Source organism: Saccopteryx leptura, chromosome 3, assembly GCF_036850995.1.
Source record: "Saccopteryx leptura isolate mSacLep1 chromosome 3, mSacLep1_pri_phased_curated, whole genome shotgun sequence".
NCBI classification, from domain to species: domain Eukaryota; kingdom Metazoa; phylum Chordata; class Mammalia; order Chiroptera; family Emballonuridae; genus Saccopteryx; species Saccopteryx leptura.
Window position 1 is genome coordinate 306,418,460 of NC_089505.1, and position 144,179 is coordinate 306,562,638.

The window sequence follows — 144,179 nt, forward strand, 5'->3', positions numbered from 1 at the left end:
AATGTCCCAGCCTTTACAGGCTCCAGACTCTCCTTATCTGTGTTCTAGACAAGGTTAATATCCTGGGGAAAAAAGTGAGCAATACTTTCTGCTTATCTAGAAAGGGCTAATCCCACTCCGGAATTTAGTTTATTTTGGCTTACTTGAATCAAAGTTTTTCATATTATTTTTTAGTTCATCCTGTGATTTTTTAGGTTGGGATCTTTTGCAAACATCTCCTAGAGAAGGCACTGGAGAAATGTTTAGGTGTCCTGAAGGACTGGCGAGGTTTTTATCTTCCAGAGATCTCAGGCTTCCACTTTTTTTTTTGTATTTTTCTGAAGTTGGAAACAGGGAGGCAGTCAGACAGACTCTCGCATGCACCTGACCGGGATCCACCCAGAAAGCCCACCAGGGGGCAATGCTCTGCCCATCTGGGGCATTGCTCTGTTGCGACCAGAGCCATTCTAGCACCTGAGGCAGAGGCCATGGAGTCATCCTCAGTGCCCCGGCCAACTTTGCTCCAATGGAGCCTCGGCTGCAGGAGGGGAATAGAGAGGCAGAGAGGAAGGAGAGGGGGAGGGGTAGAGAAGCAGATAGGCGCTTCTCCTGTGTGCCCTGGCTGGGAATCGAACCTGGGACTCCTGCATGCCAGGCCAACGCTCTACCACTGAGCCAACCGGCCAGGGCAATCATGCCCAATTTTAATTAAGGGAATATCATTTGATTTGGAAAAATCAAAAATACTTGTCATATTTGTGGGTATAATATTATTTCCTAGTGCTAATAACTTTTCTACAAAAAAACTTATTTTATAAAACAGTAGTAAAATTGGATTTGATAAATTAAAACATTGTTTATCATTAATATTCCAGTCATATTCTTTTTTACAAACCCAGAGATACTCTATATGCCCAACAGATTGTAAACAATGAAATGTTCTAAGCATGTCTACTCATGGTCTAAGATGCAAATGGCCTTTGAGTTTTGCAAGGCAGTGCCTTTCAATAACCCATAAAACAGTAATAAAAACAGAGACATATTTTATGTTAAATTTCTGCTTTAAGTAGAGAATAAATAAATGCTTCTTGCTTTTCTTTTAATTAATATAATATTTTGATGATAGTCATACTGTTTCGATAATGTTTTCATTTTAAAATTTATTTCAAATGACTGAATTGCTTGTATATTCACTACTAAATGTTTTTGGTATTTTAAAATATTGGTTTGACTGCCTGACCTGAGTTGGCATAGTGGATAAAGCATTGACCTAGAATGCTGAGGTCATTGGTTCAAAACCCCAAGCCTGGTCAAGGCACATACAGGGAGCAACTAATATAAGTTGTTGCTTACTGTTTCTCCTACTACCCTCCCTCTTTCTTTCTTCTCTCTAAAGTTAGCAAATAAAATCTTAAGAAATATATTGTTTTGACTAATTTAATGTTGCATTTTTTAAAGTAGCGAAGGGCATAGTGTTTGAGGGATAGTGTGTGCAGAGAGGTTAGGAGATGTGTATCCTCCAAAGAGCATGGACAATAACTGCTTCCTGGATATTGCCACATACTGATTTGAAAATATGTCCAGAACATAAGTGAATTTGGAATTTTAGGTCTTTTAAAAATATCATTAGAAAGACTTTGAAAAATGAACCTCAGGAGGAATTTCTCACCTGTCCTAAATGTTTTGTCTCACCAAGAACAGCAATGATATAAAAACAAACAGGAGCACCAGTACTTAGAGAGCTTCTACTGCCAACCAGCCACAGTGTGCACACCATTTGAGCCTCACAAACCTGATGAGACTGAGACTCACTAACAGGCTTTCTCCATGTTATAGTTTAGAAGAAACTACAAGCTTTTAGAAGGATCAATATTTGTCCTGAGACCACCAAGCAAGTTATCAGCAGAAATAGAATTTGAAACTCAATTTCAAAGCCAAACACCTCAACCTTAGTTTATGTAAACAAAAAGAAATCTAAAGTGCTGGATTTTCAGTGCAATCATTATTCTCTGAATTATAAAGTTTCTGGCTCCAAATATATAAATTAGAGGATGATAACGTTTTCTCAATGAATTAATTTCTGGTCAAATTAGAACTGATCGTGTTTCATGACATGCCATGTAAGCACCTAAAAAATTCTACTTTGAGCAAATACATAGATTATTATTGTTTACACAGTTAGGTATTTTCATATGAAACAGTTTCTATATTTTTGGATAACAGATTACATTTTTAAGATTTTTCAAAGCCCAATCCAGAACTGGAGCATCATTTTCAACGCTTTTTTTGCTTTTGAGGAAAGAATTTGTGAATTTAAGAATAACCTGTGAAGAAAAGTTCCTGGGGGGACAGAGCCCATGTGCGTATCGCAGCAGATACTTAATGACAGTTGTTGACTGACCCAGTCTGACCAAACACACCCCACTGATAGACAACCTGACTTTAGGGAATGGGTTTCTGCCAATCTTATCTTTAGAACCCAGAACTATTCTAAAGAATTTTAATAGGATTATATTTGTCAAAAAGTGTTCACTGGCTTCTTCAATTTAATGAAAGAAAGATCATGATATTGCAAAATTAAAGAATAAATATTAAAATAGGAAGACTGTGAATAGCTGAAATTTGTTGAATACATATTTTGTGACAAGCTTTGAGCTTAGTTCTCTGCATAACTATTTTGCAAAACTGGCCATCTTACAAAGTAGAGATCCACCCATTTGGTGGACAAAGAAAACCAGGCTCGCTCAGGACCAGCAGAGTTGTGACGGGCATATCTAAGACTTGAACCAGGGCCAATCTGATTACAAAATCCCATGCTTTTAACTTATAATGCTTATAAGGCTTAATTGTCTGCTTCTCAATCCTGCTTTGTCTCTCACTGACTATTCGTCTTGGAGAAAATCATTTCAACTCTGTGGCTATCAGTTGTATCTGTCATGGTTGTAGTGAGGGTCAAAATTAAAAAGTCCCTCTCTAGCAGGGGATTTTTAGCTGGGTCATTTAGATGGGTTTGTGGAGGTGGGGAACACTCTCCAGTAATAGGTCTCCATATTCTATGTGGTTATTTCCCTTTTATTTTGTTTAGGCAACTTAATTTGTTCATGGAAGTCCAGTATCTTCAAAAAAAAAAGATGGTCAAGGAGCCTGGAAGCTCTGTTATAAAGACTTTGAGCTTTGGCTACAACTAGGATTCAAGTACATGCAGATGTGTTAAATAGGCTGGAAAGGTGCCCTGGAGGGAAATACAGGCTCCTAAGAGAAAACACCCAGAATAAAGGAGTGATGTAGTTGGGTGGCTGGTCTGTAGGTGTGAGGAGTGAGGTTTAGGAAGATGTCTGTACTCAGCCATGATGCCGATCTCCCTCTCTCTCACACCCTGCCCTGTCCCTGGAAGGTATGTGTGGTCAGGAAGAAACATATCTGTGCTATACAGAAAAAGACAATTGTCACTCATGGTCCCACTAGTCCTATTGTGGAGACTCTCTCTGACACAGCTCACAAAGTGGAACTCTTTTCTCGGGTCAGCGAAATGAACACCAGGGCTCAGCGTCCAGAGTCCATTGCAACAATAAGGGTGCTGCCCCACTTGTGGTGCCAAGCAATGAAATCCACTGAGAAGGAGGATCTGGAAACCACAGGCAGGGACTCTGCTGACCTAGGAGATGCTGTGCCTTTTCTCTGCATTCTGTTGAGGAGCTCTGAAAGAGAGAGAGAGTCTGCTCCTAGAACCACTAACCGCCTATGGCCCAGGGACATTCACAACTTCGGAAGATTCTCAGGCTGACTACAAAAGGAAAACTTCGAAAAAAATGTAACTTGTGAGTAATTTTGAAATGTTAAAATTTATTATGATAACTTATGATTTGTTTTCATTAAGTAGCAGAGAGACTTTGGGGACAGTTTTATAAATGAAAACATTTTGCAAACAATAATGTGCTATGAAAAGGTAAACTCACAACATATCTTTTCCCCCTATTTGTCAGGCACTAGGCCTTATTTGTCAGACACAGAGCATAATCTATTGTAGTATCGAGGGATACACAGGTGTTCTCAAGTATTGAGAAAGACAGGTGCTGAAATAGCAATATGGACTTGGTACAGTGGGGCAGGAGTGATGGGGAGAAGTCAGGGAAATTTCTAGAATAGGAGGGAAAGCTTCTTGAAAGAGACAGGTTCCAGATAAGCAGGAGTAAGGCAGGTGACCTATGCTGAGAAGAGTATTTCAAAAAGAAGGAGCAACTGCACTAAGATAAAGAGAAGTCAATGGCATCATCAGGGATCCTCAAGGAACTTGCCTGACACCTAAGGACACAGCTGAACATAAAGACAGAGAGAAAAGCAGAAGCCAGAATGCAGAAGGTTTGGTGTGTATGCCCTACAAACACTTCTGACATAATTTTGTAGGTGATGAGATAGATACCCATGGAGGATTCCAAGCAAGGGAATTGCATAATTGGACTGCATTTGTCAGATTTATCAGAGGGGAGTGTGGAGAGCCCTGTGCCCGGCAATATAGCAGTAGGCCAGAACACTGGTGTGTTCTCCACACCCAGTGGGAATAAGTACCATAGAGAGCAATGGTGCCCAGGGAAAAGCTTCGACACTGTGGGATCATGATATTCCTCTTAGGGATGCCAAGAAATATAGTCTTATAAACCAGTGGTAACAAAGTCATTCACAAACCAGCACAACTATAAAATATCTTGAAAAAAAAAAAAGATGCACAAGAAAAGTATGAAACCAAGGAATCAAAAGAAAGCCTGAATGGAGAAGAATACTTATTTTCTAGATGGGACTACATAATATTTAAATATTTCAACATTCACCTCAATTAGCCCAGATAAAAATCTTATAAAATTTCTTATAGAAGCATGTTAAGGAAACATAAAAATTTAACATTACAATGAACAAAATTATCTAGGAAAATTTTGAAAAGCGAGATTATAAAAACTGCAATAAAGATAGGTAATTGAAACTTTATGGCAGTTGGGTCAAAATATAACAATAAATAATTGAATAGCATACAGCATATAAATAGAACTTAGAATATGACATACTCACTGTGAAATGGATGGAGTCTTCAATAAAAAGTGACAACTTGAGAAAAATAACAATGTCAAATATATACTATGTGCCATTAACAAACCAAATTCAATTGCAGTAAAGACATAACTAATATGTTTATGCAAGTATGTGTATAGGTATGTGTTTATATATAAAGATTTAGAAAAAATATATAATTTTATACTTCTTACCTTAGGGTACAAAGTTTCCTTTCAACAGGGAACAGAATCCTAGCGGAAAAAAATTGGGATAGTTGTCTATATCAAAATTAAAACACTTAAATTCTATACATCATAACAGCATAAACAATGAAGTTGTTACTAACATAACAAATGAAATTACAGATTTGTTACTAAACAGAGTGGAAGAAAAATGACAAACTGGAAGAAAGATTTTATAATATTTAAAATAATTAAAGGATATGCATCCATTATATATTTACAACAAATGAGTAAGAAAAAGAATGTTCCAGAAGAAAAATGGACAAAGGATATTATAAACTGGCTTTTCATAAGACAGGAAATATAAATGTCTAATTAACACTTGAAGTTAGTGCATTAATAATCAGGAAAATACAAATCAAAATAATGAAATACCATTTTTCACCTATCAGGCTAGCAAAAAGTACATCATATCAATTGTTTTGTGAAGTGTAGCTAACTTACTCTCATTTATTGATGATAGGAGTGAAAATTATCCTGAATTTTAGAGGGCAAATGGTAATAGCAAATAAATGATTTAAAACGCACATATCTCATACCCATAATTTCACTTCTAGATATTCACCAGCAAGAAATAATTTCATATGTGCACAGGGAGGTATATAAAAGGATATTATAGGGTTATTTGAAAACTACATGTCCACATCGAATAGGGGCAGAATTAGTTATGATCTAGTTATGCAGTGAAATATAAGGCAGAAGTTACAAATACTGTAATGGAAAATCTTTATACCATATTGGTGGGAAAAAATGGAAGTATCAGAGTGACAGTTACAGAACACTGCTATGGTGTAAATGTTCATGTCCTCTCAAAATTCATGTGTTGAAACCTGTACCCTAAGGTAATGGTATTGGGAAGCAGGCCTTTGGGAAGTGATTAGGTCATGAGAGCTAGAGAGGGGGTCCCTCACCCCTCCAGCCATGTGAAAATACAACAAGGAGTCTGCAACCTGGAGGAGGGTCCTCTCTACAACCTGACCACACTGCTACTTGCTTTTGGACTTCCAGCCTCCACACTGTGAGAAATAAATTTCTGTTGTTGATTAGCCACCAGTCTGTGCTATTTTGTTAGGAAGAGTGAGCAGCCGGAATTATCTAAGACAAATATTAAGTATGTAAGAACACAAACACATAAAGCATAATTCAAATATGTATATTTGAAAATGCACAGAAAAGGGTCTCAAGATACAATAAAAAAGTGTGTATGTGTGTGTGTTTTTCCTGAAGGAGAGGATATGAATGTGTAGAGTTCTTTAAGAAAAACTTTGCTTTGTTTCTATTGTTGAATGGATATAAAATACTGATTTATGATAAGGAAATGGAGGGCATTCCCATCTGATAGTTGGATTTTATTTCCTATGAAACAATGTAAAATATAGTCTGTTGACTGCAAATAAATATTATTAGTATGGTGATAAAAGTTTAGAATGGTTTCTTTGGGACCCAAGGCCCCATCTGAGATTAAAAGCCTTAAGTCTGTGGGACACCAGACCCCAGGATTTATAATAGTACCAGCAGCCAGCAGCAAGAAGTGGCAAACTGGGAAAAATGATAGATGACTTGATAGAAAAAGTGGTGACTGGTAGAGAAGATGAAGGTGAGGGTGTTCAGGATGCAAATAAGAGAATGGGAAGGATTTAAATTACAGGGTGAGAAGGTGAAGGGATTGAGAAGTGAAGATTAGTAGTTTCAAAATAGTCATGAGGATGTAATGTACTTCATAGGAAAGACATATAGTCAATAATATTGTAATAACTATGTATGGGGCCAGGTGGGTACTGGAAATATGAGGGGGAACACTTTATAAAGTATATGATTGTCTAATCACTATGCTGTACACCTGAAACTAATACAAACGAATATTGAATGTAAACTGTAATTGAAAAAAAAATAAAAATACACATTACAAAAATGAATTACAGGGTGAGGACGATGGATTGGAAAGAAAAGAATCAAGTAACTGGGAGGTCTTTTGAGGTCATCATTTCTAAATTGCCTGCTCCTATAATTGGCCCATTTGCTCTTGGTGGTTTGACCTTTTCTTATTGACTTCTGGAGTATTAATCCTTTGTTATATGTCTTGTGACTATGCCTATACTGTGAATTAGAGGGAGAAGGTGGAAGAGATGGGAGTTATATGAGAAAATCTGCAATTCTGGCTGAATTACCAGCTCAGGGGAATGGGATGCTAAAGTAGAATGAAGATGATACTCATTGACTTCTAGACGACCAAGAAGTTTGTGACCAAAGAGTGAGTGGCTTGTAAATATATATGAACTATACAGGTCATTCATGATGACCCTTAGACCTTTCTGGGCCAGAAGTTTGTAAGATGAGTGCTAATGTCTTCAACTCATTAGAAGTAAAGGAAGGGAGAAATGAGGAGAGAATTTGGCAAGTACATTGTGCCCAGATGAAATGCATCTCAAAGGAGGAGGGGTTTGCATCAAGGTGGAAGCATCTTGGGCTGGAAAAGAAAATGGAAGTCCATGAGGAGGAATAGGCAGCTGGTTTTGCAGCCCCCTGAGGTTGAGATCTAAGGGACAAAGAGACCACTTCCAGCTGAAATGTCTGTTGTGGAAGTAGTGCCTGTAAGGCTCTAGAATTTTCTAGTCTCTACATAGTCATACTTGTATAGGTGAGGTCAAGGCCTGAGAAGAGTAAGTAGGTCAAGGGTCCTTCAAATATCACCAGTAAATAATGAATTGTGTGAGAGCCTGTTGAAACTCCATCTCAGGTTCTTTATCCCTTATATCTTATCAACATGCAATTTTGCTTTATCGAACCAGAGTAATCTATTTTATGTTTATGCAAATGCTGCCTTCTCTTTCTGGTTGTAGGTTGGATGAAATTTTAATCAGGAGAAGGAGAAATATCAGAACTTCTCAGCTCACTGCATAATGATAAATTTTAAACCTGGAACAGATTGAAAGGCTGTTATTTAAATTTTCACTTTACAAAATTTTAAGTCTATCCAGCTAAGTGTTTCATTAAGCATGCTTCCTGTTGAGACTCTTCCATGGCTCCATATTGAACCCTTGCCCTTCCTGCAGCTTCTAAAAGCCTGTAGGTTGCACAGCAGTATGGGTACAAACATTTGGGCTGTTGGCAAGAGCAGCATGTTATCCTGCTTTATGAGACGATTAAACAGAAGGTGACTGGTTTTATTCTAGTGTTTTGCTCAGTCTGGTTGACACTGACAAGCTTTCCTAGGACATTAAATTAGGTCAAGTGTGAAAATAAACCAGATTTCTTTACATGTATATTTTAACTTATTCATAATATCACTGAACATTTCAGAAAAATAAACCTTTCCCCATATTGATATGATTTCAGCATACACTAATAATAAATATGATTGTTGAAGATTGGAGGCCAAAACATTTTCTAAGAGTAAATAACACTAATATTATAAAAACAATCTACAGGAAAATAGGATTTGTAAAAAAAAGATTCACATATTTATAGGCAATATTTTATTTCATCTTTGATTCAATCTTGGGCACTAACCCTGGGATTTTCTTCAGATAAACTGCTTTTTTTTTATTTCTTTTAATGGTGTCATCATCCTCTCATTGTCTAGGCTTAAAATATTATAGCTATATTTGTCTTCTTCCTTCCACTTGCTATTCTCATTAAAGCTAACAAATCCTTTGTACTCTATAAGCATTATATCTTTCATATTTTCTTTTTCTCAGTATTTCCAATTGCATGACCTGAATTTATGCCCTCATTTGCTCTGATTAAAACCATAGTAACAGCCTCTTAATGATATCATTGTTTTTATCTTTACCTTTTAAGGTTTATTTTAAACACCATTTCCTATAGATTCAAGTGCAAACTCTCTAATATTTACTTATTCTAAAAATATTCATCGAGGTCCACTATGTGACAAGCACTCTTCCATTCTCTTGGGTTATAGTTATAAATTTTAAGATAGGTCCTTGCTCCCATAAAGTTTATATTCTAATAGGGAAAGGGAGAACAGATCTTTAAAAAGCAGTCAAACTAATGGAAAGCTAAATTTTGGAAAGTAACAAGTGCTACTATAAAGAGAATGAAAGAGTGATGTGAAGATTGACAAGATGGGACTGGAGGAAGGTTTACTGTAAAGCTGAGAAAGCTAAAGCTAGAGGATCCTCAATGACAAAGACCCTCTCTCAAGCCCTGGGGAACCTTATAATGGGTTCACATGGTCATATTTACCAAAGTAATATATTTTACCCTGGTTGATTAACACTGCTGTCTCATCCCACTCTGATTCTAAAGAGGACCCCCCAAATTATTTATGTTTTGGATTCACTCTTAGGTAGGGGACTAATTAAACATGTTGATCAGAAAAAGCCATACTGAGTGAGACTACCAGGACAGGATAGAATAACCATTTGAAGAAATTTTCCAGAAAAAAAAAAAAGGAAGGCAAAGGCCCTGGACAGAACTGAACTTGAACCAGCCTTGTATCTAAAGCTGTCAGTGAGGTGGCAATGGTGAGAAATAAGATAGGGAGGTGGCCAATAGCCAGACCATGTAGGGCTTTGCAGACATTAAAAGGAAGTTAGATTTTATTCCAACAGCAATGTGAAGCTGATGAAAAGTTTTAATGGGTGTTACACAATATAATTTAACATTAAAGAAGCTTATTCTGGCTTTTATGTGGGAGGAGATTGGAGAGGGGAGGAATAGGAGGAAGGAGATCAGATAACTGGACAAGGCATGAGATTAGAGTTGTTTGGACTAGGTCAATAGAATTAGAGACAGATATCAGGGTTTATTTTCAAGGAAAAGTAAGAAGGAATTTTTAATATATTTGAAATGGAGATGAGGGAAAGAAAGGATGCAAAGAGAATTCTAGGTTTTTTGACCTAACAAGTAAGTAAACAATGGTACCATTACTAAGATGGAGAAGATTTTGGGAGTAGGTGGAATCAGAATCTCTTTTTCATCATGTCGAGGTTGTAATTACTATTAGCCATTCAAGTAAGCACAAAGGAGGCAGTTAGATATCAAATTTGGAGGTCAATGGAGAGGTCAAACAAAAATATACATACTTTAGAATCATTGGCACAAATGTGTTATTTAATGCTACGAGATTGGATAAAATCACCAAGAAAGTCTACTCAGTGTTGAATTCTTAAATCCCTTCAAATCTGCATTATCTCCCAAAATGTATATTGTGATTCTTAAAATAAAATTTTCTTAATCTCAATATTCTTGTATTTAAACACAAACACCCTCTTAATTGGTTTCCTTCCTTCTGTAAACACCTAAATTTCATATATTCTTCAAGCTCTACACCAAGATCCAATATCCTATTCTACATTAGTTTGTCTTGAGCTCCCATTCCAAAGCAAGCACTACTTCCTGTAAAAGTACCTAGGACTTTATCTGTACCCAAATGGTCTATTTGGCCTTTTAGTGACTTATCAGTAGAGTCCTTTATATCCTAACACTCTTTGTTTCTGGGGTACAGGGTCTATATATTTTCACGGTTCAAAAAATCTGGTGTGCCTTGCAATTAATAAGCAATTAGGGAAAAATCATCTTAACACTATTATTCAATGAAATTAGTGAAAGTCCTTATTTAGCCTGTGATTTGTATGTTTGTTATTGTGTAGCTACAGCCAATACAGAATTTATCTACGCTCCTAATATTCCTTTATGGTGATTATATATTAAATATTCAGTATCCATCAGGAGCAAGATTTCCAGTCTTAAACATGTTATATGCAGCCAGATATACCCTATCATACAGTCACATAAACTGTTTCTCCTTTTATTAGTTTAAATATTTAGAAATAGATGTGTATGTACTGAGTTCTTGATGTTTTTAAAAATCATGCTTATTGAGTTATCATTTATGGGTACTGTTTGATGAGCTGTGATCTGCTTTCAGGTACTACAGATAAGATTAGTTTTCTCTGAATAATGCACAGAAATAGAATCAGGTAGTGTGCACTCTTTAGTGTCTTGCTGCTTTTGCTTAGTATAATATTTATTTTAGATTTTATTTATTTATTTTTAGAGAGAGAGAGAGAAGGGGGCAGGAGCAGGAAGCATCAACTCCCATATGTGCCTTGACCAGGCAAGCCCAGGGTTTCAAACTGGTGATCTCAGTGTTCCAGGACTATGCTTTTTTTTTTTTTAATGCTGCCTGACCTGTGATGGTCAGGCAGCATAATATTTTTGAAATTTATATTTGTTCTATATATTAGTCAGTTTTTCATTTAGATAGTATGGCCATATCACATATCCATGTACCTATTGCATATTTAGGTTGTTTCTAAGTTTTGGCATGTATTAGTTTTTTATTGCTGTGTGGCAAACTGCCCAAACTTAGCAGCTTAAAACAATACACACTTAAAGATGGAGTAGGTAAATGCAGTAGTTGAATCCTCCTACCACCACATTAAAATTGCAACTAAACTACAGAATGACTATCATTCACAGAACCTCCTGAAACTCGGCTGAATGAAAGTCGTACGACTAAGAATAAAAGAAAAAAAAACAATACTCCATGCTGAGTTTGGTAGGAGGGGCAGAGACATACAACAGGCTGGTCCCACACCCACATGAATGGCAGATAAGCATTGTGAGGAATATCTTGGCTGCAGAGGTCCCAGCACCACACAAGTCTCCTCAGCCCAGGGTTACAGTCTCAGGATGAGAAGTCCTTATAAATCCTAGCTGTAAAAACCAGTGTGGGGTGTGGCTGAGTGTAATGGAAGACTGCTGGAGTCCCAGGAAGTTCCTCTTAAAGGGTTCAATACATGGGAAGATGTTTCAAGGTGACTAAAAGGATGCCCAGTGGTTTCAGGAAGAAGCTCAGGCAGAAGCCAGATACCAGGGGGATGCAGAGGGGCTCCTCAAAGGCCTCTGGACTCCAAAGACTCATAGTCATACTTAAGGGTGAGTCTTTTAAAGAGATACTTGCACAGCCTAGTGTGAGGCCCAGCCAGCCTGAGGTTAGTCCAGTGGTCACCCATCTTCTTGATGAGTTTCACTTAAACATCCAGAAAGTGGTTTTCCAGGAAGTCATAGAGATGAGAGTCTGTGCCGGTAGAACCCAGGGCATGCAAATTCAAAAGGATGTATGTAGTTCAGGTTCTTCTCCAAGGCCATGGAAGCTTTCATGGCATTTTGAATTTTACTCCCACTCACCTTGAGAAGGCTCCAGCACATCCCAAAAGAGAGTGCAGTCACTGCATTGGCTTTGCTTCTTCAAGAGCCACTGGAAGCCTTCACGCTTCTCTTTGGCCAACTTGTTCATGAAGTGGCCTGGACCCTCCAGGACCACATTGTTGCTAGGTAAATAGAAAAACAGAAGGAGGTAGGTGTAGGAGGCCCAGGTGGTGACCAGGTGGTTGATGGGCCCTCTATCTCAGTGGAATAATTCTGACAAATGTGAAGCTCAGGCTTGTTTGGCTATAAGGAATTAAGGTTAAAAGATGGTGTTGACTGGTCTTGGAGGCTGAGAATGGCTGAGATGGTTCTAAAGGTGGTGATTGGAGAAGACTTTGAAAGGTGGTTGAAGGCTGGAAGAAGGGGAGTTCTTGAGTTTATTCTGTCCAAACACTGTTGAAGCAAGAGACAGATCTGGGGAATACCAAAAGCAATGCTTAAAAGAAGAGTCTTATATAACAAAATGAAATCACAGGAGTGATACAACTTCATTTTGCCATGTTCCTTTGGTTAGAAGCAATTTCTAGGTCCCACCTACACTGAAGAGAAAGGAATTACTCCAGGGCAGTAATTTTTAAACAGTATGCCATGGCACAAAAATTTAAAATATGCAATACCTAACTATTTACTTAGGGGCACTGACCTTTTTTTCTTTAGATTGTAAAAAAATATATATATAAAATAAAATAAAGATAGCCAACACAATGATAGTTGTTTAGTGTGAATGAATCAAAATTATACCTATTTTTTGTCATATTGGCAAGAAATATAATGTATATTATGATGTGCTGTAGAATTTTAGTTATTAGTTTATGTTTGCCATGAAATGAAAAAAGTTGAGGAAGGCGGCAAGATGGTGATGGAGTAGGTGGACATACCAACTTCCACCTCCCAGAACCAAAGTAGATTACAAACTAATTTTAAGAACCATCATCTGGAAAAACCAACTTTGGACTAAACCAAGAGGACTCTTCAACCAAAGAACACCGAAGAAGACACACTGAGACTGGTAGGAAAAGCAGAAACACGGGGAGGGCTGCCCAGCTCCCGGAGCGAACAGCAGCCCAGAGAGACTCACATGGTGAGAAGTGAATTTAGCAGAAAGGGGAGGGTCCTGGGCTCCAGGAACAAAGCCCCAGCCTGCAGCCCCAGAGCCTAGAAGAAGTGTATGGACAGTATTTAGCTGTGAAACAAGTCAGGATACTGTTTGTGAGAAAGAGACAGATTTCTCAGACCCAGGATTCTTCTTAAGGGGACGATGCAGAAAACCTCTTTCACAAACACTCACCCGGGGCTCTGGGGGATGAGGAGAGAGGAGAGGACCAGAGTAGCAGGAAGAGAGTGTAATATAGGAGGCACAGGCAGAAAGACTATGACAGGAAGCCACCCTAACCCCTGGGCTGAGTCACTCACCAAACCTAAAGTGAATATTTCCCCTGGAACCAGCAATACCAGCAAAGGGAAGCAGGACACCAGCCAAACAAACTCTTCTAAGGAACTCAGAGCAGAGTCACTTAGAAGGAGGGAGCCTTAAAGAATACAGTATTGAGTGCTAGGGCCTCAGCTGCGGTGCCCCCACCCACACTGCTGAGGGCTTGCTGGAGGGAAACAGTGGCAAGACGTGAAAGCACAGGCCTGTCAGCGGGGGTGGAAGCCCAGCTGGCCATAACTGAGGTCCTGCATGGGCTCAGTCTCACCCAGCGGGGACAGAAGGGGCGCACGAAAGCGGTCCGGCTGGCTGCCGGCCCGCCAGCAATCCCGCCCGCAGAAGAAAGGCGAAAGCCTGGGAACTACAAAGACCCGAGGCTGAGCACAAGTGCATAGCCTTACCTGGCCTGTGGAGCCTAGGATTGTGCCCGATGCATGAGCACAACTCCACTTATAGGGGCGGGGCAAAAGCCCAGGAATAGGAGAAGACCCGTGGCTGAGCAAAGGTGCTCACCCCTGCTGGGGGTGCCGAGGTACCCGGTTCCACCCCCAGGGCAGGGCAAAGGCTGAGGCTTGTAGACCCCAGCAGGTGAACACAGCCCATCCCGTGGAGGAGAGACAGAAACCACAGCAACAGCAACAGCTGGCCGGCACTGGCAATGCCCGACTCAAATGCCTGAGGCAGTGGCAGATGGGGTGGCAGGCCTGCAGACAGACCACACCTAGGGAACACAGAGGCCACATCCTTCTTATACACAGTCAAAATGGGAAGGCAGAGAAATGCAACCCAATTGAATTAAGAGAAATTCCCAGAAAAGGACTTGAAAGAATCAGATATAACCAAATTACTGGATGCAGAGTTTAAAATAATGATTGTTAGGATACTCAAAGATGTTAGAACAACAGTAGATGATCATGACAAACAACTAAATAAAGAGATAGCAAGTATAAAGTTGTACATTGAAATAATAAAAAGAATTAGTCAGAAGTGACAAATACAATGACAGAAATGAAGACCACATTGGAAGGAAAAAAGCAGGATAGATTAATTGAGGGGGTTATGGAGAGGAGGGGAGGAGAGGGAGAGGGTTGGGAGAGGGGAGGGGCACAAAGAAAACCAGTTAGAAGGTGATGGAAGACAATGGACTTTGGGTGATGGGAATGCAGCATAATCAAATGTCAAAATAACCTACAGATGTTTTCTCTGAATATATGTATCCTGATTTATCAATGTCACCCCATTAAAATTAATTAGAAAAAAAACTTAAAAAAAAAGAATCAGTCAGAAGTGACAAATACAATGACAGAAATGAAGACCACAATGGAAGGAATTAAAAGCAGAACGGATTAAGCTGAGGATCGAATCAGCAAGGTAGAGGACAAGATGAATGAAGGCACAAAAGCAGAGCAGCAAAAAGAAAAGAGACTCAAAAAGTCGGAGGAAACTCTAAGAGATCGCGGTGACAACATGAAGAGAAATAAAATCAGCATCGTAGGGGTTCCTGAAGAAGAAGAAGAGAAAAGACAAGGAATAGAGACTTTGTTCAATCAAACCATAGCTGAAAACTTTCCAATATTGATGCAGGAAAAAGTCACACAAGTTCAAGAAGCACAAAGAATTCCATTAAAGAGAAATCCAAAGAAATCTACACCAAGACACATCATAATTAAAATACCAAAGCTAAATGATAAAGAGAAAATATTAAAAGCTGCTCGAGAAAAAAAGGCTATCACCTACAAAGGAGCCCCCTTAAGGATGACATCCAACTTCTCAACGGAAACATTTGAGGCCAGAAGGGAATGGCAAGAAATATTCAAAGTAATGCAGAACAAAAGCCTACCACCAAGACTACTTTATCCAGCAAGGAGGCTATCATTTAAAATTGAAGGAGAAATAAAAAGCTTCCCAGACAAAAACAAAATAAACTCAAGGAATTCATTACAACCAAACCAATGCTGCAAGAAATGTTAAGGGGCCTGTTGTAAACAAATAAAAGGGGGAAAAGAATATAGCAAAAGAGAAATACAGCTTTAAAGAATAAAATGTCAAGAAACAGAGATGACGTCAGAGTAATGGCGGGGTAGGAAGCGATACCGATAAATCTCCCCCAAAACTCAACAAGATCTTCAACCAGAAACAGAAAAACCTATACTTGGAGCTTCCAGATGCTTCGCAATACACCCAAAGGTATGATTGAGTGAAAAATTGGCTAAATATATAACCAAACCCCGAAGGAAATAGGGAGTAAGAAATGCTCCACCTTCCTCACTAACCTAAACAGGGCGGCTTTCTCTGGTAACTGTGAATATAGAAACTGAGGCGGGCAAAGGGGGTGCATACATCCAGGCCGCGACACAAACGGCCGAACCAGGCTGTGGCACGGAGATCCAAGCCGAGGAAAAACTGATCCTGTGGCAACCCGGGCAATACAAGCTAACACTCGCGCCAAACCCAAACAAAGAAAGACAAGCGGCGCGGACATTTTACCCGGTCTCCTGATTGGTGTGCAGTTAGTGGGCGAGAGATTTCTTCCTAAGCCCCGGAAGTGGGTGCCTGTGTTGCCCCACGGAGAGGCAGGGTCAGAGGCCTTTCTGTGGGCCGAGGGCAGAGTCTCTGGGCAGCCCCAGCGCCCTGGGAAAGCCACGCACGGGAGGGAGTGAGAACTAATTCCAACGGTGGAGATTTTCCGTACTGGAGGGTGTTTCACTCAGAGGGAAACGCGGCCGGCCTCATATCCTGGTTTGCGCGCGCAGATAAGGAGTGAGCGATTCCTCCGAGTGCCTCGGCAGTGCGCGCCCATGTTATCGCACAGAGGGGCAGAGTCAGGGGCCTTTGTGTGGGCCAAAGCGGAATCTCGGGCCGCCCCAGCGCCTTGCAAAAGCCGCGCACGGGGACGGAGCGAGACTCAATTCCAACGCTGCAACTTTTCCATGCGGTTGGGGGTTTCACTCAGAGCGTGAGACTGCTGGCCGGATATCCTGGTCTGCGCACGCAGATAGTGAGCAAGAGTTTCCTCCAAGCGCCCCGGAAGTGGGCACCCGCTTGTGTTACCGGACAGAGTGGCAGAGCCAGAGGTCTTTGAATGGCCGGAAAGCCCGCCTGATTATGCTAGCAGCTCTGACTGACTGAGCCTTACCCAGAGCCCTGTGCTGAGTGGAAATAGAGTGGGGAGTTGCCAGCTCTTTGAGCCTCTTACTATCCAGGCAGAGGCAGCAGCAACCCCATAGCTGGATTATCAGGCTACTAATTGAGGAAGGAAAGACTAGGAGAAAGGCTCTAGGAACACGGACTCTCTCACTGTCGGAGCCTATAAATGCTAATAGCCTAGACTGCCAACGAGACTAAAGCACAATACATGACATTGCCATAGAGACTTATCAACTGCAAACCTCCACCTGAGCATGGCAAAGGGGCAAAACCCGGGGTACAGAGTCACCGACCAGGAAGAGGGAGAGAAAAGAAAAAGCAAGAAGATAACCTCTCAAAATCAAGAATAATCTGCAGACTTTATAACCTATCCCATTTTATTATATTTGTTCGTTTGTTTCTCTTATCTTCATTCTTGATACTTTTTTTTTCCTCCTCCAATTTGGCCGATTAACTCTCTACCGGTCTTACTCTCTCCTCTCCTTGAACTACACTACCCATAAGTGTTACATCTCCCATTATCTTTTCTCTTCTCTTCCTTTCTCTCTATGAGGGTTGCACTCCAAAACCCTTAACTCTCTCTCTCTCTCTCCTTTCTTTTTTCTTCTTTTAGTGGTTCCCTCTTTTTTTCTCTCTTTCTCTCTTTCTTTTCTCCCTCTATATTAGTTTCTTCCTTTCTCCTTTACATCTCCTCTCACTCAAACCTCAATAACAAACAAATTATCTTATCTGGGACTCAAACTTATGTTTGTGGCATTCTGGGGGGTTTTTACTTCACCTTTTTAACTCACTAGCAGTGCTCCCATCCCTGGCTCTCCATATTATCTAGTTCTTGTTCCAATAAATACAATAGTAATTTTTTAATTTGTCCCCCCATTTTTCCGTTTTCCTATTAATCCTCTCATCATAACTCTTAGACAACCAACACCTAAAAGCAAATCATTTTATTCTTGACCCAAATTTTTTCCTTATTTGCTTTTTGTGGGTCCATACGCTCTTTTTTTTTTTTCTTCTTTTTTCTTTTTTTTTTTTTGTTTGCCCCTTTATTACTTTTCCCCAATTCAGGCCCTCCATCACAGGCATTGTTTGTTATAATTCACAGTCCACCACAAGATTTTATCAAGAAAGAGGGGAGAGGAGAGGAGAGGAAAAAAGGAGGGGGGGAATAATTTCCTTTTTTTTTTTTTTTTTTTTTTTAATTTTTATTTTATTTTATTTTTCTTTATTTCATTATTAATTTTTTTTAAAAAAAAAACAACTTTTTTCGATTTTTTATTATTATTTTTTTAAACTTTTTATTCTTTATTAAATCTCATTAATACTATCAACAAAACCACCCTCAGATGCCATTAAGGAAGAGAAAATTGAACATCATGGATACAAAAGAAAGAGAGGTAACACAGCTAGATGAGGAAAAATCTATGGAGAAAAAATTTAATATATTGGAAACCTTGGAGCTAAATGACAGAGAATTCAAGATAGAAATCCTAAAAATCCTCCGAGATATACAAGAAAACACAGAAAGACAATTTAGGGAGCTCAGAAAACAACTCAATGAACACAAAGAATATATGTCCAAGGAAATTGAAACTATAAAAACAAATCAAACAGAGATGAAAAACTCAATTCACGAGCTGAAAAACGAAGTAACAAGCTTAGCTAATAGAACAGGTCAGATAGAAGAGAGGATTAGTGAAATAGAAGACAAGCAACTTGAGGCACAACAGAGAGAAGAAGAAAGAGACTCAAAAATTAAAAAAAATGAGATAGCCCTACAAGAATTATCTGACTCCATCAAAAAGAATAACATAAGAATAATAGGTATATCAGAGGGAGAAGAGAGAGAAAATGGAATGGAGAACATACTCAAACAAATAATAGATGAGAACTTCCCAAGCCTGTGGAAAGAACTAAAGCCTCAAGTTCAAGAAGCAAACAGAACTCCAAGTTTTCTTAACCCCAACAAACCTACTCCAAGGCATATCATAATGAAATTGACACAAACCAACAGCAAAGAAAAAATTCTCAAGGCAGCCAGGGAAAAGAAGAATACAACATATAAAGGAAGGCCCATTAGATTATCATCAGATTTCTCAGCAGAAACTCTACAAGCTAGAAGAGAATGGACCCCAATATTTAAAGTCCTGAAAGAGAGGAACTTTCAGCCATGAATACTATACCCATCAAAGCTATCCTTCAAATATGAAGGAGAAATAAAAACATTCACAGATACAGAAAAGATGAGGGAATTTATCATAAGAAAACCCCCACTCCAGGAATTACTAAAGGGGGTTCTCCAATCAGATACAAAGAACAAAAAAAAAACAGAGCCACAAGTAAAAGCTCCAAGAAGAACACAATAAAAACAAATTTAAACTGTGACAACAACAAAAAGAAAGAGGGGAAGAAGATGGAGATTAACAGTAGCAAAGGAAGATGGAGTGCAAAAGTACTCACAAAATAGTTCGCTACAATGAACAGGGTAGGGACCCTTTTCATTATTCAAAGGTAACCACCATTGAAAAAACCACCACAGAAGCACATGAGATAAAAAAGATAGCAACAGTGGAAAGATGTATGGAATACAACCAAATAAAAACAAAAGATAGAAAAACAAAACAGAAGGATCAAACAAGACACAAAACTAACAGAAAGCAAGATATAAAATGGCAATAGGGAACCCACAAGTATCAATAATTACACTAAATGTAAACGGATTAAACTCACCAATAAAAAGGCACAGAGTAGCAGAATGGATTAAAAAAGAAAATCCAACTGTATGCTGCCTACAGGAAACTCATCTAAGTAACAAGGATAAAAACAAATTCAAAGTGAAAGGCTGGAAAACAATACTCCAAGCAAATAACATCCAAAAAAAAGCAGGTGTAGCAATACTCATATCGGATAATGCTGACTACAAGACAGGAAAAGTACTCAGAGACAAAAATGGCCATTTCATAATGGCTAAGGGGACACTGAATCAAGAAGACATAACAATTCTTAATATATATGCACCAAACCAAGGAGCACCAAAATATATAAGACAGCTACTTATTGATCTTAAAACAAAAACACAATCATACTTGGAGACCTCAATACACCGCTGACGGCTCTAGATCGGTCATCCAAACAGAGAATCAACAAAGACATAGTGGCCTTAAACAAAACACTAGAGCACCTGGATATGATAGACATCTACAGGACATTTCATCCCAAAGTGACTGAGTATACATTTTTCTCCAGTGTACATGGATCATTCTCAAGAATTGACCATATGTTGGGCCACAAAAACAACATCAGCAAATTCAGAAAAATTGAAGTTGTACCAAGCATATTTTCTGATCATAAAGCCTTGAAACTAGAATTCAACTGCAAAAAAGAGGAAAAAAATCCCACAAAAATGTGGAAACTAAACAACATATTTTTAAAAAGTGAATGGGTCAAAGAAGAAATAAGTGCAGAGATCAAAAGATATATACAGACTAATGAAAATGACAATACGACATATCAGAATCTATGGGATGCAGCAAAAGCAGTGATAAGAGGGAAGTTCATATCACTTCAGGCATATATGAACAAACAAGAGAGAGCCCAAGTGAACCACTTAACTTCCCACCTTAAGGAACTAGAAAAAGAAGAACAAAGACAACCCAAAACCAGCCGAAGAAAGGAGATAATAAAAATCAGAGCAGAAATAAATGAATTAGAGAACAGAAAAACTATAGAAAAAATTAATAGAACAAGGAGCTGGTTCTTTGAAAAGATCAACAAAATTGACAAACCCTTGGCAAGACTTACCAAGGAAAAAAGAGAAAGAACTCATATAAACAAAATCCAAAATGAAAGAGGAGAAATCACCACGGACACCATAGATATACAAAGAATTATTGTAGAATACTATGAAAAACTTTATGCCACTAAATTCAACAACCTAGAAGAAATGGATAAATTCCTAGAAAAATACAACCTTCCTAGACTGAGTCAAGAAGAAGCAGAAAGCCTAAACAGACCTATCAGTAGAGAAGAAATAGAAAAAACCATTAAAAACCTCCCCAAAAATAAAAGTCCAGGCCCTGACGGCTATACCAGCGAATTTTATCAAACATTCAAAGAAGACTTGGTTCCTATTCTACTCAAAGTCTTCCAAAAAATTGAAGAAGAAGCAATACTTCCAAACACATTTTACTAAGCCAACATAACCCTCATACCAAAACCAGGCAAGGATGGCACAAAAAAAGAAAACTACAGACCAATATCTCTAATGAATACAGATGCTAAAATACTAAACAAAATACTAGCAAATCGAATACAACAACATATTAAAAAAATAATACATCATGATCAAGTGGGATTCATCCCAGAATCTCAAGGATGGTTCAACATACGTAAAACGGTTAATGTAATACACCATATCAACAAAACAAAGAACAAAAACCACATGATCTTATCAATAGACGCAGAAAAGGCTTTCGATAAAATACAACACAATTTTATGTTTAAGACTCTCAACAAAATGGGTATAGAAGGAAAATATCTCAACATGATAAAGGCCATATATGATAAACCATCAGCTAACATCATATTAAATGGCACTAAACTGAAGGCTTTCCCCCTTAAATCAGGAACAAGACAGGGTTGTCCACTCTCTCCACTCTTATTTAATGTGGTACTAGAGGTTCTAGCCAGAGCAATCAGACAAGACAAAGAAATAAAAGGCATCCATATCGGAAAAGAAGAAGTAAAGGTATCACTTTTTGCAGATGATATGATACTATACATCGAAAACCCCAAAGAATCCACAAAAACACTACTAGAAACAATAAGCCAGTACAGTAAGGTCGCAGGATACAAAATTAACATACAGAAGTCAATAGCCTTTCTATATGCCAACAATGAAACAACTGAGAAGGAACTCAAAAGAACAATCCCCTTCACGATTGCAACAAAAAAAATAAAATACTTAGGAATAAACATAACAAAGAATGTAAAGGACTTATATAATGAAAACTATAAACCATTGTTAAGGGAAATCGAAAAAGATATAATGAGATGAAAGAATATACCTTGTTCTTGGCTAGGAAGAATAAATATAATCAAGATGGCTATATTACCCAAAGCAATATACAAATTTAATGCAATTCCCATCAAACTTCCAATGACATTTTTTAAAGAAATAGAGCAAAAAATCATCAGATTTATATGGAACTATAAAAAACCCCGAATAGCCAAAGCAATCCTAAAGAAAAAGAATGAAGCTGGGGGCATTTCAATACCTGACTTCAAACTCTATTATAGGGCCACGACAATCAAAACAGCATGGTATTGGCAGAAAAATAGACACTCAGACCAATGGAACAGAATAGAAAGTCCAGAAATAAAACCACATATATAGTCAAATAATTTTTGATAAAGGGGCCAACAACACACAATGGAGAAAAGAAAGCCTCTTCAATAAATGGTGCTGGGAAAACTGGAAAGTCACATGCAAAAGAATGAAACTGGACTACAGTCTCTCCCCCTGTACAAAAATTAACTCAAAATGGATCAAAGATCTAAACATAAGACCTGAAATAATTAAGTACATAGAAGAAGACATAGGTACTCAACTCAGGGACCTGGGTTTTAAAGAGCATTTTATGAATTTGACTCCAATGGCAAGAGAAGTGAAGGCAAAAATTAATGAATGGGACTACATCAGACTAAGAAGTTTTTGCTCAGCAAGAGAAACTGATAACAAAATAAACAGAAAGCCAACTAAATGGGAAATGATTTTTTCAAACGACAGCTCAGATAAGGGCCTAATATCCAAAATATACAAAGAACTCATAAAACTCAACAACAAACAAACAAACAATCCAATAAAAAAATGGGAAGAGGATATGAATAGACACTTCTCCCAGGAAGAAATACAAATGGCCAACAGATATATGAAAAGATGCTCATCTTCTTTAGCTATTAGAGAAATGCAAATCAAAACGGCAATGAGATACCACCTCACACCTGTTTGATTAGCTGTTATTAGCAAGTCAGGTAACAGCAAATGTTGGAGAGGCTGTGGAGAAAAAGGAACCCTCATACACTGTTGGTGGGAATGTAAAGTAGTACAACCATTATGGAAGAAAGTATGGTGGTTCCTCAAAAAACTGAAAATAGAACTACCTTATGACCCAGCAATCCCTCTACTGGGTATATATCCCAAAAACTCAGAAACATTGATACGTAAAGACACATGCAGCCCCATGTTTATTGCAGCATTGTTCACAGTGGCCAGGACATGGAAACAACCAAAAAGCCCATCAATAGATGACTGGATAAAGAAGATGTGGCACATATACACTATGGAATACTACTCAGCCATAAGAAATGATGACATCGGAACATTTACAGCAAAATGGTGGGATCTTGATAACATGATACGAAGCGAAATAAGTAAATCAGAAAAAAACAGGAACTGTATTATTCAATACGTAGGTGGGACATAATAGTGAAACTAAGAGACATTTATAAGAGTGTGGTGGTTACAGGGGGGGAGGGGGGAATGGGAGAGGGATAGGGGGTGGGGAGGGGCACAAAGAAAACAAGATAGAAGGTGACAGAGGACAATCTGACTTTGGGTGGTGGGTATGCAACATAATTGAACGACAAGATAACCTGGACTTGTTATCTTTGAATATATGTATCCTGATTTATTGATGTCACCCCATTAAAAAAATAAAATTATATAAAAAATAAAAAAAAAAACTTTTGAAAAAAAAAAAAAAAAGAAACAACTACATATCAATAATAATGTAAATGTAAATGGATTAAATGATCCAATCAAAAGACATAGGGTAGCTGTGTGGATAAGAAAACAGGACCCATACATATGCTGTCTACAACAGACACACCCTAAATCAAAAGATACACATAGACTGAAGGTAAAAGGATGGAAAAAAAATATTTCACGCAAATGGAAATAAAAAAAAGCTGGGGTAGCAATACTTATATCAGAAAAAATAAACTTTAAAACAAAGGTTATAGTAAGAGATAAAGAAGTTCACTACATAATGATAAAGGGAACAATCCAACAGGAAGATATAACCATTATAAATATCTATGCACCTAATATAGGAGCACCTAAATATATAAAGCAGACTTTGATAGACTTAAAGGGCGAGATCAACAGCAATAATATAATAGTAGGGGATTTCAATACCCCACTAACATCACTAGATAGGTCCTCAAGAAAGAAAATTAACAAAGAAACCGCAGACTTACAGAACACACTAAATCAACTGGATTTAATAGATATCTTCAAAACCTTTCACCCTAATGCATCAGAATATATATATTTTTCAAGTGCTCATGGTACATTCTCTAGGATAGACCACATGTTAGGGAACAGAAGAGGTCTCCACAAATTTAAGAAGATTGACATCATATCAAGCATTTTCTCTGATCATAATGGCATGAAAATAAAAATCAACCACAACAGGAAAACTGAAAAATGCTCAAACACTTGGAAACTAAATAGCATGTTATTAAATAACAAATAAGTTAACAATGAGATCAAAAAAGAAATAAAAAAATTTCTAGAAATGAATGATAATGAGCATACAACATCTCAAAATTTATGGGACACAGCAAAAGCAGTTCTGAGAGGGAAGTTCATAGCATTACAGGCATACCTTAAGAAGCTAGAAAAATCTCAAATAAACAACTTAACCCTGCATCTAAATCAGCAGTTCTCAACCTATGGGTCGCAACCCTGGTGGGGGTAGAACGACCAAAACACAGGGGTCACCTAAAGCCATCGGAAAATACATATTTATTATACAATACATTTTTAAATAAAATATGTATTTCCGATGGCTTTAGGCGACCCCTGTGTTTTGGTCGTTTGACCCCCATCGGGGTCGCGACCCACAGGTTGAGAACTGCTGATCTAAATAAACTAGAGAAAGAACAGCAAGTAAAGCCCAGAGGTAGTAGAAGGAAGGAAATAATAAAGATCAGAGTAGAAATAAATGAAATAGAGGCTAAAGAAATAATAGAGAGGATCAATGAAACCAGGAACTGGTTCTTTGAAAAAGTAAACAAGATCGATAAACCTTTAACCAGACTCACCAAGAAAAAAAAAAAAAGAGAGAGGACTCAAATAAATAAAATTAGAAATGAGAGTGGAGAAATAACAACTGACACAACAGAAATACAAAGGATTGTAAGAAAATACGATGAAGAACTATATGCCAAAAAATTAGACAACCTAGATAAAATGGACAAATTTCTTGAAACATATAATCTTTTAAAAATCAATCTGGAAGAATCAGAAAACCTAAACAGACTGATTACTATAAATGAGATTGAAACAGTTATCAAAAAACTACCAACAAACAAAAGCCCTTGGCCAAATGGGTTCACAAGTGAATTCTACCAAATATTCAAAGAAGAATTAACTCCTATCCTTCTCAAGTTATTTCAAAAAAATTCAAGAGGAAGGAAGACTTCCAAGCTCCTTTTATGAAGCAAGCTTAATTCTGATTACAAAACCAGGCAAAGACAACACAAACAAAGAAAATCATATGCCAATATCCCTGATGAATCTAGATTCTAAAATCCTCAACAAAATATTAGCCAACTAGATCCAGCAATATATGAAAAAAGTCATACACCATGATCAAGTGGGATTTAATCTGGGGTGGCAAGTCTGGTACAATATTTGCAAGGCAATCAATGTGATTCATCACATAAACAAAAGGAAGGAGAAAAACCACATGATAATTTCAATAGATGCAGAAAAAGCATTTGATAAAATTCAGCACCCATTCACGAACAAAACTCTCAGCAAAGTGAGAATACAGGAAACATATCTCAACATGATAAAGACCATCTATGACAAACCCACAGCCAACATCATACTTAATGGGCAAAAATTAAAAGTAATCTCCTTTAGATCAGGAACAAGACAGGGGTGCCCCCCTTCACCACTCTTATTCAACATAGTTCTGGAAGTCCTAGCCACAGCAATTCGACAAGAAGAAATAAAAGGCATCCAAATTGAAAAAGAAGAAGGAAAACTATCAGTATTTGCAGATGATATGATATTATATATAGAAAACCCTAAAGTCTCAGTCAAAAAACTACTGGACCTGCCCTGGCCGGTTGGCTCAGTGGTAGAGCGTCGGCCTGGCATGCAAGGGGTCCCGGGTTTGATTCCCAGCCAGGGCACACAGGAGAAGCGCCCATTTGCTTCTCCACCCCTCCCCTTCTCCTTCCTCTCTGTCTCTCTCTTCCCCTCCCGCAGCCGAGGGTCTATTGGAGCAAAGATGGCCCGGGCGCTGGGATGGTGGGATGGCTCCTTGGCTTCTGCCCCAGGTGCTAGAGTGGCTCTGGTCGCGACAGAGTGACGCCCCGGAGGGGCAGAGCATTGCCCCCTGGTGGGCAGAGCGTTGCCCCCTGGTGGGCGTGCTGGGTGGATCCCGGTCGGGCACATGTGGGAGTCTGTCTGACTGTCTCTCCCCATTTCCAGCTTCGGAAAAATACAAAACAACAACAACAACAACAAAAATCTACTGGACCTGATAAATGAATTTGGCAAGGTGGCAGTATATAAAATTAATATTCAGAAATCCAGATGCATTTTTATACACCATCAATAAACTGTCAGAAAGAGAAGTTAAGGAAACAATCCCCTTCACTATTGCAATCAAAAAAATAAAGTACCTAGGAGTAAATTTAAACAAGAGATTAAAGACTTGTACTCGGAAAATTATAAAACATTGATAAAAGAAATCAAGGAAGATACAAACAAGTGAAAGCATATACCGTGCTCATGGTTAGGAAGAATAAACATCATTAAAATGTCTATATTACCGAAAGCAATTTATAATTTCAATGCAATACCAATTAAAATACCAATGAAATAATACTTTAAAGATATAGAACACATATTCCAAAAATTTATATGGAACCAAAAAAGAATACAAAGAGCCTCAGCAATCTTTAAAAGGAAGAATAAAGTGGAAGGTATCACACTTCCTGATATCAAATTATACTACAAGACCATTGTACTCAAAACAGCTTGGTACTGGCATATGAACAGGCATATAGATCAATGGAACAGAACAAAGAACCCAGAACTAAACTCACACCTTTATGGACAACTGATATTTGACAAAGGAGGTAAGAGCATACAATGGAGTAAAGACAGCCTCTTCAACAAAGGATGTTGGAAAAATTGGACAGCTACCTGCAAAAAAATGAAACTAGACCACCAACTTACACCATTCAAAAAAATAAACTCAAAATGGATAAAAGACCTAAATGTAAGCCTTGAAACCATAAGCATCTTAGAAGGAAACATAGGCATTAAGTTCTGCGACATCTCTTGCAGCAATATATTTGCTGATTTATCTCCATGGGCAAGGGAAATAAAAGGCAGGAGAAACAAATGAGACTATATCAAACTAAAAAGCTTTTGCACCGCTAAAGACAATAAGAACGGAATAAAAAGATAAACTACACAATGGGAGAACATATTTGACAATACATCTGATAAGGGGTTAATAACCAAAATTTATAAAGAACTTGTAAAACTCAACATCAGGAAGATAAACAATCCAATCAAAAATGAGCAAAAGAAATAAATAGATACTTCTCCAAAGAGGACATACAGATGGCCAATAGGCATATGAAAAAATGCTCAACATCACTAATCATTAGAGAAATGCAAATTAAAACCACAATGAGATGTCATCTCACACCAGTCAGAATGGCACTAATCAACAAAACAACACAGAATAAGTGCTGGCGAGGATGTGGAGAAAAGGGTACCCTCCTGCACTGCTGGTGGAAATGCGGACTGGTTCAGCCACTGTGGAAAACAGTATGGAGATTCCTCAAAAAATTAAAAATCAAACTGCCTTTTGACCCCGCTATCCCACTTTTAGGAATATACCCCAAGAACACCATAGAACTACTTCAAAAGGAGAAATGCATCCTCATGTTTATGGCAGCATTGTTCACAATAGTGAAGATCTGGATACAGTCCAAGTGTCCGTCAGAGGACGAGTGGATTAAAAAGCAGTGGTACATATATACAATGGAATACTATGGGGCCATGAAAAAGAAAATCTCACTGACAACGTGGAAGGACATGGAAACTATTATGTTAAGTGAAATAAGCCAGGCATTAAAAGAAAAATGTCATATGACCTCACTCATTTGAGGAATCCAATGAACAATGTGAACTGAGGAGCGGAATTGAGACAGAGGAGAGATCAAAGGGACCAGAGGAAAAGAGAACAGAGGGAAAGGAGATGATAGGATGGGATAAACCTGAAGGGAAGGGGGGAGGGCGCTATGAGGAGTGGGGCAAGGGAGATGTTGAGGGGAATACGGGGTAGGGGGGATGCATTCGGGGCAACACTAGAATCTATGTAAACAGAATAAATTAAAATCAATAATAAAAAAAAGAGAAATGAAAAAAGTTGAAAATTGCTGCTTCAGAGCATGAACACCAGGAAATGGGGATTATGAGGACCACCTTAAAGTCCATGCTCCTCATGACTGTTGTGAATAAATTTGCTATGAATACATGTGTACAAGATTTTGGGTGGATATATGTTTTTGTTTGTTTTGGATAAACACCCAAGAGTGGACATGCTGGGATATGTGGTTTAGAGTATATTTAACTTTCTAATAAACTGCCAACCTATTTTTGAGAGTCATTATGCCTTTTAAAATTGCTACCCAAATATATAAGATTTCCAGTTGTTATACACTTTTACCAACATCTGGTAATGTCAGTCCCTTCATTGTTAACCATTATGTGGGTATTTACTGGCATCTTATATAAGTTTTCTCTGCATTTTCTCAATAATTAAGACTGTTGACTGCTTTCACATGTGATTATTGCCATTCAGATAGTCCTTTTCTGAATGTCCAAATTTTTTCAGTCTTCCTTTTATTGGGTTGTTTGCATTTACACATACTTAATATAAGCCATATGTCACAAAAATATACTGTGAATATTTTTTCTCAGTCTGTTATTTTCAAAGTCCAGAGGTTTAATTTAACTTTTTTCTTTTATATTTTTAGCTTTTGTCATTCTATTCACATAATTTTTGCCTATGCCATGCTCACAAAATTTCTCCTAAGTTTTCTTCTATGGGATTTATAGTTTTGTATATAATCAATTTTAAATTAATTTATATTTAATGTGTAAAGTTTATATTTAACGTGTAAAGTAAGAGTGAGTTTTATTTTTTTTCTATACAAATATCTAGTTGTTTCAACATATTGTTGAATAAGACTATTCTTTTCTCATTTAATTATCTTGGATCCCTTGGAAAAATCAATTAATCATATATGCACAGATTTCTTTATTTGTTCCATTATCTACATATTTTTATATCAGCTTACTGCTTTCTTGGTTACTATAACTCCATACTAAGTCTTAAAATAAAGTGTTCTAAGTTCTCTTTGTTTTTTTTTTTCAAACTATACTGTCTATTATTAAAGGTCCTTTTCTTATTGAAATAAAAATTTTAGGTAATATTGTCAATTTTACAAAAAAAAAGCTGGCTTCTCTTTTGATTGAGATTGCAGTGAATACAGATTAGTGTGGGAAAAATTGACATGTTACCAATATTCAGTGTTCAGATCCATAAAGATAGTATATCTCTTCATTTATTTAGGTTTTCTTTAATTTTTCTCAGCACATATTTTTTGTTAAACTTGTTTTTTATGGTTTTGGGTGTTATTGTAAATAGTATTTTTATTGAAATATTTGGGTTTTCATTACTTTTATACAGAAATGCAATTGATTTTTCCAAATTGATTTTGTATCCTATTAACTTGATAACTCAGATATTAATTCTTGTAGCATTTTTATATTTTCCTTAAAATCTTGTTATAGTTCACTAGTGAAATCATCTAGGTGTTGAATTTTATTTTGGGGAGAGTATTTTTAATACAAATTAATATTCTTAAATAGATATAAAAATTATTTAGATTTTATATTTCTTATGAAATACATTTTGGTATTTATATCTTTTAAGATAGTTGTTTATTTGGTTTAAAATATTCTTGTGTTATACTTTAATGCAGGGGTTTCGAATTCACGGCCCGCTGAACAATTTTGTGTGGTCCGCAGACTAATCCACGAAGTTCAAAATATTTTGGATAAAATTAAGTAAGCCTAGGGGCCTACTTGTATTTTTCATTTCTCTAGCATCCTAGCTAGATATTAGCTTAGTTAACAGCAGTTGTGATGCGAACTACAGTTTCTGGTCGTTTTGTGACACTGAGTAAACTGCATGTATGATTGTGCTTGTTGTACTGATTTTTTTTTTTTGTTTTCAACTGTAGTGAGAAAAGTGTTGCGTAACAGTTGCCTTTTGTAGACCTAGTGCGGCCCGCCGAATGGCTGTGATCTTGCTCTGCGGCCCACATGCTGAGTTGAGTTTGAGACCCCTGCTTTAATGTCTCTAAGCTCTCTAGTGATTTTATTTATTTGTTTGTTTGTTTATTTATTTATTTTAAGTTAGAGAAGGGGAGATAGTGAGACAGACTCCCACATGCGCCCCAACCAGGATCTGCCTGGCAACCCTTGTCTAGTGCCTCAAATCAACCAAGCTATTTTTAGCACCTGGAGCCAATGTTTGAACCAATTGAGTTACTGGCTGCAGGAGAGGAAGAGGGAGAGAGAGGGGAAGAGAAGCAGATGGTCAATTCTGTGTGCCCTGACCAGGACTTGAACCTAAGACGTCCATAAGCTGAGCTGATGCTCTATCCACTGAGTCAGCCAGCCAGGGCCTCTTTATTTCTAATATTAAAAATTTTACATCCTTCTTATTTCAAATAATTAGATTTAAAGTTATTTATTTTCTATATTGTCTGTCCATTTCCTTTTTGTGTGTGTTTCTCCCTCTTTATTATTTCCTTCATTCTACTTAAGTTTATAGATTCCCAAAGTTGAAGTCTATATTATTGCTAGTGAACTTTTTTGAAATATAATATTTATGGCCCAGCATAAGTTTAATTATAGTGAATATTTTGTATAGATTCTGAATAATTTAGTTTTGGGTTAGAGTGTTCTGTTAAATGTCATTTAGATCAAATTGGTTAAGTCTTCTAGAGACGTTTTAATTTTCTATTTTTGTTTCTTCTATTAATGAGAAAAGAATGTCTAAATAACCAACTGTATTTATGTCAGTTCTGTCAGTTTTTGCTATAACAATTTTGAGGCTCCATTACCAAGTCCATAAAATTCAGAATTGCTTTGCCTTCTTGATGAATTGTCCCTTTATCTTTATGCAATATTCATTTTTATTCTTGGTAACTTTTCTTGTTCTGACAAAGTATTAATATTTGCCACTATAGCTTTCTAATCATTAATGTTTGTTATGTAACATGTACAGTACTTTTCCATCTTTTCATTTTTAACCCAATTTTGTGTTTATATTTAAAATGAGTTTCTTTTTTTTTTTTTGTATTTCTCTGAAGCTGGAAATGGGGAGAGACAGTCAGACAGACTCCCGCATTCGCCAGATCGGGATCCACCCGGCACGCCCACCAGGGGGCGATGCTCTGCCCCTCTGGGGCGTCGCTCTGTCGCGACCAGAGCCACTCTAGCGCCTGGGGCAGAGGCCAAGGAGCCATCCCTAGCGCCCGGGCCATCTTTGCTCCAATGGAGCCTCAGCTGCGGGAGGGGAAGAGAGAGACAGAGAGGAAGGAGAGGGGAAGGGGTGGAGAAGCAGATGGGCGCCTCTCCTGTGTGCCCTGGCCGGAATCGAACCCAGGACTTCTGCACGCCAGGCTGACGCTCTACCGCTGAGCCAACTGGCCAGGGCCTAAAATGAGTTTCTTACAGGTAGTTTATGTTGGATTTTGCTCTGTTGTCCCATTTGATAAATATTTTTTTAATTTGGATTAAACCACTTACAGTTGTTTTTTTTTACTTCTTTTCTAAGTTGAGAAGAGAGGAGATAGGCTGCTGCATGCGCCTCGACCAGGGCTGATGCTCTGCCCATCTGGGGCCATGCTAGCAACCGAGCAATTTTTAGCATCTGAGGCAGAGGCTCCACAGAGCCATCCTTAAAGCCCAGGGCCAATGTGCTGGAATCAATCAAGCCATGGCTGCAGTAGGAGAATAGAGAGAGAGAGAAGGCGGAAGGTGAGGGGTGGAGAAGCAGATGGTCACTTCTCCTATATGCCCTGACTGGTAATCAAACCTGGGACATCCACACGCTGGGCATACACTCTACCATTGAGCCAACCTACCAGATCCAAACCATTTATAGTTAAAATTATTATCCATATGGTTTGATTCTAAATACTATTTGTTTTTTCTATATATACTATTTGTTTTCTTTCTCATTTTCTCTTACTTCTTCCTTTTTCAGTTGAGTGTATTCGAAACATCTTTTATGTTCTTACTATTAGTTTATTAGCTATCACTCTATTTTATTTCTTTAATCCCTGGTTTTTTTTTTACCAGGATTTAGAATATGCAACTTTATCTTATTGTAATACTTTTTATATATCATTGTACTACTTCACATATAACAAAAATCTTATAGCAATATACTTCCATTGTGCCTGTACCATCTTTTTTTGCTTTAGTTATTACATATTTTGCCTCTATATATTATGTTAATAAACTATACACTGATTGAATTTTTAAGCAATGATCTTTTCAATAGAAAAAATTAGAAAAATTATTTTATATTTCCTTACGTATTTACCATTTCTTTCACTCTACATTCCTTTTTATAGATCCAAGTATCCCCTGGTATCATTTTCTTTCTGTCTGAAGAACTTCCTTTCAGATTTCTTATAATGTGGATCTGCTAGTGATAAATCCACACTTCTGTTTTGCTTCATATTTAAAGGATTTCTAGATTCATGAGTTGTTTCTTTCAACACTGTAAAGCTGTTGTTTCATTTTCTTCTGAATTTTATGGTTTCTAATGGGAAACCTACTGTATTGCTTCCATCTTTATGACATATGCTCCCCCTCACCAAAGGTTGCCTTTGAGTTTCAGTTTGTTTTTTTCCTTTGGTTTATTCAGCTTGGGTTTTATTGAGCTTATTTTAACTATAAAATTATAATTAATCAAATTATGAATGTCTTCAAACATAATTTCATCAGTATTTTCTGTCTGCCACTTTCTTCTTCTGCTAGGATTCCACTGCAGAAATGTTAGATTGCTTGATATTGCCCCGAGAGGTCAGAACAATGCTGTTTGTTGCTATTGTCGTTCAGTCTTTATCTCTCACTGTGCTTCATTTTAGATGGTTTTATTGCTATAGTTACAAGTTCAGTGATCTTTTCTTTTGAAATGTCTGATTTGTTATGAACTCCATCCAATAAAATTTTTATTAAAGATACTTTATTTTTCATTTTTAATGTTTTATTTGTTCCACTAGGTTCTCTCCTCCTTAAGCTCATCTTTTTGTTTAAATCTTTGATGATATTTATAATAACATTTATAGCACTGGTATCCTGCTAATTCCATAATCTCTAACATTTCTGCATCTATTTCTATTTTTGTATTTTATTCCTAGTTATAAGTCACATATTCTTGCTTCTTCAGGTGCCTACTAATTTTTGATTGGATGCTGGACATTATAATTGTACATTTTTTTTACTACTAGATTTTGTTAAATGTCTTAAAAAATATTTTCATTTGTTTGGGCAGGCAGTTGTTAATTGTCAATTAGTTTGATCATTTTGAGGCTAGGCCAGATTTAGGGTTGATGTTACTCTAGGTCCAGTTCTGTCCCAATACTATGGTTTGACTTTGCGGGGGGTCTCTACATAATGTCCTATACATTTTATGTGGTCTGTCCACTCTGGATGATGAAAACTTGAATGATTCTTGGGCTTGTATGAGCTTTGGGAATTGTTCACTTTACAGATTTTCGGTAATATTCTTTCACCAGATGTTTTTTGTCCAGCATGATAGAATTTTCCTCTAAGCATGCACAGATTGGCAATCAGCCCAAGAGTCAAGTGAACACCATGTAGCATTCTGGAGCTCTTTCTTTAAATAACTCCTTCCTCTCACTAATATGACTCATGAATTCCAGCCAGGTTGACACTTGACTCCAAGCTCTGTCTCCTCAACTCAGCAGTCTTTGCTTAGCTTCCCTACCTGTGCTACAGTTTTGGAAAATATCTCTGGGTGAAAAGCTTGGACAATCAGAGATGTCACCTCACCTCATTTGTCTCCTCTCTCTCAGAGATCACAATCCCATCCTGCCTATTGTCCAATGTGTAAAAATAGGTGTTTCATATAGTTTGTCCAGTTTTTAAGTTGGTGATGGTAGAAGGGTATGTCTAGACCATGTTTCTCATTCCTGGATAAAAGCAGAAGGTTTTTGATGTCTGAATTAATGTTTTTGAACTGAAGATTTTAATGCTAAAACTTCTCTAAACCAGTGGATCTTAATAGAGTATTTATTTAGTATGTGCTAGGTACTGCGCTTAGCTTATTATGTGTTATGTCTTTTGGTCTTCTAAATAACCTTATGATGTGTATACTATTCTTGCTCCCCTTTGATAGAGTAAAAAAAATGAGATAAGATAAGTAAAAGTGCCCAAGGCTCCACAGCTAGTAAACGCACAGGTGGCTCTCAGACTCAGGACTGCCTGATATTACTCTGTACTCTTAACACTTCTGTTATGATATAGTGGGATTTTCTTACTACCTTGAGCATGTTTCACAAGTAAAAGAAATAAAGTTTGGTGAACGAGTCACAATAAAGACAACAGATTTTATTCAAAGTTATCCCTTTCTTTCATTAATTTCTATGATGGTATTTTTTTTGAGAGTCATACAGGAGTGGTGTTATGTGTTGAAGTCAGTAATGGTTACAAGAAGATTTTTCCTGTACATAAAACTCATCTTTCATGAGGACCTTTGAAAAATGGTTGTGAACAACTACTGTAAATTGTAAATGTTAGGGATGATTCATCAGAAATTTTTTTTTTTTCATTTTTCTGAAGCTGGAAACAGGGAGAGATAGTCAGACAGACTCCCGCATGCGCCCGACCAGGATCCACCCGGCACGCCCACCATGGGGCGACACTCTGCCCACCAGGGGGCGATGCTCTGCCCATCCTGGGCGTAGCCATATTGCGACCAGAGCCACTCTAGCGCCTGAGGCAGAGGCCACAGAGCCATCCCCAGCGCCCGGGCCATCTTTGCTCCAATGGAGCCTTGGCTGCGGGAGGGGAAGAGAGAGACAGAGAGGAAAGCGCGGCGGAGGGGTGGAGAAGCAAATGGGCGCTTCTCCTGTGTGCCCTGGCCGGGAATCGAACCCGGGTCCTCCGCACGCTAGGCTGACGCTCTACCACTGAGCCAACCGGCCAGGGCTCATCAGAAATTTATAGCTGAAAGAATAATAGATAAAATAGTGATAACACAAGAGCAACCTAACTAAACAACAAAAGATACAAAGCTACATATTAGGGTTAAAGTGAATCTGGGCAAATTCTTATCTTCGTAGGAAGTTTCTTGTGTTTTTTTTTCTTGTAGTCAGAGAAATAAATTTTGTTCTTTCTTTCTTAAAATTTCCTTTCTTACTCTTAAACATCAGATGCTCATAGACATGAGATAGTCATTTTATAAGTCCTTCTTTTGAGGTCAAAATAAAGCTTTTCTCTCTGTGATTTTTAACAAGGAGGGATGTGGCAAGTAACCAGCAGTGAGAGATTAACTACAGTAGTTTCCTTTGTGTAACAGCATTTTCCTTCTTTAATTGTATCAAATTTAAAACCTTCTGACAATGGGCCTATGATGCTACAGCAAACTTGTTAAGACACCATGCAGTTTTCTAGAAGGGAAAGGAAAGGTGTAGTCTCCTGTAGTTTTTCTATAGGTAACCCACCAGGCAGTGGGCTGAGAGAGTCTAGTGAGAACTTTCAAAGACAGGACCATAGTGCACAGCTGTAAATGGAACTTAAGTGTTTTCCCAGCTGGAAACTGTCTGCATGCAGTTTATGTCATGTGGCCCAATTCAGGGTTTAACTAAATGGTTCTGTCTTCTCAAGGTTTATCTGTGGTCATAATATCCTACAAGTAAAATATAAATGGTATTAAGGTGCTTTGAAACGTACCGCACCTGGCTGTAGTCCTAGAAGCTAATTAAAAAAAAAATGCCTAGGAGAGTAGAAATTCCGCATTTTTGTTATATTCAACAGATTTTCTTTAAGACACTTGCCCTAATGGTGTTAATGGGCTCTAATGTACCCTTATCTTGACAAAGTCCTTTTACTTTTTTTTTTTTTTTTAAGTAGAACCATTAAGTAAATTAAATGTGAGGGGGAGCTGGAGCAAAGGATCTGACAGTTTTGCAGATCTATCAGTTTGTATTGCCTCGTATAGGCTTTTGTAATTTTGTTTCAAAAGTAACTCTAATGCAACCATCGAAATCTACTTTAGGGACAATAAATAACTTGATTTTCAGTTTCTCATATGAGAACTGGTATGTAAAAATTTTGCTATGATTTCTTATACTCTTTATTTCACATTCTCCTTAACTATATATAAAAATAGTTTTATATGATCAATTCCATAATATAATTAAGGATATATTTAGACTAATCAATTATATATAGTTCCATATTTAAATAGATATATCACCCTGCCTCCTACTCTCTGTAGTGAGCATTCCATATTTTTTCTGTTGTGTGTTTTATATACACATGTTCTCTCTCTCCTCCCCCTCCATCCCATTTTCTGAGGATTGCATTTTTATAAGCCACCATGAACAATTTGAGGGAAAGAGGAAGTCAATGAGTATTAATTAATTGAGTAAACAGAAGAGCTATATTAAATTACAACCTAAGTATGTATCACCCTCCTCTTTAATAGCCCTCTTTTTTAATAGCTCCATTAACCACCAACATGAAGCTCTGTGAGGGAAAGCAAGGAAGGAGAAAGGCCATACGCATTCAAACCAAAGTACAACTGATGAAAAGGGTAAAGGGCAAACAAATTTTTATTTTAATGCTACTTAACCCTTTTAATGCCCTGGGAAAGGAAGACTGAGATCAACAAAAGGATATCATTTGAAACTCTGAGGAGCTGACCACATAATAGCAGAGAGAAGCAGGATGACTTAGAGATCCCAGGCTGCAGGGGCCATTGGCTTGGGAGGGGTTAAGCAACTTTATCTGATCTTCAGCTCTTTTACTGAACAATTAATGACCTACAGTCTGGAGAAGTTAAAAGCTAGAAGTGAAGCCAGGCTCCTCAAGACTGCAACTGGCATTAAATGACAAGGAAGAATTTAGAGGCCAGACAAAGCTGTTATTATGAGCCATCGGTATGGAAGAAAATGAAATTTTTAGAAAGAAGAAAAAAGCAAAAAAGGAAAAGTAAAGAATGGTAAACAGATCTTAGGAACAAATTCATGCTCAATTTTTCAGTAAACTAAACCATGGTTGTTAAAATCTTTTTTGCTTTTGTTTATTAAACTTGTTTGATAAAAATTCAATTGCAGCATATTTTGAATGCTGCTAATGAAAATGCTGATAAATAACAGTGTCCATGAAAAGTTTATAACCCTTTCAAAATAAAATATGATCATTAATTACCTTTTATATAACTTCTAATCTCAACCAAAAGGCATGTGACATTTATGGATCAAATTCTTTGGAAATGGTGCTGCCTATCATTTCAGCAGAAAAAAAAAAAGAATCTTGATTTATTTCCTTGCTATCTTACTTGAAAAACATTCTTATCTTATAGGCTTAGTTAATGGGCCCTGAGAATTACCAAATTGCAAAAGATAAATCTAGTGACTCTAGACATTAATGTTAGATCAGGATTATCGAGAGAAATAAAAGGTCTTTAAAAATTTTGGGATCATAAAATACTTATCAGAAGTTTATATCCCCATACTTTGGGAACTGGAGTATGTGTTAATCTAATCTAAAAATTGACAGAAAAAATACTGACTGGGGTACTTTGGGGACATCCAGTACAGATTAGATACAAATGAGTTGATGCAGACAAACAGCCTGTATTGCTCTAGGTCTAAGACGTGTAGAAATCTCCAGAATAGGTGGATGGCTTTTGTGAGGACTCTGTTCATCTCCCACCAGAATCCACTTACTAACTTCCTAATGCAATTGTCAGTAAACTAGAGATGGCATACGGACACTATTTCCTGAGGGAGTCTTGGTTATAAAAGCACATAAGAAGATACACAGACAATAGAATTTTTAAAAGATAAACCAAGACTTGGGCATTTTAAGATGAGGCAAAGGCTGGCTGTGTGATCACAATTGGAAAGAACTGTCATCATGGTACCTTGGGATTAACACGCTAGTTTAAAATGGAAGATCTATGCAATGGCATAAAATAATAAGTGTTGATGAGATGTATGGCACAGAACTCATAAACACAAACTTGGAGCAAAAAGAAAAATGCAACATTCAAAAGATATTGTCATTTAACCTATCCTTGTTCTCAACCTATTGTCAACCTAGTAATTGCTTCTCATACCTGTTGCTAGATGTTTGTCTCAAGGATCTGCCCCTGACGATCCCCTTCAGCAGGCTCTTGGATCTCCTGTGCTTCCAGGGAAATCCAGTGACCTCATGAAGGCCTGGGACTCTACTCTAATGTTGTACTTATTACAAAAAAGAAAAAATCAACAGTTAGGGTTGTTTTTATAACTTAAACCAGGGGTCCCCAAACTTTTTACACAGGGGGCCAGTTCACTGTCCCTCAGATCGTTGAAGGGTCAGACTATAAAAAAAAACTATGAACAAATCCCTATGCACACTGCGCATATCTTATTTTAAAGTAAAAAAACAAAACGGGAACAAATACAATATTTAAAGTAAAGAACAAGTAAATTTAAATCAACAAACTGACCAGTATTTCAATGGGAACTATGCTCCTCTCACTGACCACCAATGAAAGAGGTGCCCCTTCCGGAAGTGCGGTGTGGGCTGGATAAATGACCTCAGGGGGCCACATATGGCCCGCAGGCCGTGGTTTGGGGACCCCTGACTTAAACCTTACACTTGGAGTCTTTTGGATAAATTTCTCTTGATAAGCCTTAACCATCTAACCATAGACTCCTAACCATCACCAAAATTAATGGTTTTTAAATTTTACCTAGGGGAAAGATATGATTAACAATTTGAGCAAGTCATTTTACTATGCCTTTTCTAAAAACAGAGAATGAGGAGTTTCTTTATCCATTCTGTGTTGGGATTATCTGCACAGTGACTGTGGCAGCAGCAGAAGCATTGGTGACGGGGACCCACATAGAAGGATGAATGGCCTGGATGCATGATGGCAACTATGGACTGTGAAAACCTGGGAGAAAATATCAGCTACGCAGATGGAATGATAGAGGCTATAACCCCAGGGAATCAAGCAATTGTTGAAAGAATAAATTTGAACTGCTTCATTCAACTCTGTTTTTCCAGAAACCAGCTTTAGGTCTTCATTAATATCCAGATACTAAAGATAGGGTGATAAATGTGTGTATGAGAAAAGGAGATGGGGTTGTGGTAAGGGAGGAACAGATGTAATTAGTGCAGAAGAACAATATGAGGAAAGGTCCGGATGAAGGAAGTCAGGAAGGATGTTTCTCTAAAGAAGGGGAGGGTTCAGTTGGGAAAGATGCCTAGACTTACACACACTTCACAGGAATGACCACGCAAGGAAGCACCAGGGTCTATCAGGAGCCAGTGGAGCAGGAGGGGAATGTGAACAAGAGCCTTTATTGTCACTTCTGCAGAAAGGAACAGGTGAGGTGGGACAAAGTTTAGGATTGGCCAGTTTGAATAATTTCTGTGGGCCGTTGGGCACAGGGGCACGTTCTAGTTGTCTCCAGACTCTGGGCTGAAGCCGGTGTCTTTGCTGGCTGTTAGCTGGGACTGGTCTGTGTTACCTACATCCCCTTTCGTGCTTCCCATGTGGCTCTCCCACTGTCCATGTAAGAAACGTTCACGCCTGTAGAGAGCTTTTTATAACTTTATTTGAGCTAAACTAACAACAATTGCCATAAAGCAAAATCTCAAAGGATTGAGAAAATGTACCGGAGAATGGCAGTTTTTCACCTTATTTTATACATTAAAATTAAGATTTAGATTTAAGGGGTTACATGAAATTTATTGGTGGTAGATTTGGGAGGTGGAAGAAAGCAAGCAGGGAAAGCTCTGGGATTGGATAGAAAGTAAACATATAGAAACACACTTCTTTTACATTGGTGGGTTTAGGGTCGTTAATAGTCAACAATTCACATTGTAACAATAACAACGAAGGGATTTGTGGTCTCTGCTCTGGTGTGGTGGTTGTGCTTTGAGGGGTCCAAAAAAATGAAAATCACTTTGATTGCAAAGGTATGTTATCAGGGATGTTATCTTGCATGCAAGAAAAAGACAACAGACAGGCTCAGTTAAAGTAAAGATTGACCTTTGTCAGAGAAGGTACTGGCCTAGGACATGACTATTCACCATAAACTGCTTTTAGCTAGAAAGTTTTAATTTCAGACCATCCTATGTAGTCACTTTAGGTCTCTGAGTTTGTAAGGCTGCCATGCAGGCTTCCCTGAGTTTGTGAAGTTGAGTATGTGGCCCATTTTTTGTTCACATCACAAGACCCTTTTATACTTTGAATCACTCTGAATTTTTTTGCTGCATCTCTTGAAGGGTACCAGTGTTTACCATCCTTAAGCTGCTTTTTTGAGATACTGATTTCCAGCTGTTTATTAAGAAACAAGACTCAGAAAGAACTGTTGACTCTCCCTCGTCTCCTGCCTAAGAGATTCAGTTAGAAAAACCTGCTTCAAGAAGGAATCCTTAGGATGTCACCTTAACCTAAGTTGAATGAAGTATGGTGAATAAAAGCGCTTCAGGTGCCCCCTGAGTCCCATTGTTTCTGAGTTCCCTAGCAAGAATTTTCCTGCCTTGTGTGTTCCCCTCTTCCTCAACTACCTGAAAATTGCCCATTATCACTTCTGAAATCTAATACTCTGTCCTCCCCTTTTTCTTTGTCCAAAAATGTCATATATATAATGTTGCCTCACTGTCTTTGAAATTTTTATGCTTATGTGAATTCCCCAGGTGCATGTATTAACATTTTGATTTTCTCCTATTAATCTGTCCCTGCTAATATGATTATAGGCCCAGCTAGAAGAATTTAGAAAGTGGGAGGAAATGTATTAATTTTAATTTTTTTAGCCTCCATTCTTTCTTACTGAAGCCAGAGAAAGTCCTTTGTTTTCAAGGGCTTATATGATTGTATGTAATCACAGACAGATCCCACAAAAATAACCCAGGGTACTCCCCCTATTCTAATGGTCATTACTTTAATTACATCTGCAACATCTCCTTTGCCTTGTAACATTGCATTCAAAGGTTCCGGGGATTAGGTTGTGAACATCTTTGGGAGCCATTCTGCTTACCCCTTACTGTCATGGGGAACTTGGCCTTCTGTCTTATACCTCTGAGTGTCTGGAGGACCTGGTGCTCAGAGGTCACACACTTCTGCCAGGGGCCACAGCGAGATCTCCAGCCTTAACAATCTGTAATGGGAAGCACTACCTGAAAGAATGTCAGTCAAATCATACAAAATGCAAAGATTAAAACATCACAGTAAAAAGGGGTAAAATGTATGGTGCGTGCTCTCTGACACTTACAGGCAAAATTTCCCATCTAAAGGCATAATGGGAGGCAGAGAATTACTTTGGTATTTTCAGTGTTTTGGGGAAGGTTGAGAAGCCAGTGTGTTCTGATAAGCTCCATAAATGATAGAAGGGAGGAAACTCATCAAGGGGTGTGGGAGAAAGCATTCCAGACATAGCTTAGTCCTGGGAATGCACAGATGAAAGGGGTGACATGCTTCCCTATTTGGGTGGAGGGGACTTGGGAAGTGGGGGAGTCAGGGAGAGTGCTGGAGGGTCCTAAGAAACCCAGCGGAGCTCTGAACTCCAAGTTGGAGTGCTTGGTCATGAAACATATAGGAGAATAAAAAGCTACTTTAGGGTTTTTCAGGATGAGTGTAAAATGATCAAAGTGGTAGAGAGAAAAGATAACATGAGGTGAAATATTTATGACTGACCTTAAGGAGAAATAAATATGGCCATGTGTTTACTGGGTTATTACTTTTTATGAGCTGAAATGGCATTAGAAAAGACAAAATTGGGTAACTGAGGAAAACTAAATGTTAAAATCTTGAGGTTACACAAGGAAGCTTAACAATTATACAAGAAGGCTGAAGCAGTTAAAAAATTTTTTCCCAAGGCTTATCTAAATGGTGTTTTGCCCAAGACAATCTCTTAAGCTTCACCAGAATAACATGTTCTCTCATTCTAAGAATGAGATTAAGAAATGTTTTCAGTAACATGTTCTAAAGTTCCAGATTGCATCAATGACAGTAATGAAAACTTTCTTCTACAAAGCTTACTATAATTTCATTTCAGAATACGTAAATTTATTTTTTTGAAAATAGGTGGTATATGCAAAACCCCAAACCTTCAGTGTCAAAGAAAATGAGTTGTAAAGAATAATAACTAACCTATCATCCTTACTACAATTCAAATGCTTCTGTAAGCAACAGAAGCATAGAATTCATTTAATTCTCACATGTTGGGCAGATAAAATGTATTATGCTCACTTTGTTAAAGATGCCGTCGCCCAGGTGATATTAATGTGTGTTGGGGTGGGCTAAAGGCAGGCAGAATTGTTGTAGCCTGGGGCTTGGTTTTGGGATTAAGCCTTTCCTACCCTTTTTGCTGTAGGGCGGTACAATCCAATCATGCCTCAGAGAAGTGACTTTGTATTAGAGACTACCCTGTTTTGTATATTGGATTAAGAGTTTGGATTGCTACACTATAAAATGGGGACGAAGTGGGAGCTTGGGCTCTTGGTTCCTGAGGTTAGCATGAGAGAGCGGAGAGAGTAGAGCCAGCAGCTAAAGGAGGCCACGTGGAGGAGGCCAGGAGAAGCAGCCAAGATGGCGGAGTGCTGAGTGAGATGCCAGTTTGTGTAGAGTTTGTATCTGGGATAAGGAAGTAGATGGGGAACTGAGGAGAAGAAGGCTGGTGAGCTAGAAACCTTTGATTCTAGGAAACTCGGATAAGTCAGTGGCTTTGTGAGCACTGAGTGTGACTGGGTTTTGGAGCCCAGTGTGTATTTTTACTTGCCCGCCGGGTGCAAGGTAGGATTAAAGGCTATGGCCCATCAGTTTTTGGCTCCGCTGTTTCTTTACCGACTGTCCGAATCCAATGCGAACCTGCATGGGCCAGAAGGCCGCTGTGATGGTGGCCCTAACCGTGCCTCCTGGCTTTACATCACAACAAACCTAGGAGGTGGGTTCTTAATTAATAAAGTTTAAGTGGCCTGCACATGGTACAGAATAGATAATTGGTGAAGTCAGAACTTGAACCCTTGCTCTCTGATTTTACTGTCTATGCTCTATCTAAACCACTGCACCATGGTCAGCAAACTACAGTCTATAGGCAAAATGGACTTGCCACCTATTTTTTGAAAATAAAGTTTTATTAGAACATAGCCATGCTTACTTATTTATATGATGCCAATTCATACCTCGTTCATACCACCAAGCATAGTTGTAGTGGTGACAGACATGGTATGTGTAAAGCCAGTAGCCACAGCCACCATCACAGCAGCCTGGCCCATGCAGGTTTGCATTGAATTTGGACAGTCGATAAAGAAACAATGGAGCCAAAAACTGGTGGACCATCATCTTTATTCCTAGCTTGCACCCAGTGGGCAAGTAAAAACACACACTGGGCTCCAAAACCCACTCATTCAGTGCTCACAAAGCTACTGACTTATCCGAGTTTCCTAGAATCAAAGTTTTCTAGCTCACCAGACTTTATTCACCTCTGTTCCCCATCTCCTTCCTTCTCCCTGCACAAACTCTGCACAAACTGGCTTCTCACTCAACACTCTGCCATCTTGGCTGCTTCTCCTGGGCTCCTCCACATGGCCTTTCTCTGCTCTCCCCTCTCTGCTCTCCTCTCTGCTCTCCTCTCTAAATTTAATCTCAGGAACCAAGAGAGCAAGCTCCCATTCTGCCCTCATTTTATAATGTAGAAATCCAAACCTTTAATCCAATATACAAATAAGGAACTCTCTAATACAAAGTCACTTATCTGGGGCATGATGGGATTGCACCACCCCACATCAAAAAGGGTGGGAAAGGCTTAGTCCTAAAACCAAGCCCCAGGCTACAAGGATCCTGCTTGCCCACAGCCTGCCCCAATACACATTAATATCACCTGGGCGATGGTTTCCATGTGGGCAGCACCATCTTTAACAAAGTGAGCATAATATATTTTATCTGCGCAACAGTATGTATGGTCTGCCAAGTCTAACTTATTTAATAACTAGTCCGTTACCAAAAAACATTCGCTGATTCTTGCACGACCCTCGCTATACAGTTGCTTTCTAGTAACTGAATTAGAGTTTGGCCTCATAATATAGTCTTTATCTCTATTAAAATAATTTATTTTACTGGCTTTATCATCCAAGAAAGAAAAATAATATGAGAATTCCACGTATCAGTGAGTTTACAAAAAGATATGGAGCCTTCTTTTCTCCTTTTAGTCATTCCATCGGTTCTACTTGCCTGATTTTAGTTAGAGATAAATTTAACTTTTGCAGAGGAAGTATTAGTCAGGGTTTTCCAGGAAAATAGAACAATAGAATAAGGTGGGGGCTGAGAAGTCCTATGATCTGCTGTCTGCAAGCTGGAGACTCAAAGATAGACTTCCAGTCTGTGGCTCAAGTCCTGAAAGCCAGGAAAGCCAGTGGTATCAGTTCCAGTCCAAGTGCAGGAAAAGGCCAATCAGTGTCTTAGATTAATGTTGCAGTAATATAAGATTATAGTAAATAAATATAGAAAAATATGCAAAATATATAAAAATAATTAGAATATAATATTAAAAGCAATTAGGAAAATTAAATAAAGTTATGTCATCTGGATAGGAATTAATATAATGTGTACAAATATAATAAACAGACTCTGCCTTTCATGCAGGGATCAGTTAATGTGTGTGTGAAGTTACATATAGATAAGAAGTGGCTGATGTCATAATTCTGCAGGTTGACTTAGACAGGAGGCTTGCCTAGGAACATCTTTAAAGTGGCTTGATGTAATGTTTCAGTAGATTAACATAAAAAAGGCTCCCTGCAAGGAACTCCCAAAAAGCTGGTTTAAAATGATAATCTTGTAAATTGACACCTGTTAGAAGGCGTCGGCCAAAAAAGGTACTAAAGCTGAGGGGCCCCCTACTACAGTAGTCGCCCAAACCAAGGTTGACATGGACTGTCTCCACACTGCTCGTTGATGTGGACTGTCTCCACGCTGCTCTGACCAAAGACAGCCAAGAGGAGGATGCCGATGGGGCCCCCTTAAGCTGTACCTAGGCACACCAAAAAATTTTGTGAATAATAAACTGCCTGTGTAATTCTTGCAACTAACTTATGTGTTGGTCATGTCTTTCCTCTGGTGGCAGCCGGTGTTGGCGCTAATAAATAGAATCCTCATAGCCGCCTCAAGGGTAGTCTCGAAAAGGCTGCCAGCACTGCTAATAAGCAGGAGTGTCCCACTGTGTAGGAAAGTCAAATCGGGGATGCCTGATTCAGGTAGCGCTCGGGCTCTACTGGGACACTTGAAACCTGTTGGGCAGAGAGAGGGAGTTCTCTCTTATCTTGGCTTTTGTTGTAGTTGAGCCCCCACCAGAGTGAATAAGAGCTACCCATTCTGGAGAGAGCAATCTGCTTTACCCAGTTCACCCATTCAAATGCTAATATCTTGCTCTTTAACAGACAAATCTAGAATAATGTTTAATCAAATACCTGTTATCTTGTCCCAGTCTGACTGATACATTAACCATCACAGGAGGCTTCTCCAATTTTAAAATATGAATTCAAGTCAAAATAGTTCTCTTTGGTCATTGCTACACTATTTTACACACGTAGCAGAGCTCACCTGCCATGCCTTGTGCCTAGTTGACAGACCCCTTACTCAGTAAATGTGTATTGAGAAATCATGGTGTGTCAGTCACTGGTGAAAAGGAGAGCGAGATTCAGATACTGGTCTGGGAGCTTCTAGTCCAATAGGAAGAAAGAACAGCATATATAAGAGTATGGTGATAAGTGAGCACAGGGGTTTGTTTCACAAGATGCCATGTTCCCCACAGTAGGAAAGAAGACTAAGCAATGGGTGAAAGGTAAGATGAAAGTTGAGTAAGAATCAGATCTTAAAAGACTGTAGCAAGGCACTTGAACTTTTCAAAGCAATAGGAAGCCATGGCAGGAGAGTGCTATGATCAGATTTGTGTTATAGTTATAATTAACTGAATGAATTTGATTTGTTCTTTAATAGTAAACTGTGGACTTCAGGTGACTAAGACCAAAGGCAAGACATACACTGAGGAGGCTACAGAGATAATATGAGGAAAGTTGATGGTGACTAAAATTGAGGCTGGAAAGAAGTTGATATTTCCAGAACTATTAAGAAGGTAAAAAACAAAGACAAAAGCAAACTTTCTTATTAATATATCCTTGAGGTTGCAATTGTGGATGATAAATTAGAATTATTTTTCTTCTTATTCTAATCAATTTTAACTTCATATTTGTAAAATAGAAAATTGATTTTAGATCCTAGTATTCTCCTTCTTTAGAGTCTACAGGAGTACATAAGCATACCTAATATTACCTTTTAAGTTTCTTTAACATCTATCTCTATGCATCAGTATATATAATTGCTCTTTCTTGACGTGAACAATAAAGAAAATGTCCTCTAAGATAATTACAAAACACTCATCACATCAATTTCCCAAAACCAAGCTAATTTTAAAGAATACACTTAGTGCTCTAGAAACCACAGACTGGGGGTTAATTACTAATCATCTTGAGCTCCTGGGATTCCATAAGTGGAGGTGGGAGGTAAATGAAAGTCTCCTCTAGAGTGTTCTGAAAAGCTCCCAAATCACCAAAGTCATTTTGACACTGGCATGTGCAATTCTTTGGTGCCAAAGGAGATACAGTCACTCATTCCCGAGGCTGTGTCTGTGGATCCAACAATTAACAGCAAATCTCAGACACAATAAATTAGGGGAAAAATATTTAATTACAACTAAAAAATAAGCTCATGAAAGGACAAAACATCTTTTAAAGGTAGTGACTTTATATAAAATATATGTAATTTAAGATAACAGATTATTTCCCTAAACCTCTGTGGAGTGTCTGAAATCCATCAGCTCAATAGTTTGTAGATCTGACTCTTCTGTGTATGAAAAGCATTTTTGCTCTTTGATTGATCCACTCTTTTGGTGTTTTTATCCCCAACCACAATAATTAAGAATAAAGTAAAAGGGCTTCATAGATTTTTTTAAATAGCAAAGAAAAGGTTAACTTTTAAAACTGTGAATTTTTAGCAATCAAAAGTAGTCCCTAACTACTTTTTCATTAGTATATAATTGTGTAATTCTGATTTTTTTCTACCAGAAATTAGTACCAGAAGTGAGGTGCTGTCATTCACTAATAAATTTTAATCAAGCGAAGGAGAAGAATACTCTTTAACAACAAAACCTGTACTTCCTCTAGATTTATTTGCTTATTAGATTTCCATGACCTGAAGAGCAATTCAGAAACATTAACATTGAGGTGAATTTTATCATAAAAAAAGAAAAACTAGGAGATCTGATCTAGTAGGTTGAAAAAGTTCTGACAAGTTTTCTGTATTACTTTTTGGTATTGTATATCAACAGTTTAAGAAGAAAAACAAAAAAATTAGTTAACTCTTAATTTGCAACAAAGGCTCTTTTTAAATGTTTACTATATTTTATCTGAATTCTAGACTATAAGTCTAGACTAGAATGTAAGCTCCATGAAGGCAGAGTTCATTTTGCCATTCTATTTGCTCATGTATCCTTAGTACTTAGAGTAATTTCTGGCAGGTAGTGGGCATTTGCCACATACTGTTAAATACAATAATCCTATGGAGAGGTAGTATTATCTCCCCTATTTTGCAGATGGAGAAACAAAACTGAAGCATTTAGAGAGGCTAAGCAAATCATTCAAGTTACAGAGTGGTGACTGAGAGAATCCAGAGTCTGTGTTCTTCACCATTGTTCACATTTTCCCATCAATAAGCAAAAACAACAATGAAAGTAACTGACAATATTTATGGTCATACCACTATCAGCTTCATTTATTTTTGGTCATAAGAATTCTTTTTACCTGTGAAGTATGTATTTAAATTAAAGTCTATCTTTCATCTTGCACTTTCATGCCTTCATCTGATAGTGTTTTTATTTGGGAGAGGCATGTAGTTAATATCAATGATATGTATACCTTTTTCATTTTATGTCATAAGCAATGACTTTTTTTCAACTGTCTTCATCTTGAAGTCTTTCTGTGAATTTCATCATTTTTAGTCACCAGTCCCTTTATAAATTAAAATAAAAAGTAATTGGACTCAACCAGCTACATAAAGCTCCATCTTAAACAATACAGCATCACATGGCCCTGGGGCAGCTGGATGTCATTAAGCAAAACATGCTGGCTTCAAAGTGTGAATAATGTTGAGCCCACTTGGATGGCCTTTGGGCAGTGCTTCAGAATTCCACTACCAATGTGATACACAAATCTTTTTGAAGATCTGTTTAAACTATACTGTTCTGAAATTACCAGGGGTACTTTTTCAAGGAGTAGTTAAAAAAAAATTGTTTTAGTCTCAAAATACATAGAGCAACCATATAACATTTGGGAGGCAATTGTGTTCAGTCAGGCACCTCTCATTTTTGATTTATAGTTATATCATTGATGGCAGGTCTCACCTTTGCTTTTCAACAGTTTGTGAAAGAGATTACACTTATACAGTGTCAGATGGATCAAAATATTGTTAGATTTTCATCTACAGCCAAAAATTCAGCATAGTTCTATGACTCATACAATGATTTCAACCATTCCCGGCACCTAAAGTCTTCCCGGTAGGCGTGGTGAACATCTGTCCTATTTTTGGCAAGGGGAGAACTACTCATTGTCTGAAACATTTTCCCACATTAAGGGAATTTCTTTCCTTTTTGAAGAAGAGTCTGATGCCTTTCATGGAAGCTGAAACTTGCTTTGCAAGTCTTACCAAGGCCCACCAAGCAGGTTCACTTTTTTTGATATTGATAGGGTGATAGGAAGAGGTAGAGATTTTGAAGAATCAAGTCAGTTGAAGGTGGCAGCAGCTGCACTCGGTTTTCAGAGAGAGTAGCAGCTGTTTAGTTTCTACCTGCATCTCTCTGCCCAACGGCGGTAATGGGGTCTCTACTGTACCAGCTCTGAAGTATAATCTGGAATTGTTCCTGACTATGTAGCCATGTTTCTCAAGCTATGTGGGAAATTTCGTGTGTGTGTGTGTGTGTGTGTGTGTGTGTGTGTGTGTAAGAGACTGGCTATCTGATCCCCAAATCCACCTTTTTTGTGTGTGCACAAAACTATACCACTTTTTTCAGTCTTCATCAAAAGAGGGGCATGTAACTTGGGTCTAGCCAATGCCATGTACAGTTCATGAGTCCTGGCAGACCACATGTGATTTCTCTTTTTTACTCCATCAACTAGATGAATGCAGAAAACACTGAGGTCTTTGGAGAATGGCAGAGGCACAAGATGGAAGACCCATTTAAACTTAATGAGAGTAAAAATAAACTTCTATTGTGCTACTCTGCAGGGATATGGCAATTTATTAATTAATGCAGCTAGCATTATTTTAACTATCATCAAAATTGGTACCAGAATTTAGATGCTGTCATATAAACCAAACCAAATCAAGCCAAACCAAGATAATATCTCTGTCTTAGCCGTAGACAGTTAGAAGTTAACAAAAACGAAGGGAGCTAAACTGTCTGAACTTGATTGAGTCTGGGAGTTATACTCTGTGATCTTCTTTACCCCCACCCCCACTCCACCTTTTATAGGGGCGGAAGGATAGACTTTTCAATATCTCCAGGGAACCACTTGTCCCTTCCCCATAGGTTACCTGGGGAGAAAGAACCAGTGAAGGGGAAATTCTTCTGCTGGCACATGTGCAGTAGGAGCCAAGATGCCAACCATAAAGGGGAGGGTCTAGTTTGGGGAAATGATCAGATTGGATGAAGGCATAAACCCCAGAAGATCTAGAAAAGGGATAGGATAGAGGAAGGGCCCAACATGAGCTTGGAAGAATTAAAAAAGAGACTAGTTAGTTTAAAAAAAAAGCCTTTCTTCTCCCAAGCTTGAGCCCTGGCCAGTTGACTCATTGGTAGAGCATCGACCTGGCGTGTGGAAGTCCCAGGTTTGATTCCCAGTCAGGGAACACAGGAGAAGTGCCCATCTGCTTTTCCACCCCTCTCCCTCTTTTCTCTCTATCTCTCTCTTTCCCTCCTGCAGCCAAGTCTCCATTGGAGCAAAGTTGGCCCAGGCACTGAGGATAGCTCCATGGCTTCACCTCAGGCACTAGAATGGCTCTGGTTGCAATGGAGCGACGCCCCAGATGGGCAGAGCATCGCCCGCTGGTGGGCTTGCTGGGTGAATCTCAATCTTGGGCTCATGTAGGAGTCTGTCTCTTTGCCTTCCTGCTTCTCATTCCAATAAATAAATAAAAAAGCCTTTCTTCTCCCAAGCTTGAGATGATACAATCAAAGCTTAACAAAGGTCCCTCTCAGTAGCATTTATTTCTTTGTGCCTTCGCCCTGTTCATGTGTCTCTTTCTGTAGTAGCTGTACAGGCTCAAGAGCTGCACAGTGTAGAGCAGCAGAGTGTGGGCTGGAGCACAGCTGGAAACAAAGACGTAGCTAGCCAGATGGGAGCAGAGACTATGCTGAACTAACTGAATCCAGATGATGGTGTTACGGTTCTGGATCCTGACTCTCCTGTTGGGAACTTATGCTCACCAGCCCCAGGACTTCTCTAGTGAGACACAGCTAAGTCACCTGGTCGTGGATGAGACAATGGGTATCTGGAGGTAGTGATTTGTGTTTGCTTCAGCTCCAGAAAACCTTACCTCTACTACAGCTTACCACTTTTCTTGTGACTCTATAGAAGAAACCCATTTCCATTGGCAACAACATCAAGTGCAAGAAAACTGAAACCATATTAGACAGTAACAACACTTTGGCAAAACTGTCACCTAGAATAACTTGGAAGGCATATCACATGCCTACTGAGTCTATACTTCTACGCTAAGGGGTCACAAAATGTCAGAATAGTGGTGGTATGTGTTGGCTTTTGTGTTTTTAATGCACTCTTTCAAAAAAGGGAATCCAGGTCATGAAATACCTGTCTGGTTTGCATATAAAAATAAGAGAAGCTAGAGAGTTTAGAAATTTGGGGTCTTGAGAAATTAGTTGCTTACAGAAATCAAGAGAAAGATTTCAACAAAGTTTCATTAAGATCCCTTTGGCAAAGATCAGTTTTAATGTGTGGCCTTTCCACCCAAGTTTAGAAGAAAAAGAACCTCCAAATGTCTGGCTTTAAATTGGAAGAGAAAAATATAGGTACACAGAAGTAACAAACAAATAAAGTTTGAAAACTACTTCTATGAAAGAAATTTAGCTGGATTATTGGCGGATGAAAATTTCTTGAGGCAAATGAATCACAAGTATTTAAAAGAATTGTTTTGCGGCCCTGGCCGGTTGGCTCAGTGGTAGAGCGTCGGCCTGGCATGCAGGAGTCCCGGGTTCAATCCCTGGCCAGGGCACACAGGAGAAGTGCCCATTTGCTTCTCCACCCCTCCCCCTTTCCTTCCTCTCTGTCTCTCTCTTCCCCTCCCACAGCCGGGGCTCCATTGGAGTAAAGTTGGCTTGAGCGCTGAGGATGGCTCTGTGGCCTCTGCCTCAGGCACTAGAATGGCTCTGGTTGCACAGAGCGATGCCTAGATGGGCAGAGCATTGCCACCTGGTGGGCGTGCTGGGTGGATCCTGGTTGGGCACATGTGGGAGTCTGTCTGACTGCCTCCACTTTCCAACTTCAGAAAAAAAAAAAGAATTGTTTTGCAAAAGAAACCGGTAAAAGCAAAAGAAAGCTCAGGTATTTACATTTAGTGTTTTAAAATAATGCCTATCCTTGTCCTATCCGACTCCTACCTTCACTGTTTCATCTATTAAAGGCATTTTCTAAAATTATCAGAAAAACATTAAAAAGTATAAAATCAATGATAACACTGAGTCTTGGAAAAATCACACTTAGGTAATCTTTCCTTTTTTTTTTTTTTTTTTTTTTTTTTTTTTTAGTTAGCCTTTTATCTCTGAAGTACCAACCTCTCCTTGACATGGACAAAAGTGTCCGAGCAGGTGCAGGAGGGGCCTTCATCCTCCTCATGGTGACACTCAACAAACAGACCACAATAATGAAAAGTTGCACTTAAAACTTTCTAGAACCACCCTGTTAAATGTTTGGATTCAGTTCAAGAACTGGAAAGGTTGCAATGTACCTGTTGTACATTATACTACTTCAGATTATGTTTATCAATAAGCTCAGCAGGAAAATTTTAATGTTGACACATAAACAGAAAAAAGGCACAAGGACTTTAAAAGCCACCACTGTATGTTTTTTTTCCAGTGGTAAGAATGAGTGCTCATTTGAGTTGAGTAGAAGAAGAAACATCTGTTGACAATTTGTGACGGTGATAATATGGCAGCTCTGAAGTATTTCACACTTACTCAAACAACTTAGTGCTTTTATCTCTCTAAGTAACCAGTGTGTGCCCTGTTGAGCAGTTACTTTGAAAGTAGTCTCTGTTTTCTTGATAGTGCTATGTTCTCCTCTATTTCAGTGTAATTAATATGCTCAATATAAATAGCTAAATCTTCAAAAAGATTTGCCTGCCTCTCAAGCGCTACATTTTCAATTACACACTAAATTAGGCACATGATTGAACACGAACACTAACACTTTCCAACAGGTGGTAAATGAGCGATTTCCATTCATCAGCTCAGCAATAGCACTGTGGCCAAACTGTCGCTGTTTCAGAGTTTTTCTAATATACCAAGAGTTTTCAACCAATTAAAAAAATCATTTATTTCATGGAAAGATATAGGCAAATGAAATGTCTAATTCTAATCTAAGCTCACAGAGTAGAGACAAGGTTGGTTTTTCCATATGTGATGCTAGAATGTAAATGAAATTTTGTGTGTGCTATAAAAATGTATCATACTAAATCCATCGAAGTAAATTTATAATGGACTTCTGATGGTTGCAGATAATTAATGCTTAACAGTTTTTAAAAAGGTACTGTAATGCTTTTAAAACATTTTTATTGAATTTATTGGGGTGAATTGGTTAATAAAATTATATAGGTTTCAGGTGTACGGTTCTATAACGCATCATCTGTATATTGCATTGTGTGTTCACCACCCCAAGTCAAGTTTTCTGCCATCACCACTTATTTCCCCTTTATCATCTCCTACTTTCTCCCTTCCTTTTCCTTCTTGTTATTCTCAAACTGTTGTATGGGCCTATAAGTTATTTTCTTTGCTTAATCCCTTCACCTTTTTCACCCAGCACCCCAAACTCCATCCCCTCTGATAGCTTTATTTCTCTTTCAAACATCAGATTCTTGAGTATTACTTTGGTATATATGTAAATGCAAAAGTGATCTCTGTTTCACAAATTAACTCAATTTGTAGTTGCTGTTTGCATTGTTTATCACTCTCTTGTCCAGAAAGCAAAGTGAAATCACTACATTTCTGCAGATGCCAGGATGGAGCTGATAGAGGCAGATGATGATAACCGAGACACATTTTATCAGGATTCTGGATTCATTTACCTGCATTTGTAAATGGCCTTCATCATAAGATCATATCTGGCCAAGATGGAAAATGTATTGGGTACTGTTTTTTTTCTAATAACATCAAATAATTTTGGAAGAGTGTCCTGTAACACAGAACACTTTTACTGATGGAGTGTAAAAGCACCGTATAATCCAGCTGGCATACTATGCTAGTCAGGGGTATTGTATTGCCAGGGGAGAGCAAAGTTTCTGGCAAATCTAGTTATATTTTATTAGGTACAGTCCAAGAAAAGGAAGGTTATGAGCCAAGGCTGAGTGACTGAGTTGTGTGTATTTAAATAATCCTAGAGTCGAACAAACACTGCGTAGGCACTCTGGTTGACATAATACGGAGGGAGGAAGAGGAAGAGAGCTGAACAGGCATGGCCAATGCTGGAAGCAGACTGGGTACCGTTAAATGAGAAACCCAAATCTGCTAGATTTCTCAGCAGGAACTGATTATTGAGTGTGTTTATTTAACCTGCTTTCTCTTGGGCTTCTGGAAAAGGTAGACTGTAATTGTCTCCCCATATCTTTTGGACATATCATCATATAATAAAATCACTTTCTCCACAAGAAAACTTTAGATAGTCACACAGGATGCTTCCTGAGATGTATTATTTCTTCTTAAATTTCTTGCTTTCAGCAGACAATTGTTAAATGATCAAATAATCAAAGTAAACATAATTGTATTTATAGATTAATATAATGAAATAAAATCACCCATAGTTATGTATTTGCTTAAGAAGCACATACATAGGTTTTATTATAACCAACCAACCAACCAACAAACAAAAAACAACAGTAAAAGCATTTAGAAGGGGACTAGATCAAAAAAATCTTAAAGCTCTGGTTTGTTGCTAATTAAATTTTACACATACCAAGTTCATTACAGGATGAATCAATTCTGGATGTGCTAATAATATAGGAAGTCTAGCAGGTAAAACAAGACAACTGCAACAAGAAAAGCAAAAGCAAATTTCTAAAACTTGAAAAGCGACAATTTTTCACATTGAACGGGGGCAGCTGGAGTGCAGGAGCATTTCCCTGGGAAGCAAGAGACTTCTGTTCAAGCCCAAGCTCCGACACTGGTCACATTTGGAATGCTGGGAAAACAGTCCAGCCTGGGAGGGTTCAGGTGCATCAACTGACAAGACAGAGGGCTGTACCTGATCAGGTTTGATGGTTTCAGCTCGAAATTCTATATTGCTCATTCAGTTAAGGGCCCTTCAAGCATGTGGAATGTTCTCTAGTGAATGGTGCTTCGCAAAATTGTGGCATCCTGCTATCTAACTCTCATCACTAGAGATCCAAACTACTGAAAATCAGGGACTACAGAACCTTAGAGGTTAGCAGTTTATAAGAATCAAAACAAAATTTAAGAAAGGAAGATACTATCAATATTGAAATATGCCATTAGTCTTTATAATTATTAATTAAAGGGAAATAGAGAGCATCTATTTTAATAAAAAAATTTGGGAGGCGTTTATATGTCCCAAAAATATTTACTACATATATTTTTATAGTTAATATTTTATTTTCAATACATTTTTTGAGAAGTCATTATCAACAACTTGCATTTCATCAGTTGCATTATCACATTCAGGTGCCCTGTTAAGAATTTCTCTTCTATTCTTTCATCGATGAGTATATTTCTTGACTTGGCCTGAACATTTCCAGGTACAGAACCATGTCATCAGAAAAAGATGGGGCTTAAAATCATTGGGAAATGTAATGGATCTGAACTGTTACTGCACAGCAGTCTTTCCTGTGAGCAGACAGGCAATGGAAAGGTGTATTAGAGGCCATGAAGAGATGGCACACTTTTATTCAGTTAAGAAGAAGTATATATACTGCTCACAAAAATTAGGGGATATTTCAAAATGAATATGAAGCGATAAAAAAAGAAGCATTTGATTTTTTTTATTAAACAAGAACATCAGAAAAGCAAACAAGTCAAAGAAAGTTATACAATTATGCAAATGAGATGCAAGACCAACTTTTATTTCATTGGTGAAAATGCACTATACAGAAGATTGAAAGTACTAAAGTATCTGCATGTTTCCTGATTCTCTAATTTTTGTGAGCATATATATGACATATATGTTTATTTATCTGTATATATGTTTTATAAATCAATATTTAAGAACTAAGTATCATTTTTTCCCTGATATCTTTAACTTAGCTCCAGAGAAAAGAGTAAAACAAATGAAGTTCTTTGGCACTCCCTGATGCTGACATTGTCTAAAGTTCTTAGGAATTCTCACTTGCTCTATGGACTCTTTTCCACTAAGGTGTTCACTAATAACATCTTATTGGGATTTATTTCATTGTTTTCAAAGCTCTAAGAAATAAAACTCAAATGCAGAAATTGAAAACATTGTATCTAAAGCCTCATCTTACATTTTCTAGCTCAGTGCAAATATTATGAGGGCTTTCTCCTTTTCAATAAAAAGAACTCATTAAAAGCTCTATCAAAATGTAATTTGCAAGTCTTGTGATTTGTAAATAAGCAAATCAAATAAAAGAAATCCTTTGTCAGACAGTTCTGATATGTTGGCTTAGCAATAAGGTCCAGGTAATTGGAACAGACAGTTAGTTACTTTTACAGATTGTTTTGAAAGGAGAGTTCCTGGACCTTCTCAAATCACATACATAGTGGGCTAGGACAGGTTTAGCCCTGTGGACATTTTGCAGTATAGTCTTCAATTATTATTTTGTTTGGTGAAGTGAGAAACACAATATTTAAAAAAAATTTTTTTTTTCTGTTTTACAGTGATGAGATGCCTGTAGTCAACATTTCTGATATTACTATTTCAATGTAGGATCCCTGTAATTTTAAATACTGGGTATAAAAAGAGTCATGCAATGTTTAGCTGACATCACTTTCTAAATTACTCACTAGAGTAACTGCCATAGAACGTAAGTTGTAGTCACATCCGCATGAGGGTGGATTGGCTGTAAAACATTGGCTTGTTACATTGGCTAATTTGTACTGAGTGATTCAGACTGATTCTAGAGTCATTACAGCATATGTAATTAATGTCAATAACTGAGAATTCACTTGCTCACAGTTGTAGGGTACGAACAATGGGTAATTAAAATATAATTAATGAGCTCATTAAGGTGTCAGCAACAGAAATGTTTTGTTAATTCAGCTGTAGTTAGTGCAGTCATATAGTCCTACCACATTTTAATTCATAATGGAGAAACAATAATCTTTAATGGCAAGTATCTCTGCTTTACAATGTACAAAATCATTCTTAGAGAAAGCTGGGTGCTCTGACTTTTAGCACAAGCCACCCAACACAAGCACAAGAGCAGAAGGGTCTCAGATTGACAGACATACAGATCAATAAGCAGTTCTCAATTTAAACATTGAGTTTCGTGTCTTGCATTTTTAACACAGTTCATTCCTCATTTGCTAACTTTCTTATTCTCCAAGAGTTACCACGCTATTTTTTTAGTGTTTTTGGGCCTTTGGCAAACTGAATAAACTGGCAATTATGATGCAACTAAGTTTCAACTTTTTAAAACATTTTATTTTATGTATTTATTAATTTTATTTAAATTTATTGGGATGCATACAGGTACTACTCAATCAACAGAACACTGTCTGCTCGCCACATTGTGTACCTTCTGCCCCAAGCAAAGTCTCTTCCCAGTCCCATTTCCTCCCACCTTTGCCTGCCACCCTCACTCCCGCCCTCTGCCCTCTCCTCTGGCTATAGCCACCCTGTTTAAAGAGTTAATGAACAACAATTCTCTGAGAATATGTGTGTATGCTTGACTGATGATCACAAACTTATTTAAGTATGACAGCTAAAATTTAATGTAAAAAGGTTTGATGATGGCAGTTTTATAATTAGTATATATTGGTAGAAAAAAAATCACTAACAACTAGAATAAAATCAACAATGCTTCAAATAAATTGTCTTTTTAAAAATTAGTCATGCTATCTCTTTAAGTAGAATAATTATATCATCCATATCATCTAAAATATCAATATGCATATTTGTAAGTCATATGCAATCAATTTAGTCTTTTTAATTTCTTTTTTTTGTATGGATTCTTGAACTTCACAGAAATTTGGGACTCCTCAATTCCATTCCCTCTCAATAATGTCTATGACTAAAACAAAAACAAGAGGTTGGGAACATTGGCTTAGCTGACCAGCCCATTTGGATTTTACAGTATATTTGTATAATAAAATATAGATATAAGAAACCTATCAATATATACCAGTATAATTAAAGTATGGAATAGTGACTTAGGCAGCAAATAAATTATATAAACAGTAAGGGCAGTGAGATTTACAAGTAGATCCTCATGAGCTAGCATGGGTGAGAGATTTCTACAGAAAAGATTGGGACAGGAAATGAGACTTATAATAAAACCAAGCGTTAGAGAGGCAGAAAGGAGGCATGAAGGCACTCCTGACTAGCAAACACCTAGAGGTGGTAATGAGCAACACACCAGTACCAGCAGGGACAATGAGGAGGCAAGCACAGCTAGAAAGTGTGCTGTTAGGATTGCTTTGGGTTATTGTAGATATGCTTGTAAGGGTAAATTAAAAGCAGAGTATTGTTAGTAAATGACCAAAAGTGACTTTGGAAAGACAAAATAGCTAAGAGGAAAATGATGGCATTGTAAGTATAGACTCTTATCTGGAATTTCCTTGAGATGTAACATTCAAAAGTATGGGAGCTCTAATATCTCCCAGTTGTGACCACTGCTATACCAGAGTGCAACGTCTATAGTGTCCGCATCCTGAGCAGCTGGAGAAATAGCAAGCATTCTCTACAAGAATGCCACTTGTTCTTATACCTAATTCTGATTTTATTATTCATGTTTTACCATGAAGGCACTAAGTTCAACTTTGAAAAAAAAAATGGTCTCTGTTCAACTTTGGGAGACAAGCAGTTTCAAGAGTTTGGAAGAGATGACCACTTATGCCTCAGTAATACCTGGTGGATGCTGGAGTGGGTCACAGAAACATGGCTAAGCAGAAGAAGCTGTTACCTACAATGAGAAGCAGCCTGAATGAGGGGATTATTGGGAGCTGGTCTGTGCCAGAGGAATGGGCCTCTTGATTAATTGGCAGGAAATTTCCTACATTCTGTAACAACTGTAAATGAAGTTGAACTAGTTTGGAGAGTAATGAGAGCTTTTGAGCAAGCAAGTATCATTATGGAAGCAGGAATTTAAGCAGACAATTCAGGTGGAGGGGTGCAGGCATAAGGAAGAAGTCAGGAGCAGGTAGAACACTTAAGTACTCGTGGCTTTGCAGGGGTCTAGATGTCTGGAGATGAGCATGGACTTGGCAATCAGAGAAATGGAGGAAAAGAAAGGATGGGCCTCAGAGATAATTCAGTGGGAGACTGGCAGGACTCAGTAGCTCTCTTTCCCATGACACAAAGGACATGGAAGAATAAAGGCTGAATCAGAAGTTTGGAGCTTGGAATACTGAAGTATGACAACATGAGGTATGACAACAACTGACTTCTGAGGAGAAGATGAATAGATTGGAGTTTGAGATAGAAAGCTCCTTTTGGGTATACTTTTTTTTTTTTTTCCCTGAAGCTGGAAACGGGGAGAGACAGTCAGACAGACTCCCGCATGCGCCCGACCAGGATCCACCCGGCACGCCCACCAGGGGGCGACGCTCTGCCCACCAGGGGGCGATGCTCTGCCCCTCCGGGGTGTTGCTCTGTTGTGACCAGAGCCACTCTAGTTCCTGGGGCAGAGGCCAAGGAGCCATCCCCAGCGCCCGGGCCATCTTTGCTCCAATGGAGCCTTGGCTGCGGGAGGGGAAGAGAGAGACAGAGAGGTAGGATAGGGGGAGGGGTGGAGAAGCAGATGGGTGCCTCTCCTGTGTGCCCTGGCCGGGAATCGAACCCGGGACCTCTGCATGCCAGGCCGATGCTCTACCACTGAGCCAACCGGCCAGGGCCTGTCCTTTTGGGTTTATATGTTTTGCATTTGAGGAAAACAGCAGAAATACAATAGGAAATTCTCAAAGTATCGTAGGAGATTAAACAGTAGAACACAAAAGAAAGTGGAGGTCAATTTCAAAGACTTTCCTCCTCACCCTGGAAATAAAATTTTTTCACTAGTATAGAATATGTTATAACAGAGAAATTAAATAGGAAATGAGAATATTTAGGTGCTTCATTCAGAATTATAGAACATGATTTTCTATTTGATAGTATTCTCTTTCATTTATCTATTCAACAGACAACTAAGTTTAATGGCAGTCGTTCTTTGAAATTTATTCATCCAAATTGGAGTACGGTCAAAAGACCCTGAAGAACAACTTCTGGGGAAGAAATCAATGGCTTTAGAGAAAGCACAAAGATATGGAAGATGGGAAAAGCAATGGGAAAGAATGAGAAAGATGTGAGGATATAAAAACTGAAGAAAAATGAGGCATGGAAAGCTAAATTGAAAAGACACTGAATTTCTCTAATGGCTCACACTGAAAAAAAAAATGCTACATTAGCCCTTTGCTTTTAAATAAATAAAACATTTTCCCAATAATGCCAAGATGACTCATGACGCACTTTTTATGTATCTTGTAATTTTCCTACACACTGCAAAGACAACACAGTTGAGCTAATAAGACTAGCCAAGTCTTACATGTAATTATAGGATGCCTATAGCATTTATAGTACAATATATTAATGAAAGCCAGTTATTTCATTATGGCATAATGTAAGGGAAAGCTTTTATAGTCACTTGTTAAAACAGACCAAAAAGCATTTTCCCGAATATAGCTAAGGGGCAGTAGAATGTAAGTGGATGCTTTTGCCAGGGTATAGAAACAGCTTTTCCTGTCACTAAAAGGACAAACTATAATCCATCTGCCATGTATAATTTGACAATCTGCAGCACTTTAACAGTAGGAGGGAAAGATGTGTCTTCCAAAATTTCCCCCGAATGAGGAGGCTTTCAGCAGCTCCCAATTACTATCCAGGCTGAATGTCTCACTTGAGACATCTGCTCAGCAGTTAGCCATGGAAACCTGGCACACGGGAGACCAGAGGTGTGCCTCACAATTATTGTTGGCCTTAGAGTGGCCAATAGTTTGAATAGGAGCCAATCATTAAGCTTCAGGTGTGCAGTTTGGCAGCCCTTGGTGGTGTGCCAGGATGTGTCCCCTAACTTTTGTGCACTCAAACTTTTGCGATGATAATCATGCTAAAGTTCAAGGTGAAGAAAATCCACTGTGAAGGGAGTCTGTGTTGAGTAATGAGCCGAAAATCTTAATGCTTTTCTATTGATAATAGAAGAATGAAAATCATATAATGCCATAGATCCATGTTTCCTGCTGATAAGAACTGCTTTTTCAGGACACACTTCAGTTCATTACACTTACTAAACCCACTGAAAACCTTTCCTGGCACCAGTTCAGAATCCACAAAGCTGTTCTCTACAAAGACCCACTTCAGTTATCATGTGGCTGGTTTCCCAGGTAGGAATGATTTTAAGAGGCAAAGAAGAAAATGAAAAATTCCATTTTGCAGATGTAGGTCATCTTCTGAGAAATCTTGACAAAGTTGGATGAAAATGAAGGTGGACCCTTTATAAGAAAAAGAGCTAAAAGGTAAAAATAATAGCACTGTTCATGGGGAAAGAAACAGATGAGGGTTTTCTCCATGTGCAGCAATGGAATCCTTGCAAAACTACCACAGTCTACAGGCACCCATTTCAAACAACCAGAAGACCTACTTAGGGAGAAGTCTAAGGAAACATTACTGCCAACTTAGGAATCCTAGATTGTATCCTTGAACAGAAAAAGAACACCAGTGGGAAAACTGAAAGCTGAAAAAATTCTATAGCGAATACTATTGTACCAATGTTAATGTCTTGATTTTGAACATTTTACTATGATCATGCATGGTGTTTATATCAAGGGAAGCTGGATGAGGCATAGTTGGGAACTTTCTGTATTATTTTTGTAACTCTTGCAAGCCTAAAATTATTTCAAAATAAAAAGTAAAAAAGCACCCAATTAGTTCAATAGAAAAATTAATGTGCTAAGGACTTTGTCAATGTAAAGCCAAATCAATGTGCTAACGGTCCTTATTTTGAGCTATTGTGGAGTTACAGAATTATAATGGCATGACAGTTTCAACCATTGTGGAAGAGATAATACCATAGACTTATTTTATTTTATACTTAAGGAAACCAACACAAGAGCCATGAAGTCACTTCTCAGAGAGCCAATATTTAATTAAATGCAGAGCTGGGAAAAGAGCCAGGGTTCTGTGCCAATGTCACAGACACAACCTAAAGTAGCATGTTGCTTCTGTGCAGTCAACAGCCAGTCCCCAGATAGGAAACAAGCACCTGGTATGTTCAAAGCCCTGAACCAGATCTGGAAAGATGTGGCTCTCTCCCTGTTCCTGTCTATGTTGATGTTTGTAGCTATATCCCTTCGAAATGATACCAGTGGCGTTGAGGAGACATATAAATTGATGGCTAAATTCTTAAAACCACTAGGCACTAAATATTTCATGTTAAACAAGCATATTGACAATCATAGAAATATGTAGTTTATTATAGAAATTATTATATTACTAAATTCTACATAATTAACCCGATGGTGTCAGCTCTGAAAGAAGACAGAACACTGACAGGTCAGGAGGGCAGAGAAAATGTTGAAACGGATTGTTACCACCAGGTCCTCCTCTCTCAGGGCACTAAATGAAAAGGATTATGTAACGGTTGGGGGGGGGCTTTCAGTCCTTTCATTGGACAAGATCCATTTACCCTTTTCCGTCTCCACCCTCCCCACTCCCCGCCAGACAGTGGTATATTAAGAGAAATATACATAGAAAGAGGTTGTTCATGACAGAGACAATGTTCTAAAAGTGCAATGTAAGTAAGAGACAGTGTCTGGAAACAGAGCACAGAAGTTAAAAAGGAAGGATGACTAGCCCACTCAAACAGGGAAATGGGCATGTTCATATGTTTCCACTGTTTTTAATTGTGGAAAATGCGGAAGGCGTGAATTTAATGTGGCCTCATCAGTGGGTTTGCTTTTAGCAATATGTATTCCTGAAAACAAGCCTTCCCGAACATGCGCGACCTCAGCAGATTGCAGAGCACATGTTGCCAAGCGCGTAAACACGTTGATTTTCCAGCATTTGTCAACATCAAATGCTCAGAGTTTCCACTTTTCTTCTTTTCATCAAATCAAGTGTTATTACAAGACCTTAGCAGACAAACCTCAGCTCACCATCAAGTGTTTAGTGTCTTCGGGCTCATCTTACATTCAACCCAGGGCAGTAATTTAATATGCATTATGAGTGGCTTGACAATCCTGGATTTTTTTTTAATTTGGACACATTCCTTAAGAATTCTAGAATGATAGCCAGCCTAGTATTAGATTCAGTAGTGAGTGCTACATTGATTTGTCCCAAAAAAGAAAATGTCAGTCTTATCACACTCCATGGAAAATCACATGCTCTTTGAGGGCAGTGGCTACTTTTCCAACCATTATGACCCACACAGTTCTTGACGAAGTCTTTTCTCAATGGTAGGTGTTTAATAAATCTTAACCAACTGACTCACTGACAAAATGATTAAAAGAATAAATGAGTGATTTGTTGAATGAGTTCAATAAATAATTTCAAATAAATCATTGTGAACAATGCCTGGCATTTCTTTCCTAAGACACAGACATCATGACTTTGAAATGTCACATTCAATGAAAGTGACACATATCCTTCAAAGTCAGAAGAAAAATAAAACAAGTTTCTGGCAATTCAAGCTGCCCCTAACTCTAGAAATATATATTTTTAGCTTGAAATATACAAATAAATCTCTCTGTGTTCCAGACATTTAGTCTGAACAAATAAACTAGACCAAATAAGTACCTGGTGTTAAGTTTCATGCTGGAGTTTTTGACTCACCTTCTGTTCCTTCTTTACCTCCTTTGGGCCTTTGCTTCCTGGAATGTCCTTTCCTGACTTGTCAACCAGACATTCCAGCTCAGGTCCTAATGCCTAGAGCACATCCCACCGCTACTCTCCTAATTATTCTTGGCCACATTGAACATATTGTTTTGCTTTGACTTAGCCTAGTAAGATTCAAGAAAAAAGGTGAGGATTTAGAGGTCAAATTCATGGAGAAAATTAACATCATTTTGGGAGATTAGTGGGTTCTTCTTCTTTGTTCTAGCCTAGAACCTCCTTGCCATTCTCCAAACAATCCCTGTGTGCTCCTGCCTTGACCTCTCACTGTTTTGGTGTGTGTGTGTGTGGGGGGGGGGGTTGCCCTGCAAGACATTTCGCCACATAACCACTGGGCTTGGCTCTCACTTGGCTCTCACTTGGCTCAGGACTCTGCTCAGATGTGACTTTACTGGGGAGGGCTTATCCACCAATCCTACATAACAGCTCTGTATAAAGGACAGTCTTGTTTTGCTTACTGCTGAATTCCCATACTGGGCATCCAATAAACATTTTTTGAATAGGTGGATCAATAAAATATCATATTTTCTAAGAATCATAAGGCATATTAAATATTAACTAATCAAAGTAAAGAAATTTTATGAACCTACTTGACCATACTAGAACATGCTTTCAGAAATACAGCTCTGGTTATATATTATACATAAACTGTTCCCTCTGTTATATACTGTTCCTCCTACTGAACACCTAGAGAGTTTATCAAAAGTTAGATATAGTTTACTGTAATGTTCTTTAATTAATTTAATGGTTAGTAGTTCCCCACCCCCACCCCAATTAGCTTTGAAATTCCTTGAGTTCAGAGACCACATCAAATATTCTTTCATATCACTCTGGTGTTTAACACAGTGTGAGATACACAGGAGACACTTGGGTGATTACTGACTGATCAGTCTTACTCAGATGTGTGATAAAGCAAGAATTGCATAGCTATGTGGAAAGTATATTCTCCTATTAAAAATGACTGTTGAAGTTTAGAAATAAAATTGATACTGAATTAGTATTATTAAGAAATTTCTGATTGGAAAATTTTACCTTGTTTGCAACCAAATATGTGCTAATATTCAATTAATGATATAGTTTCCTTGAAATTTAATTTTGTTTGTTTAACTGTAAGAAGATAGATACACTGTTAAAATAAAAAAGGACAGAAACTCATTAGGTGATTCTTACAAATGTTTCCATGGGAAATGACCTTATTGATTGCTTTGGGTATGATTGGACAAAAGATTTAGAAATGTGCCTTGGAAAACATAAACAAAACCAAAAAGTTATAATAAAACCTTATATTTCATAGTGGATAATCTATCAGTATGGTTTTAAAGAGGCATTTCTTTTTTTTGTTCTTGAAGCTAATGAAATGGTCTAATTTCTATCAATTAGAAATGAATGAGATGGGTATAGAGTTTCTCTTTTTCTTAAAAAAAATAACATAGGAGAGTGGACCATCCATCACCATTTAGTGAGCCAACCTTGGACTTTTGAGAGAATTCTGGTCTTCTACTTTTTTAGGGCAATGACTCAACTAATTGCCCAAGGGATTCACAAAGTACAATATTTTTATGACAGAATTTTTTATTCTTTTGCAGTGGTCACTAAGGAGAAAATTGTTTCTTGGAAACATAGACTCATAGAGCTATATTTAAAAGACAAACTGCTATTAATTTTTGTTTTTATTCTCATTTTAAAGTTTAAATAAATTTAATTTGTTTTCTTCAGGTCAGTGTAAAATGTCTTTCCACATTTGAAAATTGTCAATATACTTTCAAAACATTTTTAAACTTAGAGTTGTCGTCATTCTTGAACTTGGCAATAGTTTCACTGTCATACATACACACCAAAATCCAAGTTAAAAAAATAGACTTTCAAGAAGATGAGGACATGAACAAACATGTATTAATAATATAATAAATTTTTCTGTTTTAATTATTTTTAAATACGTTTGTGACAGTACTTAGGTAAGAGATATTTTAGCTATTAATAATTCAGGAAAAGTAAATTATAGAGTGAACATATTTGTATGGCTTTTATCTTTCATGTCTCATTTTACTTTTCTACCACATGCTCCCCAAAATAGTCACTACCAAACTATTTCTGTAAGATTTTTAATAACAACTCTCTCTGTATCTAAGTACTCTACCAAAATAAGGAGATGCAATGCAGAGAAAATGTTTCATATTTTAAAGTAACAAACAAATCAGAGTTTTAATCTGCTTCGAGTGCTGGAGTGTTTTTTAACCCAGTATTGCTGAAATCGTGCTCTGGCTTGGGGGAGGAGACGGAAGTGAAGGCACAAACCATAGTGACAGGCTATGAGTTGAAATCGGAGCATCCTTGCTCAGAAAGACAGGTGAGGGGAGGCATACCCAGGTGGACGTGGAGACTGAGGTTGATGGCACAAAGGCAAATATCTAGAGACGATGAGAGACACAGGGAGCAGCCAAGCACGGGCTGGGGTGGTGCTCTCTGACTGTGTTAGGAGCTTGTCACAGGGTGGGTAATGAATGGGTGAATGTCAAAGACTAGGAGGTGTTTAAAGATGTGACTGTGGGCAGCCACTGAACTCCCAGGCCCTGTCACAGGTAATTAGATGGTGCTCAGGGAGTGTGGTAGCAGGAAGTATAGCAGAACCATCCAGAACAATTGTAGGCTTTTGGCCTCCCAATGCCCCCCCCCCCCAACCTCATAATCTTACAAAGCAATGGGTGCCAATTATACTGTTAACTGTGTTATAAAATTAGAAAAATAAATACATAAATTTAAAAATCTACCATGATCCTGTCACTCAGAAATAGCTAGTGTTTCAATATCCCAACTTGGGATCATTTCTTTTTTTGGACTCCCTCCCCAACAAAGAATAGCATATTGTATGCATTTTTGTCATTTCAATTATTAGGGTTCTTTATTGTCCTTTTTTTGGTGTTTATATTTTTCTTCTTTCTCTTACCCCCTATGTGCCATAAACCATCAAAGTAAGAGTAACACCAACTACTAGATTCTTCCCTCAACAATTTCAGCACAATCTCCATTGTTATCAAATGTGGCCTATAAAAAGAAAGTTCCCATGAACAGAGTTCAAGATAACTTTACACGTTTAATTTACCTTGTCAGTGTGGGCTCACAGATATTCATGGTTTGCAGCCTAAGGGTAAGAAGAATACTGGAAAATAATGTGAGTTATTTATATACAATATACCTTTGAAGAAAAGCAAAAGGACATCAGAAAGGAAGTCAATTTGCTGGCAAAAGTATGCTTCAGGCATTCCTATCAGAGCCCAACTTATATCATCTCCATGTACCTATGCTGTCCAGTTTGGACCTATCCCGGCTCGCTTTCCTCTTGATTTGGGTGAATCTGTTGAGAATTATCAATCCTGTTCCATCATGAACAGTTGGCTCTGGCACGCCAAATGATATTTGGGAAGAGAATCTCATTTTAACAACCCTGTTGACTTTCCGGCTTCTCCGTTACCAATCATCAGAGTCTAATTTACTCTTCAGGGGCCCTAATCATTCTATAGCCCAAACAGGACAGAAAGAAAATAATGTGTTCACTTAACAGAAAGAAAGTCTATACTCCCCAAACAAAACGAGTCAGACAGAGAACTTAGAATGAACAGGCTCTGCTGACGGACCCTTTTCCCTACTTTTCATCAGTCTGGTGACAGTCACTCTGGACAGAGATAAATGAGAGGTCAAGCTACCCTTCAGTTTTCCAGAGGATTATTTTGCCCACAGATAAGGCACAAAGGAAGAAGAAATAGTCAAGACCAGCCTGTAAGAAAACACACAAAAAAAGGCTAACTAACAAAAGCTCATTCTCCTCGGAGATTCCCTGCCCCCTCTCCGGCTTGGTGAGCATGCCCACCAGCCTGTAGAGTTCGTTATTTACTTATTTTTTCAGTAAGAGGAAATAAAAGCACAAAGCTAATATGTAGCAAAGATAATTGTGTCTCACATAATAGATGATTGTGCTGCTTTTCCTAACTTTATAGCTGATGTTAAAAAACCGAAAGAAAATAAAAACTGTCTGCACTCATTCTGTTTTATAATATAGAAAGCCCAGGACCATACCAAATGAGGTATGTTAAAAATAGATTGATTGTTTTTCAATAAAGAGAATAGTTATAAGCCTGACAAGTTCTCATTGTGAGCTCTGAATTTTCTGTCTCCAATTTCGGAACCAAAGAAAACTTTCTAATCACTATTATTATCCATGTGGTATATTAAGAAAAGAGGTACTAATCTTATAACAAGTAAAAGGCAAATACACAGACACACATAAGTTTGTTACAGGTCTTTCTTTTTGTGGATGAAATTTAGCTTGTGCAATTACTTGCTTTCTGAGTCACTTGGAACTTATTCGTCTAAGAAAGATAATTTTAGATTCTTTGAATTTTCTCAGGGAAAATCTAATCGTGAATATATAAAGGACTTTGAAAAGTCCTGACACCTACTTCTTCAGTTATTTTAAATATATGATTTGAAAAAGAAGTCTCACAATGACTTCTTAGATACTTAGCACTCCTTAATTATAACAAATGAAATTCAACGGTTAAGGTTGTTACTGACAAAATGACTTTAACTAGATGTATCAATTAATGTATTATCTTTAAAACATACTTCTGAAAACACAATGCACACAAATGGCTTAAATTAAACATATAAAAGATACTTGAAAGTGAAGCGATTCAGAAGCTGATAATGACTTCCATTTATGTACATATTATAAACATCAGATGTAAACGGGTTCCCGTCTTCCAAGGTGCCCATATTGAAAAATGCATTTATGATATTTCAAAAAATTTTCTAACTGGGTTTTATGCTTCCTTCTTACTTAGAGGCTCAAATAAAATAAAGTCAACGGGTCCCCTCTGAGGCTGCAAATCACTACGTGTCGTAAATGATGCAGGGCAGCTTCAGGATCCATTCTAACTGGGACATACAGGCAAACCCATGAGAGCTCACCTGCATTTTGGTCAGTGACACGATGGTTCTGATCATGCAGCTCTGGCCTACCCCTACCCAGTGTATCTCCCTCCACAATCTTCCTACTGTGTTCCCTGGAACTCCCCTCATGGTTAACACAGTCTCCCCCACCCTCAAACTCCTCCCCTCATGTTCTTATTTTTGCTTTTTCCTGTAACTGAGCCGTGGTTCACTCCAGAAGGGAGCGCTGCAGTTCTCCCCACTGCAGGTTGCTCCTCCTACAGGTAGCAGGGTCAAGAGGGTGCCAGTGCTCCTCTCCACGTTGTCCTCCATCACCCTCCACACTCTCAGGAAAACTCTGCTCTCGCAGGGTTTGTCTCCCTTCTCTCCGCCATGCGTGGATGTCTAGGTCACTTTCTCTGTGTACTGACCCTTCGGCACCTGGGTCACCATCTTCCTCCCTGGTGTAGGTCCTTCCATCATGTTGGTTCACTACAGCCTTGCGTTCCCTAGCTTCTTATATTTCTGGCCTGCTCATCTTTACTAACCTTGACTTCACTTCCATTTCTAAACTTTGGGATGTGCCGTTTCCCGGACCTGCACACCATGAAAATAAAAATCAAATGGCCTACTTTTAGACCACTCCAGCCAGTCTATTCAGCATACCCTCTCACTGACCTGCGCTTGGGCTCAAAGACCTCCCGTACCTCATGGTTACCATGTCTATCACTTAGGCCTTCATTTCCTATCTAGGTTACAGTTCACAGTTTATAATTTCAATCACAATTTAGCCAGCACCCTCAAATCTCTTCATTTTTTACCGTAACAATTTGCTGCCCAAACTCCTACCCTGGATAAACCTGTCGCCCTTCTTCATAATTTATCAGCAAAGATACCACCATTATTTAGGTCTTTACTTCTGGAATCTAATGGTCTCCCACTTGTACTGGTGCCTCAATACTGCTCTGAAAATATTCAAAGCTTCCCTACTAATTGCTTTTTGGTGTTCTAATGTGGCTAGTCTCAATTTTCTTAACTTTTCTTAGACTCTTGAAATTAACAATATATCACTTAACTTATAGATACTTCATGAATTATTTTTAAATGACTAAATAAAGATAGAATAAATAGAGGCTTTCTTGGATTCAGTCAAAGTAGCCTAATTCTCTATAGTTGCAAAGCTGTCTGCTCTCCTCAAATTTATCTATAATTCAGTTCATTCCCAATCAAAATATTTGGTCAGTTTGTGTATGTGTATGTGTGAGAGTGTGAGTGCATGTGTACATTTGTGCATGCATAACTGAACAAGTAGATTTTATGATATGTTTGGACAACCGAATATGCATGTGTAAAAAAATGTATCTGGTCCTCTAATTCATATCGTATATACAAAATCAATTCCAAATGGATTAAAGATATAAATGTAGAAAATAAACTTTTCAGATGAAAAAACTTATGTCTTTGGAATAGGAAAAGATTTCTTAAACATGAAAAACACTAAGACATCATTAAAAGAGTAAAAGGCAAACCATAGAGTGGGAGAGGTCTTTACAGTGTATATGTTCAACAAAGGACTCATATCTAAGATGTAAAAAGAATGCCTCTAATTAAGTGAGACAAAAGGCAGTCGAGCCAGAAGATGGTCACAACCTGAATAGAAATTGTACAAAAGCGTATTTCCAAATGGCCAGGACTTGGAAAGAAGCTGAATTTCAACAAGAACCAGTGAAATGCAATGCAAAGTAAACCCATAGTGAGTGAGATATCACTATATACCTACCAGGATGGATACAATAAAAAAGATAGAACATGCCAAGTATAGGCAAGGACATTGGAACCTGTATATTGCTAGTGGGCAGGTAAATTGGAAAAACAAGTGTGGAAATCCATTTTGGCATTATGTGCTAAAGCCGAACACATGCATATCCTCTGACATAGTAATTTCACTCCATACATGCCCACCCCAAACTATATGCTAGAATGTTCATGGATACAATATTGGTAATTGTTCAAAATGGGAAATCCTGAAAAAGTGTGGCATATTCACATAATAGAACAGCATAAGGAGGGGCTGGTAGACATTTTATGTAAAGAAAGAGATAGTAAATATTTTAGGTTTAGGGGCCATTCAGTCTCAGTTGCAACTGCTAACTTTGCCATTATAACATAAAAGCAGCAATAAACAATATATAGATAGATAGACATGGCTGTGTTTCATAAAACTTTATTTATGAAAATAGATAGCTGGCCAGTGGAGCATAGTTTGCTGACCCTCTGCTGTATGTCAACACACAAACAAAACTTTGCTATATTTACTCCATGGAGTATTATATAGTAATGAGAGTAAGTGACAACTACATGTAGCTAAGTGGGTTAATCTCACAAACTATAAACTGAAAGAAGCCATATGGAAGAATCCATGTTATTTGATTGCATTTATACACAGACCAAAGATAAATAAAAGTGACTCATGGTCTTCAAAGTCAGGAGGGTAGCTTCTCCTGGGAGGGGGGGTAAAGTAGGGAGTACACGAGAGCATGAGGAGGGCTTGACAGGGTGGTTCCGCTCCACTTCTTGAGCAGGATGCAGTTACACAGGGGATTCAGTTTAGATAACGTCAGCTACCTGTATGGATATAACTCATACACTTTTAGGTCTGTATATTATACTTCAATAAAAGAAATCCTCTGTTGTGTACTATAGGGAATAATTATTTTTTTAAACAACGGTTTGACTCTTTGCACTTGAATTGCTGCCCATTGGAGTTACTTAAAACACGTGACCTTCCAACATGAGAATGTTTCTGCTTGCTGAACAGGGTGCTAGTACTTGGTAAAAGTCCTCTCTCAGTAAATAGTCTAGAAGTTATGTTATTATATAATGGACAAGGGGCACATTTCTATGAGGGTCACAAGTTGGGATGTTTGACACTTGCCATAGTCTAGCTTGAGGTTTCTGACTGCAGACTCAGAACCGGTACCACTGCTAGAAGAAGCATTTGCAGAAAGATAGGTTCTAGTTTTCAGAAACAATAGGTCATGCACTGTAGTATAATTTTATTCCCTGGTTGCTAAATTCACTTGATAAACCATAGAGTTAAAAGACCAAACTTTTGAAACTTACTGGGAAAGAGATGAATTTTACTGCTATTTGGAGAATGGATTTGAGGGAGCTCAAGAGGGGATGGTTCAAGAGGCCACTGTATTATGATAGAGGTGATGGTCACTGAGCTCAGGTGATCACAGTGGGCCCTGAAGGAAGGCTATTCAAGATTTGGTGATGGAGTTGACAGCATTCACTGAAAGATTGATTACAGAAGTACAGTGATGGCATCCAGGTTTCTGGCTTGAGGATTTGGGTAGATGATAGCTTCATCTTCTGTAATGGCAAAGACTTCCAGGTTAGACAAACTTTGGAGGAAAATTTAAAACTCCATGTGGACACATTAATTTTGAAATTTTTCTCAGTAGACTGTAGATGTAAAATAGGTAACTAGACATGTTTGTTTAGAACTCAAATAACAGAGGTAAATGCTAGAGGCATAAATTTGGGAATCACAAGCCTTACACGGAGATTTAAAGCCATGACTACTGCTGCTCTCTGGGGGATGAGCAGGAGAGAGGTATCTCCGAGATTCTGCAGGACTTGGAGTCCTGGATGAGGAGGAGAAAGCCACAAAATCTATAGAACAAGTGTGAACATGTTGTTAAATTGGTGCCATTCTTATCCTGGTGTCTGTGGTCTTCTCTCTTTTCCCATCCCTAGTTTGAGAGAGTATAATTTCTCCTGGGCATCTGTGCTCATGTCTGAAGACCAAGTGGAAAATGGGAAGCTTTCCAACAGAGCAAGTAGTTCAGCTTTAGAGTCTAATCTACTCTTTTCCAAAGTTTGTATGCCTGGTAAGGTCAAATATAATGTGCACTCATTGGGCCCATCACCCACAAAGGGCCACTGAGCATAATCTTCAGAGTAGTTATTTTCATGTATAAAGTGCTTAATGCGTGCCAGGCACTAGTCTAAGTGTTTTAAATGCCTTCAACATTTGTGACCATGATACTGTTATCCCCACTTACAGTCTCAGAAACTGAGTCAGGTACACAGTGTCAGAGGAATCCCTAACAAGGACCCCTGACAAATGCTAGTAAATTGTGTGTGTATGTGTGCCATTAGTCTACTGAATTACTCATTTTGGCTAATAAACACTTCACAGGGATTTTGTACATTTAACAAATATTTATTAATCACATTCTATACCTGGAAGACTGGTTTCAGGGGGTAGACACTCTGTGCTCATAATATACATATATCAATTAGCTTAATGCATTTTCTTCCTTCCACTTGAGTGGGAGCAGCTAAACATTCTACGAGTGAGAGGGAAGAGGCTGCTGGTAGGGAGCAGGCCTGGACAGAGCATCATGGTACGAATTTCATGTAATTCACATGGAACCAATCATCGTAGGAGGCATTCAGTAGTTCCAGTTAGAAATGTATGAGTCAGATTTTTGACTCTTGTAATTAGTGATATAAGGTACAAGTATATGCTAATTTCCCACCTGGTTTTAATGAATAAACCTGCACAATGGCATGTCCATAAAAAAATCTTCAGCATAAACAGAATAAGAGGAAATATGAAAAAGAACATTGATCCAAATGACTTCAATCAAAACTTGTTAAGACTTCTTGTCCCAGGGGGGTAAACTTTCAGAAATATGGTAGTTATGTTGAGAAAATGAAGTAAATCCTCTAGCTCATGGACCAGTTATTTAGGACTATTTTGGTGTGTTATATTCATACTTTACTTTGAGAAGTAGTTTTGGTTATGAGTATATACAGATGAGTGTGAAAAAGATAGAATTTTGCAGAATTGCAATTCAATTAGTGGAAATTAATTCAGAAACCAATAGTATGGCATTAAGCAATAAGAATTTACTTATTTATGGTTAGAGAAGATTCAATTAACCTTTCAAGTTTGTATATTCATGGTAGGTAGCAGAGTAAACACTTCATCTGACCTAAAATATATATTATTTATAAATTCTTATGAATACAAGATTTTGCCTTTTGATGTAAACAGCCAGATGTTACCCTTATGGAGTTATCGAAAATTATTAAAACATGCTTATGGCTCATTTAATCAAAGAAATACATTTCTGATTTTAAAAAAGACATGTGTTGAAACAAGAGAAAAGGGCAAGACATGAAGTTCAAACACATTTTTAAAAAAAGTACTATGCATCCCAAATGTTCCAAATATTCAAATAGATCAGAAATTCTTTACAAATACCTGAAGAATGTGCACAGAAACAATGTAGAGCCAATAGGAGAGTACCATCAAAATAATGACAGTTTTATTTAATCCAGACTTCCAGAAGCAAATGTAATTTAACTGTTTCATGGACATGCTGGTCCAATTACCAATGATGAGACTGGGTGATGCTTTCTATGTACTGAAAATGTATTTCATTGAAAAGTCTCTGCCTTCCAGAAAAGAAAGCTTTCATAGATGAACATTTAGGACTATATTCTTTCTTAACGTGCACCCTGAAGTATACCATTAGCATAATGAGAATCTTGCAGAAGCATTAAGGAAAATAGACCCAATTTGGGAGTGATTTCCAGTTGGAGTCATGGTAATACTGCACCTGGTATCTTTAAATAACGTAGAGAATTTATGTGTGCAGAGGTTGGTGATGAATGACATGTTAAACAGTAATCCTTATGAGATGAGAACTGAATCCTTAGAGTTTCAACAAGGTTAGAATTAAAAGTAAGCAAAAATATGAACCAATAAACAGCTAAGATTTTCAGTGTATTCAAATTTCAGGTTTTCAGTTTTGCAGGACAATTTAATGTAGTAAAGGACCATAGAGACAAAGAAATTACTTTGAATTCTCTTTTTCTAACAACAAAGCATATATCTTTGACAATCACATAAATATTATTAATCTTTTTTTTTTGCCAACCAATATTAAGGTTGTATAATCAAGGTGCTAATTAGTTCTTGCACTGCTGAAGTCAGTCAATGAACTGAAGAGTGTCTGAAGGACATAGAGAAAAACATCTGAGTTGTTTGATTATCTGGGTTTAGCAGCTTCTAAATAGTGTGTGTGTGCATGTGTGTGAGATAGCTATGACTGCTCATCAGGATGACTGTTTCGATGAATTCATATACAAATAGTGATTTTCCCTCTGGGTATAGATTATTTTCATGAGTACTGTCCTTGGATGCCAGTTTTTGGAGCCATTAATTTGCATCATGAAGCACATGGCCCCTAAATCAGTTCATTGATGCCTAAATGTTCTTAGTCTATATCTTTTATTTTGATGTATTTTATACATTATTGCTTATCCATTCACCTCCAGGGTCCCAATTCTTCTACTATTAAGTTCTCTAGTGCCATATAGTAGCATTCTCCATGGATATGTGGCCGCAATCTAATGTGTCATGATCAGCAGTAATATGACAAAGGTAATTATTTTATGAATAATGTTGTAGGCTCACAATAATGTATTTTTAAAAAATTAAACACTATCTTCACAATATCAACTACTGTTCCAGTGGCACTGTGATTTGCTTTCTTGGATAAGACAGAAATATTTGAAATTACCTAAATGTCCATTATTCTCAAGATGTCCATGAGGGCATGGTGGACCTTCATCCTCATTGTGTTTCTGAAAAATATGACTGAGAAATCGGGCTTCAAAAATGCCGTAGTAACCAGGTGAAGTGATTTGACATTTAACCAGGCTCTCTATTACATTCCGTATCACCATCAGCAATAAAGCAGTGATGGATCCTTTGAAAATAATGGCTCAGGTGCTCCATGAATACCACCACAAGCTCCAAGCACCTACTTCATCTGTCTGCTTCAATGGTCTCAGAAACAGCCCGGAACTATTACAGATAGAAAAGTGCACTTGCTTCCTCTTGTACAGTAGAAAATGATTAAAAAGTAAGTAACAACTTTTCTTTATTGAGTACACATCATTCTGGAGACTTTATATATGGCCTTTCTAATATTTCCAACATATCTTTATGTCAGGATTATTATCTCTGTTTTCCAGGTGAAATATCTGAGCTTTAGCAGTAAATGGCTGAACAGAGACTTTTCTGTCTGGCTCTAAAGTCAAAGTACTTTCTACTAAATGGTGCTGTTTTCCAAATCTCACTGAAGCCTGAACTCCAACTGATGATGAACTAGATTCAATTATAGTGAATTGGGTTTGAGAATAGGCACTTGTTATGGATGACTTTCAGCACAGTGATGCAGTCACATCGGCCTATCAAAGGATAATGGTGACTTTGACAGCAGTGAGAGACCTAGTAAGTATTTTAAAAACCCACTGGTAATTTGAAAGCTGAATATTATGCAATTTATAAAAGTAAAAACTTTCACCGACTCCATTCTTATTTAATACCAAACATGAAACCTAGGACAAAAGAAGCTGGTATCTGAAGAATCCCAGCCAGGCACTTGAGTTGGTTGTTTTCTGCCACAACTGGAGATATTATTTAAGAATAAAAATTTCAATTTAAGCTTTAAGGACCTATGTGCCTGGCCCTAAATGGATAAGTCTGCACGAACTATTTGACCCTCTTAAGTGTTCAACTTACGGTTACAAGTTTTATAAATAAAATTTCTTTTTTTTTAAATATGTTAAGGTAACAATGTGTTATGATTATATATTCATACTTTCCCCACAACAGATGAAAATCTGAAGTGTATATAGATGGTCTTTATGGAATCTTTCCTGAACCCTTAGAGAAATGATTATAACTTCTGTGCCATTGTAACTACAAAGAAAATGCTCGTTGAAGCCTTGTTCTACAAATGGTATCTTGGTTAATCTATAGTAAATGCAAAGTGAAGAACATCTCATTTCTTCAGTCACTTCTTGTCTTTCTGATATTTTTAATCTGGGATGTTAATGTCTTATTCTAAATAATAACCTTACTACATATGGCCCTTTCTTCTTCTTCCCTTCCTCCCTCCTTCTTTCCCTTCCTTCCTCACTTGGGTATTTTAAAGCACGCCTGTTTGCTGATAGAATTATTCAGTTGGGGGAAAATTTAGATGTTGTATAAGCAAATGGATATGATTGCAAGAGCGAAGTGCAGGAGCAGGTGAGAGAGAGAGTTCAGTGTACAAGTGGGCATGGGGTGGGGTGGGCTAGCCTTAGAGCAGGGAGAGTGCATTCCTTAGAACAGGACGCATGACACCAATGTAGCTTGGTTGCTTGGGGGTGAGGAGGGGTCAAGTGGAGAACTTTTACGATTACTTTTTACTTTCGCACTGAAGTGCATCAGCTGATTGTAACAGCTGGTGAGAAGTTGAAGGAATGATGGATGTTTGAAGAGCGAGGGGAAGTGTATTAGTCTCCTAGCACTGCTGTAACCAAGTACACAAACTGTGTGGCTTAAAACAACAGAAATTTATTGTCACACATTCTGGAGGCTAGACGTCTGAACTCAAAGTCTCAGCAGGGCTGTGCTCACTCTGAAAACTGTAGTGAGGTCCTTCCTTGCCTCTTCTAGCTTCTGGGGGTCTGCTGGCAATCCTTGGCGTTCCCTGGCTTACACACTTTCCCTCTGTCCTCTGTCGTCACATGGCATCTTTCCTCTGGGTGCCTCTCTGCCCATTATAGAAGGACAACAGTCTTATCATGTGAGCTCTCCAGTATGAGCTCATCTTAACTAATTACATTTGAAACCATCCTATTTTCAAACAAGGTCACATTCTGAAGCACTGGGGTAAGGACTTCAACATATCTTTTTTTTGGGGGGGGGATGCAATTCAACCCATACTAAGAAAATATGAAATCGTTGCCTTGGAGAGGAGAGTGAGTCATAAGGTGAGCTTCCCTGGCGGCTCCCAGGGTTCACCTGAGGTTCGCATTCACGTTTAAGAGCTCTGTGTCAGCCTGGTCCTCTCAGACCATGTTATGACAGATACGGGTGTGTTTCCTTTTTTGCTTTTGTGTTAGTTTTGTTTTTTTATTGGTTGCTTTAGTTTTTTAAAAAAAATAATTTTGGTAACATTGCTTTTCTGCCATAGGACAAAAAATTCCACTTTTCCAAGTGGAAGCATGGCCTACCCAAATAGCATATATTTCTTTCTCAATGCTTTTTGCTAATAGTGCAAAAGCATAAAACACAAAGAAACTATTTATTTTGAAGTTTCAGTCTTACAAACATGAAGAGAAGTTTGTATTGCATATTGTAAATATACATTTTCTGTTATTAAATCTGCTGTAGAGTAAAGCATTTTTAAAACTAGATAGATGGTTTCTTTTTTAGAACTATTCCAACTTCTAAACAAAGAAATCCCCATAGAAACCTCCTCAAAATAACTTTCCTTTCTGGTGATATACTGAAAGGCAGCACCTGTAAAAACATTCCTTGCTGGCCTGTTGTGGAGGGCACAGGGGCAGCAGAGATCTGTGCCTGTTTCTTGAGAAGCAGCCTGCTCATTTCTATTTTCTGAGAGCTGAGGGTGGCCAGAGAATTGGAAGGCAGAAGGAACTCATCCTGTCGTAAACCTTATCTTTACAGACGAAGAGAGGTTGAGAATAACCTGCTTTTGATTACTGAGCCACTCAGCCTTGGAGGTAGGATTTGAACCCACTGCTCCCAAAAGTTAGGGGATCAGGGAACGTGCAGATACTCCAGTACTTCCAGCCATTTTTATAGTGCATTTTCTCCAATGAAATAAAAGTTGGTCTTGCATCTCATTTGCATGATTGAACAACTTTCTTTGACTTGTTGTGTGCTTTTCTGATGTTCTTGTTTAATAAAAAAAAAATCAAATGCTTCTTTTTTTTTATTGCTTCGTATTTATTTTGAAATATCCCCAAATTTTTGTGAGCAGTATAAAATCCCAACCCGTGTCCTTCCTGCTTTACCCCCTGCTGGGACACATGCTTTCCTGGCCACACTGTTCCTTTCTGGGCTTTTATGCAGGATAATAATCTATATGTACATTTATCACCTCTACCAACTAGAATCTAACTGAGGGCAACACCTTTAAGGTTCTTATTTTTGAAATGCTCATGATACCATGTGTGTCAGGGTGTGGCTGAGTCTAACAGGTGAGAGCATATGGCCACTCTTCTGCTCTCCCAGCTGATTTACGCCTGGCCTGAGGAACATCATCTATTCTACTTTTCCTTCAATTATTATCTATTGAGTGCCTACTGTATTCATATGTCATATACTCTATGTGCCAAATGCTTCACAATGATCACATAATACTGCCACAACTGCCAATATCCTTCCTTCCATAAAAAGAATTTAGGAGATATCAATAACTGAAATTCAGATATATGCAAACGTGGGAGGTGTGATAGTTCATTTTATATGTCAGCCTGAATTGGCCACAGGATGTGGAGAGATCTGACTACACATGATTTCTGGAGGGTCTGGGGGGGTCTCTATAAGAGATGAGCAGTTGAATCAGTGGGCTGAGGAAAGCTTGTGGCCCTCCCAGTGTGAGTGGCCATCATCCAATCTGCTGAGAGCTTGGATAGAATAAAAAGGAGGAGGAAGGGAGAATTCTCTCTCTCTTTGCCTGACTCTAGACCTGGAACATCAGTCTTCTCCTGCCTCAGATTGGAACTTATACAGCTAGCTTTCCTGGGTTTTTACCTTTCACACAGCAGATTATGAGACCACTTAGCCTCCATAATTGTGTGAGCCAATACCTTATTTTTTTTTTTTTTTTTTTTTTTCTTTTTCATTTTTCTGAAGCTGGAAACAGGGAGAGACAGTCAGACAGACTCCCGCATGCGCCCGACCGGGATCCACCCGGCACGCCCACCAGGGGCGACGCTCTGCCCATCAGGGGGCGATGCTCTGCCCATCCTGGGTGTCGCCATGTTGCGACCAGAGCCACTCTAGCGCCTGGGGCAGAGGCCACAGAGCCATCCCCAGCGCCCGGGCCATCTTTGCTCCAATGGAGCCTTGGCTGCGGGAGGGGACGAGAGAGACAGAGGGGAAAGCACGGCGGAGGGGTGGAGAAGCAAATGGGCGCTTCTCCTGTGTGCCCTGGCCGGGAATCGAACCCGGGTCCTCCGCACGCTAGGCCGACGCTCTACCGCTGAGCCAACCAGCCAGGGCGCCAATACCTTATAATTCCAATCTCTGCCCCCCTCCATATATTCAATATATTGGTTCTGTTATTTCCTGGAGAACCCTAAATCATAAAGAAGAGTAGAGGTTAAACAGAAAGAAGAAAGGGAGTTTGCAGGGCTTTCAGGAGAGAGTCAATGCCGAGGGAGCTCATGTGGCCTGGAGGGTTGTCCTGGCCCAGTCCCTGAGCAGTAGCTGGGAGCAATGGCCCCTGTGGCTCTCAGACAACCTGTCATAACCTAGCTGCCCTGTACATACTTGCACACCTCTGTGTGTATGAATCTTTAAAAAAAACAGCTTGGGGCAAACAAAAATGTGCTGTAGCCTTCCAAAGCAGCCTAAGACGGATGGGAGGGGGGCATTGTCCTTTTTCCGTCTTCCACTGAAGGGTGAGAGGTCACTGGGACCAGGGTTGTGGGGGGTCATCAAGTCTGCACAGCATCCCACATAAATGATGGGGAGTGAACAGATACTGAACCTTGGACAACAGGCGAGGACAATGGTGATAGCAGCTGGGGATGAACACTCAGGGCTACTAGGCGAATGCAGAGAGGCCAGGGTGAGGCAGGGTGGGAGCCCAGAGATGACACAGGGCCATGATCCAGAGCACCTCTTAAATGGTCAGAAGGCCTGGACTAGGTGGAATTTCTGTGACAATAAAACTTCACTTCCTAGGCCAGGCCTCAGTCTAATTACTTTAGATGAACTCACTTAATCTTCACAACAGCCACATGCACTGGTGCTGCTATTCACATCATTAGTAGATGAAGAGTCTGAGGCATGGAGAGGCTGAATTACACAAGGTACCATAGCTAGTTAGTAGAAAGATTCAATTCAAAGCAAGTACCTGGCTTCACAGCCTGTACTTTTAGCTTCATTGTGATGTTGTCTGAGAAATATGAATCAGTGGAGCTACAGGTTTATGTAGTCATTTGATAAATATCTATTAAACCCAGGGCTAACCATTATTCTTTTTCTTTTTCTTTTTCTTTTAAGTGAGAGAAAGGAAGATAGACAGACAGACTCCTGCATGCTCCCTGACTGGGATTCATCCCACAACCCCCATTTGGAGCCGATGCTCAAATCAACTAAGCTATCCTCAGCACCTGGGGCCGACGCTTAAACCAGCTGAGTCACTGGCTGCAAGAGCAGAAGCGAGAGAGAAGGGGGAGAGGAAGGGAAAGAAGCAGATGGTTGCTTCTCATGTGTGCCTGACTGGGGATCGAACCCAGGATGTCTGGATGTAGGCCAATGCTCTATCCAGTGAACCAGCCCACCAGGGCACCATTATTCTTGCTAGTGGAATACAGTAGTGAACACATAAATGAGATTCCTGCTTACATAAAAATGTGAACAAAAATTCATAGAAAACTGTAACAAATAAGCAATAAAATATTAAAGCTGTGTTGTTTAATATAATAGACACTAATAATATGTGGCCAGTATGACTGGAGAACTGACTTTTAAATTAAAATGAAATTCATTTATATTTAAATTCTAAAACTGATACTCAATTCAGTTATTGCGGGAAATCTAAGTATCTTGGAACATCTTGAGTATATGGATCTATTTTTTTCAACAGTGAATTTTATAAAATTTGAATACACATCAACTATTTCACATGAAAAGTCAGTGTGTATATTGCTGTGTTATCAATGTAAAATACACTCCAGATTTCTAAACCTTAGTAGAAAATAATGTAAAATATCTCATTAATAACTTTTATATTGATTATGTGAAAATGATAATATTTTGAATATATTGGACTAAAACAGAATGTTAAAATTAATTTAATCTGTTAGAAGTTTCTTTAAAATTTTTATTTAGAAAATTAAATTTAATGAGGTGGCATTGATCAATAAGAGTGTGTAGGCTTCAGGTAAACATTTCTATAGCATTTAAACTGGTGTGTGTGTGTGTGAGTGACAGCAACACAGAGAAAGACAGAAAGAGGGACAGACAAAGAGGGAGAGAGATAAGAAGCATCAATTCTTTGTTGTGGCACCTTAGCTCTTCATTCACTGCTTTCTCTTATGTGCCTTGACCAGGGTGGGTTATAGTAGAACGAGTGACCCTTTGTTCAAGCCCATGACTTTGGACTCAAGCCAGCGACAATGGGGTCATGTCTATGATCCCACGCTCAAGCCAGTGACCTCGCACTCAAGCTGGTGAGCCTGCATTCAAGGTGGATGAGCCATCACTCAACCAGCAACCTCGGGGTTTCGAACCTGGGTCCTCCACGTCCCAGTCTGACGCCCTATCTACTGTTCCAATTCCTGGTCAGGCTGAACTGTTGATTATGTTGTGTACCCAACACCCAAATTCAAATCATTTTCCATCACCGTATATTTGTCCCTCTTTACATGCTTCCCCCATTCCCTCCCCCCTGTCCTCGTCCCCCTGGTAACCACTTCACTTTTATCTATGTCCATCAGTCTCATTTTTATACCACACCTTTGTGTAAAATCATATAGTTCTTAGCTTTTTTTGATTTACTTATTTCCTTCAGTATAATGTTCTCAGGTCCATCCATGTTGTTGTAAATGGCAATATGTCATCATTTTTTTGGCTGAGTAGTATTCCCTTGGGAAGTTGTTTTACTACTGCTTTACTTTCATTAGGTGTAAGTAGTCTATTTAGGTTTTCTGATTCTTCCTGATTCAGTTTTGGAAAGTGGTTTGTTTCCAGAAATTTATTTTGTCCAGATTGTTTAATTTGTGGGCATATACTTATTTATAATATTTTCTTATAATCCTTTGTATTTCTGTGGAGTAAGTTGTTACTGTCCTCTTCCATTTTTTATTTTATTTATTGGGGTCTTCTTTCTCATTTTCTTGATGAGTATGGCAAAAGGTTTCATCAATCTTGTTTATTTTTTCAAGGAACCAGCTCTTGGTTTCATTGATCTTCTGTATGTTTTTTTAGACTCTATTTCCTTTATTTCTGCTCTAACTTTATTATTTCCTTTATTTTACTCACTTTGGGTTTTCTTTGTTGTTCTTTTCCTAGTTCTATTAATAAGTGTAAAATTAGGTGGTTTATGTAAGTTTTTTTGTTTATTTGCTTCTTGAGGCAGGCCTGCAATGCTATAAATTTCCCTCTTAGAAATGCTTTTGCTGCATTTTATATTTTGGGTATGTGTTCTTATTTTCATTTATTTCAATTATTTCATTTGATTCCTTCCTTGAACTCATTGTTAACTCCTTTATTATTTAAAAACATGTTATTTAATTTTCATGTCTTTGTGTGTTTTTCAGGGTTTTTTCCCCTTGTGATTGATTTCTAGTTTTATACCATATGGTCAGAGAATATGCTTGATATGATTTCAATCATTTTATTTATTTATTTATTTTTGTGACAGAAGCAGAGAGAGTCAGATAGAGACAGACAGACAGGAAAGGAGAGAGATGAGAAGTATCAATTCTTCGTTGCATCTCCTTAGTCTCCTTAGCTGTTCATTGATTGCTTTCTCATATGTGCCTCCACCAGGGGGCTATAACAGACTGAGTGACCCCTTGCTCGAGCCAGTGACCTTGGTCTCAATCTAGTGAGCCTTGCTCAAACCAGAGGAGCCCACACTCAAGCTGGTAACCTTGGGGTCTCAAACCTGGGTCCTCCGCATCCCAGTTCAACACTCTATCCACTGTGCCACTGCGTGGTCAGGCTGATTTCAATCTTTTAAAATTTATTTTTTAAGACTTGTTTTGTGTTTTAACAGTGTCTATTTTAGAAAATGTTTCATGTACACTTGAAAAGAATGTATATTTTGCTGTTTTGGAGTGAAATGCTCAGAAGTTATCAATGAAATTCATATGACCTAATGTGTCATTTAAGGCTGCTGTTTTCTAGTTGATTTTCTGCCTGAAAGATTATCAATTGCTGTCAATGGGGTGTTAAAGTCTCTTTTGTGACTGTATTACTGTGGATTTCTTCCTTTATGTTCATTAAGATTTGCTTTATATATTTATATACTCCTATGTTGGGTAAATAAATGTTTATAAGGGTTATATACTATTGTTGGATTGCTTCCTTTGTCATTATGTGTTTCTTCCTTTGTCTTTTACTATAGCTTTTGCTTTACAGTCTATTTTGTCAGATATAAGTATTGCTACCTCAGCTTTTTCTTTTAATTTTCATTTGTATGAAATATCTATTTTTATCCTCTTACTTTTAGTCTGTGTGTATTGTTCGTTCTGAGGTGGATTTCTTATAGACAGCATATATTTGAGCCTTGTTTTCCTATCCATTCATCTACCCTATGTCTTTTGATTAGAGCATTTAAGCCACTTACATTAAAAGTAGTTATTTATGGGTATGTGTTTATTGCCATTTTATTCTTTTAACTATGTTTCTTGCTGTTCTTTTTTCTCTTCTTCTTGAAGAACACCCTTTAATATTTTTTATAATACTGGCTAGGTGTTACCAACTCTTTTAGCTTATTTTATTTTTTCTTTTCTTTTCTTTTTCTGGGAAGCTATTTATTTCTCCTTCAATTTTAAATGACAGCATTATTGGGTCAAGTAGTCTTGGTTGCTTTGTTATAGGTCCTTGCTTTTCATCCTGGATCAAAGAGCTTCACAGGTGAGTTTCACTATTCAAAGAATAAGATTAGAGAGAAAGGTAAACTCCCAACTTATTTTATGAGACCAGCATTATCCTAATTCCAAAACTAGATAAAGGCATTACAAAGAAATAAAGTTATAGGCCCAAATCACTGAAGAACGTAGAAGCCAAAATCTTCAATAAAGTATTAGCAAACTGGATCTAGCAATACCATAAGGTCATATACCATGGTCTAGTGAGATTTATTCTGGAGATGCAAGGTTGATACAGTATTTGCACATCAGTAAGTGCGACACAGCACATAAACACAATTGAAGATAAAAATCACATGATCATATCAATAAATACAGATAAAGCATTTGATAAAATTTAGCACCCACTTATGTTATAAGCTCTAAGCAAAGTGGAAATGGGGGGATGATACAAAAGCCATAAATGACAAACCTATAACCTACATCATACTTAATATGAAAAAACTAAAAAAAAAAGTGTTTCTTTTAAGATCAGAAACAAGACAGAAATGTACATTTTTATCACTCTTATTCAACACAGTATTGGAAGTTTTAGCCACAGAAATCAGACTAGAAGAAGAAATAAAAGGCATTTAAACTGGAAAGAAAGAAGTAAAACTGTCATTTTATGCAGATGACATGATACTATATTTAAAGAACCCTAAAGTTTCCACCAAAAACTACTAGAACTTATAAATGAATTCAGTAAAGTAGCATAATACAAAATAAATGCCTAGAAACCAGTTGCATTTTTAAATACCAATAATCAACTATCAGAAAGAGAAACTAATAAAATAATCTCATTTATAATTGCATAAAAAAAGAATAAAAAAAACAACCTTGGAATAAATTTAACCAAAGATTTAGAAGGTTTGTACTTAAAAAATTATGACATAAAGTAAGAAATTAAAGAAGATACAAATAAGTAGGAGCATATATCATGTTCATAGACAGGAAGAATTTACATCATTAAAATGTCTGTATTACCCAAAGCAACGTGTAGAGCCAATACAATTCCCATCAAGACACCAATGGTATATTTCACAGAACTAGAACAAATATCCCCCAAATTTATAAAGAACCACAAAAGTTCCCAAATAGCCACAACAATCTTGAGAAAATAGAACAAAGTTGAAGGAATCACACTACCTGACATCAAACTACAGTACAAGGCCATAGTAATCAAAACAATGCAGTACAAGCATAAAAACAGACATACAGATCAATGGAACAGAACAGAGGGCCCAGAAATAGACCCTTGCCTTTATAGCAATTAATATTCAACAAAAGAGTCAAGACATATATTGGGGTAAAGATAGTCTATTCAATAAATGGTGCTGGGAAAACTGGACAGATATTTGCAAAAAAATGAAAGTAGACCACCTTCTGCATCATAAACAAGAACACATTCAGAATGGATTAAAGAATTAAATAATAACTCAGAATCATAATAATCCTAGAAGAAAACTAGGCAGTAATATCTCAGACATTTTTTGTAGCAATATTTTTGCTGATATATCTCCTTAGGCAAAAAAACAAAAAAAATAAACTAATGGGACTATATCAAACTAAAAAGCTTTTGCACAGCAAAGGAAACCATCAACAAAATGAAAAGAAAACTCACTCAATGGGAGAATGTATTTGTCAATGGTACACATAATAAGGGGTTAATATCCAAAATTTATAAAGAATTTATACAACTCAGCACTGGAAATAAACCTAATTAAGAAATGAGCAAAGGACCTGATTAGACACTTCTCCAAAGAGGACATACAGATGGCCAAATAGAAATATAATAAGATGCTCGATGTCACTAATCATCAGAGAAATGTAAATTAAAACCACAATGAGATATCATCTCACTCCTATCAGAATGGCACTCATCAATCAATCAATAAACAACAAGTGTTGGTGAGGGTGTGGATAAAAAGAAACTTTTGCACACTGTTGGGGAGAATAAAGATTGGTGCAGCCACTGTGGAAAACAGCATGAAGTTTCCTCAAAAAATTAAAAATAGAACGACCTTATGACTCATAGATACAATAAACAGACTGATCGCTGTTATGGGGCAGGAGGGCTGCGTGGACAAGGTGAAGGAATTAAGCAACAGACAAACAAAAAACAAAAACAACCTCATAGATACAGACAACAGTATGGTGATTTACAGAGGGAAAAGGGCATGAGGGGAGTAACAGATGAAAAAGGGGGAATAAATTGTGACAGAAAGAGACTTGACTTGGGTGGTGAACACACAATACAATATACAGATGATGTATTATAAAACTGTACACCTGAAACATATATAATTTTATTAACCAATATCATTTCAATAAATTCAATAAAAATAAAAATAAATTAATCTCATCTGTTTCGTTTTTAAAGGAGACTACTAGGAACTTTAAAATTACCTTTGTGGTTTGCATTATATTTTTCTTAGAGCGTGGTAGGTGTGATGAAGAAAATAGAGTGATGGGTGATATATTGAAGAGTCTTGGATAGCTAATTTAGTTTTCAATTATAATTTTATTTTATGATGGCAAGAACACTTCACATGAGCTCTATCCACTTAACCATTTTTTAAGGGCACAATACAGTATTGTTGTCTATTTTCGTATCACTGATCTCTAGGACTTTATTCATCTTGTATAACAGTGAAACCTTTATACTCATTGATTAGCAAAGAAAGGCATCCCCTGACCAGGAATTGAACCCAAGCCACAGCAATGAGAGTGCTGAAACCTAACCACTAGACCACCAGGTTGGTAATTGTGAGTGTGATAGTGGGCTGAGGCTAAAGGAATTTATTCAGATGAAGGAATTCCCGGGGAATAATGTACTAAGCAGAGAAAGTCATTAATGCAGGGAGCCTAAGGCAGTAATCAGTGCCACCTGTGAGCGCAAGTTAGGAGGCAGCCTTGGAGCAGAGCCAGCAAAGGGGCTGTGACAGGAGACCTCAGATGAGAAGGCAGGGGACAGACAGATTATGTAGGGGTGTGTAGGCTGGAATAAAGAGCTGAGAACTCTCTTTTAAATGTGATGGGGAGTCACTGATGGGGCTTGTGGAGTAGGGACGTGTCAATGTGGTAGGATTAGTAGAATTACAGGGCAGAGTACACAGGGATGAGCTGCAGCTGGTTCTCCTGGAGATTCCATTGCAGAGTAATGGGCTGGGGAATAGGGTACTGACAATCTACAGTCACCCAGGAGGGTACTGTTTGAGCTACCAGAATAGCACGTCCTCTGTTGTGCCCACAACCTAGTGGGGCCCTAAAATATCTGTGTTTCACGAGGGTAGGATGTAGCATATATTATATATTCAATGGCTATTTACTGAATTAAAAATATTGATGGTCATATTGCGTCTTCCAAGAAGACCAGGAAAATTCTCCTGTCAACACTATCCTACTTCTCTTTCATCCGTGTTGGGAACATTTTAGCAGCAGCTACCTGAATGTAATCCACCCTAAACCTCACGTGTGAACTGGCTAATGGTCATGGGGGACTAAGGAAGTGGACAGCCAGTGCCAGTGACAGAATCCTCCTGGCCCTGGGCTTGTGGTGGATTTTCATCAGAGAATGTCTAGTTATTATAGGGCTTGAAAGTGGATCAGGGCAAAGGTGATGTGGTGATGTGGATTCGTGCTGATTTGACAATGTAGGCTCTCTGTATTGTGCAAATGAGCACCTTTTCTTTCCTTCAGTAGGGGGCAGCATGGTGCCCAGTTGAAAGAACTGCCCTAGATACCAGGCATGGTAGTCTTCACTGGCTTGGTCAGTCTCTACTGTGTGACCTTGGGCAATCCACTTGCTTTTCTGGGGCTTCAGTGCTATTGGAATTGACTGGTTTTCAACTCCTTAAATTCATTGGACGCATTTTGGCAGCATTGATTGAGTGTGTGAATCGAACATTTAGTGAATACTACAATGTCTAATTTATTTCATCACTTTCCATTTTGGATTATTGGATTGCCACATAACCGTGTTTGTCTGAGACAATTAGTTCTGGACAGTTTACATTTTATTTGAACAAAATCTTTCCAATCCAATGGCAGAAATGAATCACTAAAATTTCATAATTGCTATAAAGTGGGTTTAACTTTATGTCCTCACAGTAGGTACCAGGCTAAAAGCACTGTAAACAGTCTCTGGTATGCAACCAAAATATTTACTTAGGATCCAGAAGGGTAAATGGATATCCCAGAGTCTAATTACCAGTAAGATGGAAAGGGGTCACCCAATCAAACCACAACTTTATAAATCACACAGGCCAGATAGCTGTTACAGTTAGGGGTAAAAGGACAGTAAACTTATTAGTGTTTTTGGTATAAACTTATTTTTTCTCCTTCATATTGTCTTCAAACTTGAGGAAGGTTTGAGAAGCCAGTTATTTTTTCTTTTTTAAGTTTTAGAATCTAGGGTAGAGAAACCATCCCAAAGCCGTGTCAACTCCAATTTGGAATTGACTTAGGCTTTCATGAGGGTCGTAAGAAAAGGTTATGTGTGAAAATGGAGTGTTATGTGTTTCATAGCAAGAGCTGGTGAACTGCATCCTATAAAGAAATGGCTTTAGATACCTTTAACAGAAAAAAAAAAAGAATATATAAAGTAAAACCCCACCCAGTATTGATATAACCTTTAGTGCAGAATACTTTTGGTCCAGAGTGCCATTTTGTGCAAGTGCCAAAGGAGTCATGTCCAAATCTCATTACAAAATTAAATCAGAATTGAGAGTTCATCACCCAAAAATTTGGCTCTGAGGGACTCTCTTCTTATGTGACAGATTCTTAAAAAAAGACTAAGAGAAATATTTTAAAGTCCTTAAGCTTTCAGTATTTGCTTTCAAGCAAATAATTGACATATTTACTTTTTAAAATTTCAAAATATTTCCTCTAGTTATTTCCTTGTCCTTACTTGTTAGCTATCTTTAAAGTTATTATAGTAGCCCTGTCTAACTTTGAAGACCCTTAAAGTCCCAATGAAAAATGATTGTGAGTTTTATCCTTCCTGACGGAAACATTCTGGTGGATCTTCCTGCTCTCATTATGAAGGCAGTGTTTCTACTATTACATTTGGTCATTATGTAGAAGCATCAGTTAAGGACCTAAACTGCACACTTTGCAAGGGTAAGCATCTCAGAGTGAGTTAAACAAATTCTGACTTCCAAGAGTGTACAACTTAAAGCCATCACTAAAATCCTTCAGATGACCATTAGCTTATCTCAATATTTTCATATAATTTCAGCTATAGCACATTGTCAGCAAAAGCAATATTTTGCAATGTGGTATCCAGAACTATACCCTGTATCTTGGTTTCAACATACTTCATTGAAAGCTGACATCGCAACCATTCAACACATTTCATCAAATGATTACATTTAAAGCTCATTTTGAATATTTTGCCAAGTTTCTCTGTTTCTTGAAATATCTATATCTACAACTTTTCTTTGCCAGATGTATCAGCTTACATTTTTCTGTCCTGATCTCACTTTATCATACATCTGTAATCCTAACTTTCTTAAGTATATTTTTATAATGTCACTATCTTGTTGAAATATGACAATCTTTAATTAACAATTATAAAAAAGACCTTACTGGTAGATTATACAAGAATGTGTGCATTAGATAGTAAATGCACTCTTTTTCTTTGGGGAAAAAATGTAGCCCTCACTTTAAGGATCTATTCTAGTACTTTTTGAACCAACATTCTAGTACTCTCAAATAATCAGTGATGTTAAAACACTGTTAATAATTTTTATTACTCCAATTTGATGTCTCTGACTATAAGGAAACCTACTCTGATTATTCAGAAATCTTATTATAAAACTGAAATGATAAGATTGGAAATGATATGCAGAGAAGTATATTGTATTTTCCATATGCAAGAATACATGGGCAGTATGTACATATGTATATGTGTGTGCATATCTGTATGTATATCTACATGTACATACATATACGACATCAGCCTTCTTACAACAAAAACAAAGAAAAGCAAGAGGAGAGTCAGGAGAGAGACATGAAGAGAAAAAAAAAAGGACAAATAGAAGGTTTAAGGTGCAGCATTGACAGCTTTTAGAAGCGGGAGTGGGAGAATCAGAAGTCCCAGGATTCGCAGAGAAAACAAGCAGAGACAAGAGAGAAGATGGAATGCTCTCTGACTGGGAAATGAAGATGGCTAAGAAAGAGCTGTCTGCACTTCCACTGTCCTTGAAGGCACCAGCATGGGAATGGGAAAGAGAAGAGGGGGCAATGAGATGGACAAGAAGACAAACAAAAACAACCTACTAGGACCCTAGTAGTTCCCGAGAGCCTGCTCTCGGCCAACTACACCCCAGGAGAAGTATAATACAGAATTTATTTCTCGTCAGTGTACTTGCAGTAAAACAGAATTTAAAAAAAAAGAAAAAAGAAAAATCAAAGAGGAATTGAAAAAAATGTGAAAGGAAATGTAAATAGTAGAGTGCCAGTTTTACTATTATAACGAGGGCATAGGGCAGCAGAGCACAGTGCCATATGGTGGGCCTTACTGTACTACAGAAGCATTTGGGCAATTAGCAGAATAGCTATATATCAGTACCTATTACCAAGCTTGGTTGAAATTAAAAACAAATTTAGATTTATCAACTCTGGATATTGCATATTACTTGTCTATTAATAAAATATGAAAAATTTGTTTACTTATTATCATATTTTAGTCTCCCCTTTTCCACTATTGTCTTGGTCCTTCTTTGGTAATTAAAACCTTTTTGATAAACTTAAACCTCTACTTTGAGTTCCATCAATTTTCCTCAGTATTCTTTTCTTTCTATTTGTCAAATATGGTTTATTATTGCATGGCCTTTATTTTTATCTTTTTTCTCACATTCATTCCCATGTCTCACATTCTGCCAGTTGTACTTAAACTGCGTAGTTGTCAGGACTATTAGTTTATTTAGTTTCATAACCATAAACAAATCTCCTATGCTTTATATATAAGTTGATTCTAAAAACTGAAAATCAGTAGTGTTTATGTATTATCGTGAATATGTATATATTTCTCATTGCTTAGCAAAGTAATGTTGTAACCCTTAAGAGAGAAAAATAAAAGGATTTATAAAGGGTGAAAAAAAGATTTTGATTGATCAATGTAATATTAGTTCAATTACCTTGTATAATATTAAGACTCAGAAAGTCACTCATTAAAATTCTTTACAGATTCCATGTCATTTATCTAAAGCTTTTAAGAAGAGCTATATCTAACAGTTGCCCACATTAGAGCACCACAGTTTTACAGCAGTCATTTTCAGAAATCTCAGGAAGAAGGGTCTTTTGAAATGGTCATCATGCTTCTTTCTAAAAAGTGAAATATTTTATTTCAATACCTAATAATATTTATTTCCCAAAGAATAGATTTAATGCTTCTAATTGAGACAATATAAGAAAGACTTATTGTATGAAAATTGTGAAGAATAAACTGAAGTACATCAATGTGGCTTTTCCAGACAGTGGATTTCTGAACACTGTTTGGAGTTGAAGCTCTCACTGAAGTCACAGTACTGCTTCCAGTCACCAGTGAAGAGGGGACAGTCGCTGAATATGAGCAGAAGAGGGGCTGACTTTCCTGTCCTGTTCTGTCCTGTCCTGGACTGGGACTTCACTAAGAGAAAACCTTGATTAACTGAATAAATTTGTTATCTTTTCAAAGTTATTGCACCTTTGTTTTTTTGTTTATAGGAAGTAAACTACTGCATGCATAAAGACTTTTATTTCTTCCTTAACCTTTTATCTTACAATAGTTTTGAATTAATGTACCCAAATATCCTCAGGCTTTCTGTATTACTCATCCAACCATTTCTGAGGAAAGCCAATCACATGTTCCTGCCAACTGGGTCAGAGCTGATTGGATGATGAATGAATGCCAATATTCACCAAGATAGGGATCTTTAGTATGAGCAAGAAAAATTGTTCATTTCATCAGAATGATTTTATTTTTGAGAGGGGAATAGATATTGGGAAGCCCATAGAATGCATAGAAAGGTTGAAAAAAATTATTTCTTGGAAATGAGTATAAGAGCAGCAGGGGATTGCCAAAGGGACATCTCAGGTACAGTTCACTGAAATTATCACTACTGAGTGAGGCTCCTGAACTCTTGGCCATACTGCCACCACTGCAAATAAACTCTAACTGACCCTGGAAATTTATGTCATTTCCTCCTGATTTGAATATCAGATAGAAGGACCTGGTTTTCCAAGCCTACATCATGTGGCCATTCTTTAGGTCAAGGAACAAGGAGAAAAAATTTCTGGCTTCCTGAGGCTATTTCTAAAAACACACACACATAATGAAAACTCTAAATAAATAGAAAGAATGTTGGATGCAGGGCAGACAAAAATGGCAAAATCCCTTATAATACTTGCCCCAAAGGCCACCCATAGATGGTCTGGAATGAGTGTTCTGCCCAACAGGAATAACAATTACAATGGAAAGTTAGATTTTTTCTCTGAAAAAGTTTAAATGTGACTCATTCAGAAAGAGTCAGTAGTTTATTTGGGGTTCTTTTATCTGTAAAGCACATAAAGAGTAGTCAATAGCAAAAACTGTAAGATAGAAGGTATCCCTACGCAGAAGTCATGAACTAGGACTGTAGAGAGCAGTTAGTCATTGCCAGCAAAGACAAGAATTCATTTTATCACTATGAGCACAAAACTAGAGGGAGGAGTATTGGAAATCTTATACTAAAAAACCCATCAGAATAAAAATAAAATAATCTGGTTTCTAGAGCTGTTTGCATCATGAATGACCTTCCCATTCTTGATCAAAACATGGATATTCTTATATTTCCTATTCATTGTATCTTCTTAAAATAATCTTTTTGTTTTAATTAGGAAAAAAGATAAATTCTTCTAAAAAATCAATTTAAAAAGAGAGTAGCTTATGAGAGGCAGATAGGTGGGCTTTACTCACAGAGTAGAGGCTTCTTTGCTAACTTTAACATGATACTTCCAGGGTTGTTTTAGTAATTTCCAGCAATAAGAAATGAAAGAGAAGAACAGTTATATAAAAATATTTTTTAAAAATGATCTGGAAGTTTCCCCCAATCAATTCAACTCACACCTCAATGTTGAGAACTTAGTTATATAATTACAGTTGTTTACAAGGACACCTGGGAAATTTTATCTTTAGCTGGGCAGTCAGAGGCCTAGGAATAAGAGAGTAGATTTGGGGTAGAAAAGGGGGATGATATGTTGCCCTATTTTCTGAGCAATTGGACCATATCTATCTTTATCCATAAATTGTATCTAATGCATGAATACCATTAAGGAGAAAACAAAAGGTTATTTTATAGACAAATGTAGACATAATCCTGATGTGAAAAAGATTACTATATAATATTTTTTATTATCCTATTACCCCATTTTCCCAAGTTCTATATAAATGATTCATCTGTATAACAGATTTTAACCAAAACCTATATGGCACTTGAACTTCTCATGCCCTTCCTCCAGCCTCCAAGAGAATAGCTGCTGAAGGCTCACAGCTCCACCCTCACTAGGAATCACTCTGACCTACAAGAAGTTCATGTTCCACCCTATCATCCTCACCAGGGGTCTGCCCACAGCCAATGATGTGGGACAACTCAGAGGTCCTTCTTAGTCTCAAACCTCTCTGTAAAATTAATAAACGAAGGCTTTCCTTTCAATCACATTGTGAGTCAACTTTCTCCTTGTCAGCTCTGTATTTCTCACTTACCAATACATCCTCTGAGGACACCCTCCCTATAAATCTTTTGCATGCTGGGTCAGTCTTCTTTCAATGAACCCAAGTTGAGACATAATATGATTTGGAAGATATTTTGTGAATATTTGATCAATAATAAGTGAGCTACAAGAAAATTTCAATATGATAGAGTAATTTACAATTTTTAAATATAGTTTAAATCTTGCTTTAGGCTAGAATTTCATTAAAAGTCAAATGTTGTGGAGAAACCATAAGAAATCATCTGATTAAATATAAGAGTGTTACCCTCACTGCTAGCATGAATTCTTGAAACTATGTAGAATTTTTCATCCTACACTATGAAGAAAGTATTGCAAATGAGGGATGTATTAGGTATAAATCAACAAAGAGAAATGACCTATGTCTTGTTAAGTATGCAGGAAAAAATTAGAAAATGTTCTGATTACTGATGAATCATCAAATGACAGTGGAAGATCAAAATATGGAGGATAAAAATAATCACTTGGGAACACATTCTTTGAACATGTACTCTATAATGTTTTATCAAAATAAATGTTGTATTAACACTAACCAAGAAGCTTTATAAAATCTCTCTGTGATACTACTTTTAAGGCAAAAAATAATTAATGAAGAGTTTATGGAAAATCACATGTATTTAAAATAAAGTTCTTATGTTTGAAATAGATATAAATTTATTTTTAAGTATGTATGAAATAATTCTAATCTGAATAATCTATATTACACTATGCTAAATGTTTCTGTCTATTATATTAAATGAATCCAGATCTGACATTGCTTCTTTACATTTCCAAGAGCTACCATGAGAAAACGTCAATCCTCTCATACTTAAAAAATGTCTCCACCTGTTAATCACAAGTTTAATATTATTTATTCTCAACTCAGCAAGCACATGTTTATTACATCAAGGTAGCAAAATGTGCCATTCCAGTAAGACAATATTTCAAATAAAGAATACAAAATGCGCCTAAGTATTTGGTAGCTAGTAATTAATACAAAATTTTAGTAGTCTGTGAATAATGTGAAATTGAAGGACATTACAAATCACTCCTATTCTCTGATGAGTTTAATTTCCAGCTAACACATCTGCACAATTTCTGTTAAGCAATTGAGGTAGGTTTTTGTTTTTGCTTTTGTTTTGGAATATGAAGAATGACCCATAAAGAGAAGAAACCATAAAAATAAAAAGCAATCCAAGTGGTTTTTAAATATAGTCATCTGATGACAAGTTCTCAAACATTTCACTTTTAAAAATTACAGTTTGTTCTGACCAAAAGTTAGTGATTGCTGTTTGTTTTAGCATATGGATGCTTCCCTTATTTTAATGACCTGTGGTACAAATGCCTTGCTTTCTCATTACCTGCTCATGCTTCATTATGTTTCTTTGTGAGTAGCTTTGGAATATTGCTTCCAGCCACTGCACTTTTCATCCTTTTACTCTTTTCAGATCTTCAATTTTCTTCCCACATACTAGAGAATTCCCAAGACAGGCCACAGTGGCCCCATACATCTTTGAATCTGACTCTGATGAGCAAGCATTAAGAACAAGTGGGTGTAATAATATTGTTGATGTTATTTTGCAGGTATAAACATATTAGTCTTGAGAAACAAGAGAAAAGTATTACAATAGACAGTGTGCCTATTAATGTTAGCAAAAAGTAGAGATATACAATCAAGGCAATTGATTTATTATGACCCTGCTGTGGGCCATCTTCTGGCCCCTGCATGAGGCTGCAAATTGTCACAGAAAAGGGATTTTATAGTTGGGTGTGGTGCCTGTCTTTCTTTATTTTTATCTATTCTTTAACAGACACATAGCTTTGATCTTAAAATTAGGTGCCTGCGTTTTTAGACTTCCTGTCTTACTTGCTGTCATGGCTGAGAGCTCACTGCTATTAAATTTAACTCTGGCTTAATTTGGGGGGATTATTGTGCTCTCAGGACAGCTCTGATGAGTTTAGCCTGGGATACCAAACCCCCTCATAACCTTGGCACAGTTCCATCTGGGTAAGTATCAACATTAGCAAAAGACTAACAATTGGGGAAATCATGATAAAGACATCTCAGGATGCTAACATTCTTTCCCTTTGCCAACTCAGCATATTTTAGAAAAACAACTGATCTAAACTTGACAATGCCTTGCTTCTAGATGCGAAATTACCTGAGGATGAATACATCACAAACTACCTTCAGTATAGGTTTTGACACCCAAAGAGTTCTGGTTTCTTCCTAGCCTGTAGTTTTCAGGGGTCTGCCTCCGAACTAGACTGCTGTAGACTCAGGCTTGTCAGCAAACAGATCTGCAAAGCACAGCTTCAAATCTGTCCTGGTTCATTAGATATTCACAATTGGTAGCTCTGATGGATGAAGACTTTCATTGTATCCTAGTCTCTGCCTCTAGGAATCAGGTCAGAGAGTGTGTCTTCCATGCCCATGCTGTGTGCTGGCATTTGATCTGGCACCATAGGAACCTACTTTAATATGATGCCTCTTCTTTCCATTGGGTTCAGTAGATGTCATGATCGTTTGAAATAAAGTTCTAACTTTTCTGTGGTATAACTCAAAAGGAACAAGGAAGACAGGTAAAGTTTTTGAGTGGATGATTCTAAAAATAAACAGAAACTATTGTTTTTTAAAAGGGTTAGAAATTAAATTCATCTAAGACATCTTAGTAAGTTAGTGTAAGGTTTGAGAACAGATTTCAGGTTTTATGACACATTCTGGTCTGGTTCTTAGACTCCTTGTCTACTGTCTCACTGTGTGTTCTTGGAAAAAATCACTTCCCATCTATTCATTTTATAGGAAAATGACATTGAATCCATCTTATAAATTTACTAAAGGAAATCTAAAATCCCCTGAGGGCTGGGCCGGCGTCTGTTTTCACTTGCTTACACATGCATTACTGCCTGTGGTAATTGAGGAGGACATTCCTGATGACTTATTATCTGTGCAGTTTAAAAGACTGACCCAAGGCAAAGTCTTTTCCTCCTGAACCCGCAGAACTTTTTACAGATCCTCACTTATGACATAGGTTCTAGGCATCCTGATGAAGAGATTCTGGACAGTTACTCCAGACATAAAACACTTCAGACTCCTGTCCTTTCTCTCTTCAAAAATGTCCATTTTCTTTTCAATTCTGAGTATTTATGAAAGGAGGGCTCCATTACTTGTTAATTGTCATTTGCCAATCTGTTAACACAACTAATTAGATCCCAGGCAGCACCTGTGGAGAGCAACGTGTGAAGAGGAGAGCCTCAGGGTAAAGGGGCAGGTGTGACATCCCTGCATTAGAGCATCAAGTCATTTTATTTCCTGTCTTTGATTCTCAGCTTTGTAACTACTGCTTCTAAATACTAATGTTAAGTCCAGGCCAAATAGAGAAATGGAAATTCCCATTGTAATGTAATCATATAAATGTTTCAGAGTGATATGGGCCAGAATGTTCTTAGGGTCATCAACCCAAACTTACAGATGATTGTTTAAGAGGAGTAGAGGATATATAAGGTCTACCGGAAAGTTCTGTCCGTTTCTATCATAACAAGTTTCGACACGCAAGCACATGTTTATTTGGCGCATGTGTGCCTCTCTATTTTTATCACTTAATGTATACATACTGACGTAGCAAATTAACTAAAACAGAGTTGATTCACGTTAGTCTTATGTGTGAAGCGATAGTGTACCCATGGCTACTGATAAAGTTCATTTACGCCACTGTAATTTTTACAAATTTCAACAAGGAAGAAATGCTACAGAAGCATGTCTGTCACATCCACCATATTCCCCGGACTTAGCACCCTCCAACTATCACTTGTTTTTGTCCTTGCAAAATATTTTGAAGGGCAAAAAATTCAAAAATGAAGAAGATATCAAACAAGCACTGGTTCCATTTTTCGCATCAAAAGATAAAACATTTTTCAAAAATGGGATATACAAATTACCCTCACGCCAGCAAAAAATAATTATAATAATGGCAATTATATTATTTAATAAAGTTTATTGATGGTTAGAAAAATTTGTATTTTGTTTTATTCTAAAAATGGACAGAACTTTCCGGTAGACCTTATATTTCTGAATGATGCAGGCCCACAGTGATAAAGCTAGTGATTCAAATCATTTTACCTTTTAGATCTACCTGATATTTTCAAATGGGCCTACTCACAGAAATACTGCTAAGTCGATATGTGTCTCCATTTCACTGAATTCTATAGTTGAGGTGAGGTAGTAAAGAACAGGCTGAGGAAGTTCAATCCTAAAGTCTCCAGTACCATTCAAACCATAAAAATCCTGATTTGTTCAGTACTTACCACTATGATTTTGTTGGGAAAACAAGCATCACACTAAGTTCTTCATTCAGGTTCTCACATACAATATAAAGTAAAACCTCGTCATTTGTAAGTAGAATTTTCAATATAGCTAAAATAAATGGAATATACACATGCATGTTCTAATTTTCTATTTTCCTGTCACAGTAGAATAATTGGTTAGAATATGGTGCAAAAGGCTGAGATTCATCTCCCATGATGCTGTCATCATGGACAGAAAGAGATGTTTCAGGAAACTATCACCAAAAACATGGACCACATCAAAAATGTGAGTCATAGAATCCCTCTACCTAATCAGCTTGCTGAAATTAATGGTACCAATTATAGCATGCCTATAGTTTCTTTCAAATTCTTCCAAATATGATATACTGAGTGAAATATATAAGCTTTTAAAAATGAAAAGCAAGCAGGCAACTGGAAACTGAAATGCTAACATGCCACTTTAAGTGGGAACACATGGTCAACTGGAATATAGCCATGGAAAATAAATGGTAAGACAAGGGGTTGTGAGTATGAATGACGTTACAAATGGGTATCTTTAGAGTCCTAATAAGAAGTGTTTTGCTCCTTGTCCACTCTGTCCCATCACTCCATCACTCTTGGACTATCTCCAGGTTCACTGGGATTCAGCAGAGGCAATATTGCTGGAAAAATACTTGTCGATATTGACAATATTTCTCAAACGAAACTTACAAATTGATACATAGGGCTATGTTAAAAGCCAAAACTCATTTGTATGATATTTCATAGACAGAGCACAAATTAGACTGATTTATGCCTTTGTCCTGGAAATGGAGTTTTTCATGATCAATTAAATCTGATTTGATTTCTTGTGTCCTGCAAGAAAATTTGTAATGTTTCATTTTAATAAATGAGATACTTTGAGAAATCTAGTATTTCTTCTTTAATAACAGTACTCAAAATATACAGTGTCCCAATGAACAATAAGAAAAAGATAGTGCTGATAATTTGGTAAATAAATACACTGATATTTAAGGTTATTTTTACTCAAATAAGAAGTAATTAACTTCATTTACTCAGATTATTTTTCATAAACAAGTAACATGACTTCACAATTGAAGCCTGAGGGAGTGTGAACATTCTCTCTCATCACTGCTCAATATAATTACCTACTTTTCCTAAGTCACCACAAGGTAACCCAGTCACAAAGCAAACTTGTCAGTGTTCAAGCTATAGAATGGGAGGCATTCTGGTAACAAACAAGTGAAACAAAAGAACTGAAAAGAAGCAAAGGGAAATTAGCTCATTGGTCATTCTCTTTGTAGGCATTCTGCTTGTATATGTTGTTTGGTTGAGAAGTTTTTTTCTAACACCTGTGAACAAGCTAATACTTCTTGCTAAAATCTAAAAAGATAAACATGACTATCAGGTAGCATTCCCCCCATTGAGTGAACGTGTGGAATGGGTGATGTGGACTGAGGCAACAGTGATTTACTATGGCAGCTGTTGAGAATGCACTAGAGCCTGGACAGAGGCTTACGGAGTTGTGCTTGCTGGAGGCAATTACACACCAGCTAAACAGAAATGAGTCTTCTTGCTTGAATGGAAGGGAAAAGGACTATGGGAACACATTTTTATGCTATGCACCATTAGAGAAGATGAAGAAGGAGTGAGTTGAGAAAGAAACCATTTTTCTAAGGAGACAAAGAATTCAAATCTTATGGTACTTGTCATATGATGTATTTTATTCCGATTAATTATAAACAGGTCTGTCTGTCTGACACTCAATATGGGATGGTGGCTAAGGGCACAAGAGTCAGGCAGACTTACGGTCAAATGTTAACTTTGCCACATATGATTTTATTGAATCTTCGGCAGATTGTTGAACTTTTGGAATTTCCAGTTTCTTATCCATTAAGTTAAATGCTAATCACCATGGTCAAGAATTAAATGAAAGAATGCAGGTAAAATGCTCAACATAATGTCTAGCACTTATTAGAAGAATAACAAATACTTGGAACTGAGAATGAGCCTCTAAAAACCTCCCCCCTTATCACTGCTTCAATCAGCTCCATCCGGCTTTCTCTCCCAGGACTTCCCAGGTGCATGTTCCTGTCCTGCTCTGATAGTTCACTCTCATCCTTCATGACTACATACCAACATTCCTGTCCTTCCTAGTTTTTAGAAAGAAACTTTATTTGTATCCTAGGACATTCTTTTGTTTTTTCTGCTGCCTGGGTGACATTCACCCTGATCTTTGTATGAGTATTTTCTTTTTTCTTCTTCTTCTTTTTTTTTGCTTGGTCTCACCTTTCATGTCATATTCTTAGGCTTTTCCTGAACATTATAGCCACAGCAGCCTCCCTGGTTCTCCAACCACTGCCATTGCCCTATTTGATTCTCTTCATAGACCTGATTAGTAATCTGTGTTGATTGTGGATTTATTTTCTGCCTCGCTCCACTGGAATGCAAGCTCATGAGACCATTTTTGCATGTCCAGAAATGCAAGAATAGCCCTGGCCAGTTGTCTCAGCAGGAGATTCCAGGTTTGATTCCCATTCAGGGCACATCAGAGAAGTGACTACCTGCTTCTCCACCCCTACCCCCCTCGTCTCCCCTCCTGCAGCCATGGCTCAAATAGTTCAAGCAATTTGGCTCCTCTGGGAGCTGAGCATGGCTCCATGGCCTCACCTTATGTGCTTGGTTGCCTAGCAACGGAGCAGCGCCCCAGTTTGGCAGAGCATCACCTTGTAGGAGGCTTCCTGTCTGGGTGCATGCCTGTCTGTCTCTTTGCCTCCTTATCTCCCCATCTCTCACTTAATAATAATAATACAACCAGAAATGCAAGAATTGACATTTATTAATAATCATCTGAGTTGAAAAATCAACTTAGATTTTAAAATAAGACTGGCAAGTGGAATAAAGATAAATGGAAGTAAGTAAAATTGTATAAATACTCAGATACATATGGGAAAGTCCAAAGACATTATGTATATATAAAAGTTTGATAAAGAACTATACTTTAAGAATGCCTTTCAAAGTTAATGATAATCATTAGTACTTTAAAAATAGATTGAGTACTTTTTAAAACATCAGAGAAGACAAAAGCTAAGAAAACATTCACAATACTTCCATACCAGACAATAGAAAACAAAGACAGAAGTATAAAGTTGATAAAGTGAGGTTGAAATAATCAGTTATGGAGGCAAACATAAATTACTTTAAAACTCAGTTTAGAAACAAAGACTCTCAGACTGAGTTACTAAATGAAATCCAGATAAAAACTATGCATACATATTATAAATGTGATGCTAAATATTAAAAGCAGAAAGTGATGCTAAATATTAAAAACAAATGGGCAGCTGTATCAAGGAAAAAAGCAAAAAAAAAAAAACAAGGAAAGGCCCTGGCCGGTTGGTTCAGTGGTAGAGCGTCGGCCTGGCGTGCAGAAGTCCCGGGTTCGATTCCTGGCCAGGGCACACAGGAGAAGCGCCCATCTGCTTCTCCACCTCTCCCCCTCTCCTTCCTCTCTGTCTCTCTCTTCCCCTCCCGCAGCCGAGGCTCCACTGGAGCAAAGATGGCCCGGGCGCTGGGGATGGCTCCTCAGCCTCTGCCCCAGGTGCTAGAGTGGCTCTGGTCGCAACAGAGCGACCCCCAGAGGGGCAGAGCATCGCCCTCTGGTGGGCAAAGCGTCGCCCCCTGGTGGGCGTGCCGGGTGGATCTCGGTGGGGCGCATGCGGGAGTCTGTCTGACTGTCTCTCCCCGTTTCCGGCTTCAGAAAAATACAGAAAAAAAACAAAAAAAAAACAAGGAAAGTAAGGGAAGTATATACCATATTAGCTGTAGGCAAAGTAGAGAAGGTATTCAATGAGAGAAGGGTCATTTGTAATTTTAAGAAAAGCATAGGGAAAGTTTATCTTTACAATTGAAGATATAGTTGCCACAGATGGCATTTGCTTACTAAGGTAACTTCAAACTATATCAGACAAAAATTATAGCCCTGGCCAATAGATAGTATGTTGGCCAGCATATGGATGTCCCAGGTTTGATTCCTGGTCAGGGAACACAGAAGTGACCATCTGCTTCTCCCTCCCCCCTTGCACTTCCCCCTTTTCTCCCTCTTGCAGCCAGTGGCTCCATTGGTTTGAGTGTGGCCCTAGGCACTGAAGATAGGTCTGCTGAAGCACATCAGCCTCAGGTGCTAAAAATAATTTGGTACTCAAGCATCTACCCCAAGCAGGGTTGCTGGTAGATCCCAGTCAGGGCACATGTGGGAGTCTGCCTTATTATCTCCCTTCCTTTCACCTAAGTATATATATAATATATGTTCAAAGAAATTTATAGGAATAGAATCATGAGAAATTTTACTAGCTTACTCAGCCTTCAGATTTAAAGAATTAAAGCAAATCAGAAATAAGGGATTAAAACACTATAATCATGTATCTCTTTGAAATCGAATAAGAGTTATAACAATTTAAATTCATGGGTTTTTTTTTTTGTTTTGTTTTTGGGTTTTTTTTTGTCTACTAGCTTTGTGACTTTGTTTTTTCCTCTCTAAATTAAGGATAATAACAATATCTACTCACAGTGTGATTATGAAGATTAAAGGAGATGATATGTATAATTACATAGCACCAGTTTACCTAACAAGGTAAATTCTTAAAAATGCTATTATCATTATTGTTATTAGTAAGAAAAATTTTGTCTGCTACAACAGAAGCTACTCATTCATTCCACATTTGGATGAAATATTTGTAGTCATATCTCCCACCTTATGGAACAAAGAAAATTCATAAAAAAAAAGTTGAAGCAACCAGTTTCTACTAAAAACAAGTGAATAATAAAAGTTTATTTAAAGATAATACATGTAAATTAAAATTTATGATAGCTAATATTTAGAAACCATCTAGTCATGATTATAGTATTAAACCCTCAGGGTACAACCAAAGGTATACATAAAAATCTTTTGTTAGAAAGTGAAACAAAAGAAGCTAAATATTAACAAAAGCTTTTAAAATGGTAATAATATTATATCAGGGAAACAGGAGAAAACAATAAAAATAGAAGCATAAAAATGATTGTAAAACATTAAAAGTTTAGTTGATATTTTGGTAGGTACGATAAAGTGTTTTTCCACCCCTCCCATATGTCTGTCTTTTTTGAAAACACTTTTACTGAATTTATTGGGGTGAAGTTGGTTAAGAAAATTATATAGGTTTCAGGTGCACAATTCCATAATACATCACCTGTACACTGTACTGTGTGTTCACCACCCAAAGTCAAATCTTCCATCACCATTTATCCTGCCTTTACCCTCTTCTCTCTCTCTCTGGTAATAAATATGCTGTTGTTTGTGCCTGGGTGTTTTGTTTGTGTGTTTTTGTTTTGATTAATCCCTTTACTTTTTTCACCTGGCCCCCCAACCCCTTCTTCTCTCTCAGTCTGTTGTCTGAACCTATGAATCTGTTTCCGTTTTGTTTGTTAGCTTATTTTGTTCATTCCATTCCACATATAAGTAAAATCATATGGTATTTTCAGATGCCCACCTTTTACTCCTCTGTGAATATGCATGGTTACCAGGCAAAGAGGAATTAAAAGTAGCAGATGGAATTAAGATTGCTAATTAGCTGACTTTAAAATAGGGAGATTATAATGATGATAGGTGCAGTGTAATCCCATGCATCCCTTAAATGGAAGAAGGAGAGAGAAGAGAAGACAGAGTCAGTAGGAAATGTGACTACAGGTCAGAATGATTCCAGTGTGAGAAGAGTTAGACCCACTGTTGCTGGCTTTGTAGGTGGAGAAATGACTATGAGACCAGGAATGGGGTGGCCTCCAGTAGTTAGAAAAGGTAAGAAAATGGGTTTACCCAAGAACCTTGTGAAACAAACACAGTCTTCCTACTGACACCTTGATTTTGTGTCAGTTCCAACCTATAGGACTGTAAAGGAATGAATTTGTGTTGAGCTATCAATTTTGGGTGATTTGTTATGGCAACACTAGAAAACTACTTTAGGTACATACAGGAACTTACTGTTTATTAAAACAATCAGATAAGGAAAACTTCTGAAGCTACTTTTATTTATTATTTTTTTAATTGAATTTTTGGAGTGACAAAAGTTAACATAATTATACAGGTTTAAGGTACCAAATTCTACAACACATTTCTATACACTGTATTGTACGTTCACCCCCTCCCAAGTCAAGTCTTCATCCATGACCATTAACCCCTCTGTACCCTCTTCTAACCCCCAATAATTTACACACTGTTGTCTGTTTCAATGAGTTTTATTGTCTTTTTTAAATGTACCTTCACTTCCCTCATCCAATGCCCCACCCCTGATAGCTGTCAGTCTGCTCTCTATCTGTGAATCTGTCTCTGTTTTGCTTGGTAGTTCATTTTGTTCATTAGAGTCCACATATGAGTGAAATCATGAGATACTTGTCTTTCTAGACTGGATTATTTGAATTTAGCATAATGATCTCTAGGTCCATCCATGCTGTCACAAAAGGTAAGATTTCTTTCTTTTTTATGGCTGAATAATATTCCATTGTGTATATGTACCAGTGCTTTTTATCCACTCATCTACTGATGGGCACTTGGGCTGCTTCCAGATCTTGGTTGTTGTAAATAATGCTACATTAAACATAGAGGTTCATATATTTTTTCAAATTAGTGTTTGGGGATTCCTAGGATACATTCCCAGAAGTGGGACTGCTGGGTATAAAGGCAGTTCCACTTTTAATTTTTTTTGAGGTAACTCCATACTGCTTTCCACAGTGGCTGCACAAATCTGCATTCCTTCCAACAATGCATAAAGATTTCCTTTGTTCCACATCATCATCAGCACTTTTTATTTACTGTTTGTTTGTTGATTTATTGATAACCATTCTGACAGGTGTGAAGTAGTATCTCATTGTGGCTTTAATTTGTATTTCTCTGACGATTAGTGATGTTGAGCATCATTTCATGTCTGTTGGCCATCTGTATGTCCTCTTTAGAAAGTGTCTATTTAGTTCCTTTGCCCATTTTTTAATTGGGTTTTTTATGTTGAGTTTAATAAGTTCTTTATAAATTTTGGATATTAATCCCTTATCAGATGTATTGATAAATATGTCTTCCATTCAGTGGGCTGTCTTTTTATTTTGTTGATGATATCTTTTGCTGAGCAAAATCTTTTTAGTTTGATGTAGTCCCATTTGTTTACTGCTTCTCTTGTTTTCCTTGCTAAAGGAGAGACATTTGAAAAAATACTGCTACAAGAAATGTTCGAGATTTTATTGCCTATATTTTCTTCAAGGTTTTTATAGTTTTGTGTTTAAGTTTTTAATCAATTTTGAGTTTATTCCTGTGTATGGTGTAAGAAGTTGGTCTAGTTTTATTTTTCTTACACTTCTTTGTCCAGTTTCCACAACAGCATTTACTGAATAGACTGTCTTTACCCCATTGTAAGTCTTTGCCTCCTTTGTCAAATATTAATTGACCCTATAAGTGTGGTTTGATTTCTGGGCTCTCTGTTCTTTTCCACTGATCTATATGTCTGTTTTTATGCCAGTACCATGCTGTTTTGAATACTATGGCCTTGTACTGTAGTTTGATATCAGGTAGTGTGATTCCTTCAACTTTGTTTTATTTTCTCAAGATTGCTGTGGCTATTTGGGGCCTTTTCTGGCTCCTTACAAATTTTGGGAATATTTGTGCCAATTCTGTAAAATATATCATTGGTATCTTGATACATTGAATCTATAGATTGCTTTGAGTAATATGTATATTTTAATGATGTTAATTAGTCTATCCATCAAGACAGTATATGCTTCCACTTATTTACACCTTCTTCAGTTTCTTTCTTTATTCAGTGTCTTATAATTTTATGGGTACAGGTCTTTTTCAACTTTGGTTAAATTTATTCTTAGGTATTTTATTCTTTTTGAAGCAATTGTGACTGAGATTGTTTTCTTGGTTTCCCTTTCTTTCTTTTTTTTAAAATTTTATTTATTGATTTTAGAGAGAGGATTTATAGAAAGAGGCGGGGGAGAGAAGCAGGAATCATCACTGGTAGTAGTTGCTTCTAGTATGTGCATTGACCAGGCAAGCTGGGGAAATCAAACTGGTGACCTTAGCATTTCAGGTTGATACTTTATCCACTGTACCACCACAGGTCAGGTGGTTTTCATTTCTGATAAATCATTATTGGTGTATAAAAAGTAACTGATTTCTGGATATTTATTTTTATCCTGCTACTTTATTGAATTCATCGATCAGTTCTAGTAGTTTATTTGGTGGAATATTTAGGGTTCTCTGTAGACAGTATTCTGTCATCTGCAAATAATGACAGTTTTGCATCTTCCTTTCCAATTTGCATACCTTTTATTTCTTCTTATCTGATTGCTGTGGCTAGGACTTCCAGTACTATATTGAATAAGAATGTTGAAAGTGGACATCCCTGTCTTGTTCCTGTATTAAGGGAAATGCTTGTAGATTTACCCTGTTGAGTATGATGTTAGCTATGGGTTTGTCATATATGGCTTTTATTATGTTGAGGTATGTTTCCTCTATTCCCATCTTGCTGAGAGTTTTTAACATAAATGTGTGCTAGATTTTATGAAATGCTTTTTCTGTATGCATTGATATGATCACGTAATTCTTTTCCTTCATTGTTTTTATGTGGTATATTACCTCTGTTGATTTGTAGATAATGTATCAACCTTGCATCCTCAGAATAAATCTCACTTGATCACAAAGTATGACCTTCTTAATGTATTTCTGGATCCAGATTGCTAATATTGTATTAAGGATTTTAGTATCTATGTTTATCAGGGATATTGGCCTATAATATTTTTCTTTGTAGTGCCTATATCTGGTTTTGGAATTAGTAGATTGCTGGCCTCACAAAAAAATGAGATTATGAGTCTTCTTTCATCTTGAATATTTTGGAATAGTTTGAGAAAGATATATGTTATTTCATTTTGAATATTGGGTAAAATTCACCTATGAAGCCATCTGGTCCAGGACTTTTGTTTTTTGGGTGTTACTGCTTCAATTTCACTGTCTGTCATCTGTCTGTCCAGATTCTTTAATTCTTAATTCTTTCTGATTCAGTTTTGGAAGATTATATGTTTCTAGGAATTTATTCATTTCATCCAGATTTTCCAATTAGTTGGCATATATTTTCATAATATTTTTATATAATGCTTTGTATTTCTTTGGTATCTATTGTTACTTCTCTTTTTTCGCCACTAATTTTATTTATTTATTTATTTATTTATTTTTTCCACTAATTTTATTTATTTGGGTCTTCTCTTATATATATATATTTTGATGAGTCTGGTTAAAGGTTTGTCAATCTTGTTTATCTTTTAAAAGATTTAGCTATGTTTCATTTATCTTTTGTAATTTTTTTGTTTCTATTTTGTCTATTTCTGTTCTCGTCTTTATTATTTCCTTCCTTCTACTCACTTTGGGATTTGTTAGTTGTTCTTTTTCAAGTTCTTTTTAAGTGTAAAGTTAGATTGTTCATTTAAGATCTTTTTTGTTCTTTAGGCAGGCCTGTAATGCTACTCAATATAAATTTCCCTCTTAGGACTTCTTTCACTGTGTCCCATAGATTTTGGGTTATTGTGCACTCACTTTCATTTGTTTCAAGATACCTTTTGATTTGTTTTTTGATATTATTATTAACCCATTCATTGTTTAATAACATCTTATTTAGCCTCCATATCTTTGTGTGCTTTTTTTTTTCTTGTGATTAATTTCTACCTTTACACCATTATGGTCAGAGAAGATGCTTGATATGATTTTAATTTTTTTCAACTTATTGAGACTTGTTTTGCATCTTAACATGTGGTCTATCCTAGAAAAATGTTCCATGTACACTAGAAAAGAATGTAGATTCTGTTGCTTTGGGGTAAAATGCTATGATGATATCAATTAAACCCAGCTGGTTTAGTGTGTCAGTTAAGCCCTCTGTTTCCTTGTTGATTTTCTGTCTGGAAGATCTATCCACTGATGTTAATTGGGTATTAAATATCCCTACTATAACTGCATTGCTGTCAATCTCTTCCTTTATATCCATTAAGATTTGCTTTACATAGTTATGTGCTGCTACATTGTGTACCTAAATGTTTACAAGGGTTATATCCTGTTGTTGGATTGCTCCCTTTATCATTATGTAGTATCCTTCTTTATCTCTTACTATAGCTTTTGTTTTAAAGTCTATTTTACCAGATATATTATAATATTGCTACCCCAGCATTTTTTATTTCTATTTGCATAAAATATCTTTTTGCATTCTCCTTTTTCTTTTAGTCTCTATGTATCTTTTGATCTGAGGTGGGTCTCTCTCTCTTTTATTTTTATTTTTTTCATTCATTTATTTATTTTTTTAGACAGGTAGGGAGAGAGAGACAGGAACATCGAGTTGCTCCTGTATTTCCCCTGACTAGAATATTGGAACCTGCACCCTTGTTATTTTGGGATGACCCTTTTTTGTTTGTTTATTTTTTTAGCAAGAGAACGCGTGCGAGAGAGAGACAGACAGAGACAAATAGACAGGAAGGGATAGAGATGAGAAGCATCAATTCATAGTTGTGGCACCTTAGTTGTTCATTGATTGCTTTCTTATATGTTGCTTGACTTGGGGGCTCTATCTAATGCAGTGACCCCTTGCTCAAGCCAGCAACCTTGGGCTCAAGCTAGTGACCTTGGACTTCAATCTAGTGACCTTGGGCTCAAGCCAGCAACCAGGGAGTCATGTCTGTGATGCCATACTTAAGCTGGCAACCCAACACTCAAACTGGATAAGCCTGTGCTCAAGCCAGCAACCTCGGGGTTTCAAACCTAGGTCCTCAGCATGCCACACTGATGCTCTATTCACTGCATCATGACCTGGTTAGGCTCAGGATGATGCTCTTAACTGACTGAGCTAACTGGCCAGAGCCAAGTTAGGTGTCTTGTAGATAGCATATATATGATTCTTGCTTTTTTATATATTCAGCCACCTTATGTATTTTAATTTGAGTATTTAAACCATTTACATTTGAAGTGGTTATTGATAGGTATGTATTTATTGCCATTTTATTCTTTTAACCATATTTTTTTGTTCTTTTCTTCTCCTTCCCCCTTTCCTTCTCCTCCTTCTTCTTCTTTCTCCTAAAGCAGGTTCTTTAACATTTCTTGTAATTCTTATTATCTGGTAACAAACTCCTTATCTTTTTCTTCTTGAGATAGCTCTTTATTTCTCCTTCAATTTTAAATGATAGCCTTACTGGGTTAAGTACTCCTGGTTGTAAGTCCTTGCTGTTCATTAATTTGAATATTTCATGCTAATCATTTCTGGCCTGAAATATTTCCGTCGAGAAATTAGCTGATGGTGTTATGGGATCTCCCTTCTAAGCAACTAACTGCTTTTCTCTTGCTGCTTTTAAGATTTTTTTTTTTCATCTTTAGACTTTGCCATTTTAATTATGATGTGTTTTGGTATGGGCTTCTTTGGGTACATCTTGTTTGGGACTCTGTACACTGTCTGGACGTGTGTGTCTTTTTTCCTTCAGCAGGTTAAGAAAATTTTTCAGTCATTTATTCAAATAGGTTCTCAATTTCTTGTTCTCTCTCTTTTCCTTCTGGTACTCCATTGTATGGATGGTGTTACATTTCGTATTATCTTAAATGTCCTTTAAAGTATCCTTCTTTTTAATTCTTTTTTCTCTACGCTGCTCTGAGTGGGTGTTTTATTTTATCTTGTATTCCAATCTCTGATTTAATCCCTTGGTTCATTAAACCTACTGTTTATTCCTTCCAGGTTATTCTTGTTGGTTTTTTTGTTTGTTTGTTTGTTTTAGCAAGAAAGAAAGAGAGAGGGACAGACAGAAAGGGAGAGAGATGAGAAGTATCAATTCTTCACTGTGGCACCTTATTTGTTCATTGATTGCTTTCCCACATGTGCCTTGACTGGGCAGCTCCAGCTGAGCCAATGAGCCCTTGCTCAAGCCAGTGACCTTGGGCTCAAGCCAGCAACCATGGGGTCATGTCTGCAATTTCATGCTCAAGCCAGAGACCCTGTGCTCAAGCTGGTGAGGTTGCTTTCAAGCTGCATGAGCCTGCACTGAAGCTGGTGACCTTGGGGTTTTGAACCTGGGTCCTCTGTGTTCCAGGCCAATGTTCTATCCACTGTGCCACCTCCTGGTCAGGCCCTTTCCACATATTCTTGTTGTTGGATACTGTATTCTTTATTTCTGACTGGCTTCTTTATATTGTTTCTATGTTCTTTTTTTTATACTTGCTATCTCTTTGTTGACATTTTCACTTTGTTCCTTGAGCATCTGTATAACCATTACTTTGAACTATATATCTGACCAATTGTTCATCTCTGTTTCAGTTAGCTCTCTTTCTGGAGATTTCTTCTGTTCTGTCATTTGAGGCCTGTTTCTTTTCGCCCCCATTTTGACTGCCTCTTTGTGTTCATTTCTGTGTATTAGATCTGCTGTGATTCCCAGTCTTCATGTGGTGACCTTATATAATAGGTGTTCTGTTGGGTCTAATTGTACAGATTTTTTCATCACCTGAGCTGTGTGCTCCAGGAATATCCCTTGTGTGGATTATTTGGACTCTCTTATTGTAATTGAATCTTGATTGCTATTGGGCCATTGTACGTGGGATCAATCATCAGGCTGGCTGAGAGAGGCTCTACTTCAAACAATGTGTACAACCTGCTATATAGGTGCTGACCACAGAAAGAAGAATTCACCTCAGTTCAGTTTGGTACCTGACGAGATCTCCCTTTGGATATGCTGCTTGTGGAGCTAATTGGATCCTGCTCTGATGTTATCTGAAGCTAGCCTCTGGGTATATTGGTTCTGAGCCTCTTAGGAGGAAACCTGATACAGGCCAATGTAAGGTGCTGCCTGTGACTGGCCCTCAGCAACCTGTTTGAAGCTACCAGTGATCAACAATTTGTGGCTACCTCTGCTGATCTTAGGTGTGCATGGAAGGACCCAACTGCACACCAAGGCTGGTTTTCATCAGCACCTGACCCAAAGAAAGGTCAGCAAAAGAACAAAGGCACCGAGAAATCTGTTCCCATCTGCCTCCATCCGCTGGTTGCTTGTTAGGCTCGGCCACTGAGAGAGCCTCTGGTGGAGTCAGGCAGGGCTGGTGGATCTTCCCTGAGGGGAAGGTGCTTGTCAGGCTTCAAGAGAGGTGGTAGTTGTAGCCCCCACCCCAGAGACACAGGTCTCAGTCTGTCCTGGATTTTTTTCTCTCACCTCAGAAGGGCAGAGCCATTAGAATTTGGGCAGTTGGGGCCTCTGGAGCCTTGAGAGGTGGTCTGCCAACAGCCAGGAAAGCGTTTTTATGAATCTCCTGTGAGGGGAAAGTACCTGTCAGATTCTCAGGAAAGTGAGGAAATAGTTTCCACCTCAAAGCTAGACAACCGAGTCACTGTCTACCCTCTGAAGTCTATCCAGACCTGCACTCCTTGGCCAAGGCTTCTGACTCCTCAGCAGGGCATAATCTCCGAAGGGTAGGGTGAGAGAGATTCCAGAGGGTGGGCAGTTGCTTTCCCTGAGGTTGATGCCACACAGAGGGGAGTGCTCTGCCCAAGAAAAAGGGCAACTGCAGTACTGGAGAATGGTTCAGCACAGGAGTCCTGGGGGCTGTCCCCCACCGTGTTTCCCTGTAGAACTGCAAACCCCAGACTCTCCTCACATGTCTCTAGACTGTTCAGCCCTCCCTCCACTAGAGCCCAGGGTAAGTGGCTGTGTACAAGATTTTGTACATTGGCCCTTTAAAGGGTTACCACGCCTCTGCAGAATCCCATCTCTTTCTGGCAGAGAGAAACCTCTCTGCTTTTCATAGCTGAATGTTCTGTGGGTGCTTCTTCTTGGCTCTAGTGCTCTAGGCTGGGGAGCCAGGCTTGTAATTTAGCCCCCACTGTTCTCAGGGTTAACACCTATAACTAAGACATCCCTCTGGAACCTCAAATGCCACTTATGGGAGTGGAGGCAGCTCTTTTTACTTCTCTGCTCTTCCTACCAGTCTTGATGTGACTTCTTCTGTGAATCCTTGGTTATAAGATTCCTCTTCATTTAGTCTTGAGTTAGTTTTTCCCGACGATTGTTCTTTTTTTAAAAATTATTTATTTATTTATTATTTTTACAGAGACAGAGAGTGAGTCAGAGAGAGGGATAGACAGGGACAGACAGACAGGAACGAAGAGAGATGAGAAGCATCAATCATTAGTTTTTCATTGCACGTTGCAACACCTTAGTTGTTTCTCATATATGCCTTGACCACGGGCCTTCAGCAGACCGAGTAACCCCTTGCTGGAGCTAGTGACCTTGGGTTCAAGCTGGTGGGCTTTTGCTCAAACCAGATGAGCCTGTGCTCAAGCTGGTGACCTCGGGGTCTCGAACCTGGGTCCTCTGCATCCCAGTCCGACGCTCTATCCACTGTGCCACCGCCTGGTCAGGCCTGATGATTGTTCTTAAATTTAGTTATAACTCCGGTTTAGTCTGGGAGGTGAGAGTAACATCCACCTACTCTGCTGCCATCTTAGATCTCTGGAACTACTTTTAAAGAGGATAAAATCTCAATAAAAATTGAGAAACATTTTTATAAGACTAACAAAAGAGACAAAATGTGATTTTGGTGCATACGATTTTATGATAATATATTCAAAAATCTTGAAGAAGTAGAATATTTTATAGAAAAATATAAATTAGCAAAGCTGACTCACTGCTCAGAGAGTTAGCAGCCTGAATTAACTGATAATCACAGAAGAAACAGAGAAAATGTACATAAAATAATATCATTTATAGAAGCTTTTTGTTAGGTTGTGAATGAGCTGAGTTTTTAAATGCCAAGGAAAAGATTTCTCTACCGTGTAAATTCTTCCAAGATTTAGAAGAATAAAGAAATCTCTCTTATTCATTTTGTGAAGTTGGTATATCCCTAACACTAAAACTAGGGAAAGATAATTCAGAACAGTAGACAATTTTACTTATACATTTTAAAATAATAATTCTTGAAATGGCTCTTAGAATATACTCATAAAAGTTTGAGTAATGAGAAAGGTAGCATCACCAAATAGTAGAAGAGAGGTGCTTAACAGAAGGGAACTAACTGTTCAGTACCTCACACAAAATTATATTCCAAGTAATTAATCTATAGTAAATACATTATGATAAAGGAAGCATTCAAAACCAATAATGAGGAAGGGATGTATCAACTCTAAATGGCACAGAAAAAAACAGCTATTATCTTTGATAGTTATCACACTTTCAGGTTGAACTAAAGGCCATGTAAATTAGAGTTAAATGACGGAGCTGTTTGAGAATGGAAAGGGTTGCTTCATGACAGCTTGCTCACCATCAGGACTCGGTCTTGCAGATGTTGGAGCACTCGATTCTTTGAGATGTTATGCAAATGCCCCTGGAGAGATCTTCTCTAATCATTCAAGAAAAATTCCTTCCTTTTGTGATTCTATATCTTTACCTTCTTATTTCATTCATGTACTTATCAGAGTATATGAGTATCTTATTTATTTATTGCTTTGTTTATGATCTGATAGCCATCTAGAATGTAGCCTTCATGAAACTGAGGACTTGATTTCATCTCTGCTGAGTCTCTATCCTCTACATTGCAGTGTCTCAGACAATATTTTTTAGATAAATAAATGGATAAATGAATGAATAGATGAATCATTTTTCTTATAAGTCTAATGCTATTTACATGAAATTTCAGTTATAGTTCATTGTTATTGTTTATTCATAAATCATAGAATCTATTTACACTTGGAATGGGTAGTAAAATTGCCCATAATCAAGTAAAGCAACATAAACATCAATAACTTACCCCACGAGCTAGGAATGTAAGGAATCACTCCAGTATCACTCCATAAACTAAAATCTGAACTTGAGCATACAAACAACATTGGGACAAGCTTTTACTGCTGCATGAGACTAAGGGACTGCCTTGCATAATAGAAAATCTTGATCATATAAAGTTAAATTAATTATAATATATTAGTTAATAACCAACCAACCAGTTGGTAGAGCTGAATACCAGTTATAATTTAATATAGTTCCTTTCTATCTTCTAAGGGAAATTTTCTATACATCTTCAGAAGTTACTTTGTAGAAGTTACAGTCAAATATTACAACACCAAGAAGCCTGGAGTAGCTTGGTACTCTGAGCCTACCTCACTAGAAAAACAGAGCTCAGAGGATGTAAAGTGTCTGAAGAGCATCAATACAGCCATTGTGAACAGGGTTCTGTTTTCGTGTTGTTTCTTTTCCAAATTTACTCCTCCATACAGTCTTTTCTCCACTGTTTAATCCTCATTATTTCCAAACCTGCCATTCCTAATATTTGACTTATTTTGCAATTTTATTTTTGTTCTTTAATAAACCTAATAATGCTATAACTGATGTTTTCCTGAATACAAAGAGGTACATTTCCTGAATATGTACAAGTAATGTACAAATATAATGCTTCCCGTTCATTTAATAGCATACATAGGAAGTGTAGGCTGTTAATGTTTCTGGGAAATGGAGCATCTATTTTCATTGTATACTCTGGGCTGGAAGTGATTATTTTTCTCCTTCTGAAAGTGTTTTCCATTAATAGATCATGTGAAAAATACTGATCTTTCAGGGAACACTGGTCCCACAGAGCATGCACCGTTGCTAGGAAGAGCAGTGTAGAGCAGTTAGTTTAGAGGGAGAGAAGTGTGTAGAACACTGCCTGGCACATAACAGAGCCTCAGTAAATACTTGTCTGATAAATGAATAAATGCACCTCTGTGAAGAATTCACACAAGCAACCAGAAATGAACCACATGCCCTGGAAGGAAAGAAAATTTGGGGAGAAAAGCCAATTGATTTGTCAGGACTCTTTGTGATTAGAATAAGGGTTCTGGGGAAAAAAAACCCTGCAAATTTCCAACAGTGCCTAATGAGAGAACAATAATGGTGAGCAGTCAGAGACCAAGAATAGTGTGAGAGATCAAACTCTCAGCAGGAAGGTCAAGTTTTGTCACTAGGTCTTTGGTGAGATAGTGTATATTCTGATTTTTTTCTCCCAAGTACCTTATTCATGTATGCATTTAATCATTTGTTTTTTTAGTTGTTCATCAACTGTTCATTAAACACTTTCATAGGTACCAGGTATAGTAAATGAAGATAACAGGAGAAATCGCTGGTTTCGTGGTGGTTTTGTTTTGACAGGAAAAGATAGGGAAACATATAATTATATTTTATCATTAAATATATGATGTATAAAAATAAAACATATATATGTGTTTGTGTGTGCATATATATATGTGTGTGTGTGTGTGTGTATATATATATATATAAACATAAACTCACATACAGGGGTGGGAAAAATAGGTTTATGGTCATGAGTACCCAAAACAGAGTTTATTTTTATATTATTTATTAATTATTGCATTATTTATTTGTATAAAAACTGTAAAACCTACTTTTGCCTACTCCTGTATACATATAAAACATCCAGTGTTATATGCTATGGATAAAATTATAGCAACATAGGGGGATAGAGAGTGCTGTTTATGAGTATGCAACTACTTTTTATTAGATATTCCATTGATCTATGACATTAAAATTGATGCCTGAAGATGACGAGACGAGTGAGCACACCATGTAAACATTGAGGGGAATAAGGTCCCAACCAAAGCAGTGGCCAATATGAAGCTGTGGAGGTAGGGTCAAAATGGCTCATGCACTGGAAAAGTAGCTGAAGTACAGTGAGTGGGGGATGGTCAGTGGTAGTAAAAATAAACTCAGGGGTCAGAGCATTCAGTTGCTTATAGGGCATAGTAAAGACATTGAGTTTTTCTCTGAGTGAGAAAGAACATCATTGGATATTTATCAGAGGGTTCTGAGCCAAGGAAACACATGATTGCCTATAGCTGATAAAACCAAAGAAGAACAATAATGAAAACAGGGAGAATGGTTTGAAGGATACTGCAACAGTCCAGGCAGCAGCTTATCATGGTTTGTACCAAGATGTCTATGGTAGAAGTGGTGATAGGATCCAAGTCTGGGTACAGTTCGAAGGCAGTATCAAGAACTTTGATGGTGGATTAGACGGAAAAAAGTAAAGAAAGAAGTAAATTTTACTCTGAAGTTTTACTTAAGCAACCAGAATAATGAAATACTATGAGAGGGCCCAATGAGATGTTGACTAGGCCATTAGAAATGTGAGCTTGGGGTTCATGGGAGAAGTTAGGGCCAAAGATATAAATTTGAACAGATAGATGGTATCTAAAGGTATCAACCTTTGATGAATCACCTATAATGTGAAGGGACAATTTTTGATCCCTGACCACAATGTTATTTAATATTTAGAGGTGGAAGAGAAACCATAGTAAACAAGACTGAAGAGAACAAGTTGTGAGAAAAAACCAGAAGAGTTATTTGAGAAATCAAGTTAGTGTGGGGTTTTTAAAAAGGATAGCATAATCAACTGTGAAAAGTGTGTAAGATAAAGCGTGAGAGTTGGCTTGTTTGTGTGGGCCTGAGAATCTCTTCCACACTGAAAGATACCTGTGGCCGGGCCTGTGGAAACCACTCCCACCTCCAGGCAGGGTCAGCACCAACAGGAGCCACACCGTAGCACCGATCAACCAGGCAGATAAAATGAACAAAGCAAGAGGTCCAAAACCAAACTGTCCTTGAAACCACAAAAGGAGGCCTGGGCCTTTTGCTAAACACAACAGGGTAACTGGTTGCTAAAATAAAAGATTTGAATAAGCTATCATGTCTGCTAATGGAACAGACAAAAATTCAATCAAATAATCTGTCATACCAAGGACCAAGATAATCAATTGATGGAGAAAGGGCAACCAACAACCAAAAAAGTAAGGCCATTACAGAGATGAATTGGATATTGAAATGACCTGGCAAAGAGATACCACTTACCAACCTAGCAGAATGGCTAAAATAAAAAACAGTGGCAATCCTAAATGTGCACAATCACAAGCAGACACTAGGTTACTCATATTTTGCTGGTGGGAATATAAAATGGCAGATTACTATAAAAAATTATAAGGTTTTTTTTTTTTTTTTTGTATTTTTCTGAAGCTGGAAACAGGGAGAGACAGTCAGACAGACTCCCGCATGCGCCCGACCGGGATACACCCGGCACGCCCACCAGGGGCGACGCTCTGCCCACCAGGGGGCAATGCTCTGCCCATCCTGGGCGTCGCCATGTTGCGACCAGAGCCACTCTAGTGCCTGGGGCAGAGGCCACAGAGCCATCCCCAGCGCCCGGGCCATCTTTGCTCCAATGGAGCCTTGGCTGCGGGAGGGAAAGAGAGAGACAGAGAGGAAGGCGCGGCGGAGGGGTGGAGAAGCAAATGGGTGCTTCTCCTATGTGCCCTGGCCGGGAATCGAACCCGGATCCTCCGCACGCTAGGCCGACGCTCTACCGCTGAGCCAACCGGCCAGGGCCATAAGTTTTTTAATTATACATGTCATTTTTCTATTATCCAGCATTTGCATTCCTGGCATTTATCCTGGAGAAACAAAACCATATTCACATAAAAACCTGTGTACAGTTGTTAATAGCAGTTTTACTCCTAATAGCCCCAAACTGGAAATACCCCTTTGATCTTCAATGGGTAAATCATTTTAAAATTTATGGCACACTCATAGGTCTAAGGAAAGGAACAAACTATTGAAATACACAACTTGGTTAAATCTCCAGGGTGCAGAAAGCCAATCTTTAAAGTTTACATATTGTATGATTCCATTAACATAATTGTCAGGGATTAGGGACTAAGGTCAGGGAAAGGGTGGAGGTGGGTCAGGGAGAGGTGGGTTTGGTAACAAAGGACAACCTGAAGGACCGTTCTGGTGATATAATTGTTTAGCATCTTGTCTGCTTTACATTAACCTACACATGTGATAGATTGTCTATAACTATTAACACACACACAAGCATATACATATGCACAAACAAACAAGTTTAAATAAAACTAAAGAAATGTAAATAAAACCAATAGATTGTATCAGTGTTGACATAGTGGTTGTGTTATACAGTAGCACTGAACAATGTTACTATTGCAGGAAACTGAGTAAAGGATATAGTGTATTACTTTTATACAATTGGATATGAATCTACTGTTATCTTAACAGAAAAAATATGAGTGTTAAAACCTAGATTTTGTGAGTATCTGAGTAAAAACTGCTTTCCCGTTCAGTCAGGAAATCATGTAACTCATCAGTTTCAGTGCAGTGTCTCTGATGAGCTGACAGTTCTACATTTTTTAAATAAATAGTAAGACTGCAACTTTTTTTTTATCAGTGTCAAACTTTTCTCTTCCTCTCTCTTTTTAACATTAGAAGAAAATAGGAGAGAGGAAAAAATTCATTTCCAAAGGTTCCCTTGACTGTTGAGAACTAGGATCCCATTCATTCATGACTGTGCTGCAAAAACAACAGGGCCGACGGGGGCTGTTGCTTTAACAAGCACCAGCCTGAGAGATGTGAGCAATCACCTTCCATTTATTTCAAATGACCACCCTAACCAAGAATGGAATAATGAGAGGATAAGCATAAGGTATTAATTGAGTCACTGTCTCCTTTTCTTCCTGGGAAAATGCAAAAATATAAAGCACACACACTCAAAAAAGATACACTGAAATCCCTTTAGAGACTCCTTTCATTTCATTGGGAGGCAGGAAATGAGTTAAATAGAATTTATGGCATTCTTAAGAAATAAATTACCTGGAGTGATGAAACGATGTAAATCTTTGAATAGTGTGTTCGTTGAAAATGTCACGGGAAAGAGTTCTATAGCTGCAGATCCTTTATCTAAAAATAAGCGAAAGAACAGCAATTAGTCATTGCCCTGTGTCCAGCACTGAGCAATTTCAGTTGTATAGGTTTTTAAAATTCTGAAGTAGTCCGTACTTTGTTTGCAACACCTTTCCCAGCATGAATACACTCCTTTCTTCATGCAAACAGCCATCTATGCTTTCTTTAAGACAGATTGTTGATAAACTTTCACAATAGTCTTAAAAGTTGTGTGCCTTTGAAACAGTGTTTTCTTTCTTTTTATCCATTTAGCATCTTTGTCAACTGAAATGAATTATTCACATTTATAGCTATTTTACTTTTATGTACAGAGCTGACCTATATCAATTGTCTCTTTTCTTTCCTATTCAAACACTTTGGTCAGATTTGGCATAAGTTATCTTGTTCCCTTAAAAGATATTCTGCACTGCTCTAATCTCTATTTTTTATGAATGCATATAATCTCATATTCTTGAAAAGTCAACTTCTTTTTCAAGAAACATCTTCCTATGTCATCATGAACTATTGCTTTATTGTTGTATTGGTTTGGGGTTGCTGTCACAAAATACAATTGGGTAGTATAGAACAATGGAAATTTATTCTCTCACAGTTCTGGAGTCTACAAGTCCAAACCAAGGCGTCGGCAGGACCATGATCCCTCTGAAGGCTTCCTTGCCTCCCCTAGCTTCTGGTGGTTGCTGGCACGCTTTGGCATTGCTTGGCTTATAGATATTTCACTCCAATCTGGTTCCCATTGCCAAATACTATTCTCTCTGTGTATTACTCTCTCCAAATTTCTCTCATAAGGATACTAGTCATTAGATTTGGGCCAACCCTGATCCAGCATAACCTCATCTTAACTTGTTTATGTCTGCCAAGACCTTACTTCCAAGTAGTCATATTCACACATAGCAGGGGTTAGGACTTTAACGTATCTTTTTGGGGGACACAATTCAACACATAGCAACTGTCAAAATATATTTTGATTCATGTGAATTGATTATAATAAAAATATATTTATTAGTAAAGTCCACACAAACTCTATGATTAATGAAATCCTTTTCTGATTGTAGTTTACTGTATGTAATTAAACTAATTTTAAGGATATGACAACTTAAATGGAGAACAATTAAATTGTGTTCAGATTGGAGCACAATTTATGTGATATTTCAATAATGAATTGTTTCTTTCTGCATGGCTAATTCAAGTACAAGTTGAAAAACACAAAAGGAAATCAACTTCCAGCCATCAAATTTTCTTTTCTATAAGCAAACACTGTAATTAGTATTTTGTGAATCCTTTTAGAAATATTCTTTCATATTTCACATATAAGCATCTATCTATCAACTATCATCTATTTATCATCTATCTATCTATCTATCAATAATATATGTAGTAAAAATCAAAATACACAAATGGCATTTCATTTTAACAATAAATAAAATTTCCTTTAACTCCTAAATCTCCTCTCAGTGCTGTTCTTGTTCTCTCGTCTCTATGATAGCAAAGCACTTCAAACAAATCATCTATCCTCACTTTGTTTTTTTACTTGCCTCTGCTTCTGTCTAACAGCCCTCACCCCCACTGGAGTTATCCACACCTGCTAAAGTATCTGTCTCCTGCCCCACGGTCATTGTCATTTTATCCTGTCTTCCTCCATGTCTCTAATGTCTGTTGTCTTAGGAACTATTGTACTCCCAGCACTTGGATGGTGAAAAATGCTATCTCACTGTAGTTTTCATGAGGCTGACCATCTTTTCAGTTGGTTAGGAAATATTTCAATTTCTGTTTTATTGTACTGTTTTCCGTATCTTTTGCCTATTTTTAAACTAGGTTTTGGTTTTATACTCGCTGGTTTATAGGAACTTTTATATATTGAGAAAATAGGTCTTTTCCCTCTGACATGCTTTTTACCACCAAACACTAGTCTTTCCTTTCATTACACAGCCAATCTCATTCAGATTCAAACAGTCCTTGCTTCCTATCAAGCTCTTTCTATTTGCTCTACTACTGAAATATCCTGTCCTCCTATCACAGTGCTCGTGACTGAGATGCAGTCATCCCTGTCCCCATGTCTTCTTCCCGTGTCCTTCTTCACGCCAGGTAAATTTGTCATTTACTCACTACCAGTAAGGATACTTGATTTTCACAAGAAAATGTTATACATATTTTCTATTCTGTGTATTATAAGATATGCAAATTTGCCATCAACTTGTTAGCAACTTGGAATATTTATGAATCAGTCTCTACACTACAGCGGAAAACCACCACTCTGCCATTCCTGTACCCAATCGTGTTTCCTTTTTGCCTTCTTCAGTAGAGAGCTTTGGACCTCCAGAGCTAATTAATCCCCTTCAGCAACTCTTGCAGACCTTCAGCTTGTAATAATATAACTGTAACTATGTTAATAACCATAACCCCTTTTAACTCTGTATTTATAAGCTACTTTAAAATCTTTTAGAAAGAAGTGGCATATAAAGATGTATTTTTTTTGGTATAGACCCAGCAGAATGTCTGGCACATAAAATCAAAAACTGAGATGCTGATGATAAAAGAATAAGCTCTCTATAATACTTTTCTCAAGGTAGAAAAGTGTTACCTAAATATAGAAGATTGATGAAATGGTAAAATACAGTATAATTTTCAACAAAATAATAAACTCATTATACAGCTACAGTATACACACACTTCCCAGCAATAACATAAATGTATAATGCATTTGTTTCTAGTTAAGTGTGTTATGCAGTATCTGCAGCTCAAAGTAGGTTTAATTACTGATCCATTGTGCAAAATGTAGTGGTTACAGATTTCCTTTCACTATCTCCTCCTTATAATATGTAGAGGATTTATTTACCCTGAAGACTTGTAAAAATAGATGAAGCCACTCTACACAGAATATACTTGATGAGAATTAGAAGCATAGATGAATGCAGTCTTACCAGAGTTCATACCTAGTGTATAATTTTCAGTTTCCTAAAAAAATGGAAGGGAAAGCTCACAAACCATATATTTGATGCAAAATTTTTGGTAGAGTGAAAATGAAGGCAAAGTTTTATGGGTACTTGGTATTAAATTAGAAAATTTTAAAATTAAACTGCCTTTTAAATACATTAGACAAAGAAAAATCTATTTTAAACCTAGTATATTGGCATAAACTTCTAATACACATAATTTTATATAAAAAAACTGACATAGTATTGATGTAATGAAAATCAAGACTGGGCTTTGCTGCAAGTTGATAAAGCTTGGAGTAATATCACTAAAGATATAGAACAGGGGTAGTCAACCTTTTTATACCTACCACCCACTTTTGTATCTGTTAGTAGTAAAATTTTCTAATCGCCCACTGGTTCCACAGTAATGGTGATTTATAAAGTAGGGAAGTAACTTTACTTTATAAAATTTATAAAGCAGAGTTACAGCAAGTTAAAGCATATAATAATTACCTACCAAGTACTTTATGTCGGATTTTTGTTAAGTTTGGCAGAATAAATCTTTATAAAACAACTTACTATAGTTAAATCTATCTTTTTATTTATACTTCGGTTGCTCTACTACCGCCCACCATGAAAGCTGGAACACCCACTAGTGGGTGGTAGGGATCAGGTTGACTACCACTGGTATAGAAGAAAAATTTAAGTGAATTAAAAATGAAAAAAATAGTTCAATCTAGCCCAGTGCCTTTTTTATTTCTTGAAGTAATTTTATTAATTCATTATTGAGGGGCTATGATACATGCCAAGATTGAGCACTACAATAAATAATAAATCATGTTAATGTTTCAATATTCTAACTAGTTCTTTGGACTGAACCTTTCAGGTTTTTATAAAACACTTATGTTTTTATAGAAAACATCTGTCCACCCATCTGAAAGTTTTTTGTATCTTCATTCTGCCCATTATCCTCCCCTAACCCCAAGATTCAGGTGGATCTTTGCCCTCTCTTAAGAGCCTTTTCTAACTTCTTTGGTACATAAGATAATGTACCAAAGTATTTATTGTCTGATCCATAAACTTATCAGATTAATATTCATGATGAAGCCAGCACTCTGAAACTAAAAATATGAATCTACTACCATGTGATAAATGGAAGTCGGTAGAATGGGGGAATACTGATTACTGAACTAAATATTTTCTATATATCAATAAATACAGATAACCCTAAATAAGACACTAAGGATAAGTATCTCTCAACTTAAAAAGATTACATGATTGTAAGAGTCAAATCTATCAAGTAGAATTGCCAGATTTCACCAAATAATATTACAAGCCACTCTGTTAAATTTGAATTTAAGATAAACACTGAATAGTTTTTTAGTATAAATATGTTGTTATTTAAAATTTACAATGAACCAGGCTTCCTGTGCTTTGTCGGACAACTGGGGCAGCTCTCCTGCCCCAGTTCATTCTGAAGGCCAACGTTGGGTTTACTGATGGAGAAGTTAGTGGGCACACTGCCACTTTGTGGCAGCCAAGAGCAACGACATTATTGCTCTTGAGAGAGAAGAGGTGCTAGTCCAGAGATCAGACCATCATTGTCATTGTGCAGAACATACCAGATACCAAGATAAGCTAAAGTGCCCCTTATGGAAAGCACCATGCTTATCTTACATAATATTAGTTTTGGTTGGCACGATGGCAAGATTTATCCACTTTCTGAAGAACTGATATTCCAACTTTTCTAGATAAGATTTTGAAAAATGGGAAGATGACTTTACCAGTGACAAGTGCCAGAAACAATACATAAACTGTTTTCATCTGACCAACAGATATTATAAAGAACTGCTTATGAGAGCATGATGTTTTGAACTGCCAACTGAATTTGGCTTTTCTCTAGCAATGTCAACCCAGTATTTAGTTTTACAATACCTTTAAAGCAGTAAAGGTCTTTAGCAGTAAAGAGAGGAAAGGATAAAATAATATCCTAAAGGTTGCATATCAGGTTAATAAGAGAGCTGGAGAGAAGAGTAATAATTTCCTAACTTCTGACCCTGAAGCCTCCCATTAATCCATGATCACTGTTGTTTTCTGAAACGAGTCTCTTAAAATAATATTGCAGGAATACCAGCCACACATGTGGAAGTGATAATCTTGTGATAACTTAAAGCATCCTTGTGGAAACTAAAAAAAAAAAAAAAAAAAAAAAATCCCATGTTAAATTTCTCAGCTATCTTCAGAATCTCCAAAGCAAACAGAATTTGTCCTTTTCTCTTCTAAACTTTTATAGTTGTATTTTCATGTTCTTTAGAAAATAATCAGTCTTCTTAAGGGATAATGATTTTTTTATATCCACACAAGAATATAGAAAAAGTAAATTGATAGTACACCACCCAATGCACATTTCCTAATACTATGGCAACTTCCAATGAAGCCTGAATTTCTTGTGGCTACACCTAAATATTCAAACCTGATGACAAACAAAGGGAGAAAGTGGGGGTGTTTCTATTTGTATTAGAAACTATATCTAGGTCTAGTCTATGTTGAAATATTTGAAGCTGTTTTTACCCTTAAAAATATGAAGAGATTAAGCCCGCAGATTATTAAAATTTTTTTTTTTTACAAAGTTAATCTTAAAAAAAAATCATGGTTTTACTAATTATCAAGCAGAGGCAAACACCGGTAGATTCTCTTGAACCACAGTCAGCTGCAAATCTTTACTAAGAGTGTTTCAGCACATGAACAACTAAGGTGTCGCAACGAAGAGTGTTTCAGCTTAATCTTGATGGAAGATTAGCCAATAAATCATATTTTCAGTGGTTTGTCTCCAGATAGCCGGCAATTAGAAAAATATGCATATGTGACATTATTTAGTTTAGCAATCTGCCCAGCATGCCATGTAATCCTATGATTAAAGAAAAGGGCAAGGTCACTCTGGCCTTAACCACTTACTGGCAGAGCTATTGACCTTATGCAACACTTAACAATGTGTTCCAGAAAATAAGTGGTTAGCATAGAGAAGAGAGATAACATGAGATGGGGGAATGCAGGTGAAGAAACCTAGTCCACCGGCCCAAGTTCATCTGGTATATCTAAGTGACTCACTGTATATGAACAGATGACTTCTGAATTCAGATGAAATCAGTATTATGTCAGAATGCTTTACTAAAATATAGGTTTGTGTCACAAAATCAGTTGGTATTGGAAAGTGTCTCTGCTTAAGAAGAAACTGATCAGAATCTCTGGACTTCTTTTGTTATCTTTAGTTATATTAACATACAGACTCTTAGGGCTCAGGCTCAGTCTAACCATTTCCTTCCCATTCTTAATGTAAATGATGTCATAAAAATAATTTGAACATGAAGAGTTTCTCATGGACTTCATACAGCAAGCCTCAGTAATCATGTGATCTTTGACAAGAAAGAAAATCTCGAGGTATACGAATAATTTTAACAATTAGCAAACACCCAAGTCACTTTTAACACTAGACATAATTTTTTAAACACGCAAGCCTAAGATAAAGTGCATATATAGTGCATTAGTTGAAATCAGTCCTAGATAAAGGGGAATTGAAGAAGTTAAAGGCAAGACCATCCACTTAAAAATGTACATATAGCTTACTGGGTTTAAAAGAAACAATCAAAATAAAAGTTCTGAAACTCTGAACAATTAGAGTATTATTTTGATTACTTGTTCAATTTTGACAGTATGTGAATGATTACTTCCTCAGGAAAAGTGAGTAGTTGATAACAATGTCATCATTGGAAAACCTGCCTTTCTTGATCAACTAATAAGAATTACTAGTCACTAATATAAACAGCCTGTGGAAAGTTAATTTCAGAACCCAAATGATTAAAATACAACAGTGAAGAGGGTCTTAGTTTCATGCTCTGAAAGGCTAGCAACATTCCTGGACCTATGCAAGGTCTTTAGAATTACTATTTAGAAAGTAGTCTTGGAACAAGGAATTGAAATTCAGCACAAAACATAAAACAGATCATTTATTTCCTACTCATCTTTCTTTTCATATTGTTTCATTTGATTCCAAGTTTTAGAACATAATATATGTTTTTGAGCATTACAGTCTTTCTCACCTGTTTGTGCACATTTCAGGTAAAAAATTTAAGTCCAATTACAGATGCTAAAGCCATCTTTCAATGTTCTAAGCATCGCCATTTTCAAATGCAACTATAAGAAAAGTGACAACTAGCAAAGGCACTGCAGGAAATTTCCCACTCATTCTTGGTGACATGGCTCAACTGTTACCTCCTAGTTAAAGCCTTTCTGAAATTCACGAGTACTAGCTGGTTCTGCTCTGAATTTCCATATCCGTCCGTGGGTGTACTCCTTTACTACACTCTCAGCTTCTAGAGTGGGCTGTTCTGTGTTTTACCTGCACTGCAGTGTCTAGAACATTGACCACGACGCAGTAAAATGGTCAGTCAGTGTTTACAGAATAAGTAAAAAGATGATAAATATAAAAATTTGTAAAGTAATTGGACTCTCTCTGTTCATTTACTGGAAGAGGTGAACTAACTTAGTTTTAGACCCAATAGTGAGTGGTCTTGTTAAATATCAAGGTCTGAGTAAATTAAAAACCCAACAACTTGTGAACCTGGCAACCACAGTCCTCAAGTTAATATAGGGGCATACTTTTGTTGTTCTCATGTAAAGAAATTGTACTCTGTAGTCTTTCCTATTTGGTGGTACTCTGTTACTTTGGGAAATACATGCTTCTTTGTCATAACTTTTGGTTGCAAGTGACAGAAATCATCTCAAACAAACTTAAGTTAAAAGGAGGAATTTCTTGGCTTATGAAACATTGCAGAAGAGCTGGATGTGGGCCTGAAACAAATCAGAATTCTTTCTCTGCATTTTCTACTTGGCTTCATGCTCTTTTTCTATAGAAAAATTTTTTTTCTTTTTTTTTCCATATTGAATGAAGAACATGGCTTACTGCAGCACTCATTTCACACCCCAAGATTTCCATTCCCAGAGACAAAAAGTGCATTTTTCTTTACAAATTTTCAGTATAAAATCCCAGGAGGCATTTGTGTAATGTAGCTTTGGTTTTGTGTCTCTTCCTGAAACAACCTGTAAGGCCTCAAAGATGGTTTATGCATTCTGGGTTATGTGTGCACTTTTGAAATTAGGGACAAGATCTAATGGGAGAAATAAAAGGAACATATTTGGGGCAGAGAAAATGGCTAATACAAGAAGAGGTGTCACATTTTTCTTTGTCTGTAAAAATTTCTCAATAATTCTAGCCAACCAGAGAAGAGTTGGGTCAATTTTCAACCAAAATGGCTGGCTAGTCAGCCTAATATACCATTATAGGCCTTCTGTGGTGGTCAAGATCATTCTAAATGGAGATTGGTAAAGAAAATGCCCATAAAACAGGGAAGATGACAATGTAAAAAATTTGAATCACAAAGCATTAGGAAGCTGGATTCTTTTCATACAAGAGATCTTCTTCACCAGTATCTAATGACAGTCACCAGAATACTGCTTACCATAACTCTGACCCTGAGGCTGTATTATAAGGAATATAGGCTGCCTCAAACATTGCAGGTTAAAGGGCATCAAATACATGACTTATGCATCTTGTATTCTAAAATTAACCTCATTTGAGACATAATGAAATTTTGAAATATATATAAAGGAAAAAAGTAAGTCAGCAGCAAAAACATTCTCAAGACTTTTCCAGAGTCCTGTCACATTGACAATAATCTTTAAGACTAAGCTTTGAGGCTACATATAACTGCAGTAAATATATTAAGTATTTTGAGCTAAAGTTTAATAAATTTCTACTTTTAAAAACTTTTCCCGCCTGACCAGGCGGTGGTGCAGTGGATAGAGCGTCGGACGGGGATGCAGAGGACCCAGGTTCGAGACCCTGAGGTCGCCAGCTTGAGCGTGGGCTCATCTGGTTTGAGCAAAAGCCCACCAGCTTGAACCCAAGGTCGCTGGCTCCAGCAAGGGGTTACTCGGTCTGCTTGAAGGCCTGCGGTCAAGGCACATATGAGAAAGCAATCAATGAACAACTAAGGTGTTGCAATGTGCAATGAAAAACTAATGATTGATGCTTCTCATCTCTCTCCGTTCCTGTCTGTCTGTCCCTGTCTATCCCTCTCTCTGACTCACTCTCTGTCTCTGTAAAAAAAATAAAAAAATAAAAAAAATTTTTTTTCCAAGTTTATATTCCTGAAGAATGATTCAGGTTTTTTAGACTATAAGACAGAATGGCGTGTTATTTTGCAGAGCTGGTGGACTGGAGTGTAATAAGACTTTTCTGCTTGTTTTTAATTATCTACTAGAAGAATTTATCCACATTTAAAAAGCCAACGTTACTCTAACTATTATATAGCAAAACCTTTTACCAAATCTTCCTACTTAACAGATTTCCTGAATATTCTATTTGGAAGAGTGATAAAATCAGGGAATAATTACCTACATTCATTTTGAACTCTTTGCACAGAAGTCTCGAAGGGTATATAAATAAGCATTTAAAATTACTCATTTTCTATGAAAAAAAAGTAAGTTTTTTTTTTTTTTTTTTTTTTTTTAAGAAAGGCAATGTAGTTATTCCTGCATGATCTTCAGGAGTCCACTTGGACTTCATAGATGATCAAAATCCAGGCATCAGAATGATTGATCCCTTGCAATATTTCATTTAGTTTTTCCTGTTTGCAACATTAAAAGCAGTAAGCATAGATCAGAAATAAATAAAGTCTATTATCTCAAATATCTATTTTAATAATTTTTTTTGTGTGTGTGACAGAGACAGAGAGAGACAGAGAGAAAGTCAGACAGGTACAGACAGACAGGAAGGGGGAGAGATGAGAAACATCAATTCTTTGCTGTGGCATCTTAGTGGTTCATTGATTGCTTTCTCATATGTGCCTTGAGGGAGGGGTGGGTTACAGCAGAGCAAGTGACCCCTTGCTCAAGCCAGTGACCTTGGGCTCAAGCTTGTAAGCCTTGCTCAAACCAGATGAGTCCGCACTCAAGCTGGCGACCTTGGGATTTTGAACGTGGGTCCTGAGTCCCAGTTCAAGGTTCTATCCATTGTGCCACCACCTGGTCAGGCTATTTTCATAACCTCTTAAATAGATAATGCTTTAACTCATAGAAGGGTCTTTAATAATAGAAATTCAAGACACTTCTTTTTATGACATTTTGTGTATAAAAAGGAATGACCTTTTGGTGAGTAGCTTTCCTGCAACTCTGACATCCATTTGGTTGGATTTATTTCAGTGGACAAGACTTGTTCAATCATTACTTCATTCAGCAAATATTTCTAATATAATTATTAGTTCCACAGAGCACATTATTTAAATATCAAGGGCAAGCCAATATGTGGTCTGTATTTCTAAGAACTACAGCCATTGATTCAGTCATGATATTGATATAGTAACAATGAGTTTTTCATTTGTAAGTGTTAAAAATGACCAGAGATCACTGCTTGGCCATGTTTAACCAATTTGGATAACTAGGATGGTTTTAATTTAGTTCACTTTTATGTTATGGAAAGAAAACAGAATATATTTTCCTCATATAATCATTTACTTTATATAAAGCAGATTGATACTATTAGTTCATCATGGTCTCATGACAAACGTGAATTATACAGACAAAATATTACAGGCCTCCTTTTGCAGATCAGCTCAGAGAGGGGAAATGACTTGTAATGTCACAAAGCAGGTAGATTGGAACACCTGACCTGAGGTTAGGTTATCTAAATCCTAGGTCCCTTTCCTTGAAAACCTGTTGTGTCACATCAGTAAGGAAAAAAGAAAACTTTCAGTTCCAGTATCACTGCATAGGGTTCCCTCCAGTTCATAAACTATACTGGACTGAGCTAAAGGAGAATACAAGATGACTATTTCCTCACGAACTCAAATTCCACGGTGATACAGCTAGTCTCACAACAGCATTATGGGAAGGAAATACTTTAATGAATGCCAATGGAACCCTTGACAACTACTGTCTTTGGGTCATTGCTTTTTTTGTTTACTTGAATTTAAACATCGACAGACAATCCTGCAAAAATAAGTTATTTTCTCCTGAATTTTTAACTATGCCACTGATTAACTAAAGAGATAGAATTACCTCTGAGGTTAAAACAAACCCTTAAGATTTGGTGGTTCCCTGCATCCACTTCCTCTAAAATTCTAGGAGTTCATGTTTGTGAAATTTCCTTCAGTTGACCCAAGTGAACTTACTTGATATGAAAAATAAACTACACTAATGAAAATCAGTAAACATCTCTCTATTTTTCTACATGAGGCAACCTGGAATCGGGTCAGCTAGCTTCCTTAGGACTTCAGTATGGTAATTGTCAGGAGACCCAAAGAATGAAAACAATCCAAAAAAAATTAAATTAAAATTAAAAAATGTTAAATTAATAAACAAAAACATAGAAAGAATGGTCATCTTGAAACCTCTCTCTATTAAATGCATTTTATATTCAGGTTTGTCTTTTACTTTTTCTACACTAATAAATATTGAGTTTGAATGTGTTCCTTTTTCTTCATGTACCTATTGTGAGGCAACCTCATGAGTGCTAGTGGCCAGCAGAATTCCAGGACTGGTATCAGCTAATCTACTTCTCACACATTTCTCACCACTAATCCTTTTGCGAGGGGGGTGATAGTTATATTAGCAAGTCATTTAATAAAGCACATGTAATTGCCATGATTAATCCAAGTTCACTGATTATGACAAACTAGAGCAGCAGTTTATCTACTGGTAATTAAATGACTCCTTGATATATAATAGAAATATTTGATATTTTTTTCTTTACATCACAAATGAAATATGATCTAACTCCAAGTACCTCATGTACTTTATGAGATTTTTCTCCAACAAACCTTATCCTGTACTGTACTTGAAATAAATTGAAATCATTTAATTTTTTTTATATATCAAATAAACCCGTCACCATGGCATCTATTTCTAAAAGGCTACAGTTTAATCATTTTTTTCTGAACATTTTATCAAATATCTTATATATCTGAGTCATCATAAAATACCATTCTTGCAGCTTTGCCAATTTTAAAACTTTCCTTTGAATAGTTTATCATTGGTGTTCTCCATTTCCTTTTTTTATTCTCTTTGAGTATCGGCCAAGCAAACACTAGCTAAATTTATTTGCATTTATTAAATGTCTCAGCCTGAACATTTCTTACTGAAGGGAAATCACAGGGCCAGAAAGAATAAAATTCAATTCTTGGCTGAGGCTTCAGTGGCATGGGGTAATATTAGAGGAAGCCTAGAGACTGAGGGAATGTAAATTCTAGTTTATTCAGTTCAACTGATTTTCTTCCTATTAAGGTACATTCTGTTAGATAGTTTTCCTCCCACTTACTAAATAACTAAGCTCTGACATCATGAAGAAAACTGCAATTCACATCACTAAGGCTAATGTCACCCAAAGATAGCTTGCTATTTTAAATAATATGGAAACTGCCTTGGGATGACAGATAAGTAAAACAATCCTCTTTATTTTTAACTGCTTTTGATGTGTTCCAGACTTTGAATATTCAGACAGAAGAATAATGGAAAAGTTCTTTTTCCCCTTAAATCACAAATCCACACCCCAAATTACTATTTCTCCACCCTTACCCCTGACCTTTCGAACAAAATCAAAGACTCCAATTCTCTCTCTCTCTCTCTCTTTTTCCAGGAGAATAGCCCTGGTTTTAGTTTCAGAAGGTCTCAGATCACTGGCATTCTTTCTAGAAGAGTTATATACTCCTAGGTATATTTCTAAGCATTGTCCTTTCTCTTGTTGGGAGAAGTGGGAATTTTGTTCTTGGCACCTCAGATATTGAGATGCTGTGTCATTTGTTTCTGGTTTTCCATCCGCAAGCAGTTGTACCAAGGCTCCACAGTAACACCACATTTCTGTCACAAACTAGCAGTCGAAAACCAGGATCACACCTAAGCTTATACTTTCCAGTTTGTATTAAACAACATTGTTTCTAAAATAAGATCTTAGGCAGAGTTTACAGATAACACCATTGTTTAATATAAAGAGGGTATATTGGCTCTGGACAGTTGGCTCAGTGGAAGAGCATCAGCCCAGCATGTGGATGTTCTGGGTTCAATTCCTGGTCTGGGCACACAGGAGAAGCGCCCATCTGCTTCTCCACCCCTCCTCCTCCCTCCTTCTCTCTCTTTTTTTTTTCTCTCTCTCTCTCCCTCCTGCAGCCATGGCTGAATCGATTCAAGCACATCAGCCCCAGGCACTGAGGATGGCTCTGTGGAGCCTGTGCCACAGGCACTAAAAATAGCCCGGTTTGTGAGCATGGCCCGAGATGGGCAGAGCACTGGCTCCAGACAGGGGTTACTGGGTGAATCCCAATCAGGGTGCATGTGGAAGTCTGTTTCTCTATCTCCTCTCCTCTCACTTGGAAAAGAAGAAAAGAGAAAGGATCTTTTTCATTTCTCCAATGACTCTGTGGCCCACAACAATCATTATTATTACCTGCCAGTTTAAAGAACTTTTCATTAGCCATTTATTTAAGGTCAAGCATGCTAGAAACTATTCTCTTAGTTTTCCTTCTTCTGAGAATGTCTTGAATTCCTCCTTATTTCTGAAAGATATTTTTTCTTGATACAGAATTCTCAATTGACATGGTTTTCTTTTAGTTCTTGAAATACGTTGTGCTACTCCCTTTCAGCCTCCATGGTTCAGATGAGCAAACTGCCATGTTCAAATTGTTGTGGACTTATAGGATATATGTGTTTCTCTCTGGCTGCTTTCAAGATTTTTTCTTTGTCTTCAGTTTTCACAAATTTAATTTCAATATGTCTTGGCACAAATTTCTTTGAGTTCACTCTCTGTTTAGTTTCTTGACTATGTAGGGTTATGCCTTCCAAAAATTGGGGGAATTTTAAGACATTATTTCCTTGGATATATATTTTTAAAGATTTTATTTATTCATTATAGTGAGGGGAGAGAGAGAGAGAGAGAAGGGGGGAGGAGCAGAAAGCATCAACTCCCATATGTGCCTTGACCAGGCAAGCCCAGGGTTTTGAACCGGCAACCTCAGCGTTTCCAGGTTGACACTTTATCCACTGCGCCACCACAGGTCAGGCTCCTTGAATATTTTTTTAGTCCTATTTTTTATTTCCTTTTCTTTTGGGACTCTGATAATATGTATTTTAGATCTTTGGTTATCTCACAAATCACTGACACTGTTTGTTTCATTTTAGTTTATGTTCTCTCTGTTGTTCAGACTGGGTAAATTTTATAGATATGTCTTCAAGTTCACTGATTCTATCCTATATATTCTTCATTCTAACAATAAGTCCATCCAGCAAGTTTTTTTTTCAGTTATTACATTTTTCAGTTCTAAAAATTCCATTTGGTTCTTTTGTTTTTCCAGATTTATTAAGGTATAATTGACAAATACAGTTTTAAGACAAAGGATAGAACATGATGATTTGAGATATGTACATTTTGAAAGGATTTTCCTTATCAAATTAATGAACACATCCATTATCTCACATATTTACTTTTGTGTGTGTGAGAACATTAAGTACTGCTCTTCGATTTCAGTTCTACAATACAGTGCTATCAACTCTAGTCATCCACTTTTTAAATATATAATACTGTATGTTTCTGCTAAGATTTGTGTTCCTTTTTAATTGTTAAGAGAATGTATAATTACTCAGTGAAGTATTTTTATGATGACTGCTTTAAAATCCTTGCAATTTAGTTCCAACATCTGATTCATCTGGGTGTTAGTGTTCGTCAATTGTCTTTTCTCATTCAACTTGAGATTTTGCTGTGATTTTCAAAAATTATCTGTTGGAAATTTTGAGATTTTGAGTCTCTGAATTCTATTTGGTTATTTCCCCCCACCCCAAGGCATTACCCTGTTAATATATAGTAAGAATGTCAAGTAGGTGTTAATGTTCAGTTTCACCATGCAGTTTCTGCAGTGCTGGGCCAGAAGTTCAGTTTCCTACAGAATCCTAAAGATATCAGGGGTGTGGAGAAGTTAAGTGGCATGCCAGCTAAACCTGCCTCCCACCATGTTTTTCTGCCTCATTGATACCATATAAAAATGGATAATCCACTCCCCATTGTGTCTTGCTAACATCAAGATAGGGAAAGTGGATTACTGATAAAATCAGTCCAGTTTTGTACCTCCTCAATAAGTCTCATTGCTGCTGGGCAAGTAGAGGCATCCAGCTCCCCTCCCTGGGCTTCATAACACCAGCAGTGTTTACCAGTTCTGCCCTGTGCCTTCTTTTCTAGTCTTGTTGACACTGTGTGGAGGTGGAGGCTCAGCTCCTTGCTTGGAAACACTGATACCAGCCACTAAGGAAGTCCAGAGTGGAGGGATAGAGTAGAAGAACATTTCCTTGCCTGGCCCCACTGAAACCACAGGGAGATGGTGTGGTTTTCCATTAACGTTTTGGCCGCTGTAGGAAAAGTATTTTCTGTTTACGGGCTACCCTTTCTCCATTCTTTGGTTAAGGGGAACAAGATAGCCTTGAAGTTTAAAGTTTTTTTCTGACTGTTGGCATTCGAGGGTTGAAGGCTTCTGATGAGTTCTGTTTGGGATATATACATAGAAGACAATTAAGGAAGCCCAGATGATTCACCTCTGTGATCCTGAGGCAGTCTGCCTTCTTTCATCTTTCAGAATCTTCCTAGGCTTGTTTTTTGTGGTATGTACAGGACTTTTATAATATTTAGATAGAAAATTTGAAAGGAATGAGGCCACCCCATCTTGGCTGGAATCAGAATTCTCTTTGGAGATTTCTTTTCTCTCTCCTGTATGTGCATTTACATATAAAAAAAATCACTTAATTCAATTCAATCCTGATTTTAAAAAATCTTCATGTATAATGCTACATTTACAGGTAGCACTATATACGATTCTGGAACAAAATAATAAAAGATTGCACCAAGAAACCAAAAGTCTTCTGCCTTTTCCAGACCTGACTATGGGTAGTCCATAATTATTTTTCTGTGAATAAAATTAGACCACATGAAAAAGGTCATATTTTCCATTCAGTTCTTACTATAATTTTCAAATTGAGTTCTGATTTTTAAAAATAGGGTCTTCAAGCCTATTTTCAATATCCATTCAAACAGTGGGTTCAGCATATCAGATGAATTGAAGTGAAGGATACAACATAAACCCTGTGAAGTTGAGTTGGAACTGGAGGTATTGATGTGAACCTATGATTTTTTAATATATATAAATAAATTAATTTAGAAAATAAATACATATAAGTAATCAGTGTGGGTTTGGGGGTATGTGTGTATTTTCTCATTATAGCCTCTGATAGGGTTCAGAAAATGACACTGTAGAAACAATAAAGACACTGAGATTCAGATAATATTTTCTAGATATCATTAAACACTTAAAAAAATAGGGGTCCCTAGAGAAATAACTGATTCCGGTACTACTGCAAGAATTGTACTGATGAGTCTTAAATACTTTTATGTGTGAGAAAATAGGAATTGCTAAAAAAAAAAAAAAATGAGGTAGCCTGACCAGGCAGTGGTGCAGTGGATAGAGCATCAGACAGGTGGATAGAGCATCAGACTGAAATGCCAAGGACCCAGGTTCAAGACCCCGAGGTCACCAGCTTGAGCACAGGTTAATCTGGTTTGAGCAAAAGCTCACCAGCTTGGAACCAAGGTCACTGGCTTGAGCAAGGGGTTACTCGGTCTGCTGAAGGCCTGTGGTCAAGGCACATATGAGAAAGCAATCAATGAACAACTAAGGTGTCGCAATGTGCAACAAAAAACTAATGATTGATGCTTCTCATCTCTTTGTTCCTGTCTGTCTGTCCCTGTCTATCCTTCTCTCTGACTCTGTCTCTGTAAAAGAAAAATGATGAGATAAATATTAAGATAATATAGAAATCAGATCAACAGTGCTTCCAACAGTCAACGCTAGGAAAATTTGTCACTGAAACAAGCGTAACAGTAATGGATTATGACCTATTAGATAAAGGAGAAACTTATGAGTGCATATTCATATAAGTAAATTAATGATAAATGAATATGAAGGAATAAATAAGAAAAAACAAGAATATATTAGAGTAGCCTATCAACAACTGGAAGCTGTATAATTTTGTTAACCAGTGTCACCCTAATAAATTCAATAAAAAGGAAAACAACAATTTATAGAAATAAAAAACACCAATTCACTGTGGGGTAAAGTGAAAGTCTTAAAAATAATGGTGAATTTTAAAAATATCCATTTCTGGAGGTTAAAAGACTGGGTAAAAAAGACAAAGGAATTAAAAAAATACAAACTGGTAGTTACAAAATAATCATGGGGATATATAGAAGCTATAGTTAATAATATTATAATAACAATATATGGTATCATATGGGTACTAGACTTAATGAGGTGATCACTTCTTAAATTATATAAATAATTTAATGTGTACACTATGCTGTACACATTCAATGAATATTGAATGTCAACAGTAAACAAAAATTAAAATTAAAAAGTATTTTTATTTGACAAGCTTATAATTGACCCAGACAAAAATTATCAATAGAGATTCCCAAATGGCAACGGAGTAGGTAGACGTTCCAATTGCCACCTCCTAGGACCAAATTAGATTAAATCATCTTGAAAAACCAACTTTAGATTAAATTAAGAGTAGCCTATAACCAAGGGTCACCTAAAGAAGCCACACTGAGACTGGTACGAAGGATGGAGATGCAGTAAGGGCTGCCCCGCTCGCAGGAGTGAGTGCTCGCTGAGGGTCCGGAGGGACTCTCATTGAAGGAAGGTCACCCTGAGAGGGGATGGTCCTAAGCCCCAGGCTGTGCACCACAGCCTAGAGCCCCAGAGACTAGAAGAGGTGCCCACACAGCATTTGGCAGTGAAAAAAGCCATGGTTTCTGTCTGTGAGAAGGAGATGGGAGCTCTTGGAGATGCCGGCTCCGTCTTAATGAGCCAGTACAGAAAATCTTGTTCACAGACACTTACCCAGGGCTCTGGTGGAGGGAGGGTTGAGAAGACTAGAGTTGCATGAGAAGAGTATGAAGCTGGAGACCCAAGGAGAGACACTGTGGAGGATGGCCACCAAGCCCTTGTGCTGAGCCATTCTCCAATACTGTAGTTGTCATTTTTTTTTTTTTTTGGTGGAGCAGTTCCCTCTGAGAGGAATCAGCCTGGGGAAGACCAACTACCCCCCTTTGGGAGTCTCTCCTGCCCCAGTCATGGAAAATGGGTTGTTCTGAGAGGCCAGGAAGCAGGGGGCACATCAGTGACTCAGTTTTCTGGCATTGAGGCTGGAGATTTCCCCCCTCACATTCCCAAGTCTATGACTGGTGCTTTGGACCCAAGGGAGACTCAGTAAAAACTGTCCAGACTATGGGAAGACCATATCTCTAGGTCTCAGAGGTCATACCCACTGGACTCCTGGAGCCACACCCTACTGATGTCTGTGAAAAAAGTTTTGACACTTGGGGCCCGAGGGTCATACCCACAATCCTTCCTAATCTCTGAATTGCTCCAGACTCTAGACACTAGCAGAGGTGTTTTCAGTGGCCAAATCTGACAAGCAGCCAGCAGACAGAGGCTGCAGGAAGCAGGACTCAGGGAACCTTGGCCTTTTAAGCAGACCTTCCTTCAGGCCCAGTGTGGGTAAAAGCCAGCCTAGGTGTGCAGCTTGTATTTCCATGTGCACCTGGGTCCAGCATAGGCAATCACAAACTCTGGATTGCTTCTAGCTCCAAGAAGGTTTCTGAGGGTCAGTCACGGGCAGTGTCTGCCACTAGTCTGCACCGGGTTCTCTCCAGAGAAGCCAGGGGCTGGCAAATCCAGTGGCCAACTGCAAAGAGCATCAGTTCAGGACCTAACAACCCTTGCTAGTGGGGTATCCTAAGGAAAGGTTCCTCACTCCTGGCCCAGCTAAGGTGAGTTCTGCTCTCCGTGATCAACACTGGCATAGCAGCTCATGTGCATTGGATAAGGTGGAGCTTCACAGTCAGCTGGCCTGGATGCTGGATATCTTTTCCCACTGGGGTCGATTCCTCAGGGGAAAGAGAGAAAGGATTGGAGCATGGACATTTAAAGTGTGGTCCCTTTGAGTCCATTGTTGGGTCTGGTTGAGGGGCTTAGCCACTTTGAGGGGGGAACAGTCAGCACCAGGAGAGGACTCTCTGTCTTCCTACCTGAGACCAGGGTCTCACCAGCTGTAAGAACTTCTGCAGAGGGACTGTGGGCCCCACTTAATCTGAACCTGCTGCTCACCTTGCTGGGGAGAAATAAAATTTTAGTATCTAGCAGTTGCTGAAGGATTAGGCTCTGGAATAGGGCCCACTTTTCCCTTACTAGGCTCCTGACCAAGAGACCCTTGAAGTAGAGAGTCCCAGTAACATTGTATTCCCAACCTCAGCTGATCTAACCCAACAAGCTTGAAATCTGCAGAGGGGTTGAGAGGGTAAGGCCAGTCTGAGCCCACACTACAGTCTTTCTACAGAAGACTCTGTGGGGAGACCAGGCAGCTGCAAGAGGAGGTGGAGCAGCTGAAAAGTGGAGGCAAATCTTACGGAGCTTGGGGCTTTTATAGAGCTGCTGTCAGTTCTAAGTAGGAGGAAGCTGATCCTTATATACAGTTTGGTCCCTCCCAAAGTACTCAGGCACAGGAAACAGAGACACAAACAGGGCAGTAGCTCCAGACCAGTAGCCCACATCAGGTTACAAACAACAGTTAACACCAACCTAAGAAGACCTAGAACCAACACTACCAGTAGTGGGTGGCAGATAGCACCAACCGTAGACTCAGCTAACTACACAAGCAGCACACACAAAGAAGAAGTCCAGCAGACACCAGACACTGTGGAGAATAAATAACGCTGAACAGAACAGACACTGCACAGTTTTAATATACATGATCAAAGTTGACCCTTAGAGCCAGCCTGCTTCAGTAGATAACCACACCCATAAAAGGACAAACTACATTCAATACTCATATACAACAGGAGGGAAAATACTGCCTTCAAGAGTCATTCCTAGAGCAAGGAAATAAGGTGTCCTGGAGCTCAGTACCACTGAGCCAATCTTTCTCATAAAGACATGACAACAAATTTCAAAGTCAGACAGTGCTAACTAATACATAGACAAAATGGGCAGACAAAGAAATATGACCCACATGAATTAACAAGAAAAACCCCATGAAAAAGAACTAAATGAAATAGAAGTAGCAGAACTACCAGATGCAGAGTTTAAAATAATGATTTTTAGGGTGCTCAAGAATCTAAGAGCAACAATGGATGGTCATAATGCATACCTAAAGAAAGAGATAGCAAGCATAAAAATGGACATTGAAGTAATAAAAAAGAAACAGTCAGAAATGACAAATACAATATCAGAAATAAAGACTGCACTAGACAGAATCAACAGCAGGCTGGATGAAGCAGAAAATCAAATCATCAATTTAGAGGACAAGATAAATGAAAGCACAGAAGCAGATCTACAAACTGAAAAGAGTCTCAAAAAGACTGAGAAAACTCTAAGAGAGCTCTGTAACAACATAAAGAGAAACAACATCTGCATCAAAGGGGTTCCTGAAGGAGAAAAGATTGAACAAGGAACAGAGAACCAGTTTGAAGAAATCATAGCTGAAAATTTTCCTAAATTGATGAAGGAAAAAGTTATATATACATTCAAAAAGCACAGAGAGTCTCATTAAAGAGAAACCAAGGAGGCCTTCACCAAGATACAGCATAATTAAAGTGTCAAAGTTAAGAGACAAAAAAAAAAAAAGAATACTAAAAGCTGCAAGGGAAAAACAGTTAATTACCTAGAGAGGAGCCCCCATAAGGATGACATCTGACTTCCCAACAGAAACACTTGGGGCCAGAAGGGATTGGCAAGAAATATATAAGTGATGCAAAACAAGAAACTACAACCAATACTACTTTATCCAGCAAGGCTATAATTTAAAATTGAAGGAGAAATAAAAAACTTCCCATAAAAAAAAGACTCAAGGAATTTCTTACAACCAAACCAGTACTGCAAGAAATGTTAAAGGGCCAGCTTTAAAAAGAGCAAAGGAAAAAAGAAATTGAGAGAAATAGAATTGCAGTTTTGAAGAATAAAATTGAAATAAATAAGTACATGTAAATAATAACCTTAAATGTAAATGGATTAAATGCTCCAATTAAAAGACAGGGTAGCAGCATGGATATGAAAACAAGACCTCTACATTCGTTGTCTACAAGAGACCCACCTCAGAACAAAAGATACACAGACTGAAAATGAAGAATTGAAAAAAAGTATTTCCTACAAATGGAAATAAAAAAAAAAGCTGGGGTAGTAATAGTTATATCTGACAAAATAGACTTTAAAACTAAGGCTATAGTAAGGGATAAAGAAGGTCACTACATAATGATAAAGGAAGCAATCCAACAGGAGGATATAACCATTGTAAATATCTATGCACCTAATATAGGAGCACCTAAATATACATAGCAGATTTTGGTAGACATAAAGGGCAAGATTGACAGTCATACAATAATAGTAGGGGATTTTAAAACCCCACTAACATTAATGGATAGATCCTCCAAATAGAAAATTAACAAAGAAACAGCAGCCTAAAATGACACTAGATCAACTGGATTTAATAGATATCTTCAGAACCTATCACCTCAAAGGAGCAGAATATACATTCTATTCAAGTGCTCATGGTACATTCATTAGGATAGATGACATGTTAGGACACAAAACAAGTCTCAATAAATTTATAAAGATTAAAATCATATTAAGGGTCTTCTCTGATTACAGTGCATTAAAATTAGAAATCAACTAAAATAGAAAAAATGAAAAACGTTCAAACACTTCAAAGCTAAATAGCATATTATATTATATTAAATAATGAATGGGTTAACAATGAGATGAAAGAAGAAATAAAATTTTTTTTGAAACAAATGAAAATGAACATAACTCAAAATTTAGGGGACATAGCAAAAGCAGTCCCGAGAAGAAAGTTCATAGCATTTCAGGCATACCTTAAGAAGCAAGAAACAGCTCAAATAAAGAACTTAACCCTGTATCTAAAAGGACTAGAAAAAGAACAACAAATAAAGCCCAGAGGAAGTAGAAGGAAAGAAATAATAAAGATTGGAGTGAAAATAAATGACATAGAGGCTAAAAAAACAATACAGAAGATCAATGAACCCAAAAGCTGGTTTTTTGAAAAGGTAAACAAGATTGATGAACATTTAACCAGACTCATCAAGAAAAAAAGAAAGAGAGGACTCAAATAAAATTAGAAATGAAAATGGAAAAGTCATAACTGACATCACAGAAATGCAAAGAATAGTAAGAAAATACCATAATATGAAGATCTATATTCCAAAAAATTGGACAACATAGGTGAAATGGATAAATTCCTAGAAACATACAATCTTTTAAAACTCAATCTGGAAGAATCAGAAAACCTAAACAGATTGATTACAATAAATAAAATTGAAACAGTTATCAAAAAACTCCCAGCAAACAAAAGTCCGAGACCAAATGACTTCACAGGTGAATTTTTACCAAACATTACAAGAAGAACTAACACCTATCCTTCTCAAGTTATTTCAAAAACTCAAGAGGAAGGAAGACTTCCAAGCATCTTTTAATGAGGTAAGCATTATCTTCATTCTAAAACCAGGTAGAGACACTACAAAGAAAGAAAACTATAGACCAATATTCTTGATGAACACAAATGCTAAAATTCTCAACAAAATTTAGCAAACCAGATACAGCAATACATTAAAAAAGTCATACATCATGATCAAGTAGGATTTATTCCAGGGAGGCAAGGCTGGTACAATATTCACAAATCAATCAATATGATTCATCACACAAACAAAAGGAAGGATAAAAATCACATGATTATATTAATAGCTGCAGAGAAAGCATTTGATAAAATCCAGCACCCATTTATGATCAAAACTCTCAGCAAAGTGGAAATATAGGGAACATACCTCAGCATAATGAAGGCCATCTATAACAAACTGACAGCCAAAGTCACACTACATTTGCAAAACTTAAAAGCAATCCTGTTAAGATCAGAAAAAGTCAGGGAAACTTCCTTTCACCGTTCTTATTCAACAGAGTTCTGGAAGTCCTAACCATAGCAATCAGATAAGAAGAAGAAATAAAAGACATCCAAATTGAAAAAGAAGAAGTAAAACTATCATTATTTGCTGATGACATGATACTGTACATATAAAACCCTAAAGTTTCAGTCAAATAACTATTAGACCTGATAAGTAAATTTGGGAATGTGGCAAAATATAAAATTAATATTCAGAAATCAGTGACAGTTTTATACACCAACAATAAACTGTCAAAGAGAGAAATTAAGGAAACAATCCCCTTCACTATTGCAACAAAGAAAATAAGATAACTAGTTGTAAATTTAACCAAGGAGGTAAAAGACTTGTACTCTGAAAATTATAAAACATTGAAAAAAGAAATCAAGGAGGATACAAAAAAGTGGAAGCATATACCATGTAAATGGATAGAAAGAATAAACATCATTAAAATGTCTATATTACCCAAAGCAATGTATAAATTTAATGTAATTCTTATTAAAATACCAATGGAATACTTCAAAGATATATAACAAATATTCCAAAAATTTATATGAAACCAAAAAAGAGCACAAATAGTCTCAGTAATTTTGAAAATGACGACTATAGTGGGAGGTATCACACTTCCTGATACCAAGTTTTACTAAAAGGGCACTGTAATCAAAATAGCTTGGTACTGGCATAAGAACAGGCATACAGATCAATGGAACAGAAAAGAGTAAACCCACACCTTTATGGTCAATTGATGTTTGACAAAAGAGGTAAGAGCATACAGTGGAGTATAGATAGTCTCTTTAATCAATGGTGTTGAGAAAATTGGACAGGTAAATGCAAAAAAATTTAACTAGACTACTAACTTACACCATTCACAAAAATATACTCAAAATGGATAAAAGACTTAAATGTAAGTTGTGAAACCATAAACATCTTGGAAGAATACAGGCAGTAAACTCTGATATCTCTTGTAGAAATATTTTTGCCAGTTTATCTCCACAGGCAAATGAAATAAAGGACAAAATAAACAAATGGGTCTATATCAAACTCAAAAGCTTTAGCAGAGCAAAAGACACCATTAACAAAATAAAAAGACAACCCACACAATGGGACAACATACTTGCCAATGTGTCTGATAAAAGGTCAATTACCAAAACTTTTAAAGAATTTTCTAAAACTCAACACCAGGAAGAAAAACAATACAATAAAAAATGGGCAAGAGAACTGAATAGAACTTCTCCAAAGAGGACATACAGATGGCCAATAGGTATATGAAAAAATATTCAATGTCACTAATATAAAAGAAATGCTAGTTAAAACCACAATGAGATATCACCTCACACCTGCCAGAATGGTGCTCATTAACAAATCAACACACAATAAATGCTGGCAAGGGTGTGGAAAAAAGAGAATTCTCCTGCACTGCTGGTGGGAATGCAGACTCATGCAGTCACTATGGAAAACAGTATATGGTCAGCAAAGCATGGCTCATGAACCACATGTTGCTCTTTGGCCAGCTTAGGAGTGCCCTAATTAAGTTAATAACAATGTACCTACCTGTATAGTTTAAGTTAAAAAATTTGGCTCTCAAAAGAAATTTCAATCATTGTACTGTTGATATTTGGCTCTGTTGACTAATGAGTTTGCCGACCACTAGAAAAAATAAAAATGGAACTGCCTTTTGACCCAGCTATTCCACTTTCAGGAATACATCCTAAGAATACCAAATCACTGATTCAAAAGAAGATATGCACCCCCATGTTTATTGCAGCATTGTTTACAATAGCCAAGATCTGGAAACAGCCCAAGAGTCCGTCCATGGACGAGTGGATTAAAAAACTGTGGTACATACCCCGTTTCCCCGAAAATAAGTCATCCCCCGAAAATAAGACCTAGTGCAATGTTT

At 37.4% G+C, this 144,179-nt stretch overlaps 1 pseudogene; it reads right to left on the minus strand.

Annotated features, from left to right (window-relative positions):
- Window positions 1-12,127: 12,127 nt before the first annotated feature.
- On the minus strand, window positions 12,128-68,791 carry LOC136398540 (ferritin light chain pseudogene; annotated as a pseudogene).
- Window positions 68,792-144,179: the final 75,388 nt, after the last annotated feature.